The sequence below is a fragment of the Pholcus phalangioides genome, unplaced genomic scaffold (assembly GCF_987345545.1).
Source record: "Pholcus phalangioides strain wild (caught in Gottingen) unplaced genomic scaffold, Ppha-v1.0 ptg000024l_1, whole genome shotgun sequence".
Classification (NCBI taxonomy): Eukaryota; Metazoa; Arthropoda; class Arachnida; order Araneae; family Pholcidae; genus Pholcus; species Pholcus phalangioides.
In genome coordinates, this window is record NW_028301616.1 from 28,769,826 (window position 1) to 28,914,004 (window position 144,179).

A 144,179-nucleotide genomic window follows, 5' to 3' on the forward strand; every position below is an offset into this window, starting at 1 on the left:
AACTTTTTGTTCCATCGCCTCCTTCATCAGCAATTTGTTTCCTTTCATCGCCCCCCCCCCAACTCAAGTGAACCCATAGTATCCTATGTTAATTCCGTAGCTTTTATCGCCCCCCCCCAACTCAAGTGAACCCATAGTATCCTATGTTAATTCCGTAGCTTTTATCGCCCCCCCCCGGACCATTCCATCGCCCACCAGGGGGCGATATTGCCCACTTTGGGGAACACTGCTTTAGGCCATTGATAGGCAAACTTTCTTTTTTAGGAGCGGGCCAAAAAATAAAAAAAAATTGGTGAGCCAGGGGTTGGGGGGACACATCTTCGGACATTGATTCATTTTATGCTTGGAAATGAAGTTGCAGGATGTGTTGTTTACTTTGAAGATTGCCCTTCACAACTGTGAAAAAATGCATTTCCATTTTTTATTGCATATGCAATTTTAAATCGATTTCTGTTTAAATTCTTACAACTATATTTTCCATACGCTAAAAAGGAACATCCCTTAAACGAATTTTCATTTTAAAACACCGAAGTTGAAAATTTTTATACTTTGAAAGATATTTGTATTGTTTTTTGAAATCTGTGGCGGGCTGAATCGAATCTCTAAGCTGGCGGCATCTGGTCTGCAGGCAGTAGTTTGCCCATCACTACCTTAAGAACAGCGGTTCTCAACCGGTGCTCCGCGGAGCCCTTGGGGGCTCCTTGTGGGCTGTCCAGGGGCTCCGCGGAAGCTCGAGGAAAATAAAAACAGTGAAATTTAAAAAAAAATGTATAAATATTTTAAATAGTAAAAATAAATCACTAACTTCGATGAATAATTAAAAAATTGGCCTACGGGGCTCCGCCACAGAATTTTTTTACTTGTAAGGGCTCCGCGAGTCAAAAATGGTTGAGAACCGCTGGTCTAGATCATAGTTTCCCCCAACATTTTTTGTCTCCCAACGCAATCCAACCCATAGGATCCTATGTTATACCCGTAGCTTCTACCGCCCCCATGGAACATTCCATCGCCTCCAGGGGGCGTTAACGCTCACGTTGGGAATCACTGGTCTAGATCATTCTTTTAGTTTCTCACTGACATGGTATCTTGCTTTATGGTCACTCTTTTGATCATTTACACGTTTACACATGCTCTGTCATTTTTTGGTCATTCACATGCTTGTACACGCACCAGATCACTCTACAGGGCCGTCTTAAGAGCATCATAGGCCCCTGGGCCAAGTGATTTTTCTGAGGCCTTACCAGGCAAATTCCCGAAAAATTCAACTACTTCTCATTTTTCTGAGGCCCCTCTTCTCTTGAGGGCCCGCTCGGGGGCCGCGCCCGGACAGACCCCATGCGTTAAGACGGCACTGTTCACTCTATTGAACATACACATGTGTTAATAATCTGTATGTCAATCTTTTGGTTATTCACGTACTTGAAAATTTTCTAGGTCACTCTTTCGCTCACCCACGTGCTTGCAAACTCGCTGGGTCATTCTTTTGGTCACTCACTGACCTAGTTTCACTTTCTCGGCAGAAGCGTATTAATTTAGGATTATACACAAAGTTTGTGGCCCTTCTCCTATTCCACTAATTTTTCTTGGAAAGATGCCATTCAAGTATTACGTAAACAGATTTTCAGCCATTTTTGACCTCCCCCCCCTTGTCAGCAAAACAAACGACCCCCTCCCCCTGTCAGCAGCTTAGAATATTTCATATCTTCAAAAAGGGGTGGTTGATGACGTAAGCAACCTTCAAACCCCCCTCCCCCCTCGTCAGCAAATCCGAAACCCCCTCTCCCCCCCCCCCCGATGCTGACATAATACTTGAATGACCCCATACCTCCTCAAATTTGCCTCTCCCTTCTAAACTTGCCGCCCTGGACTACAGCATGTTAAGCCTTCCTGTAAATACGCCACTGGGTGCCCTAGGATTTCTTGCCCCCAAGTGCTATTTTACCGGCGATTTCACATTTCCGTCTATATTTTATTTGACCTTATATAAGACCTTTATTATAATTAACTTTTGCGTGGGCAATGTTTAAATTTTATAAAAAAACAAGTGACAAATAGTATATTAAGGAAGTGCACAAAGAAAATGGTTGCACGAGCGTCGAAAAACGAGGATATCAATAAAGTTCTTAGAAGAGTTTTATTCATAATTGTTCATATCGAGACATATTTCATTACACATCATCAAGCTGATTCCACAGCTATTAAACAATTAAAAAACATCAATACATATCTAAAATAAAATATTAATATGTATTCACTACACCACGTACCTCCCCACAAAAAAAAGAAGAAAAACATAAAAAATTTGTTCACAACATTCACGAAAAATGTACAATCGACCCTGACTTTTTTTACTTTTTTTTGTGCTGAATTTGCACCACTCTGTATATTTCGAGAGCTGCAATTATTCGAAACGAAGGAAATGTTTTGACTGTGCCTTCTCCTATATTATTTAAAGATGTTGCAACAAGCGCATTGAAGGCTATGGCAGAGCATTGCAGTTGAAAATAGAAATACGTAACGTCAGGTCCGTAGCCAGAAATTTCGTTCGGGGGGGGGGGGGAGGGACCAAAGTGATAGAACAATAAATTTGGCCATCTTTTTTCGGTAATTTTCACAATTTCGGGGGGGGGGGACCAGACCCCCCCCCCCTCTACGGCCTTGCGTAACGTATACATTTTTCATTTACTGGAAGACGCAAATATAATCATTATATCCAAAATTAACAATTAAATATTCTCTTAAATTTCTTTTTAATTAATTGATCACTCAATTTAGGATTTAACAAGTGCATAATAACCATGTTTCGGGTTTCAATATCATACATTATGTATAATTTCACTAATATTAGTTCTCTACACACAGGACGTGAAGTGAAGTCCTCATACACCTTTTAACATCTTTAAATGCTCCCTTCGGGGAACCCCCGTATGGCGAATCACATTCGCCGGGTCGGGGTAAGTAACTCATACACCTTTTAACTATCAAACCGATGATCATAGAACTTCCTGTTAGGAAAAAAAGTGAAGCCCAAATGCCATATATATTTATGACATTTAGCACGTTATATTATATGCATCTCTCAAAAAGTGAGTTGAATTTGATGTTATGTTTTTACTGTATCAACACACATCGTTCAGAACTGTATCTATTCATATTTGGATTCCACACAGGCATTGGCGTAAGCAAGTGGGGCGGGGAGTGGACCCCCCCTCCCCTTGAGCCAAGATTATAGTGTTATTTTGAAGGAAAAAACGTAAACCTCCCAGAAGGAAAAAAAATCTGAAACCCACCTCGGGAAAATTCTGCGTACGAGTATGCACACAGGTGTATGCAGACAGTGTGGACCCTAAAGCTGGGTGCACACTGATTAGACACGACAAGACAGCTTTAGACAAGCTCAGTCATTTTTCTCACATTGATTTCTATGATGCAACGTTTTAATTTGTCTCACTAATCGGGGGGTTCGTTGCACAGTACAAATAAACGTGGACAATTTCCAAGCTTGTATGAAGCTGTCCTGTCTAGTCGTGCCTAAGCCTAAACTATTAATATTGCTTGATCATACATGCACCTCGTATACATTCCTCTGCAGAAATTTTTAACGGATCGGAACAAGCAGGAAAGTGTGTTCACTGTGTGACCCTAACTTATTTATGTAGACAAAGTTGTGCTTGTGTGGTGTTTTTGATGGTGCTGCCATCTGTCTTTCATATATTGAAGTGAAAATGGTAAATGCTTGAATTTTTGTGTTATGTAAGAACCTGTTGAATGTCTGCCCGCTGTCTGTGGGTGAGACTTTTTCAAATAGGAGATCAGCTCGCATTTGCTTCTTGAAATCGGAAAACGGCGGAAAATCAACTTCAGTCGCCCACCACCACTGTGCTGCCCATGGGGACTGAACCCTTACACTTTGTGCCTTAAAGTGTAATTATTTCACAGTTTCAAATATACTCGGATCTCCAATGAGTGGGTTCTTCATGTATTCATCTCGTCACTTACAGTGAGAGTTTTTTCGTTTGAATATATATATATGCAAAAAAAAAAGAGGAGAAAATTATGATTTTTAAATGCAAGTATCTCAGCGAATATTTCCCTTAGAAACATGTAATTTTCCCTGTTTGACAAGTTAAATGCAGAATAAAAAGTTTCTAAATGTAAGTAACCATATAAAATAAGAAAATTTAAGAGTATTTCTGTGTACACATACAGCCTCTTAAAATGTCTAAGGCTGTGCACATAGTGAGGTGACCAAGAGGTGCGGGATTGCTTAATGAAGACTCGCGACGAAAACAATTGTATTTTTCTGTTCTACACCGCAAATACTTGAGAAGCGAAGGGCGAGAAGAAAAGAGAAAGAGGTCATTCAACGAGGCACGGGAATTGAACAAACAGGTTTGTTTTCACCTCGATCTTCTGATTGGTCTGTTTCTCTATTTTTCCTTCTGCGGAGGGATCATCACATCCTTAAATTTCAGAATCCCTCAGGCCATTTTCTCTATCCTCATCCTCTGTACAATTCCTTCTCGGCTGCTCGACCGTTTACATCTTGCGAGAAGTCTCTACACCTGTTTACGGGTCGTCTTATCGAATTCGTATTTTATAAAATGATCTCAATTAATTTGACATATATTATGACTCTCTGAGTACAGCATAGGCTGTAAAAAAATTGTATTACTTTTTTTTTTGACACGCCTCTTATACACCCGTACACTTTCACACACCCACATACAAACATTTTCTTATCTTCTTCATCCAGCTCATACGAAGCAGCATCAAACAGGGAAGCTTATGGGAGTCTTTAAGACTCGGTACGCCCTGAGAAAATGTATCTACCTCAGTCAGTCATCTTCTTTACTATGTGTGGACATCTCTTCCTCCACCCCTATGCATTTTTTCTTCCTAGCCGCAATGCTTGGAACTCGTACCTCTTCCCTCCACTATGAACGCATACAAGCTATTTGAATGTTATTTCAATTCAAAGTATGTTTCTGTAATCAACATTAAAAATCTATAGGGTGTATGATCGTATAAGGACTTCACTTTGCACCCAGGAAAATCCATAGTAATGTTGTTTGAAACTAAAAACATTCGAGTAGAAGTTTGACTTTCACAGTCACGGTTAGAAGAGTCAGGGCAAAAGAGCAGCTCAACCTGTACAATCTCTGTTCAGCTCCGAATCTTCTAACATAAAAAAAAATTTCAGCGATATTATTCTATAAAAATGATTCCAAGATACCTCCCCCCCCCCCCCCCGACCAATCAATCTATATCATGAAATGAGTGAGGCTGAGGCTATAAGTTCTGTATTATTGACTGAGTTCGCCCACAATTATATTAAAATTAAACTCTAAATTTTTTCTATGGTTACAAATTAGACTCGAACATGATTAAGATGTATTTAAATTCCGAGATGGCATCAACAGTAATATACTCTCGTCGATGGATGGATGTGGTTTATCTTCCACCCATAGGAGATATATATATACATAATTCACCGAAATAGTAAATATATTCAACGAGATCTGTAAATGCGAGAAACAACTGTTTGGCACGACTGTACATAGAAATAAATGATTATATATGACTTTGTTGGCCACCAAACCCCAGAACATGGCTCCCACTCTGTCCCCAAAGAGGACTGTTGTCTCGGGATGAGAAAAAAAAGAAGAAATTTTGGGATGAAATTAGAGCAGCATATTGAAAAGTCTCGCCACAGAGAGCAACAGTCCTACAAACGGTACAAATATTCAATCATTACACTTCACTTCTGAACATATAGATGGCAGCACTGACAAAAAAGACACAACACTAGATACGCACTCAAACTGTTGGGTACACACCCTTACACCTCCGGCGCAACTCACTAGGTAGTAAATTGCCCATGGTGATAGACCTGAGTTTGAAAGAAAGAAAGTACCTACAGTATATTAGACAAAAATTTCAGAAATAGGTACTAATCAACAATTTCATATATATTTATAGAATCAAGAAATTAAATATTTCCATTGTCCGAACATCAATAATTTCTATCAAAAACATTTCATCACATCCACAATATACTGCACATAATATTTCTCCCCCCCCCCGCCCCCCATAAAATACACTTACATATCAGACCCGTAGCAGAAACTTCATTCGGGGGGAGGGAACCATAGTACAATATATTTAGCCATCTTTTCCCTTTTTTCAGTAATTTTCTCACATTTCGGGGGAAAGGGGGAGGGACCAGACCCCCAAGTCCCCCTCCCCTCGCTACGGTCTTGGTACATATATTTGAATATCTTTAATATTTTATCTCCAACGTTATATCTCTAACATCTTATCTGCAATTTATAATCAAAATAATTTAGAAATTCAAAAAAACAAATTTGTTTAAGTGAAGACTGGTTTGTGCAATATTTCGAATTGCGCCTGTTCATAATTTTGCGCATGCGTAATGTCTTGCGGTATGTAATCGTACACAAACAAATTTTGAATCACGCCATCAGTTAATGCTAAGGATGGGAATATGTACTAACATCTATGGAAGCCGGGTTGTTAACTTGCCCTACGGCCTGCCAGCGGCGTCAGAGCCGGGGTAGCAGTGGTTGCTCAAGCACCCACAGTATTCTGTACCACCGGAGCATCTCCAGAATCCATTCAAAATCAAAATCTGCCATATGAAGCTAAAGCAGAGCACCCACAGGTGCATAACACTTCCGACGACTCTGCGGCCCTTTGTCTGATAAAGCTCTAGCTCATGAGCATTGGTGTAATCTTATTTTACCTACACTATAAAGTTACTCAGAGATGTCCCGTGAATATAGGTTTGGGGCAATACTCCTGAAGAAGAGAAAATCTCTTCCCCCCCCCTCAAGACTGGGATTTTTGGCGAAAGATCCCAGTGAAAAAATAAGAATCCTCACAGGCTGGAGTCCTCATGCCAGCCTCCACCCTTGTGGGAACCTCGAGCAGAGCCACAACTACATACTTTGTCACCCAGGGCAAGCCGGCATTTTGGCGACCCTTGCCACGAAGAAGAAAAAGTTGAAGGGTGAATTCGATGTCCCTTCTGGTCGTCCAGCGCCCGTGACCCCAGACCCACCTGCTCCCCCCCGCTCCCCCAGTTGCGGCCCTGACCACGAGACAAAACCGGAACCGCAACATTTCCATCACACGCTGTCGACGTGATTCAAAATGACGTCTGATCATGTCCAATCGATGCCAGAAGACACACTGAACAAGACATTACGGACGTGAGAGGCTTGAAATATTGCCAAACGGTTTCATACTTATGAAATGTTCCCCGTTGGTTACACAGCACGCGCATTATACAAAAGCCTGTTTTGGCATTTACCGATGCGGCATCTTTTTACATGCGCAACATGCATGCCTGGAGAGATAGCAGCAGAGTATAACGAGATACCACGTAGAAAATTAAAAAAAAAAGGATGCACAATGATATATAATATATAACCACGTTTCGCGATTGTTCTCTAGATATTCCAAGTTTTACCGGCCAATGAGAATGCTCCTCTTGTTGTCAGAGCAAATATACAAGATATATATATACGAGTATACATACGCACATATTTTACACCATCACGTAAACGCTCAAAGTCGAGCGTTTAGTATTACAACATGTACATGCATGGCCAGATAATAGAGAGACGAGACTGACAGACAGAGAAGATACAATGAAACAACATGCTCAAATTATACATAGATTTCGATGCTCATTGCTTTTGCATCCCCCTGAAAAGTTCCATCGGCAGAGGGAACACGATGGTCGAATTCTTTTCGGCCGCTATCGAGTTCAGTGTCTGCAGATATCGGAGCTGCAGGGCCGAGGGTGAATCCGCTATTACTTCAGCAGCTTCTTTTAGGGCCCTTGAGGCCCTTTGCTCACCTTCAGCAGCGATCACCTGCAAAAAAAGACATAGATTTCAGTTTAGTGGATGAATCCCCAATTGTACTTGTAATCTGGGCACGATAGGGCCACATGGGCAAGTGAGGACCCTCCCAAAATTTAAGCAACATTGATTCATATTTTCACTGATTAACCAAACATCTTTGGCCCTATCTGCAAGGGCCCCATTAGTTCCTGCTTTGCCCAGGACTCTCTCATGTCAAAGTCAGGACCTGCTTATAATATAAAGGGGGGCCGTTCAAGTATTACGTCATCATCGATGGGAGGGGTTTCCGATTTGCTGACTTTTGATGACAAGGGGGGGGGATTTGGATAATGCTTACGTCATCAACCACCCTTTATGAAAATATGAGTTAGGATTCAGAGGGGCCGAGCTAATGACGAAATTTTGCTCACAAGGAGGGGTGGGGGTCAAAAATGGCTAAAAATTTGCTTACGTAATACTTGAACGGCCCTTAGCTTAAAAAGTCTAGCTTCTCAATAACAAATCTCGAATGTACAATTAACATTCGAAAAACTCATATTTCACGTAGGCCTAATCCTCGCCCTAGCCAGAGGTTCCCCCCTTTCCGGAATCTTAGAAAATGATACGCACATGAATACGGTTTGCGAAAAAGTTATTCTCACGAAGGGGGGGGGGGCTGGTACAGGGGAACAATAGTCAATTTTTTCCGATAGAGGGCGCTGCGCATGCCCCCCCCACCCGGGCACGGCCCGGGGGCTGCAAGAGAAGAGGGGGCCTCACGAAAATGAGATCCGGTTGAAATTTTCCAAGATTTACTAGGTAGGGCATCCGAAAAACAACTTGGCCCGGGGGCCCATGATACTATTAGCCGGCCCTGAACTGAGGTAAAAAAAAACTTCACAGCAGTGCTTCATCCACCGATGTCAACATCGGAGTGAAAATCTTATGTAAGGCACCAGAAACACGAAAATTCAGAAATGAGCTGTTAATCATGCACCCTGCATTTTCTAGGACTCTGATTTGCATATCTAATAGCAATTTCTAATAAATACAGGGATTTAATAATCCAGTGATTTGCGCCCTCTATCGAAAAAAATTGGAACTAAATTTTTATTCTTAAAACGCACTCAAAACAACACAACTTTTTCAAATATACCCATTTCATCAATTTTTATGAATTTTTAAACTATTTACGGATTAATTAGACACCCTGCACAAAAATTTAATTAACCTAGATACGAGTATTTACTGATAAACCAAATGTCATTTAATTTACACATGAGTAATCTGGGAATGTGCCGTGGGCCACGGTCCGATTGAATGAAATCTGGAAAATGTGTCATGGGTTACTCAAGTGATCTGAAAAAGTATGCGGCCCGTGAAGTGATTTTGTGCGGCCCGCGACTTAGTAAAAGTGAACAAATTAAATTTGTGATCATTATTTTTGAACTATTGGTTCCAACAGCAGATTTCTTGATTAACGATCTGCTCACAAACTTTTTATTTCCAGTGATGAAATTAATTTAATAACCAACTAATGTTAATTCAATTAGTAATGAAGCGGCGTATTCATCGAAGTTGCACCACAGATGCGGCCAGCGACGCTATAGCTGACTACTATGTTGGCCTGCGAACAGAAAGAGCTTGGCCACCCCTGATATAAATGATGTGACATACACCTTGAATCAAGTTGCCACTGTTCAAGCTCGATAGCGCGCCCCCTCCCCTCTCCTCCATTCTAAAATATCTCTTTACCCGAGAGCTCATGGCCCTGTTAAGATAATGACCCTCACATGGGAGTGTCCGACAGAGCTCTAGCCTGTGTGGGGGGGGGGGGAGCACCCAGATATATACATTTTTTCCTCTCTTTTAAACTATTAACTTCCTTGAAAATTGATAATAAATATATAAGGTGAACCAGCAAAAAATCTAAATCTGGGGAGGTTCTGTCAAAAATGAAGGCCCATTCAGAGGTGGGGGTAGGCCATATATATATGTGTGTGTCTGTTAATAACACATTTTTCGTATTTCCTATTTATAGATCGATCTAATTTTGAGCTATGGCTCTGTTAAGCAGTCCTAATCGAAATGTACGCTTAACAGTTGTCTGAGCTGGGGGTGCTGCGGGTGCTCAAGCGCGCACACAGAAATTTGTAGAACGGTCCGAGAGCAACTCCCAGAATGATTAAGAAACCATAATTTCCAACATGAAGCTCAAGACGACGAGAGCACTAGCAGGTTCGAAATACTTCCAACGCACAGGGCGAGCGGATCCAGGACGATGTGTCAAGAGGGGTGTGTGAGTTCGTTGAACCATCCCGTATTTTACGGGACAAGAGAAATTTTCCCATATATTATTCAGGTTTTTCCTATCATCCCTTCCCCCCCCCCTCTCCCACCGACCGCGGATCTGCACCTGAACGAAGACAAACATCTTCAACTGCGAATGGAGCAGAGGCAGGAATTTTCAGATTCGAATGGTTCGGAGGCAAATATCTTTAGCTTCGGATGGAGCGGAGGTTATTTTTAGTGTCGAGGACCAAAGACAGACATCTTCAGCTGCAAATGGGGGAGTGGAGGCAAATATCTTTAGCTTCGAATGGACCGAAGGCAGACATCTTCAGCTGCAAATGGAGCGGAGGCAGGGCGATGTGTTGGAGAAGCGACTGTTGTAGGGGCATTGGACCATTCCCCCTTTTTTAGGACACAGACAAATTTACCCCATTTTATTCAGCTCCTGGAAGGGGCGATCGCTCCCATCTGAATCTCCGCTTGCCTACGCCCCTGACTCTTAAAATTACAATCCCCTTTCAAATATTTTAATGAATTAGTTGAGAAAATTTGTTCATCGGTGGTCAAAAAATCGAATAGAATGCTTGGTCTCATTTTCAAAAAGGCCTCTTCGCGTTCACCTAAAGTAATTCTTCCGCTTTTTCGAGGCTTAGTTCGTCCTGTACTGGAGTATGCTGTAAGGTTTTGGAGACCATACCTACGGAGGGACATAGACTTGGTTGAAGGGGTGCAGAGAAGAGCTACGCGTGTCCTTATTCGCACACGGGGCTTGAGTTATGAAGAGAGATTTCATTTTTTGAATATGTTTACATTGGATGAACACAGTAATTGGTAAATCGATTAACATTGGTAAATCGAGAAGCTTTCCATACTTAGAATAAGACAACCATAAATACATTATGGGCATTGTATAGAATTTTATCATGTATATATATTGTTTATAATTTTAGTTTTTAATTGGGTTTCTGTATTTTTGAAATCTATGACATCCATATTTGTTATGGGCATCTTTTTCTCAGCCACCTCGTTGGGCATTTTGCCTGTTGTGGCGTTGTATTTGTATTAGTTGTTTGTATACGTAGACCCTTTCCTCACCTTGGCTCTGGCTTCCCTTGCAGCCTCAGCTTCTGCAGCCATAGCCCTCTGCAGCTGCACAGGCAGCCTCACATCCTTACTGGAATCAGAAACAAATAATATGCATGAAAATCGGGCAAAACAACAACAGCAACAATATATATACAGTATGACGGCATGCGCTCGACTTCATTTATTTGTGCGACCCTAATTATGGATACTCACATTTCAACTCTTTCGACTTTGACACCCCAAGGGTCTGTGGCTTCATCTAGACTTGACTAAAACGACAAATTAATAGTTCCTTTACAATAAATGAATAAATGCATTTTTTCCATCATAACTGCTTCAATGAAAATATCGGCATCGATAACTTATGCATGCATTAACCTAGTCCATTTTAAACTAGAGCCATCTTATCGCATGGGCACACCCTGGTGTGGCCTGGAAGAAGTCTTATATACGTAGGAGGGCCTCATGTGAATATGACATCTGATACTTCGATTTTCGAGAGTAAGTATGTAAACTGGGAGGGCTGGCAATGCAATTCTAGGAGGGTAGGCCCCTTTTACCCGAAGATCTCTAGCCCGGGGCTCATGATGCTTTTGAGACGGCCCTAAGAATATTTAGGCATTTACCGTCTTCGTGATAATCTTACATGGCAAAGACCTATGATGTCGTATATAATATAATATGACTGTGATCTTGAATGGATTCGTTAAAAAAGTCTTTAGGGCAAAGGTGCTCAACCTTTAAGAGAGTACGGGCCCCTTCATTGGTTTGCAAACGTGTCACGGGCTACTTCAGTGATCTATAAATGTGCCGCGGATTAATTAACTGATGCGGAAATGAGTCGCAGACCACTTCAGTGCTCTATAAAAGTGCCGCGGGTCACTTAAGTTGTGTGGAAATGTGTCGTGGTCCAATTGAGTGATCTGCAAATAGGCCGCGAAAGGACTGAACAGCACTTCAGGTCACTCAATGATCTGTAAATGTGGCGTAGGTCACTTAAGTGATCTGTTAATGTGCATACACCACGGGTCACTTGAGTGCTCTGGAACTGTGTTTTGGATCACTCAAGTGATCTGCATAAATGCGCGGCTTAGTTCATTTTTTACAAAATTAGATTTCAGGTCATGGGCCACATCAGTTGACTCCGAGGGCCACAGGTTGATCATGTGTGTTCTTCAGGGTGTCGATCAGGGTCAAAACTAGGTATTTGGGGCAATTGGCTGGAGCAATCACTCATTTCGACAACCCAGCAATATTAAACGAGCGGTCGAAGTATGTACAGTAAAACTTCTCTTTTGTGGTCACCGGCGGGACAAAAAAATTCGTCCGTCAAAGAGGGGTGACCGTCAATTAGAGGTTTGAAATGCATACTTTTATTATACAAGGGCAAATTACTATTTGGCCGTAAAAGAGGGGGGTGACCGAATCTAAAGGGTGTCCGTTAAGAGGGGTTGCACTGAAATTCGGTGGCCCCGCAAGTTAGAAGCCCAAGGAACGAGACCCGCTGGCTTCCACTCAACCAGTAACCCCCTTGAACAGAGAATCCCTAATGGTGATCCCTAATCATTGTGACATTGGTTATCGAAAACATAGTCTCGAGAAAATAGTGTGATATGTGTCTCATTCTCAAGGGTGACAGGTGCATAAAAATTTGGAAATTTCATAGACTCGTGATTCCCGAAGGGTGTTCCTACCGCTGCCAGGGCCTGTTTTTCATAACTTCGGGCCCTGGCTGAATTTTTGGGGTCCCTTATATGTAGTCTTCTTTGAGGCAGAGGCGTATGCAGGGGAAAGAGATGCGATCTGTGCCCAAAATACAAAAGACAGCTAATTTTGGGGGCGCTGGGCAAGAAACAGGCCCCCTGGGTACCATCTTGGCAATAAAGTTGTATTTAGAGTAGTAATATGACTGTTTTTTTTGTGTTTCCTAAAACTGTGTCATGGCACTTAGGGTGCCACTAAGTGTCTCGGGATCAGAGTTGCCACTGAATGTTTTAAAATTTACAAGGGTGCCACAAGACAAAAAATTTACAAGGGTTTTTTTTTGTGACTCACCAGTATGAATTTCTTACAAAATCATAAAAAAAACAATCGAGTGACTTTTCGTCCACCCTGTACTTATCCCGGAGGTGGGGGGAAGCCCATATTGCTACCAGACGGTAATTTCATGATCACCTGCATTACATGGCTGATAGTTTCTCTCTCGGACAATATCTCGGACAGGTTCTTCGTGCCAAGGACGTTGCGCAGGGTGGTGGCTGCCAACAGGCGAGTAGAGTGGCCATAGTCCTCGACGTTCGACACGGCGATGGTGGCGTTGCTGATGCGGTAGTACACCACCGCGTCCACTGCAACGGTCACCGAATCCTTGGACAGTATCTACGAAAAACAAATCAGAAATATACAGTACTGTTACCGTAACGGCGAAATACAAGTTGCAAAAAAACTCAAACTCAATTAAAGGAGAAGAATGGAGCGAAGCGTTGCTTTACCTCCTGAGGTGGTACATCAAATGAAACGGTACGCAGATCTACTTTACAGTATGTATCGATGCAAGGTATGATGAAAAATATACCTGAAATAAATTAACAACAGACAATATTCTCATTGGTGCACGAAAAATCTGTGTTTATAACATGATATTTAACCACTTTACGATCAAGGACGTAATATTGCGTCCAAACGCCAGCGGAATGAATTCAAAAAAGTTGTTCTCTCGGTTTTCTTTCCACTCTCTTAATCACCGCGAAGCTTTGTTGCAACCCTACGTAAAAAAAGGTATTTCTCTTTTACCGCCGTTATGTATCGTTCCACTATATACATCTAAGAACGAAAGAAAACTGGTAGGTGAGGGTGAAAAGAGAAATCTACTTTTCGTGCTTACTTTCTTATCTGTAAGAATTGCAGATAAGTGAGAAAGAGCATAGTGTGTAAGAGATAAGTATGTCTTATACTATCTATTATACTGTATACTTATCTATTATACTGTATACTTATCTATTATACTGTTTTCCTTTCATTTGATTTTTTTTCTTACTTTTCTAGTTTTTCCTTCTTTCCTTTTTCTAACATGTGGTGAGGTTAGGACAAGGTTACCATATTTATCATCGATTTGTCAAACAGAGATCATCCGAATGTCTTTCCAATCACTTGTAAGCGACGGAGGGGTTAATACTTACATATCATCACGGCAGTAACTACTTTATAGCACACAAACTCTGGTCATATCGCCTTACGGCAATTCACTGGCGATCGAGTCGGGTTGGAAATGATGGCGCCATCTATCGGTGGTCCCCTCGGGTCCGTTTAGGGAAATAACTTGTTATTTATGTTCTATCTCCAAGTTCGAATCCGCGAACCTGCCAGCAACCTTCATGGTGGTATCGGCGCTCACCACGGCCGTAACTAGGGATCATTTTGTGTCCGTGGTGGTGGGGTGGGGGGGGGGAGATGCGTAATTTTACCACCACGGGGCAACTGACTACCACCCTCTTTGTTTCCCGGCCCTGATCACTACATTTCCATTGAATTCCACTGATCTTTCTGGTGGGATCACTTCTGATCCCACCAATATTCGCTAGGAGGTAGGGGAGAGTGCTGACGGGGGGGATCAAAGTCTCTGCTGATTTTCACCGACGGGAGGGGGGGGGGTGTCAAAAATGACTAAAAATTTTCTGACGTAATACTTGAATGGCCCCTATGCCTCAAAAGCATAAAAATAAGCATTATATTTTTGACCTTTTCATTCCCGTAAAAGTTGTTTTTTGAAGCCTAAAAAAATTGTTCTGGTGCCTAGTTTTTTTTTTTTGCGATTTGTCTAGTCCTGCTGGTACATAATATAATAGAATGACCAACAGCTGAAGCAACACTATGGGGTGTATGGAATCCTACAGATAACATAATACAGGGTGGGCAAAAAAGTTCGTAGAAACTTTAAAAATGAATGCGAACCGGAAAAATATAACCGAAATAAAAAACGGTTTGCAGGGTTAGCATCACTAGGTCACGGGAATTTTTTTTAAGACAAGGGGGTGGGAACCCCTCAAAAAGGCCGATAGGTGGCGTTGGTACGAGCAACTTTGGTGGAAATATGCGAATGAGACGGTTATAAGAACTTACACTCCTAATCCACAACACAAGTTCACCATTGTAAACCGTGTATGTGGACCTGCTGCACTCTGCCGGTGCTGGATTTGTGACTCGCCTGCAATGTGTTGTTCCCTGTGGTGGTGATCATGTGGAACAAGTACTGCTTTAATAAACGATTTGGAGGTGTGTGTTCGTTATTTGGGTATCTTTTCTTTGACTTGTGTACGTCAGCGCCACCTATCGGTTGTTTTTTTATTCTTGTCTTGAAAAAGTTCCCGTGACCTAGTGATGCTGACCCTGCAAACCGCTTTTTATTTCGGTTATTTTTCCGGTTTTTATGAATTTTTAAAGTTTCTACGAACTTTTTGCCCACCCTGTAGAAAGTTCTACATTTCACTAATTAAATGTGCGTTTTTTTCATCTAAAATGGAAGGTGTGTTTTTAAAGTCAACGGTGTGTTGCAGAGCCATCCGCTGGGCAAACAATTTGGGACAACGTATAGATCCATATGTGCTATAACTTAAAAAGCAACTGACCGTTTGAATGCAAATTGAAAGAGGAGGGTTGGTCCATCAAAATACTTCGCGAGTAAGGAATCGGCCACTATTGCGGGCATTCTCGGGTGCCCCAAGAGCAAACCACTGCCGTCTTAACGCATGGGCCCACCCGGGCACCTCAAGAGAAAAGGGGTGGGGGGGGGCCTCAGAAAAACGGAAAGCAGTTGAACTTTCCGAAAATTGGTCTGGTAGGGAATCAGAAAAATCACTTGCCCGGGGACTCATGATGATTTCAATCTTAAGACGGTCCTGCGAGCAACTGGTTGAAGAGACTCACCCCGTTGACGATGTAAGTGCTCGCTATTGTCATGCATACTCCAAATAAAAGAGGCAAAACAACCTTGACGTTTGAGAGGGCAGTTGAACGCACTGTAAATTGACTAAGACTCAAAAATTCACGAGGACCACCCGCAAATGTTATATTTTTATGCTCGCAAAAACACACACTTTCAACAACCATAAGAGAAGAATAGGTTAATAAATTCATCGGGTTGTATACACGAGAAGAGGGACTTATGGCAGAGAAAACCTAAAAATATTCATGCATGAATCACCTACACCAGTCTTCCAAACTCATTTGTCTCATCCCCCCCCCCTCAGAAAATTAGTTTTTTATTTCCATGGTCCCTTAGTTCAGCCAATTCATAGGATCGATCCCATATATAGCATTTAGGTACCTTCTACTCTTAGACTAATAATATGTCCTTAGTGTAAGGCAAGGGTTCCCTTCCCAAACTTGGATCAAAAGAGCTTCCGAGATGGGGCGTTCAAATCGAACTAAATCCAGGGATTCTTGAGCAATGGGGGGGGGGGGTGGGGGTGTCACGACCTAAACTTGATTCACGGGTACTTCCTAGATGAGTCGTACAAATCCATTACCAGTCCTGTTATAAATGCATTCATTGCATCCAGTGGCATCGGAGCCGGAGTTGCTGTGGGCGCTAAGTACCCACGGTAATTCTTAAAATATGTCCGAGCACCGCAGAATCGACTCAAAAATCAAAATTTCGTAAATAATACTCAAGACGAGTACCTACGCGTCCGAAACACAACCGACACCCCTGATTGCGTCACGGATTTCACTGATCTCGAAAAACAGTCCCACTGGCCGAGAAAAGTACAATAAACTTATCAATGAACTTTTAAAGTCATTTCCATTTGATTTCATTCAATTTTTAGGGGGGGGGGGACACTAACCCGTGGTCCCCTTAGATATGGCTCCCTTAGATATATATCCCAGAACTGCAGGGGTAATCCGGGCATGGATCCAGGCTAATGTTTCAGGAAGGCGACTTATTGTGAAAGTTCGTTCTATCGTCTCGTATTTTACGAGATAGTATAATTTTTCTCATATTTTTTGGCCTTTTGGAAGGAGCCGGCACCCTCCTCCCCCGGATTAGCTCCTGATGTGGCCCTTTATGGAGAAACTTTGATATAATATAGGGTGACCCAAAATTGACGAGATTTGAAGAAATGAACAGGAAAACAAGGAAGAGGGGGAGCGATATAGAAATGTACCGTTTGTGGCATTCATTGTGCTTGAGAAAACAGTAAATTGTCCGTCCGACAAAATTTCGAAATTAGTTGAAACTTTTTGCAACAAATGGCTCTGAAATCTAAAAAAAAAAAACCACTAAAATATTTACGATATTTTCAAAAATATCCACCATTTGCGGCAACAACGTGGTGAAGACACGCAACAAATTCATAGAAACCCATGCGAAAGTCTCAGCAAGGGTTTTGAAAATACCATATTTTAGTTTTTCAGGCTACGTAATAGTACTTCTCGACCGCGCATGCACACCGAATGTGTAACAAATCCGCGCATGCCGGGATATGTATTTTGAATGTATGTGTGGCTTTTTTTCCAAAAGTGTGCGTCGCGGCTACTAGGGGCGTTGCCAACCTTTATTGGGGCGGCGAGATGGAGGTATTGATTTCTGTGCCTGTTTATGCTTTGAAGTGGTTGTTTTATATATCCATTAAACCAGGGGCTATTAACCTACGGATTGCGACCAAACTTGGGTCACCGGGCTTCCGAGATGGATCGTTTAAGCCAAGGGGCTCTTGAGCTATGAGTCCTGACCAAAACTTGATTCACAGGGGGCTCTCGAGAAGGGCTGTACAAATACAGTTACAGCCAGGGTTTATCGAGCTGTGGGTCACAACCCAAACTTGATTCGCAGGGGGGGGGGGCGGGATGCGACACCTAGACAGGGCCGTCTTAAGAGCATCATGGGCCCCCGGGCCAAGTGGTTTTTTTGAGGCGAGTGAGTGAGCGAGTGAGATCTAATGCGCCAGTGAATGAGCAAATAAGTCAGTGAGCGAGCAAATGAGTAAAAGAGTCAGTGAGCGAGCGAATAAGTCAGTGGGAAAATGAGTCACTGAGTGAAAAAATTAGTCAGTGAGTGAAAAAATTGAGTCAGTGAGCTGTGAATTGTTAGTCGGTGAATTTGCAATCGATTAATTTTTGGTCGGTGAATTTCACTAGCGGTGAACTGGTGGCAATGAATTTTTATTGTAAACCCACAATATTAGATGGAAATTGGCCCATTTTGGTCGAAACAAACGCAGTATGTTACGTGCTATGTTTTGGGGTTCATACAGAATAAAATAACATTAATCTGTTACTTAGAAAACGAAAGATTGATTTCGGTTAATTGTCAAGAACAACACGTGGCCCCCCGTTAATTTATTCCCACGTTTTTCGAGGCACGTTCACGAACTAAAATTGAGTTTTTTACCTATAAAAAATCGGTAAATGAAGCAAATAAACAAACTGTACCAAAACATACCGGGTCCTTTGGCTCCTCCTTTCATGAGTCGGCCGAGCCTGAAAATAACGGCTCTTTCATATTCTTGAACAACCTGCAACGGACATTCCTCATAATTAATATCATTGAGGGGAAAAAAAAATTATGCAAATTTTACACGAAATCGATTATTTCCAGCTAAAAATATTCAAAAAGTCCCCGCCCCCCCCTTCCGTAATATCATATAGTTTAATATTTTTTTTCCCCGCAAAAATTTCGTGTTTTAAATTTCGCGGAGTTTTGTTTTTCCTCCGTTTTGTAATCGATGAAATTTTATTCAATGATTTTAGTGAAATTTATTTTTAGCTGTGCACGCGTGCGTGTGTAGTTTTCCGTTGAGATGATTTTTCTCAGTCCACCTTTTTGGGGACTATTCGTAAACGGGACTAAGTGAAAGGGACGAATACTTTGAGGACCTAAAAAAAAACTAAATAAACAGGGGTGGAATGTTTTGAGGGACCAGAAAGAACTAAATAAAATGCTCAAACACAGACCAGCAAAAAATAAAGTAATTTGCGGACCGGCAAAAAATAAATGAATGGGAGAAAAGATTTGCGGACCGGCAAAAAATAAATAAATGGGAGAAACGATTTGCGCACCGGCAAAAAAATAAATAAATGGGAGAAACGATTTGCGGACCGGCAAAAAATAAATAAATGGGAGAAACGATTTGCGGACCGGCAAAAATAAATAAATGGGAGAAACGATTTGCGGACCGGCAAAAATAAATAGATGGGAGAAACGAGCTGCGGACCGGCAAAAAAATAAATAAATGGGAGAAACGATTTGCAAACCGGCAAAAAATAAATACATGGGAGAAACGATTTGCGGACCGGCAAAAAATAAATAAATGGGAGAAACGATTTGCGCACCGGCAAAAAAATAAATAAATGGGAGAAACGATTTGCGGACCGGCAAAAAATAAATAAATGGGAGAAACGATTTGCGGACCGGCAAAAATAAATAAATGGGAGAAACGATTTGCGGACCGGCAAAAATAAATAGATGGGAGAAACGAGCTGCGGACCGGCAAAAAAATAAATAAATGGGAGAAACGATTTGCAAACCGGCAAAAAATAAATACATGGGAGAAACGATTTGCGGACCGGCAAAAAATAAATAAATGGGAGAAACGATTTGCGGACCGGCAAAAATAAATAGATGGGAGAAACGAGCTGCGGACCGGCAAAAAAATAAATAAATGGGAGAAACGATTTGCGGGCCGGCAAAAAATAAATAAATGGGAGAAACGATTTGCGGACCGGCAAAAAATAAATAGATGGGAGAAACGAGCTGCGGACCGGCAAAAAAAATAAATAAATGGGAGAAACGATTTGCGGACCGGCAAAAAAATAAATAAATGGGAGAAACGATTTGCGGACCGGCAAAAAAATAAATAAATGGGAGAAACGATTTGCGGGCCGGCAAAAAATAAATAAATGGGAGAAACGATTTGCGGACCGGCAAAAAATAAATAAATGGGAGAAACGATTTGCGGATCGGCAAAAAAATAAATAGATGGGAGAAACGATTTGCGGATCGGCAAAAAAATAAATAAATGGGAGAAACGATTTGCGGACCGGCAAAAAAATAAATAAATGGGAGAAACGATTTGCGGACCGGCAAAAATAAATAGATGGGAGAAACGAGCTGCGGACCGGCAAAAAAATAAATAAATGGGAGAAACGATTTGCAAACCGGCAAAAAATAAATACACGGGAGAAACGATTTGCGGACCGGCAAAAAATAAATAAATGGGAGAAACGATTTGCGGACCAGCAAAAAAATAAATAAATGGGAGAAACGATTTGCGCACCGGCAAAAAAAATAAATGGGAGAAACAATTTGCGGACCGGCAAAAAATAAATAAATGGGGGAAACGATTTGCGGACTGGCAAAAAATAAATAGATGGGAGAAACGATTTGCGGGCTGGCAAAAAATAAATAAATGGGGGAAATGATTTGCGCACCTGAAATTCCTTTATAACGAAATTTTGTTATAACGAAGTGATTTCTCCGGTCTTTTGGAGTTCGTTAAAACGTTAAACGTTCGACTGTAGTAACTGAACCACAAACGCGTTTTACTTTTTATTTACATGACGAATTGAAGTAGAGACTTTGCCCAGGTTCCCTTAACCACAGGAAATGGGGCTCCTCCCCCCCCCCCCAGGTGGCGAAATATATATATAGAGAGAGATAATTTTTTTTTTCTTGGTGGTTTTCTGTGGTTGTCCAAGTTTCAAGGTGTGTATTCGAGCCGTCCCCCCTCCCCCGTTTAAGAAAGTCGTTCCAGAGAGAGAAATCAGAACTAGTGCATTCGAAATTCACTTTTAATACGCACAGAAGACATTTTCTTATTGTTAAATGAATAGAAAAGCGTGCATAAGATAGAAGGGGTTACCTTGATGCAAAAGAACAGAGAAACGGGAAAAGTGACGACGATGAGCAAATACGAGAAGGCCGTGAGAAACATGGCGCACATACCGGGCCCTTCATTGCTGCTCGCTGTAATTCAAAAAAAAAAAGAAAAGATAAATATGAACAACGATTCCTCAAAAATAGGTATTAATAACAATTGTGTGTTACAATAACCCCGAGAGAATAAATCGAAAATGTACGGGATGATTCCATAATTCCCCTTGGCCGCAAATCATTGGCGAACCGTTGATCCTAGAGGCATACTTGCAATTACAGAAAGCATCCAAATAACGTGCAGTACGCAGATATGCCATTCATGTTGCAAGGGGTTGTGTAGTTATTAAAATGAAAAAAATAATAACTTTTTCATACGGACACCCTGTTGTAAAAAAACCCAATAAGAAAGGTGTTACCCTGTCTCTCCCGATGCCAACCCAAAATATTCTATGTTTTTCAACTTCAATATTCACTGAAGTATTCGAATTTAAAAAAAATCTCCAATTTGAATCTTCAATTTCAATCCATTTTTCAGATTCAAATATGTCAGAGAATATTGTAGTTAAAAACGTGGAAGCTTTTTTTCTTGGTTGGCCTCAGGAGAGACAGGGAAACAACTTTCTCTAATTGGGTTTTTTTTTAGAACAGGGCTGTCCGTATAAAAAAGCGTTAATTTTTCTTATTTTGATAACTATAACCCTTTTGATAACCCTTGCAACATGAATGACGTATCTGAGTTCTACACGTTATTTGGATGCTTTTTCCATCTGGAAGTGTGCTCCCAGGATCAACGGTTAGCCAGTAAAATGCGGCCAAGGGTAATTGCGGTATATCATCCTGTACGTATCCACCAGTAGATTCAACGCCCCCGCCCCTTCCCCCAGCGTGATCAAAGATGCTTGGTGAATCAGTGAATCTAACGTGCATTGTTGTCCAAAACTAAGAAAAAAATTCAATTATATGCATTTTGATGAAATTTATTGAGTTCCTGCCCACGTGGGCTTTCACTGTCAAAGCAGTCCCTTCTTCTTCGGGTGTTGAAGGGAAGGTATATGGTCTCTCATGTTTTGTCCAAATGGAGGTACGTCGAGAATCAGTGTCCAAAGGCTGGCTGAATCGCGACTCGTCTGTGAAAGGAACGTTAAAGGCCCGTCCCACGAGAATTTGCTTGGGGAACGCTGGGTAAGATAATTAAAGTTAATAAAAGTCTTTGTTGGCCATAAACCGCAAAAAAAACCACAGCCGGCGTGAAGTAATCCGTACTTGTTCGGTCATTCACAAAGGAAGACACTCGTTCCGCTGCCTTTGTATTGAAAGCCATAAAAATTATTGCTTCCCCGCGGCCCGAGACGACCGCGGACCCTGACAAAGACTTTTATTATCTTTAACTTTAATTATCTTACCCAGCGTCCCCTCGCAAACGCTCGTGGGACGGACCTTTTACCTCCACTGAAGTCTAATCCAACCCTGACGTGTTTTCATCTGCTCGTGTGCTGGACCAGAGAAAGGCCACGCAAATTCCACCTCTTTTACTATTCTTTCAACAACACAAATGATAACTTGCCCCGGGGTGACCATGTATCCAGTTGCGGCCCTGGGACCGACTGCCTAAGAGACTCTTCAACTACGTCATTTCCAGTATGACGTTCACGCCATGAGAGCTTTATGACCACTACTACTAAACCGCACATGCACCTAATCCGTATTCCTCTGCGGAACTTCTAATGAATTGGTACAAGTTGAAATCTGTGTGTCTCTGTGTTGTGAACCGTGAAGTCTGTTTTGGTGTAATGCTTGATATAGTGCTTCCAGCTTCCGTCTGTGAGTTTTTCGAACTATGAGAGAAGTGTAATGATTGAAGATTTGTACACTTTTACGCCTCTTGCTCTCTGTGGCGAGAGCTTTATGACTGTGAGAGGGTACTATAGCAGTGTTTCTCAACCGCTGGGCCGCGGCCCGGTAACAGACCCTGACATTAGTCGTACCGGGCCGTGAGCGATTTACTGTTTCATTTTTCCATTGGTCGTGTGTATGACCGGGCCTTCCACTCACAAAAAAGGAATCAATCGGGTCGTGGGCTTCCCAGGGTTGAGAACTACACACACACACTGTACTATAGTACCGTCTTCCTCTCTCCTCACAGAGTAACATACACAAACATTTTTCCTGAATGAATATGCCATTTAGTTCATTCACATTTTCTTATCGAACCTGTACAAGAAAATTATAGTTAATTCATCCCAAAACATGGATTCGTCATGACTTCGGACTCAAACCCCAGGACTACACGATGTTTAAATAACTATTATTGAGATACTAAAGATAAAAATACTGTAATTTTCACATTTCTGATAATTTGATGGAAATTGTAGGAAACTGAATAAGACATGGAAAAAGGAGCTACTAATTCCAATGAAAGGTTTGAAAAATGGAAACGCAATTTTCCCCCATGATGTGCGTGTCAAATGAGTCATTAAACCCCAGAGGGTGGGTGGGCATGTGTTTCACATTTTTTTTTTTTTTGCGCTGGTCTCGATACGGAAGTATATTAACATCATAGCCGATAGCGGTCACGTATGCAATGGATAATTAAATTGGCGCAGTCTCGGTTCTACATGAATGAATTTTTTTTTGAACGTCGACACGTGAGCAGATATCAACACATAACGTGCGGTGAATTTATTTCTATTAATATGTACAACACACCACTCCCCGATTTACGAACAGTTTACGTTCCGAGTGCCGTTCGCAAGTTGAAATCACGTCAATTCGGCGAGAATTTACCGATTTTTCACGAGATACTCACCGATAGTACGGATACAGCAAACATCTCTTGGGCAGGGATTACACTATAAAAGTTTGATAAAATCACTTTTATAAAAAACTTGAAAAATCCAACTAGGGCAGAAACTTCAAAATACGGAATTCACATACTGAAGGCGGATTTCTGGTAACCCTATCCCTTTTCAGCTTCTTTGTTTAATCTAAAAAAAACCGGTATCTTAAGAGACTAGTGTTTCCACTTCCGCAGAGGAAATATAGATGGCGAGAGATCGCACATCAATTGCTGCTGCTCTGTCTTTTTCTTCCGATTTTCGGAAGATGGATTACCTGATCACAAAATTTTCTCACAAATTGTGTTTCTAGAGCGGTTCCAGGAACATACGGAACGTACACTAACAAAATAAAAATGAAAACGTGTATTTTCTATAATTTTTGACGATGTAACGCACGTCTTTTCGTGGTTAAAATGGTAGTAAATTACCATAACGATAATAAGAGAAGGGAAGATGAGTTTAGTCTAAAACTCGCCCTGTAACTGGGCCTGCTGTGTGGTGTCATGGGCACGATATTGTAAACTGTTGAAATTTAACGAGGAAAAAAAAAAAAAAAAAAACCAGTTCCCGAGCATGAGGTCGAAACAAACCACAAATAAGTGTTTCACGGAGAGTTTCTGCTCGTCAAAAATGCAAAATAGATTTGCACCGGAACATAAATAATGAAAACAACAGCTGCCATCGATAAAAAAAAAAAGGCGGGGAATAGAGGATTCTTTGTTGCTCTTCTTGTGATGGATCCTTCAAGACGCACGATGAAAGAAAAAAAAAGAACTGCATTGTACCAATAACAGCCTTTCTCCACCATCACAGCGGTACGTAAGTATCTATCTTTGGTGCTGGAGCGTAAACTCTCGATAAAAGAGATGTGTTAGGCCTTCAACAAACTTTTTATCCAGTTTCCCAGAATATATATCATTCCCAAGAATCTTTTCATCTTTTGCCATTACGCCATAATTTTGACTGTATATTTAGTTTTCTTAAGACAGTGGTTCTCACAAACTTTTGTCGCTCGAGGCTCCCTTGTCTATTCATGGTTCACCCGCGGCTCCGCAGACTAGTTCAGTGGTTATTGTGTAAGGCATAAATATTCACACACACGCAGATGAATATTTCCAGCTTGTCGTGACTCCCCTGAAAAAAGTTGGCGACGCACACTTTTTTTTGTGAAATGCTGTCTTGAGACAGGCGCCTATGAAGTAGAACGGACTCGTCGTTCATCTTTTAGGAAAGAATAGGTTTGCTGGTTCAAGTGATGTAGTAAGCTAGAAAACGACGATAATATCTTTCAAGCTGAATTGCTAGCGTTATATATGGCAACCATAAAAGCTCAAGGATTCCAACAAGCAACTATAATCTATAGCGATGGCCTTTCAAGTATATATGCAATACAGAACCCGATGACCATCCATGCTATGGCTAGGGATATTCGGCAGGTCCTCCACAAGAACCCACAAATTCGCATATCTTGGACCAAAGCGCACGCTGGTGAGTGGGGGAACGAAGAAGCAGACGCAATAGCCAAAGCAGCGACAATCAATGGCACACAGTCAATGAAAATATTATTACCATCATCCACAGTTGAACAAAAGGCAAGGAAAGAAATACTCAATCTATAGAAAACCAGATGGAATGATGCCAAAACTGGATGAAGTGCCCGCAAAATAGTACCAAAAGTTTCATACAACGCAAAAAATTGGAGCAGAGAACTTGTATTTTTTACAACCAATCACGAACCGTTTCCAAATTACCTTCACCGCTTCAAAAAACGAGGAACAGATCATTGCCTTTGTGGTGAAATCGGCACTCCCGTCCATTACTTGACAACATGGCTGTGCACATGGCATACTAAAAATGCCACACTCTGGATGATCAGAGAGATTTTTAAAAACAAAAGTATTTCCGATTGTATACGTAGATTGTGATCTCGTAAATGATTTTATACTTAGATTATGATTTTATAGTTGTTACGATTGTAATGTATATTTTGTAATGTATGCTTTTTTATGAATAAATTGCCAGAGGTATCCAGTCCGTGAGGGCAATGAGCCGATATTGCCATATGGTGATGTGGCCTGGGTACCTTTCGGTTTGACGGTGTCTCGGAAATCGTTGCAAGAAAAAGCAGGATAGGGAGCAGTGATTTTGGTTTTATGGGTAATACTGAGGTCGTAATAAACACCCCCTCCCCCCCCCCCCCGTCCTTGAATGGAGATGCCAGCATAGCATATGCAGGGTGATTCCCATATTTCCCCTTGCCGCATTTTACAGGAGAACCGTTGATCCCAGAGATATACTGCCAATCAGAAAAAGTATCCAAATAACATGTAGACCTAGATACGTCATTTTTCAATGCTGCAGGGGGTTGTATAGTTATAAAAATTAATTTTTTTTTATCTGGACACGTTGTACTCAAAAACCCTATTACAAAGTTATTGCCACGTCTCTCCTGAGGTCAACAAAAAAAAATCCACACCTCTAATCGCAACATTCGCTGAGATATTTGAATTCAAAATTGGATAAAATTGGGGTGATCGGTTCAAATACCTGCTCTTGATCATTCGATCGTTATAGTCACCCTCATATTCTACGCGCAAGAGCCAATTAGACTGGGAGCTACTATTTATTTCCGATTTCGAACGACATTCCGCCTTTTTATACTCACCGAACGGTTTGTGCGTTAACCCCTAGGTGCGGGACTCCCTTCGGTAGTAGTCTTTTTCTGCGGTCATGTTGTCGTTGTTTCTGATTCTTCGCAGGAAAAAAAACTACAGCTGCAGTAGAACATTTTGAATAAGGGGACTTATTCTGTGCACACCCTGTATATATCCTTCATACACGTGTATGGAATTCAACGTCTTTCTAAAAAAGTATTTTCCTTTTTTTCCCGATGAAGGAAGTAAAGAAAAGATAAGAGGAGCTCGTAAAATATATGAAGGAAGGGCCCAAAATTATCTCAGAAGACGAAGTGCGTATGAGTGGTTCGAATCTGTCGACGGAACACTAAAAAGTGAAAGTCACTACAAAACACCCCGTTTTAGCAAAACAAAATCCAAGCACCCTTTGACGGCACCACCACCAGAAACATGTAAAGGGGACGTTTGTGTAGTCAGTTTGCGAAAGAAACCAAGCTTCAATAAAAGCTTCAGAAAAAAAAAACGGGGGAGGGGGGATGTATATATATTAAACTAAAAAAAAGAAAGCTTCATGTGCAGAAGAAAAATTAGCGGTAGACCAATTTACACTACAATCAGTGGAATCAGGCACATAGAGAGGCACCAAGCCATCAGAAAGCTATGGTTCCTGCAGCCTGCAGGAGCACGCCTATGCCTGATTTAACACTGGTCCGTCTACAGCGGTGTTTCCTAGAGTGGGTAATATCGCTTCTTGGTGGGCGATGAATGGTTTCAGGGGGGCGATAAAAGCTACAGGTTTAGCATAGGATCCCATGGGTTCGTTTGAGTAGGGGGGCGATGAGAGAGAAAAAAATTCTAAAGAAGGGGGAAGGGGCGATGGAACAAAAAGTTTGGAAAACTATGGTCTCTCTACAGCATAGTTTCTCAATTTTTTTTTGTCCCATCTCGCTCCTTCTTCAGAAATTTTTTTCTCCCATCGTCCCCCAAGGCCTTCTAACCCATAGGATTCTATGTTATACCCGTATTTTGTACCGCCCCCCCCCGGAACATTCCATCGCCCACGTTGGGAATCACTGGTCTACAGTGAAAGTGTGGAAAAATAAAAAAAGCAATAAAAAATTTCCTTTATTCATAAATTCTGAAATACTTTTGATTCATAAATTCTGATGTTTCCTTGATTCATAAATTCTGAAATTTCTTTGATTCATAAATTCTGAAATGTCCTTGATTCATAAATTCTGAAATTTCTTTGATTCATAAATTCTGAAATTTCTTTGATTCATAAATTCTGAAATTTCTTTGATTCATAAATTCTGAAATTTCTTTGATTAATAAATTTTGAAATTTCTTTGATTCATAAATTCTGAAATTTCTTTGATTCATAAATTCTGAAATTTCTTTGATTCATAAATTCTGAAATTTACTTAATAAATTCTGAAATTTCCTTGATTCATAAATTCTGAAATTTCCTTGATTCATAAATTCTGAAATTTCCTTGATTCATAAATTCTGAAATTTCCTTAATTCATAAATTCTGAAATTTCCTTGATTCATAAATTCCGAAATTTCCTTAATTAATAAATTCTGAAATTTCTTTGATTCATAAATTCTAAAATTTCCTTGATTAAGAAATCCTTCTTTTCATTAACTCTGAATTTTCATTGATTCAAAAATAATTTCTTTCATTTATTCTGAATTTTCATGTTGATTCAGAAATTATTTCTTCCATTAATTCTGAGAAAACTTCCATTGCTTCAGAAATTATCTCCTCTCATACAGTAATTCTGAATTTTCCTTGATTCAGAAATCAATTCCTTTCATTAATCCTGAATTTTCATTGATTCCAAAATTATTTCTTTCATTAATTCTGAATTTTTATTGATTCGGAAACTATTATTATTTTTGTTATTAATTCTAGCTCTTTTTCTTGATTCAGAAACCATTTCTTTAATTCTGCATTTTTGTTTAGCGTTTGTTCAACACACATTATGAAAGCGTTTTTTATTAAATGCCTTTTTGGGTGCCAACTTCTCTATCCGAAAAATACGTAATATCATGGCTAAAGGGTTCCCCCAGAAAAATTTCTATACTTGGGGGAGCCTCGGCATTCGTCGAAACAGCCAGAACCATAATCGCACGCACACCAACATGCAAATTTTACCAGTTATATACGTAAATAACAATCCATATATTCTCATATACAGCAATTACGTAAATGGCATTTAACTATGCCCATACCAGCAAGAGACGCGTCCGATTCTTCCTTCCCACGGTGTTCATGTAAAACGACCATCATGTCCAACAAATTCCAATCACGCCCTAAATTGATTTCCACCCAAGTTACCATGATTATATATTTTAAATATTATTTTTCTTGTAGTCAACACGCAAATATATTCAGGTATCCATGCTGTGAAGTCATTAGTGTTAATTAAGGTCGATATCCGTGGTCTCATGTTGTTATGTTCGAATCGCGGACATGTCACGGACTTGTACCGATACACAGATTATACGCGAACCCCGTCTCTTTCCTGTTTTTTTCCCACCCATAGCCAATCATTATCATTATTCTCTTTGTCCTGGAAAAAAACTTTCCAAACATGCAGAACAACAGGAGTTTGTTCAATCCCGATTTTTTTCAATAGGGTAAGGCTTGCGATATCACCTCACATTCATGGTACTATCGATTTGTTTCGATCAATTGTTTTTTTAATGTGATTTTTTGAGAGCTCGGGAGATTTTCATGTTGTGGAAATTTACATGAATTTTGTATTAAAGGTGGGGAGGAATATATAAAAAAATTTTTTTTTTAGACTGGAAAATCGTATATTGGGACTGTACAATTACTATTACGCTATTGAAGATCGGTGAAGTTGTTATAATTCCTGGGAGATTTGTTTCATTAACAGTATTATTGTAAGCGTCACACTTGTGAAAATAATTGCTTAATAATTAGGGCTGGGAATCGATAAAAATTTAATCGATTAATCGAACATTTTCAAATGCTATTCATTCATAGCAAACGCAGTGTTAAATAATTATGTAATATTAATTTGATGCTATAAAAACATATATTCCATTCATTTCACGCATCTATCCACTGAATGGATGTAAAATAAATATAGAAATATATTAACAAATAAAGGCCAGAACACTCTTTGCCAGAAACATGAATGTGGAAATTTTTAGAACTTGGAGAACGACTTTTGAATACTTAACTTCCCATGTTGCTCTATAGAAGTTGTTCTCCTAAAACGTTTTGCAAAAAAACGTGTTTCAATAGGGATACTCATTTGCACATTTCTGGGAAAACTTCGCAAAATAAGTGGTCCAGCCAGCGGATAAACTCAACAGTGAGAATTCGCAATTTCATGTCTCTCTGGCATAAGGTGGACGATATGCTGAACATGCTTGTCATATCCTGGAATTTCTTAACTTGGATATTGGTTTTTTTTTTTTTTTTTTTCAAATCGGTATTTTTAGAAAGAAAGCGCCATAAAATAAAACATCTAAATTTTTATACGATCTCCCTATTCTCTCACTTTTAAAGTTGTTGAAGGGGAAAAACTATGGAATGATTCGATATTCTTCAACTCACGATGAAATTCTCAACCTCCAAAATTTCTTCAACTGCGTATATATGTGTATTGATATTTGTACATTTGTTGTACTCTTTTCATAACATATAGGTGTTTAAAAGTTCTTTTATGCCAAAAATGTAACATTGATTTTTGTTATTATTAAATTATATAGATAATCACTAATACTTGAAACAAACAATACCTTTATTGTGCGTAACACGAGAATGTATCTAGCAATCAAAATACTAAATTGTTAGACCATATGATGTTTAAGAAACTCCTATAACTTATTCTAAGCACAATAGTAAGAATGACCAAGTTTGACTATTATATGGCATATTTACTATCATTTATAATGCAATGGTTTTCCAATTGATATGCAACTAAACGTGCAAAACAATGCTTTGTATGTCAAGTGAAGCTAGCTCTGTTTTGGTTGAAAATACTCTTTAAAACTCTGTATTTATACAACCTAAGCCAATAAAAATTTTAGATGGTAATAAATGAGTTTAATTAGTGCAGCATTAATAGGTACTGCCCGAGGACTTCCAATATGGAATAAAATTTTGAGCAGATCAGAAAATTTAAAATATCAAAATACATATTTTATTATTCAGTAACTATACAGTAACTAAAAATACAAAACACTTTAATCTGCATAAAATAAGCAGATGTAGCATAAAAAAAGTAAGCTACTTTTTTTGTTATTTAACATATCTATCAGGTTGTAAAAAAGAATCATTTGACAACATTGACAATATATAAATATTTGACTGTTTTAATACGTAAGTAAATAAGTTTTTGTTGGTTTCTGAAGCCAAAAACCCTAATGCTGATGCCCTATCACACATATTTTGAATAAACAGCTTTATTTCACTTAGTAAATTGAACACAGGTATTCAGTAGTTCAGATGAAATGGACCACAGAATTACATATAATCTGTTCTAGACTCGTTTGTATGTCAAAAAATTCAAAAACCAAAATTTCAAATTCTAATCAATATTTTGTTTTAATTATTGCAATAAATTAGTGTTTAAAAATAAAATTTAATATACGAAAAAGTAAGTTTCTTATGTTATCAACCTATTGTGTTCAAAATATAATCCAAAAACCTTTATTTAGGTTTTTGACAGTTTAAACCAGTTTTTGACGCTTGTCAAAAACCCAACCCATCTTTACAATGGTTTGCCTCTTCTTTAATGCTGCCAGTATTATGTATAACAGTTTATTCCTTTACAACGGTTTGTCACTTTTTCAATCCTCCCAGTAATTGAAGAAAACCCGGTCATGCCGATAAACGCCACATTTCTAAAAGCGTTGCATGAATCAAAACAGAACTTTTAAATGTGTGAACGCCGCAGCACTTCTTTATAGAAATTCCGGTATTTTTGTTTGTTTGTTGCATGGTATTCATAGACACTATTTTTACATATGATAAGATGACATATTCTTTGACACATTCACTTCAGCAGCTGGTATACCATATATCAGTATCGTACAGTTGTTACCGACTTTATTGTGTCGAGAGTTGTCGTAGGGTGTGTTCGACGTGAAATCAGCATCGTTAATCTGGGGTCTCTAACCTTTTTCTAGACACCAGCACCCGTTTTATGCCAATCATCAGGTAAAAATAGCAAAAAAAATATGATAACGTTGACGTAATTTCAAACTTAAATCAAAAGACAGCGTTAATCCTCCAACACAACTTGAATAAAGTTCGATCACTAACTCGTGAGTACGAAATAGCTCACACCTATCGAATCTACTTCGGTGCTATGGCGGTGAGCGTAGCCGCAATCTAGGATCGCAGCTGCAGATTGAATTCGGAGTTCTCAGGGACATTTAGGGTTACGCGAAAAATGATTAGCAATACCATAAAAATGAGTAAAGTAAAACATTGATGAGAAAAATATTGGTTATGGCACAATCATATAAGATGATATGATACACAAGCTTGGTACACATTTCTAGGAATATGCCGCACATGCATATTCAGACACGTACGCCTCCTATGCATATCTGAGGGTAAACAAGTCTTTCACGCACTTCTGGGAGTACGCATACCGTCTCTTATGCATTTCCGAAAATACACTAGCCTCGTACACTTATGCATGGATAATCAGGGCTCCTACACATCTTCTATGAAAAAAAAGCAACTTTCCTACACGTCTCTCCTATAAGCAAGTTCCCTACACATTTCAAGGGATATACAGTAGAGTCTCCATTCCGGTGAACGGGACCGAGACGACCTCTAATTGATGAAAACTCGGATTATCCGAAAAAGTAATGGAAAATGACTTTTTTTAAGTGTGGGGGAATGACGGGGGTAGTTCACTCTTACCTGTTTTTTCCTTAATTCATTACACAACTGCCAAGACCCATGGCCTCTTTATAAGTGAGACTAATAGGGGCTCGAGGGTCTGAAGGCCTAATATGAATCTGTTTTGTTTTCTTTTTGTGTAAACTGTAAATCTACTATAGAAAGGACAATTAAAAATTCTGACGTGAAATTCCTCCGAAAAACCCAGTCTAGGAATCAAGACCCATTCAAAAGAAATTTTGAATAATCCGAGCACCTTGGATTATCCAGAACCTCAAAGTTTCGAGACTCGAAAATTATCGAGATTCTTCTACTTTACTTATCTAATAATCACGGCTTCTACGCATCTCTAGGGGTTAGCAGGCCTCCTAAGTGTTTCCAGGTACAAAAAACAAGCCTCTGTATATTTATACCGAAACCCATACCTCTATGCATTTTTAGAGGGGACTTGAAGAGTAGGGAAGGTTGGAAACTACTGACTTAGGTGGACGTCATTCGCGCGCTTTCTACGATTAAAATGCTAAAAAAAATATTTTCTAGGCCATCTACTTTCCAACAAGACGACATGATTTCAATACTTTTAAGCTTGATAATATTAAGCGATAAGTAGTTGGACCAGTGGCACCCGCATGAAGAAAACATTGGGGAGGGAGGGGGGGGGGAGCTGAAAGTTGCTGGTCATCCCGTTTATACGGGACTCAAACGCGTACGCAGGAGAAGGAGGGCGCATTGCATTGTTTTTTCTGAAATTATGGGGGGGGGGGTTATATGGCCTCAGATTCAAGGTTCCGGAGCCTATGGTTTGGACACCACTCAAATCTTATATTACAGTATTAGTTTCTCACCCCATCGATTCCTAAAAATATTTCATAACTCTATTATCATATTCGACAAAAAAAAGTTCCAACATTGGTTTTTTTGAATTAAAATTACTGTTATTCGCTGAGTGTTTAAGATAATGAAAGAAATTATCTTTTTTTTTAAAAGAAATGGATAGAAAATTAAAAAAGAAAAAAGTACGGCGTCAACGGCCTTGACTCATGCATCATACTAATAACAACAATGACCATACAAGAGAAAATAAAAAACATGAATTTTTCATGCCATGCGACGTCGCCATCTCTTTTATATGATCCTTTTTTCTTCGCTTTCCTTCATTCATACAAAAAAAATAAAATATAAATAATAAAAATCTCTAGGGTTTGAAAAAAAAAGTGAAAAATGATATGTTAGCGCTTTTCGATATGAAAGAAACGACATTTTTTCTACACCAAAGTGACTAATGACTCCAAAAAAATAAGCCAAAAAAACCAACCGTTATAGCAAATAAATGCGGTCAATGCATTTGGAAGCATAAAATGAAATCTATTCAGCGTTATAGAGAGTGTTCCGTTCTCTTTTTTTTAATAAGTATTTTATACCACTATTTACAGAGTCGTAAAAATATAGTTATATTAAATGCGTCTAGACAGTTTCAATAAAGTTTGAATACATTATTTTTTATTGGGAAATAAAACAATTATCGTTATTTTCTTAACGTTACGAAGCTATGGATTGCAAAGCTATAAAAGTTAATTTTCAGGTTTTGTGGCTGATTGAAGGCCACGGACTATTCAGTAATTTGTTTCCTGATATGTTGACTTCTAGGGATTCTAATGATTTTTTTTATAAACAACTTTTATTGGAATTTCTTTCCTAATTAATTTTTAAAAACAATCTTTATAAGCATTTCTTTTGTAATAAAATTTTTTTACCATTTCTTTATTTATTTATTCTTACAAACATTTCTTCCCCAATAGTTTTTATAGTTTTTATGTCTTCATTTTTTTTTGTCTTTTCTAAGCGTTTATAAGCGGCTTTTATAAGCGTTTCTTTTTCACTGAATTTTTATAAGCGTTTCTTTTTCAATAAATTTCTATACGTACTTATTTTTTTAATAAATATTTATAAGCATTTGTTTTCTAATAAATTTCTATACTCATTTGTTCTAATGAATTTTTGTAAGCATTTTTCTTTTTTACGAATTTTTATGAGTATAAGCAGCATAATAATAAATAGTTGTTTCTAATAATACAAATACAAATACAAATACCACGCCACAACAGGCAAATTGCCCAACGAGGTGGCTGACCTCGTGGATCCCCGAGCCATTGTTTGGAGGCCCTACCTACTACTGCTACATCATACATGCACCCCGCCCACACCCCCCAACGAATCGGTACATGCGGGAATGTGCGTGTACGTGTAGTGAAACCTGACGTGAAGTTTTTTTGTTTCTCTGTAATGCTTGTTATGTGTAGTGCTGCCATCTGCACATAACAAGCATTCTCTATAAACATTTCTATTCCAATAAATTTTCAAAAACATTTCTATTCTAATAAATTTTCATAAACACATTTCTTATCTAATAAGTTTCTTTAGGCATTTTTTTTCTTAATAAATATTTATAAGCATTTCTTTCCTAATGTATTACTATGAACATTTCTTTTCCAATAGTTTTTTATAAGCATTTATTTTTTAATAAATTTTCATAAGCATTTCTCTTTTCTAATAGATTTCTATAAACATTTCTTTTATATTAGATGTTTATAAACATTTCTTTTATATTAAATGTTTATAAACATTTCTTTTATAGTAAATGTTTATAAACATTTCATTGCTAATAAGTTTTGATAAGCATTTCTTCTATTACATTAAAAAATTCTCTTCCAATGAATTCTTATGAGCATTTCTTTTCCAAAATGTTTTTATAAGCATTTCTTTTGTAATTAATTTTAATAAAAAAATTTCATAAGCATTTCTTTTGTAACTAATTTCTGTAAACAATTTTATTAAACATTTTTTAGTAAATTTTTACAAACAATTTATATAATCATAAATTTCTATAAGTACTTATTTAATGAATTTTTATGAGCATTTCTTTCCTAATAAATTTCTGTAAGCACTTCTTTTTTAATGAATTTTTATGTCTACTTCTTTCCAAGTAAATTTCTACAAGCATTTCTTTTCTGATAATTTTTATAAGCTTCTTTTTTAATGAATTTCTATAAACATTTCTTGTCTAATAGAGTTTTTGTAAGAATTTCTTTTCCAATAAACTTTTATAAACATTTTTTCTTAACAAATATTGATATACATTCCTTTTCTCATAAGTTTTGTTAAACATTTCTTTTCTAATAAATTTTTATATATATGCATTGCTCTTTTAATGAATTTCATTAACGAAGACCCAAAAACGAATTCAAAGACACCAAATTTCTATTACCAATTACAATTACATTTTGAAAGTTCAAATTTAAAAATAGATATTCAAAATGAAGAAGAAGAAGCCATTAAAATGTAAATTTAATTCACGTAGTGCCTTTAGGGGTTTCCATAAATTTATTGTTCACCATTCGGGGGCAAATAACGGCTTACGTTCTTGGCACGAAGCCAATTTGGTGAGAGAAGAATTCTTTCTTTGTTCAAAATTTCACGTTTTCTTTGGCACAAAAACGTGTCTTCTCTAAATTGTACTGGAGTTTTTTTTTCTCTCAAATACTTCTTTTATATATTTCAAAATACACGTCTCAATTTTTTGTTTTATTTTTATATTATGTGTTTGGAACTTTATCCTTGCATTCAAAAAAAGAATTTCCCAAGACTCGAACGTGGGATGAGAATCGTATCATTGTATGAAGTAAAATGTTTTGAAAAAAAAATGTATAACAACATGGAGTGTGAGGACACGTTTGTTTGTAAATTTTTTTTGAAAACTTTGAACTCCCAGAATGCAATATTTTTTACACACATGCCACATCCGTACAGAAACGTGTGTCTTCAGTTCATATCGCCGTTAATTTCTTCTTGTTTTATTCGAGTAGTTGTGTTTGGTTCATGGCCACTATTTCCTTGAGTTCTACCGCTAAGAACTTTTTCGGGGAGGGAGGGGGCAATTATTCACTTTATATTGAAATTGTAGTTTGAAAAATTCGATAACTATCAGTTAGATCAATGGGCCTGTTAGGCTGGAGAAGCGTTTCTCAACATTTCTAATCTCAAGGACCAGTGAAATGTCTGAAACAATTTCATGGATCACTTTTGTCCCGTATTATAGGCCATCCCAGTATTTTCAGTAGTTCCGAATTGTTTAATACATTTGTTGTTTTTTTTTTTCAAAGACGCTTATTTACATTTGTGATGTTTACTAAATTCTTGAATAAACAGCGTTTTTTTTTGTAATTATTATGATAATTACGGCTATAGAAATACAAATATTCATCTTACGTATTTTTTAGGTTCAACGTTTTTTTCCTCAGTTTTTCAGCGATTTTAACATTTTAACTACAATTAAGGATTTTGCCAACTTGTGGCGACGTCCCGTATTTTACTGTATTTAAGGTCTTAGTTTCTTTTGTTTTTTTTTCTGAAATATGGTCATCTATACTCATCCGAATGTTTTTTTCGCCAAATACATTTTCGTGTACGGCGATTTTTTTTTTTTAGCAGGCCTTTATTTCGCCACCCTTCATCCATTTTCACAATTAGGAAATTTCTCAAAAAATTACATCTTTTGGCTACAATCAGTGATATTCCGTACTTAGGATCGCAATTTCCCGCATTTCCCTTGATGAAAGATGGTGAAAACGCGTGTATATGAAGGTACAATTCTTATTTGAGCCCGTATGGATATTGGTAATATAAACTAAAGCAATTTATGTTACACAATAATTTTATTAAAGCAATTTCAATTAGAATTGAAATATCAAGTCTGCCTGCGGATCACCTTCATCGCGGACTATAGGTTAAGAAACGCTGGGGTTGAGCTTTGTCGACTCTTTTTCTTTTTTTGTCGGGGCGGTGGACATGCTGTAGGTCAGTACTAGTTCTTACCACCACCGAACTTTTCTGGGGCAAGGAGCACTTTTCGATCGGAAATTTCATGGCGGAGCACTAAATCAATCAATGAAAAATGCCAATGAAAATCCCCGAAGAGAAGAACAAATTTTATCAAGAATTATTCCCCATTATGTGATTTATATAATTGTCATTCATTTACATCAATCACCATTTTTCGATCATAAATTTTATACTTGTTTAGGGTTCATTCAAGTATTACGTCAGCATCGAGGGGGGGGGGGGGAAGGGGGTTTCGGATTTGCTGACTTTTGATGACAAGGGGGGGGGGGGTTGAAGGTTGTTTACGTCATCAACCACCCCTTTTTAAAGATAAAAAGTATTCTTCTTAGTTGCTGACGAAATTTTGCTGATGGGGGGGGGGGGGGTTAGTGTTTTGTTGACTTTTACTGACAAGGGGGGAGGTCAAAAATGGCTGAAAATCTGCTTACGTAATACTTGAATGGCCCCCCTTACTGGCGATGTGAATATAATGGCATCTGCCCACGTATATATAACTTGTTCAAGCTCAATAAATGGATAGGTTCCCCCGGAGGCACCCGAGTCCCCAGGAATAATGTGCTTATATTAACGAGTATGACAGAGCCTGTGTGTCTCTCAGTTCCTATCACTATCACTAATTTTCACCCAGCACACACAAGGCGTATAGCATTTTACTGGCGAACCATGGATCCTAGAGGCATACTTTTAATTAGAAAAAGTTTCCGAATAACGTGTAGTACTCAGATATATCATTCGTGTTTGCAAGGGATTGTATAGTTATTAAAATAAAATAAAAATTACTTTTTATATGGACATCCTTCCGTCAAAAACCCAATCAGAAAGTTGTTGCCTTGTCTCTCTTGATGCCAACAAAAACATTTCACGTTTCCAAGTGCAATAATCACTGAGATATTCTAATTCGAGGTAAGTTGGGGGGGGGGGGGAAACAGCGTCAAATACGGATAAACAGTTTTACCCGAACTTAATGCTGTTTTTCCCCAATTTTCCTCTATTTTTCAAATTCGAATATCTCAGTGAATATTGCAATTGAAAACATAGAATATTTTTTTTCTCTTAGCATTAGGAGAGACAGGACAACAATTTTCTGATTGGGTTTTTGAGGGGAAAGTATAAACAGTTATTTTTTTTATTTTAGTAACTATACAATCCCTTGCAACACGAATGACATATCTGGATACTACACGTTATTTGGAAACTCTTTCTAATTGGAAGTATACCTCCAGGATCGACGGCTCGTCAGTAAAATGACATACACCCCTCTTTCCTGTTTGCCACCCTGCATACGATTTCCGTGCACCAGTGGTTCTCAAACTTTCGTCACCCACGGTTCCCTTGCCAACTTATATCTCCATGTATTAGATTAAAATCAAGATTGTTGTCTCGAGATAGAACCACTCCACACCCCCGTGACGCGTTCCCAAACAAGGTGACAACTCATGTTTGATGAAGCTACTGAAAATGACTAAACATTAATACCAATCACGACCCAAATTGCGATGCAAATTTCAAATGGCTACCCTATACTTCCGATTGGACGATTTTATTTCGCAAGCGCTGAACGGACGCCCATGACTGAATTTATCAATTCATGGTCATGATATCTTTTGATTATTTCATGTTTTCGCCTTTTGATGATGTTACAGCATTTTTTTTTTTTGCCGTTGTTGCCCGTTTTAGGGGGAATTTTTGAAATAATTCAAGTTTCAAAATAAAGGAACCCAGAGATTCGTCAATACTTAGGGGAAATGCTTCGATATCTTGCAAAAGATGTGAGGTAGAGTGAATCCTGGTCATGTCATGTCACGTTAACATCTACCCATTGCTTCCCAAGATAATTCTACAAAGAACCGCTTCAAAGCACCAAACAGGCACACATCAATATCGGCAGCTCACCTTTGACGCATACTTTGAGAGCCACTTCTGCTTAACCGTACATGCACCTCGTAAACCTCGACTGTGGTGTGCACTTTTTTTGCATTTTGTAAGCAAAACCCACTTCTATTGACAGAACACGTACCTCCTAAACGGGGGTTCCCCCCCCCCTCGACTTTTTATCAATTGTGTAGCAATTTGGCTAATCAGGTGGGAAAAAGTTTTAGCCAAATGAGTGAGAGAGCCTTAGCCAAATATCGACGCGTCGTGAAATGCGAATTCCAGAACGACTGCCAGATTGGACCATTAAGAGGCCTAATGGACACTCGAATCCGATCTTTTATTTATTCGTCAAATGAAATATTTTGTCATGATTTGGCGCAATTGTGATCGTCAGCGCGAACCCTGCTCATAAACATTGCTCGGGTTAGATTTCTAACGAATTGGTACAACTGGAATGCGTGTTTCGAGTGAGTGATTAGGGCCCTACCGTATTTAAGTTGCCACAGTTGTGCGTGTTCCATGTTCCAGCGGAGCTGCCACCTGCCTTCCATATTTTGAAGAGAGAGGGACAGATGATTTAATAAAAAAAATATTTTATGTATATGTATTTTATTTCTGTTATGTAACTGCGCTTCTATGGAATCTCTAACGAATCGGCACATACCGGAATGTGTGTTCTGAGTGTATACTTGGCCCTAACGTACTTATGTTGTCGAGTTGCGCTTGCTTCGTGTTCACGCTGCCATCTGTTGGCTTCCACTTTCTGATGTAAAGATGGAAATGCTTGAATATTCATGGTTTGTGAGTGCCGTCTATGTTAAAGGACTGCCTCCTCTTTGGGTGGGGGGGGGGGAGACATTTACAAATTTAGGACCGGCTCGGATTTGCATCTCGAAAGTTGGAAAACCGCTTAAAACCAAAAATAAGCCGATTACCACTGTTCCGCCAACGGGTTCGAACCTAGATCCTCGCGATGCCCACACGACAGCACAGCAGCAGCACTTGTTAAGACTACTACTACCTAACCGTACATTCACCTCGTACCATTCCTATGCGGAATTGACCACTTGATAAGACTTGAACTTGAAATACCAGACAGATATACCCACGTTAATATTCTTTACGCAACCTCTAACGCGCGTAAAGGGTATCTGTTGGAAAAATAGGAACACCCTAATTGACTAGATAGAACATGGTGACTAGATCGATGACCAGATCAGCATCAAATTCAGTGACTGCGCTGAAATTGTTGAAAATGCGTCCATATTTTATTAATTTTTTCTCTCGGACTGTGCTTATCACAGAGGTTTAATTTTTGAATTATTTCGTGTTTATCATAGCGATGTAACTGGGTGCTGTGGTGATCGAGTGGTCATAGTGACGGACACACATCGCGAGGTCCCGGGTTAGAACCCCACTGACGTCTCAGTGGTGGTCGGATGAATTTGGTTTGTTTCCTGTGGTTCCCAACTTCGAGGCGCGAATGCGAGCTGATCGATCTCCCTGTTAAAAGAGTCTCGTCAGTGAGCAACAGGCCTACAAACGGTTCGAGTATTCAATCGTTGCACTTCACTTCTGAAATATACTGTAGAAGGCAGCGCACTGAAAAATCAGACACAATACTATATACGGACTCTCAGACGGCTAGGTACACACATTTACACTTATGTGCGCAACTCACTCGGTAGTAAATTGCCCATGGCGATAGACCTGAGTTGTGGTCGGGTTTAAAGAAAATTATATATGACTGATGTTTCCCTCCTATTTTATATTTCATACATATGTACTTGGAGTGTGACGTAGGGTTACCAGCCAGATTCGAAAACTGAGGAAGGACGACGCCTGCGTGCACCCTTGATGATGCCAATTTTCACAATAGATGGCGACACTATTCTGAACAATAAAACCGGCCAAAACAATAATTATTCCCAACTCTAAAATAGAACCACTAAAAAAAAGCAGAAAACAGAAAAAATTCTGGAAATACCGACGGCTGCTAGTGAATGCGTGTATGAGGGGAAAAAAAAGCCCACAAGAACACTCATATCAATGAAGAGATATATATTTCTCAAAGGGAGAAAAAATAATTTTTTCCCCAGAAAAATAGAAAAATAATTCGGGAAACTTGAAAAGGAGGACAAAAAGGCGAAGTTTCCGGAACGTAAGAGGACGACGCTTGAAATGATATCAAAAAGGAGGACACGTCTTCCTAAAGGAGGATGGTTGGTAACGTTACTGTAACGGGCAATGCGCTTCCCACAGATGCTTAATCTTTATATTTCTTGTGTTTAGGGGCCATTCAAGTATTACGTCAGCATCGGAGGGGTGGGGAGGGGGGTTTCGGATTTTCTGGCTTTTGATGACAAGGGGGAGGGAGGGGATGGTTTAAAGGTTGCTTACGTCATCAACCACCCTTTTTGAAGTATTCTAAGCTGCTGACGAAATTTTGCTGACAAGGGGGGGGGGGAAGAAGGGTTAGTGTTTTGCTGACTTTTGCTGACAAGGGGGGGGGGGGTCAAAAATGGCTAAAAATCTGCTTACGTAATACTTGAATGGCTCCTTATCACATTTGCATTTTTATGTTGTGTTTTTTCTCAATATTTCTTCTTTCTCGGACTGCGACGTGTGTTGTGCTTACCACAGATGTTTAATTTTTACTCGTTAAAAGACTGCATTGCCTTGCAGTAAGTCAAAGTTATGAGGTTGAGATCAAGGCTTCTATTGCACCCAGAATACACTCGGTCCTTGGCTGTATAGATGCGCATCAGTTTCTGAAGACCGATAAATCAAAATTTTTTAAACTATAAAACATTTCATACCAGACAGAGTCAAAGTAGTTACATGAGAAAACCTCAACATTTAGATGTTTCGTCTACATATACAATAACACGGCCATTGAAAGGCTCTTTACAAGACACGCTTCAGCCGTGTAGCCCCCCCCCCCCCCATAATTTACAGTTAGAAAGACACACACACACACACACACACACAAGAGGGTGGAGGATGAGCAGCTAACGAGTTACTCGAATTAGAACAGCATCCCTACTGCCAGAACAGTCTTCTTTCGAATTGAGAACGACATTGAAGCACAGCAAGAAATAAAGAACTTTGAGACATGGCGGTTTTTTGTCCTCCCTTTTTTTTGTTATTATTATTATTTCTTCTCATATCCAAACATCAAGTTTATGAAGGGATTTTTATTTTATGTATTTTCAGAAACCGATAAGCAATTTTTCTTTTAGGTCTCGGTGAATATCAACAAAATCAAAGGTCTACAGAACTCCCCTCAAGAGGTCAGCAAGGCGCTGAGATACTGCAAGAAAAATAAGGACAAAGATTAATGTCCTATTTAGTGGCAACGTTATGTTTATAAAGGGATTTTCGAAGGAAAAAGAAAGTGGGGGGGGGGGAGGAAACAAGATGGCATACAACCAGAATTTTAGTTTTTTTCTTCTTTTAAATTGCCATCGCCAAGTTCTGTACTATTCTCTTCGTGACGTCATTTCAACCGCCATTGCTGGAGGTAACATTATTTGGCACTTTGATTCTTTTCCACGAATTTCCACTAGCGCGCATGTGTGCGCGTGCTGCGTGTCTGTACCGCAAATTACTAGCAGTCATTCACTGCTATTTGTAGAGCGCGAAACGTGTGCCACATTAGAGAAAAATAGAAAAAAATACATAAAATAGAAAGCGCGTCGTTGTCCAAAAAACGTGCGCCAGAAGGGTAGCTCGACCGACCTTGTTGATAAATTTTCGCTAATATGATCCCGCGCGGCACATACATACATTCTTCTCCACGGATTAATCATTTCCTCCCGCGAGTCTCTTCCCAGCTCTTTATATATTGCATTGTTTCCTCTCACTCGTACAGCTACTAGTCTTCCTTTCGGCAGTTCTAACCAGGGACCGGATTTGGGCAGGTGCGAAGGGTGCAATCGCACCGGGCCGTAAAACTGGATCGCGCATATAGTATTGCATTGATTTCGTATAGTATTTTACAACTCTGATTTTCAAAAGCCAGAACTTGAAATTCTATTGGTCTATTGATGAAGAATTTGTAGATTTATTTACAGCGGTAATGAATTCGCGGCTTCTCCCCCCCCCCCACACACACACATCCTTGAATGGGGCCTTGATTTTTGACAGTATCCCAGACTAAGATTTTTGGCTGGCTTCTTATATTGATTCTCACAGGAAAATTTAAAATTGTGGAAAATGGAATATTGAAAAATATTGGAAAATACCTAAAAAAGGTCCCCAGCGCCCTTTTAGCTTTTCCCATTGGGGGGGGGGGGGGGTTGTCTTAACAGTGACATGAATTCTTGGGAAAAGAGACTCTCTGGGCCCGTCACCTTTCAGACTGACAGAAGTGTCAGTCACCCCGATTCAAAATCTCATTTTAATGAATTAGAAAATTGGATCTTTTCGGCAAAAAAAGGGTTAATTTTTGCAAAAAAATTTTCCCAATAGATCTCGTTCGGCTAACACATCTATGATGATAAATCTGCCAATATGGCGGGGCGAAGGTAAGACGTAATAACAAGGTTGCCATAACTCTGCATAAAGAGGAAAAAGCGCCAATCGTGAAAGAAAATAACTGAACTCAGATTCTAACGGGATTGAACATTTCAGGCCATTTTCAATTAGCGGCAATCCGCTGCGTGGGGAAGTTTTTTTTTTTCGTTGGGGTGTTTGGCGCGTAACTGACCGTTAGAAAACTGACACGCCTCAAAACTTGAAATTTGTAACTCCCTTAATATATTCGTCCGATCCTAAATAGAAAAAAGCCTTCACACGAAGTTCGTGACGTCACTGAAGAAGGTTATCTCACCTAGAACTCCTTAATACGTATATGAAGTCTTTTAATCTCACCTAAGGCGACTGGATAAGGACACCCTTTCTTCTAGTGGCTATAATCTCACCTATAGCCATTAGATATACAAGAAAGGGAAAAGATGGCACATGCGTCGGCCTGCTATATCCAATGGCTATAGGTGAGATGGCCTTCTTCAGGGACGTCACGAGCTTCGTGCGGAGGCTTTCTTCTATAAGTAGAATGGTCCTAAAACGGAAAACACTTTTCGATATTAGTTTTTCACAGGGAATCACGTGTGTAATTATTGGGCAGTCGATAGTATCCACCCTGTATATGACTTTTAAGATGCGATTTTTTCCATTATGATAAAACCTAACAACAGAGCCCTGAGCCCACAAAGTCGTCTCATTAAAACGGTTCAGCCATGAATACACAACGTTAAATTTGAAAGTCCCTACTGAATTCAATTCGTAAATAGATAAGTTCAGATAATGAATTCAAGGCTATATATCGAATTGTCTTTGGAAATTAGAGTGAAATGCTAAATTTTCCACCGCTTGTATGAATCATCCGGAACTGCCTACCGTCATTTCCGAATTCATGAACCTTCGAGAGAGTGCCGTCATATGTACATATATTAGAATTTATCTCTCAGCGTCGGGTTCTTATCGTTGGCTATATCTCAAAGTGTCAACCGGATTAAAGTAGTCATCGACTTCAAGTGGTATAAGTAAGCTTCACTTCCGAGGGGTTTTGAAAGTTACGAGAGAGACGAAGAAAGTTCTGAAGAGAGTTTTGAGTGAAAGAGCGATGAATCTCATCAAGTCTGTTCTCCAGATGTGATTCCGCCATTTTCTGTTTTTGCCCCGCACCCCCCATCATCGCAAGGTTATGGTAATAAATAGCTCTCAAGCTTATTCCTAAACGGAGGCAGTAAAATCCCACCCACCTCCCTCCTCGGTAGACACACGCACACACAATTTTTGGCGAATTTTCATTTCTCTTAATGGAAGTTAAGGACCGCCCAAATCATTGTAATTCTTTTTAATTACTGTATTTTCATTCAGATGCAGTCACATAATGACATTTGATTCTGTAAGGGTAAGTTTGAGCAAAAGTCCGGCAACATAAGATAAACCTGATCACTTATTAACCATCTAATTATGTACCAATTAAAATTTGAAATTTATATCTTTTTCATATGCATATTTTCAAACACTATTTTCCATGAATACTCGGATAATAAATTAAAAATAAAATGTTTAATAAAGCATTTTTCGTCAATATTTCATATAGTTTTTCAATATTATTTTTTCTATGAATGTTCCATTACTTTTCACGCCTATTCAATTATTCTCCATGAACTTCAGAATATTATTCTCCATAAACATTCAATTATTTAACATAAATTTCTAAACATTATTTAACATAAATTTCTAAACATTATTTAACATAAATTTCTAAACATTATTTAACATAAATTTCTAAACATTATTTAACATAAATTTCTAAACATTATTTAACATAAATTTCTAAACATTATTTAACATAAACATTATTTAACATAAATATTCAACAATTTCCCATAAATTTCTAAACATTATTTAACATAAATTTCTAAACATTATTTAACATAAATTTCTAAACATTATTTAACATAAATTTCTAAACATTATTTAACATAAATTTCTAAACATTATTTAACATAAATTTCTAAACATTATTTAACATAAATATTCAACAATTTCCCATAACTTTCTGAATATAATTTTTCCTAAATATTACATTATTTTTCATAAGTTTCTGAATGTTATTTTACATATAAATTTCTGAATATTATTTCCCATGAACATATATATATCTGAATTTATTTTCATGAATTTCGGAATATTATTTTCCATGAATATCTAGTTAATAAATAAATTAAAAATAAAGTTAATGTAATACACAAATACAACTCCACAACAGGCAAAATGCCAAACGAGGTGACTGAGAAAAAGATGCCCATAAAAATATGGATGTCATATATTTCAAAAATACAGCAACCCAATTAAAAATGCAATTAACAAAAATTATAATCAATATATACACATGATAAGATATTATACAATTCCCATAAAGAATACTTATGGTTGTCTTATTCTAAGTATGGATAGCTTCTCGATTTACCCCAACATGTTTATCGTATTTAAATCATCTAATAAAATAAATGCATTTCATAAATTTTTGATTATTTTAGATATTATTCAGAAATTTATGATATTTTCTTCCTTTATTATAAATTTTATTCTTAATTCATTAACTGAATATCTAAGCAATCAATTAAAAATAAAGTTGATAAGAGAAAAATAAATTTCTGAAAATAGTTTTCCAACAATACTCACTAAAAGAAGTAAATTTCATAGATTTCTGAATATTATTATTAGTTTTTTCTCTCCCATGCATTTTTTCAGTAATATTTTCCATAAATTTAAAATGTTATAAACATAAAAATACAATGCTATTTCACATAAACATTCCGTTATTTTCTATAAATATTCATTATTTTTAATTTTCTGAATATTGCTTTCTATAAATTTCTAAATGCATATTGTTTTACATAAATTCTTAAATACATATTGCTTCACATAAATTTCTAAATATTCATTCCCATAAATTTCTGAATTATTTCCCCATAAACTTTCAATTAAATTAAAAAATTTAAAATGAAGTTTATAAAAAATAAATGAATTTCACAAATGTTTTTTAAATGGTATTTTCCATAAATATTCACTTATTTTCTATGAATATTTATTGAATAAATTTGAAAAAAATTACAATAATATAAATTAATTTTTTTTTAATTTCTGAAAATTGTTTCCCATAAAAATTATTTCATAAATTTTTAAATATTATTTCATAAATTTCTAAATATTGTTTCATAAATTTCTAAATATTGTTTCATAAATTTCTAAATATTGTTTCATAAATTTCTAAATATTGTTTCATAAATTTCTAAATATTGTTTCATAAATTTCTAAATATTATTTTCAATAAATTTTCCATTATTTTCCATAATATTTCGTAAATATTCAATTATTTTTCATAGTTTCCGAATATTGTTTTGCATAAATCTATTAACATTATTTTACATAAATTTATGAATATTATTTTCCATGAATTGATAAATAATGATGAAAAAGGTAAATACTAATATAAATGAAAAGATGAAATTGATAAAGTTTGTAATGAAATAAATGAATTTCATATGAAATTTTACTATTATTTTTAAATATTCATTTATTTGACAAATTTTCATAATTTTCTAAACATTATTTTTCTTAAATTTTTTAATATTATTTCCCATAAATATTCAATTACTTTTCGTGAATTTTGAACATTATTTTTCGTAAATTTTGGAATATTATTTCCCATAAACTTCTGAGCATTATTTTTTCATAAACTTATCAACATTATTTTTCATAAACTTGTATTTATTTTCATAAAACTCTGAACATTATTTTTCATAAATTTTGGAATATTATTTCCCTTAAATATTCAATTACTTTTCATAAATTTCCGAGCATGACTTTTCATAAATTTGGAATACAGTCGAATCCCGTTTTAACGAATACCGTTATAGCGAAAATCTCGTTTCAACGAACACTTTTTCAATCCCCCCCAAATAAGTTTAGATGGGAACAAGGCTAGGTAACTTGTGAAATTCCTTTATAACGAAATTTCGTTTTAACGAAGTGATTCGTCCGGTCTCTTGGCTTTCGTTATAACGAGTTTCGACTGTATTATTTCCCATAAATTTCTGAGTATTATTTTTCATAAACTTCTGAACATTATTTTTCATAAACTTCTGAACATTATTTTTCATAAATGTAATTTCTGAGTATTATTTTTCATAAATTTCTGAACATTATTTTTTCATAAATTTCTGAGTATTATTTTCCATAAACTTCTGAGCATTATTTTTCTTAAATGTTTGAATATTTCCCATACATATTTGCCACAAAACAAATTTCCTGAACGTCTGAATAGTATTTTCCGTAATAAATTTAAAATTATAAATAATAAATTTAAAAACGAATAAGTGAAAAAAAAAACAAAACAAAAGGTATAATGAAATACATATAAAATAAATTTAATAATAATGCTTGTTTCCCATAAAAATTTGAGAACATTATTTTTTTCACGTTATATTCGACTCACGCATAACGTATCCGGTCCTAGAAGACTTTTGCCTCTGCTCTTGGTCATTGGTATCCATTTCCATGTCGCGTCCGGTTTTCTGTGTTGGTTGTACGAACAACGGTTGAGAAGTCGAACTGGATGCAATCGGTAACGACGTCTTACCGTTTTCGGACATCAAAATCTATAGATTCCTCCTCCCCAAGACTTTTTTATAGACGGATGCGAGTGAAAATATTTTGAGGAAAACGTTCTTTCTGAAGCAGTTTTTTCTATTGGGAAATTTTTCCGAGTTGGGGGAAGCATAAAACTGAAAACCCTCTTCGCCTCTCGAAAATGGGGTGTTTTTTTTCTTATATTTTCTTTGAAAATCTTATCTCGAGCACATTTTTTGGCGGGTAGCTCCCGTTCCTTCGAAACATGTGTGGTTCATTTTTTTTTTCATTTTTCAAGCCAGCAGAGAAGCAGAGATGTTTCTAATATTCGCTGGCGTGAGTCTCGGTCCATGAGATCGCCAAGTATCTGAGAGTTCTTTTCCCACCCACAATCCTATATTTTCCATTTCGTGGAAATTTCGAGAAATTTTGTTTGAAAAAAAATTATAAATTGTATCGATGTTCAAAAAATATGTTTTTAAATTATGATATATATAGTCCCCCTCCCCTCTTTGGGATAATCCAAGATAATTCCATTCACAAAGCAATAGAGTTTTATTATTTTTCCGATTCAAGTCTTAATAGAGTTTTACAGTCGAATCCCGTTTTATACGAATACCGTTATAGCGAAAAAATTTCGTTTTTGAATCCTCCAGATAGGTTTACATAGGAACAATGCAAAAACCTAGAATTCCTTTATAACGAAGGGATTTATTTCTCCGGTCTCTTGGAGTTTATTATAAAGGGATTCGACTGTATATGTGCAGGGAGTTCGCATAAACTTGTGAATAGTTTAAAAATTCGTAAAAAAATTGAAGGAATCCGTTTACTTGAATGTGGTTTGCGGAAAAGTTTATTCTCAAGAAATGTGGATTTGTTTTCGGTACAGAAAGAAATTTAGTTAAATTTTTCTTTTTCGATAGAGAACGCTGCACGAAAGTCCGGCAGTTGTTATTCGACCCTGACATAACATGAAAAAATTCATGCATTTATCATCTTTACTTCTAAACATAGAAGACAGGTGGCTGCACCAACAAGAACACGAAACAAACTCAATTCTGACAACATAAATTGCTAGGGTCATACATAGGGTTACATAGCCGAAAACTGGGAAAGGAGGACGTCTTCGCACGCACCGTTAGGGGCCATTCAAGTATTACGTAAGCAGATTTTCAGCCATTTTTGACCCCCTTCTCCCCTTGTCAGCAAAAGTCAGCAAAACACTGACCCCCCCCCCCCCCCCCCCTGTCAGCAGAATTTCGTCAGCAGCTTAGAATATTTCATATCTTCAAAACGGGGCGGTTGATGACGTAAGAAACTTTCAAACTCCACTCCCCCAGCAAATCCGAAACCCCTCCCCCTCGATGCTGACGTAATACTTGAATGGCCCCTTAGTGACGTCACTTATCACAATTTTCCGTGTAAATGGCGCCACTCTATTCCGACAGATAAAATCGACCATAACAATAATTTTTCCCAATGCTGACAAAAGCAGAAACAGAAGAAATTCTGGGAATTTCGACGGCTATTGGTGAATGCGTGTGGGAAAAAAAAACCAGACACACTCGTATTAATGAAGAAATATATGTTTCAAAGTAGAGAAAAAAAATTTTCCCACAAAAATAATTCCAGAAACTTTAAAGAACAAAAAGGCGTTTTCCGAAACGTAAGAGAACGCTTAGAATGACATCAAAAAAGGAGCACAGTTGGTAACCCTAGTCATCCATACACTCAGAATACACACATTCCGGTACACATACCAATTCATTATAAATTCCGTAGATGAATGTGTACGAGATGCATATACGGTTTAGTAGTAGTAGTTATTGAACCTGAACCTGCCTCCAATCTCTTATGTGTCCGAAATGCTCGTGAAGATTCATTCGGCGATTCATGGCTGAGGTAAAACAGCTTCACCAATAGTGCTTTATCCGCCAATGTCAACATCACAACGAAAACCTTATTAAGTACCAGTGACAGAAAAAAAATGAAGAAAATCGTACATTTTATAGGATTGGATGTTGCAAGTGATTTGCTTCCGTGCAGCGCCGTCTATCGACAAAAATTTGAACTGAACGTGTTCTATACCAAAAAAACACCCCCTTTCGTGAAACTAATTTTTTCGCAACCTTTATTCAAATCTACCAATTCCTTCAATTTCCAATAAAATTTTAAACTATATAGGAATTTACGGGATACCATGTGTTTAAAAATATCGGTATTAGATCCTTTAGATGTCTTTTAAAATAAATAATTTTTATTTAAATACTAAAAACACAGAGTTGTATTTATGTGATACTATATGTGTGTATTTACTGAACGACAGCGAGAGGATTTCGCTAACGAGATGCTTGCTCAACATGATTGATGGTTCTGGTTTCGGTGTCGCCCTAATATGGTTTACATTGGCGCATTTTCATCTTGATGGTGTCGCTAACATACACAATTGGCGATTTTGGGGTACAGAAAATCCACATTTGTCTCACGCACGACCACTCCATTGCCCAAAACTTACCGTTTGGGCTGCAATCTCTCGCAAAGGCATCATTGGGCCCTTTTTTTCTTGCGAGAAACGGTGACGACTGACCGGTATATTGCGCTTTTGAAACAATTTGTTGCCACTCAGCAAGCGTTATTGGACGATCGACCATGCACAGTGTGGTACATGCAAAATGGGGCTCGCCCACACCGTACACAAGCCGTTTTTGACTTTCTGGACGAATACTTCGATGATGGAGTTATTGCGTTGAACTATTCGACAGTGAAGGGGGAAAAAGGCATGGGCTGGCCTCCGTATTCACCCGACCTCACCCCCTGTGACTACTTTCTGTGGGGCACACTGAAGGACATTGTTTACCGCAACAATCCTTTAACACTCGACGAGCTGGCGGAGGCTATTTGTCAAGCTTGTGGGTCGATTTCCGGTGACACACTACAGAGAGTCACTGACAATTTCATTCTTCGTTTGCGACATGTGTGTTGTGTGAAAGGTGCACATTTTGAATCGCTTTTGATGTGAATGCAACAAGGTCTGCTTGCATTACCCACTACGTACAGCCTACTTATGGTAATGTCGTATGTAGCGCCATCTATCGGCGTAATTGGTGAATAAATTTTTGAGGTTTCTGTATCAGATTCTAACAGTTTTGTTAATAAAAATACCACTGGTTTCATGCTTCTATCTACAGTATATCACCGTTTCCGAGTTATTTATTTTCAAAGTTAGGGGTCCTTCGTGAAACACCCTGTAAATAGATGTAATATTGTGTGAATAGTTTTCTCTCCCTTGTGGATATATTAAGAGATAATAACTCCATTGATTAATAATATCTATTTTAGAGTGTTCACTAGTATGATCGGAAGGAGCATTGAACTATTCGGCGTAATTTTATGGTTACTTTTAATGTTCGCGGCTTTCTTGAAAATAAGATAATACGTAATTTTAAATATCCGGCGGCACCTTTCCTCGATCTCGAGGTGCTTTAGTGGCATCTTCTAAAAAGCACCGCACCAGTTAGAATGACTGTTGAAATTATTACTTTCATTATAGTACTGCCTCCAAAATATTTCGACAATCTGTTCGATGATAAATAATCGGTGTTCGATAGAACAGTGAGATAAATTTCCAAAATATAATGTAAAATAAATAAAATATCTAAATAATTCACATGTACTGAAAATATAAATTTAAGTATTTAAAATTCAACAGTTAAAAGTTAATGAGGTTAAAGTTACATCATTTGATCTAGACAAAACAAATTCCGTATGCAATTCAAAATAATCAGAACAAAAATGAATTAAAAAAAAATAATTTCAAAAATAATTAATAATTTTAATAATAAATAAATAATTTTAAAATTATCTCAACACTTCGATCATCAATAACAAAATCTTTGCCTTATTCCGGAAAATATTCAAGTATAAAGCAAAACTTTTATAACGGCAAGTAAATAATAATACATGTATTTTCTCTCGAGAATCGATGCGTTTTAAAACGAAATGGGTACGAAAATAGAAAAAATTTCAAAGGCCTGCCTTCAAATAACGAATTTTGTCAAAAATTTTCAAAACTTTTTTTTAATTTATATTTGTTCATTTGAAAGTGTAGTTTTATTCTAGAATCCAAAACTGTTTAATTTTTGTCTCTATGATAACTAGAAGCGAAGTTATTACCAATTAAGTAAAATGAATTCGATGTGATTTTAGTTTGAAAATGAAATATTTTTGAATGCGTTCTCCGAAAAGATTTGCGGTTTTTGCTTTTTTTTTTACTTCACCGAAAACTTGATTTCTCAAGCATTTTTCAAAATATCTCTATAAATTTTTTTTCACTGTATTTTAAACACATTCTGGTTGTACAATGGACTAAAAATTAAGCAATATTTTTGAAACTTTTTTTCTTACATAATTTTGAATCAAGAATATCAAATATTTTCAACGAAAAATGTTTATTTTTTTCATGTATACAATCATATCTCAAAACGTTTTCACAGTATTCTAAATCTGTTAGTTCATTGAACTGTTCTGTTCAAGGCAAGAATCTGTGAGAAGAACATGTTGATGCAAGCAGAAGTATTTAGTGCACAATGTCTAGCAGAAGTACTGAAAATACGCTAATTTTATATATAAAATTTGTGATATGAATTTTATTGTCCAAAGTAATCATGAAATAACATTTATTTTCTTAATTTTTACACCACTTCCAAACCAAAACCCACATGCGTTTTATCCAAAACGACTTTTTTAAAAAATATAATGAAGTACCCCGAAGGCAAGCAGTCACCTTAAAATAAAAAACCACATGAAAAGAAGAAAACTTTGATCTCTCTAGTCGACTTTCGAGAAACCATCACTTTTTTCAGTGCAAACTTCATCCAATTAGATCAGGCCACGATCTTTCATCGAATTGAAAAGATTAAAAAGTCCATTTCGGAGCGATTCACGTGATAAACAATCATTAAAACGTACCGTGGAAACTAGTCTAGAAGATTCTTTATCTCACGATGGGATTGATTTTTGTTGTAATCAGAGAAGGTTCTCTCGACATATTGTTTCTATTCGTGTATTTTGAAAAGATCGAGACAGAGAGAAAGAGAAATTATTATTTTTTGTTTTAGTGAGAGATGTGCTAAAAACTAATTTTTTTTTTATTACTACTGATTTTATACGTTTGAGTGCAAAATATTGTAATTATTTAGTTATATTTGATATGAATACACTATTATTTTTTATCGTTATCATTTATTATATACAGATAATAGAATTTTTCGCTATTGAAAAGTCAGTTGCTTGAATTTGATTACTATTGGTTTACATTTTCCGACATTGTATTCAGGCACATCTTTCTGTATAATATATCAAGATATCGTCCTACAAATCATCGAGATTTTTTTTATATACAGTAGTGGATTCAAGCATCTTCTCACATTATTTTATTTTCAGATGTCTTTCTTTTTATTCCTACGTTTTTTTTTTTCTTTTTTTGTTTCTAAATTATTTTATTTAGACATCTTTCTACATTTTTACATTCTTGGATTCAGATATTCTAATATATTTTCACATTGGAGGATTAAGGAATCTTTCTCAAAACTATCAGATTTTGCCGTTTTTCTTTTTCTTCTCCCCTAAATTAACAGATTCAGACATCTTTTTAAATTTCTAAATTCTATATTACTGGATTTATGAACCATCTTCACATTTCTATATTATTGGATTTTAGAACCATTTCTACATTTCTATATTATTGGATTCAAGCGCCTTTCTATATTTCACATTATTGAATTTAGACACATTTCCATATTTCACATTATTGAATTTAGACACCTTTCCATATTTCACATTATTGAATTTAGACACCTTTCCATATTTCACATTATTGAATTTAGACACCTTTCCATATTTTACATTATTGAATTTAGACACCTTTCTACATTTCTGTAATATTGGATTTTTCGTAAAAATCTTTACATCTCTATATTACTGGGTTCAAACACTTTTCTATATTTAAAATTATTGGATTCAGTCACCTTTCTATGTTTCAGCAGTGTTGGATTTCAAAAACATCTCCCCATTTCTATACTACTGGATTCAGACACCGTTCTACATTATGGGATTCAGTCATTCAGATCTTTCCAGACATCAATGCTGGTTTCAAGCAGATTCAAAAAGTGTGTGATCCTACACTTGAACCTACTCCTTGAGACATAGTGGTACAGTGAGTCTTAAGAAGTACACCAGTTGGACAGAAAAAACGTATTATAGCATTTGTTTTTCTATGAAAGGCCTCGGATGTCGCTGACCTAAAAAATCCTGAAAAATAGCCATAAAAAATTTCCTAAAAACTCGAAAAAATGCCTTAAAAACTAAAAGAAAAAATTCCCCAAGAATAACAAAAAATGCTCTTAAAATAACGAAACAAATTTCTTCAGAAACTGAACACGTCATTATAAGAACTGTAGGTCAAAGGGAAAAAAAATTCTCATAGTTATCTATTGAAAATCACATTCATATTCCCAACATTAGATTTCATCAAATTTCTGAAAAGACAGGATAAACTTCTCTCAACGTCAACAGATGTTATTGGGGATATTTGGAGAGGGAGATCTCTGACCCACTCACAGTGTTAATTTCTCTTCAATTTCAGAAGCTCCCCTGTAAAGACATCAAGACATCAAAAAATTTTCTATAGTCCGATGTTTTTCCCATTCTTTTTTCAAATTTCATGGTAGCAAATTGGCCTACATCACTTTTAGCACACTGACCGCTGATCTTATGTAAGTCATCGGTTATTCAATATTCCCAAGGCAAAACAAAGCTTAAGAAATCTTTTGCATGCAGCATTCTTACTGATCAAAATCATTCAACACGAATTTGCAGAATTCAAAATCCCCCCCCCTCCCCCTTCGTAGTAGATGCAAGTACTAGCTATACCATGATCTTCCCTTTTATGTAATGAAAATTCATCTCTCTCTCGACATCACATATAGGATCAGAATTTCTTGAATTCACTTTCATTTATTGTTTGGGTTAAGTGTTTCGAGCTCTTAGAATTTTCAATGAATACTAAATTTATATACCTGGAATTGACTGTACATAAACTGTGTTCGTCATCTACAGTATAAAGGAAGATACAAGCTAAATGGAAGTAATGCACATTTTTTTTCGTTTAAAAAAATTTTAGCCTATTTTTTCATTTTGAAATTTTTTTTTTCAAAAGTGAAAAATATCCTAAAAATGCCCCAAAACCTGAAAAAATGCCTTAAAAGTGAAAAAGTATTGAAAAATGCAAATGCCATCAACAAAATATTCGGGGCCCGATCATCAGATATCAAGGTGTTTTCATTCATTTCTCTTTTTTTCCCGTCATTCCATAGAAACACGAAGATGAAAGCGCATACGTTCATTGTGCTGAAAAAATGCATATGCTTATATTGTTTCGTCTATTCATTATAAGTAAGGAAACGTTTATTTTTTTTCATTTTTCCATGCGATTGGGATTCCCCTTCACCACAGCAGTCTTATCTTTGATAGCTTCCGAGTCATGAATCATTCAATGTAATCTATTGAAGTGCCACTCCAAACAGAGAGAGAGGAAAGAAAATGTAATATCAATACACGTACATTAAACGTGCAAACAGCATAGCTGGAGTACGGAGAGTGGAATTTCATATATAGACGTTCTTTTGTGATCTCCGTCAGGAAAAAAAAAACAATTGTTACTAGAAGAGCTTACTTGAGTGCTTTCTTATTAACCCATGTTGAAGAATTCGTACTTTCCTACACATATTTTCATTTAATTTCAAGGCAAAATATTGTATCATCTTTTGTGTAAAATAATGATTTTAAAAAATATATATATTTTTGATATTTTTATGCTAAAATTATTGGTACCGGTATTAAAATTCTTTATATAATTGTTGGAATAATTACTGGTGACGTTATTATCACGCCTTCGGTTTCAAAAAGATTATTGTATCTCATAAAACAAAGATTAACAATGTAACTTTGAAGAGAAATCTATATTTAACCCAATTATTAATTTTTTGGAATTTTCAAAATGTTTTTTCATTTTTGATACTTTTGACATTTTTCTCAGAAAAAAAAAAGCATTAAAAACATAAATATCAGCAAATATTTATTTTTTCAAATTTTAATTCTTTTTTTCTGTGAAGAAATAATTCACTTCGTTCAAAAATTTTTTAGCCAAGATGTGTGTGTGTGTGTGTGATGCAGGGTATATTCTTCTTCACATACAATTTTTTTCCAGAATTTTATTGTTAAATTTTATGCAATAAATTACACTTTTTCCCGGATGCACTTTCTTCCTAGAAGCAATCTTATAAAAATCCCTTCAAAATTCAATATCAAGTGCTACCCTTTGATGAAAGTCTCCTCAGAGTTTCCATTCACCATATTTCTAACTCAAAACTCACGCAATCCTTCAAGTCAGGGTTTTAACTCCCGGAGGTCGAAAGAAAAAAATTCTACAGGGAGATAAAGCAGCCCCACACATTAAATTGCGGCACCAATTAAAAATTGATATTCTGTGTGTATGCGCGCGCGCGTGTTTTCTATACGACTCTAAAATTTTAGATCAATCTTCGCTAAATGTGGTGGCCTTTGTATTTGTATAAAGTATCAAACAATTGAAATAAAGTATCAATCTTATTACAGTAGACTCGATAATCCCGCTGTTCGCAAATCCGGCCAACGCAAATCCAGTAATCCGGCGTTTCTTCTTCAAGCCATGGATGAAAATATATCACTGCATGTCTGCGCGAAACAGAAGTTATACAGCGCACGCCACTTAATGTAATCACATCGGGACTCGGGGTCTATGATAGCGATAACCGATTGATAACTATATCTGGCAGAAACCCAAAAGCAAATACACGCATGATTACCCTGCGGCGCAGTTCAAGAGCATTTAAGTGGCCCGTGGCGCATAAACAGATCACTTAAGTGACACCGCAACACATTTACAGATCACCTAACTGACCTGCGACACAGTTTTAGAACGCTTAATTGATCCGTGGTACGGTGTTATACATCTCTCAAGTGACTCACGGCCCATTTTAAGGTCAATTAAGTGAATCATACATTAAGTGAATCATTTAAAGTATCGAGAAATGGCAGTAAGTTATCACACACGCAATCATATAATTTTAGATAGAATTATTCAAATTGGCTGTCAGTTATCAATCGCATATATTTTAAAAAGAACTAGTTGAACCGAAATTATTTAAAGTATCAAAGGAGGACAATAAGTTATCAATCACATAACAAAAGATGGAATTAAAGTATCGAGTACGGGGTACTAAGCTATCTCAACCACATAACTGTGGGTAAAATTATTCGAAGTATCGAGTGATTTTAATAAGTTATCTCAAGCACATAACTTTAAACAGTGTTTCCCCCAAAGCGCGGGCAATATCGACCCCTGGTGGACGATAGAAGCTGCGGGTACGACATAGGATCCTATGGGTTCACTTGAGTTGGGTGCGATGAGGGGGGAGAAAAAATTTCTGAAGTAGAAGGGCGATGGAACAAGAAGTTTGGGGAACTATGGTTTAAAGTTTCAATCACATAAATTTAAACGAATATTATTTGAAGTATCAAGCGACCGCAATAAGTTATCAATCATAATACGCGAAAAAACGTTTTTAAATAGAATTACTCAAAGTATCAAGCACTTGCCAATAAGTTATCGATATCAATCGCATAACTATGAAGAAAATTATTTAAACAGGCAATAGGTTATCAATAATAATTTAGAATAGAATTAATTAAAGCATTGAGCAATGGCAATAAGTTATCACAATCACATAACTTTGGATAAAACTATGCGTAGTATCGAGGGATTTCAATATATTAATTATCTTCTCTCTCTCTCTCTCTCTCAATCACATAAATGTTAACAAATATTATTTAAAGTATCTATTGATGGAAATGATTTTATAATCATTTCATATTAAATAAAATTGTTCAAAGTGTAGAGGGCAGCAATAGGTTATCCACAATCGCATAACTCTAGATAGAATTATTCAAATTGGGAGTAAGCTATCCACAATCATATAACTTTAGATAAAATTATTCGCAGTATCCAATTTTTCAATAAGTTATTTTAATCACATAACTTTAAACAAAATATTATTTAAAGTATCAAGTGACGGCAATAAGTTATCACAATCATATAAATTTGAAATATCAAGTGATTCCAATCATATATATAGGCGGAGATAGATTTGGAAGTCTGGGGGGGGCATAGTCATTATTGCTGGGGGGGGGGGGTACGATGATGATGGCCCCCCTCCCCGTATCTTCGCCCATGATTCCAATAGGTTATCGACAATCGCATAACTTTAGATAGAATTATTTCAATTTTCAATAAGTTATCAATTATTATTATATTAAATAATAACTTCAAATAGAATTAAAGTTCGTGCTACAAATTAGAGAACATAAATAGAACTATTCTATGTTGGCTTATCCTAGCTGTTTCCAGGGAACAATATACGAAACTTTAAATAATTCCTTGAATATAATTATTAAAGAGATTATTGTGAATAATTCTTTTAGTAGTAATTATTCGAAGTATCGAGCAATGGGGCAATAAGCTACCAATCACATAACTTGAAATGTAATTACTGTAAGTATCAAGCTATGGGTGACTCAATATCAATCACAAATCGAAACAAAATTATTTTCAGAGTATCAAACAATGACAGAAAATAATCAATCACAGTTTCAAACAGCAATCATATACCAAGTTACGGTAATACACGTAGTACATAATTTGAAAGCAAATAAGACTATTCATCTTTCCACACCTACACACAAAAAACTATAATTAATATTAAAACTCTTAAACACATAAAAATTAAATTCCATTCCGTATCAAAAGTTATTGTAATTATATTTTCTTACCTGAAATATTATAACCCGTACTGTTCTTCATCCTTGCTGTTTCGGGAACGAAAGGTGATACATCCATTTTGTAATAATACTGTCTTCTTTTTAGTAGGAATTTATCGAAAAATTTTAAAAATTTGATTCAGTTCGGGAATCAGGAGCTTTGATGCGAACACCACGATGTCAGTGTTGACAATGGCGAATCGCATGTGTGTGCTTTTTAGTCGAGACTCACTCGGCAAGTGGCAGTTTGTTGTGTGTGTGCGCGATTACGACCGACGGTGATGATTCTTTTCTTTTTTTTGACTCTGGCGGCGAATGCACCAAACACAGCCCCACGACCTTCAACACAAGAGCGACAGTTTTCTTTTATTTTGTCATTATTACTATTTTTTTAATTTTATTTTACATCTATCTATACGATGATGATGATATTCTCTTGGCAGAAAAATAGAACAGAGAAAGAAAAACGGCCATTATCCGTTCAGCCACGTTTTTTTCTTTTGCCGCCACAAACGATATGGCGGCTTACGTCGTGCACACACTCATGCACCTTGCAGTTATGTGTCACACCCACATGATGGCATTATTACAATCAAATCCCTCTAGAAATGCTTTCTCTCTCTTTGACCTAATTGCGATATTTTTTTTTCTTTGTATATATATATTTTGAATCTAATATTAAAATAATAATTCAATGGATCCCCCTTTATACGTCTCTCATATATACGGTGTTTGGCTTCGGTCGCAATTAATTCCTATCCATTCTAATGTTAAAATATTTCATCCATACACCGAGTGGCTACATTGTTATTATAACCACCTGACAGTTTTCCATCAAATGAGCTATAGTGTGACACTGTTCTGTAATTTCGAACATGTATAAACAAAATACAGTAGAATCTCGACTATCCGGCCTAGTCTCTTGGCGCTATGACATCGCCAAATCATAGGAGCTGTAGCCAAAGTTTGTTGCCAGTTTGGCGATATTTACAGAGGAATGAATTAATTTTCATTTTTACATAAGATAATGATTATTTACAGGCGAAAAATGGCATAATTAATGATAAATAAGAACCATTTACATAATTTTCGTAACAATATTTATATTCTTGGACTTCCCTCTTTTCTGTAATAAATTTTTAAAACGTGCAGTGCAATACGTAACAAACATTTGCATTATGTATACATTTATGCATAAAGTACATTACATTTATGCATAAAGTACATTACATTTATGCATAAAGTACATTACATTTATGCATAAAGTACATTACATTTATGCATAAAGTACATTACATTTATGCATAAAGTACATTACATTTATGCATAAAGTACATTACATTAATGTATAAACCACTGACCTGCACCAAGAGGTCACAAAATACGAATAGGAGCAGTTTTTGCTATTAAAATGGTGTTTTCGATAGTATGGGGAGGGGGTATATGAAATGATCATTTATAAAACTCCGGCCTATCGTGCTTCTCTATTATCCGGCCCGCCGTTCCGCCTCATTAGGCCGAATAGTCCGGATTCTACTGTAATTGAACTCAAAAATTCCATGTACATTCGGTACTGAATGTTTTTAGGAGACCGACAAAAAAAAAATGTTTTTGATCACAAATCTGTGTCATAAAAAGCTGCAAATGGTTTGTAACTTTCACTGAATATTTTACTTGCTTATTTGCAATGCTTGCATGCATGATTCAGAAGGGGCGATCGTTCCCATAACCCCCTCCCAGGAGCCAAATAAAATGGGAAAATATGCCTGTCCCGTAAAATACGGGACGATCAAGCAAAGTTACGCAATTCGTCTCTCCCGTCACATTCTCATAGATCCGCTCCCGGTTTCAGTTATGCGTTTCCCCCCATTTATACGACGCTTCGATGTGGTTTCTTGAAAGTCGTGTAAGCGGGATTCCATATTATAAAAGAAACAAATGATTGTGAAATATTCTCTTGTGTATTTAATCTAATTAGTTATGGCAACGTGATCTAATTTCGGGGGGTTTCCCTCGGATGAAAAATTTATTTATTTAGACAAGAACCTTTGACTAATGACGTCGTGGAGATTAAATGCAGTTATTATCCTATTATTCGCCGTAAGGATTATTTATTATCTTATTATGCGTGTGATGTTTGTTCGCGATGAATAAAGTAAAATATAAGAGATTGATCCGTGAAATTCCATTATGTTTCAAACTTGGCAAAAATGTATTCATGGATGGTTTCGAGATTAAAAGAGAAATGGATCGTTTCATGGTTTCTTTTGACCATTAAGAAATAATTTGATTTAGATTTCGTTTGTTTTTCCATTTTTGTTGGGGATTTAATGTTACAGAATTTGCTTTCGTGCTATTGATATTATTAATATGATCAGTGGCGTCTTAATGGATGGGACAATGGGCCTCAGATTAATGAATCAATATTACGTATTTCGTCATTTTTGAGATTATTTCTTTTATCAATTTTGAATTTCCAGTTATTGTGAAATTATTTCTCGCACTGAGTTCGATTTTCATTGTATTATCTCTGTGAATTTTTATCTTTTTTTTCTGAAATTATATTTCTCAACAATTTTGAGATTATTTCTCTTATTTTATTCTGAATCTTATTTTTAATTATTTCTTTGAATAACTCTAAGATTATTTCCCCTTAATTTCCATATCCTGAAGTTTCATTTTTTTTCTATTTATTTTTTTCAATTTTTCACCAATTCTGAAATTAGTTTTCTCATTAACTCTGAAATTAGTTTTCTCATTAACTCTGAAATTAATTTCCATATTAATTCTGACATTAGTTGTCTCATCAATTCTGAAAATAGTTGCCTCATCAATTCTGAAAATAGTTGCCTCATTAGTTCTGACATTATTTTTCTCATTAGTTCCGACATTATTTTTCTCATTAGTTCTGACATTATTTTTCTCATTAGTTCTGACATTATTTTTCTCATTAGTTCTGACGTTATTTTCCTCATTATTATTATCTCTGTGAATTTTTATCTTCTTTTTCTGAAATTATATCTCTCAACAATTTTGAGATTATTTCTCTTATTTTATTCTGAATCTTATTTTTAATTATTTCTTAGAATAACTCTAAGATTATTTCCCCTTAATTTCCATATCCTGAAGTTTCATTTTTTTTCTATTTATTTTTTTCAATTTTTCACCAATTCTGAAATTAGTTTTCTCATTAACTCTGAAATTAGTTTTCTCATTAACTCTGAAATTAATTTCCATATTAATTCTGACATTAGTTGTCTCATCAATTCTGAAAATAGTTGCCTCATCAATTCTGAAAATAGTTGCCTCATTAGTTCTGACATTATTTTTCTCATTAGTTCCGACATTATTTTTCTCATTAGTTCTGACATTATTTTTCTCATTAGTTCTGACATTATTTTTCTCATTAGTTCTGACGTTATTTTCCTCATTATTATTATCTCTGTGAATTTTTATCTTCTTTTTCTGAAATTATATCTCTCAACAATTTTGAGATTATTTCTCTTATTTTATTCTGAATCTTATTTTTAATTATTTCTTAGAATAACTCTAAGATTATTTCTCCTTAATTTCCATATCCTGAAGTTTCATTCTCATTAGTTCTGACATTATTTTTCTCATTAGTTCTGACATTATTTTTCTCATTAGTTCTGACATTATTTTTCTCATTAGTTCTGACATTATTTTTCTCATTAGTTCTGAAATTATTTTTCTAGTTAGTTCTGAAATTAATTTTCATTATTTCAAATTTTCATGAATTCTGAATTTTCATTGTTTCTAACCTTTTGTGAATTCTGAATTTCCATCATTTAAAACTTTCGTGCATTCTGAATTTTCATTATTTAAGAATTTTCGTAAATTATTTCTCTTATAAATTCTAAATAATTTTTCTTAATTATTATGAATTTTTTTCTTAATTATTCTGAATTATTTTTCTTAATTATTCTGAATTTTTTTCTTAATTATTCTGAATTTTTTTCTTAATTATTCTGAATTTTTTTCTTAATTATTCTGAATTTTTTTTCTTAATTACTCTGAATTATTTATCTTAATTTTCTGAATCCTTTTTATTAATTTTTCTGAATTTTTTTTATATAAATTATTCTTAATCATTTTTCCCCATTAGTTCTAAAACTATTTTTCTGATTGTTTTTGATGATTTGTGAATTATGTATGACCATATGAATTTTGAGTTTCCTTTATTTTCGTGAATTCTGAGTATTCGTGACTGAATAAATAAAGGACGAAATAAAACTCATTTTGCATTTATTTTATTGGCTCTTAAGTTTCTCTATTGATATTCTATCATTATTTCTTCCATTAGACCTGAAACTTCTCTTTCATTCTTATGTTATTTCTCTTCCAATGGTTCTAAATTTTTTCGAATTCTCAAAATATGTCATAAATTTGTAATTTTCGAATTCTGAATTTCCATTGATTTCGAAATTATGTATTTCATTCATATATTCTGAAATTATTTTTTTTCGATTATTCTGAAATTACTTGCACTTTTTTCATTGAAAGTTTTCCATTGAATATTTCTTGATTCGATTCTATGTGCGCTATTGTCAAGCGCCATCTATCGACAAACAATATAAGCTAAAACTTTGTCTTCTCGTAAGATGAAAATCGCGCCTTTCCAATAAAACCCAGAGATTTTAGTAACAGAGGGAAAAAAATCTTAAAAAAACTACTAATTACAATTTTTTTGAAGAAAACCATAGCAAGTTTGAGAGTGTGTCGATCACCGTATTTTACTCAATAAGTTACATACTTACGAATTAGAGATAATTGCAATGAAATCACAGTTGCCAAAATAAATAAGGAATCTTAAACGGCCCGCGTTTAAGGCGGGCCGGAGCAGTCAATTATTTCGGTGCTTCTTAGCGCCGATTTTATATATTTTGAGCTAGAGGAGAATCGAAAATTCGGCATAAATGAAAGAAATAATTTAAATAATTCAGAGTTCCAGAAAATGATGAAAATTCAGAATTCCAATATTGATGGAAATTCAGAATTCCAATATTGATGGAAATTCAGAATTCCAATTTTGATGGAAATTCAGAATTCCAGAACAAATGAAGGATATAATTTCAGAATGAACGAAAGAAAGGATTTAAATAATTCTGAAATTCATTTTTAAAAAACTGTTCCAGAATTGTTGGAAATTCACAATTTATGAAAAAGTAATTGTTGCCATTAGAGCGAAGTCCCCTGCCCCCCAAATCGCGAGGCCCGGTGCGACTACACCTGTCGCACACCCCTCTAAGTGCGGCTCTGATCTCAAATAGTCAAAGTTGAAACAATCTTAGTAACTCATTGGAAACAATCAAAGGGGTACCTTGGGTCTCGGTTCTGGGACCATTGTTATTTGACATACTCATAAATGACCTATATAACATGGAATTAACGGGTGAAATCACATTAGCACTTGACACAGTACTACTCTATTCTACTGATAACAATCATTCCCCAGCGAGTTTGGTATAAACACTGATTTATTGATAATTATTCGTAATTGGTTTATCAGTAACGGCTTGCAAATAAATGTAACAAAAACTAAGTTTATGCACTTCTCTTCTATAACTAATAATTTATTGAAATTTTGACCATAAGCTGATATCCCATACTAATAATAGCCAAAATATTTCCACTTGTAACTACCCGAATCTCGAACAGGTCTCCACGATTAGGTATTCTTATCGACCATATCCTACAGATGGAAATTTCATGTAAAATATTTGCAAAATAAACTTCGTTTTGCAATTTACAAACGATATTGCCTTTCAAATCATGTATAGGTAGGTCATTCGTTTATGTTAACACCATAGATTTCTATGAGAATTCTGAACTAACACTGTCTATTTCGGAAACAAAACATTTTTATCACATTACAGTGCCATCTGCTGCGAAAATTTGTAACTAATTTTGAAAATCTGTCTAACTGAAAAAGGACTGTCACCCGAAGCCTAATGCAGCAAACGGTGCACTTTCATCATCTTCCTTTCCAATTGTTATTCATTTTTTAAATAAGTCCGTAAATTTCTGAACACCGTAAATTTCTAAACACTCTGTATGCTTCTGCTGCTCTCTTGATGCAACTTCTCTCGCTCTCAATCGAAGTATTTCCTTCAGTTTCTTCATTTTTACATCATACACGTGTGTTATGCTCAAGCATTTTTCTTATACAGCATCAGAAACATTCGCATGAAGATGCTCATTCGCTGCTGCTTCAAATTCTTTGAAATAATCGAAATGTCATTTTGCGCAAAATTCCCTTATCTCATACATGTACTCTCACCCAGCAATTTAAATTACAGCTCACGATATCACGTATACAGTATACCTTTCTGTTTCTCATGATATTCAACTGCAATTTTCACTAAAGTTGCCCTATATACTTATTAACCAAATTATAAAAAAGTTAAATCGATATCTGTCGCGCATGCGTACCTAAAAATTATTTCTTTTAAATAGTCATATATCTCACGAAATATCTAATAATTTCATTCTAAATTTCGGTATATTGTGTAATTTTTATGTTGTCAAATTTTCTGTAAGTTTCGTGGAATTTGGTTGAAAACTTTGCATGTTATAAATAAAAATCGTGCAATAAAAATATTGCACTACAATGTTTCCTTCAGAAGAAACATTCATATCTTCTTGGAAATACGTACAATTATCTCGAAAATGCAAACAAACATTGAATATAACAGATAAAATAATTTTCGGAAGTTACAGATTATTTGCAGCTTTTTCTGTCACAAGGGATTAATGACAGAAAAGTTATTAAAGTTAAAAACACAAAGAGAAATGCACTGGTAACAAAGTTCTCTCTGGAAATTGTGAGTATAAACAAAGGAAGCTCTAGTGATTGTATTATCGACAAACATTATTGTATATAAGTTTTATAATTCATTTCGCAACAAAGTTGCAAAGTGTAACAATGTTTATCAGGTAATGATAATACGCTGCATATAATTTTCAGGTAAACAATTTTTTTTTGTAAATACATTTACTCACTCGATTGATTTTTAAATGGCAGTAATGATATTAGCGAAGTATAATTATTGGAGATTTGTAGCGTTGTAGGCCTGTCGCTCTATGTGGCGAGACTTTAAAACGGGGAGATCGGCTCACATTCGCAACTTCAAGGCTTGAATGCGAACCGATCTCCCCGTTTTAAAGTCTCGTCACAGAGAGCAACAGGCCTACAACGCTACAAAGCTCCAATAATTACACTTTACTCATAGTCGGAAAAATAGATGGCAGCACTATAACAAGCATTACAAAGAAACAAACTTCAAGTTACGTTCAACACGGACACGCACATTCACACATGTACCAATTCGTCGGAAATTCCGCAGAGGAATATGGACGAAGTGCACGCAGGGTTTAGTAATATTAGTAATGATACCACGCTAATAGTTTTCAGTTTGACAATTTCTTGTAAATACATTTACTCATTCGACTGATTCTGTGATGTAAAAATTGCAGTATAATTCATATGTTAATGAAATCAAGAGAAATCCCTTGTTTGTTTTGTTTTCAATTAGAACATTATAATACTACGTAGATTTTTAAGGATAAACAAATACATAAAATGTGCATGTAGGAACAGTGTGCAATGTGAACACAACTGGAGGTTATTAACCAAGTTTGAGTTTATTGGGAAAAGAGAAAACTGTGTGGTGAGATACGTTGAAGAAATGGCGTCATAATGACTCACAAAAAAAGCAATAGGTGTGAAACCCACGAGTGAACATTTTTCTCTTTACTGGTGGGCCAAAAAAAACCCAGCAGTTAACGTGTTAAAAAAAGGCTCGTTGCACCAACTATCAACGCAACTGTTAAGCCGGTGAGGTTCTAACCCAGGTTCTTGCGATGCAAAGATGGGTGCTGGCAGAGCACAAGCCCTGGAGCCCGGGACTATTCTCATCATTTTTTTGTTTTAGAGAGAGAGACCCGTGGAAAGTCTTAGCAGGGGCTCGTCGAAGGTCCAAGTATAGGAGCCCTACTCCAGGATGTGATGCCATGATCGAGGGTAATGTGTCGGAGAAGTGACTTGATCCGCGCATATAGTGGGGGCGACCAATCGAGAGTATATAATAAAGACCAGTGACGCAAATAATTGTATTACACTACACCGCACATACTCGAAAAGCGAGGTGAAGGAGAGAAAGAGACCACTCAACGCGAGGTGCGCGACGGATCATTCGGTATTTCACGGGATAGACAAATTCACCCCCCCCCCATATTATTCGGGCTCTTGTGGAGGGGGCGATCACCCCGATCGCTCCCCCTCTTGATCCGCGTTTGAAGTTAGGTGAATGCGATAATCAATTATACCTACACTGTTCCCTTCCCAATTTACAATGATAATATTGCATGACACATAAAGTGCGCGACTATTCTTAACACTCCGAAGCGAATGCTTTTCTTATAAATGTAAGAATACTCATGAATGTAGAAAAAACACGTAACTTTTTTCTCTCAACTATTTATATCCTTACCAAGAACTAGAATAAAGAAGAGGCATGTTTTGTTCACAAAGGACCAGAGAAGAATGTTTTCTTCCTTTTCTTTTTTGTATTTTTTTCTTCTGGTGGTAAAACAACGCGTTGCTTCTCTTTTGTTATTCACCGGAGGAACTGCACCAATGTTACGCAAAAAATAAAGAGATTTTCTAAAGGTTAACTCATCGTGAGTCAGTCTCGACATGAAACTGATTTAGACCTGGAGTGGGGGTTAACAACCTTTCACCTTCCTGAAAAGAAAAGGTGCTGCATCATTTAAACAAGTCTAATCACGGGATTTATCCTCACACGACGTCGGACATCTTGAATCTGAGCTATCTCGAGTGATTTTTACTGCGCTCGCTGATGACAAAGACATGAGTCAAGAAATACCGATATATTTTCATTGGGAAATCCTGACAAATACGTGTGTTATCAGAACCAGGGCCACCGTTAGGGGTGTGTGCGATAGATGCGGTCGCACCGGGCCCCATATTTTGTAGGAGGTCCCGCAGCCCGCACTCACGGTAAATTATTGGAGACTGTCACCAATTCATAAATTATTTCTTGCATTAATTTTTGAATTTTTTTACCATTCATTTTCTATATAAATATCATTAAAATTCCATATTTAGATAAATTCTATTATCTTTTTTAATGTTAGAAATTCTGGAATTTTCTCTACCGTTGAATCCGCATTTTCATCAGTTGTGGAATTTTCTCTACCGTTGAATCCGCATTTTCATCAGTTGTGGAATTTTCTCTACCGTTAATTCCATATTTATATCAATTCTAGAATTTTTTTTCACCGTTAATTCTATATTTTCATCAAGTCTGGAATGTTTTCTACCCTTAAATCGGAATTTTAATCCATTCTGGCATTTTTTTTACCGTTAATTCCTAATTTTCATCAATTCTGGGATTTTTCTACCGTTACTTCAGAACTATCACATTCATAAATTTTGTAATTATTTCTTTCATAAATTCAGAATTTTCATCAACTCATATTAATTTCGTTGATTCTTAATGTTCATCAATTCTGGAATTATTCCTTTCATCAACTTCGGAATTATTTCTCTCATTATTTCTGAATTTTAATTAATTATTTCATTTATTAGTTTCAGCCTCGGGAATGATGTCTCGAATTAGTTTCAAATTATCTTCACCGCTAAATTTTCATTATTTTCCTTGCTAATATACATTTAATTGCTATATAATATATTTGCGTAAGTTACATTTAATATTAAATTTGAAATATTTTGTTTGCATGTGTGTGTGCTTCATCATATTTATATTCTACTATTCTTCACTATACATGCGAGAAACCAAGATGAACTGGGACACGTGCCGCCATCTATCGAATAAAAGCAAAACTATCTGTTGTATAATTTTCTGGAAAGTAAAATCGGTTGTTAGTTCAAAACCGGTATGCAGCATCAAAATGAACAATATATATATATATAGCACGAGGGCGTACATATTTTTTACTTTTATGCTGAATGCCGGTGTACGTTTTATTCGCCATAATACTGTACTAGTTGATATATTTTTTATGTTTGCCGCAGAACTCCAATTATCATTTTATTGTTGTATAGTCTGTTATACTGTACAGTACATCATTAAATTTAAAAAAAAAAATTCTACTTTACATTGTGTGGAATATAAATATAATTTGAACAAATGAGCCATAGGATATTTTGCGAAACATAATTTTCTGTTATAGATGGCAGTAGTGGTTCCAACGTAATAATAATATGATCTCTCTATAAGAAAGAAACACTAAAGAAAAATATCGGACACCTAGTGCCACCTATGAAATAAAAACAAAGCTATGTTTTATAATTCTTGAATAAAATTGGCTGTTGTTTTTTAACCGGTGTTCAACATGGTATGATAGCAGATATTATTCATTTCAAACTTGTACACCGGCGTACTTTTTTACCGGTTATTATGTATTTATATTTGCCGTAGAATTTCAGATTTTTTTTTCGAATGACGAAGCATATGTATATGTCACGGTAAAATCCCGAAGACCGGTAAAACCTAGGATTTACCAAGGCGAGTTGGTAAACGTTTTCATTTCGGACTTTTACGAAGTCAAATCAAAGCCTGTTTTCAATGAATCAGTTAATCACCAATGAATTTCTTCGTTCCTGACGCTTATTAATTTGTTGATAATTGTAATTATTCAATAATAACAGTTAATTAATAATTATCTAATAAATTAATGAACCTGCCAGTTTCCGACGCTCGCTATGTTAAGAATTAATTGATTTCATACTTTTCGAAGTAAATTAATTTACTGCGAACAATAAAAGCCCGTTTTAATGAAGTTATATATTAAATAATTATAATTTTTTTCAATTGATTAATAAGCGTCATTGATTCATTAAAAAGGGGCTTTTACTGTTAAAGTAAAGTAATAAGTAAGTAAATCAAGTGGCAAGAGGGGCTAATGATGGTTAATTGATTCATCTAAAACGGACTTGGATTGGTAAACGTCCAAACTTAAAACGTTTACAAGCGTATTTCGGGCTTTTACCAACTCGCCTTGGTAAAACCTAGGTCTTACCGGTAAATCCTAGGTTTTACCATCTCATCTTCGAGCTTTTACCGTAAGATATATATATATATATATATATATACCATAGCTTATACACTGAAGAGCCAAAAAAACTGGTACACCTACCTAATATCGAGTAGGGCCCCCGCGAGCCCGCAGAAGTGCCGCAACACGACGTGGCATGGACTCGACTAATGTCTGAAGTAGTGCTGGAGGTAATTGACACTATGAATCCTGCAGGGCTGTCCACAAATCCGTAGGAGTAATAGGGGGTGGAGATCTCTTCTGAACAGCACGTTGCAAGGCATCAAAGATATGTTCAATAATGCTCATGTCTGGGGATTTAGGTGGCCAGCGGAAGTGTCTTAAAGTCAGAAGAGTGTTCCTGGAGCCACTTTGTAGCAATTCTGGACGTGTGGGGTGTCGCATTGTCCTGCTGAAATTGTCCAAGTCCGTAGGAATGCACAATGGATATGAATGGGTGCAGGTGATCAGACAGGATGCTTACGTACCTGTCACCTATCAGAGTCGTATCTAGACGTATCAGGGGTCCCATATCACGCCAACTGCACACGCCCCATACCATCACAGAGCCTCCACCAGCTTGAACAGTTCCCTGTTGACATGTAGGGTCCATGGATTCATGAGGTTGTCTCCATACCCATACACGTCCATCAGCTCGAAGCAATTGGGACCGAGACTCGTCAGACCAGGCAACGTGTTTCCGGTCCTCAACAGTCCAATGTCGGTGTTGTCGGGCCCAAGCGAGGCGTTAAGCTTTGTGTCGTGCAGTCATCAAGGGTACACGAGTGGGTCTTCGTCTCCGAAAGCCCATATCGATGATGTTTCGTTGAATGGTTCGCACGCTGACACTTGTTGATGACCCAGCATTGAAATCTGCAGCAATTTGCGGAAGGGTTGCACGTCTGTCACGTTTAATGATTCTCGTCAGTCTCGTTCTTGCATGATCTTTTTCCGCCCGCAGCGATGTCGTAGATTTAATTTTTTACCGGATTCCCGATATTCACGGTACACTCGTAAAATGGTCGTACGTGAAAATCCAAATTTGATCGCTACCTCGGAGATGCTATGTCCCATCTCTCGTGCGCCGACTATAACACCACGTTCAAACTCACTTAAATCTCGATAACCTGTCATTGCAGCAGCAGTAACCGATCTAACAACTATGCCAGACACTTGTTGTGTTATATAGGCGTTGCCGACCGCAGCGTCGTACTCTGATTGGTTCCATATCTCTTTATTTGCATACGCATGCCTGTACCAGTTTTACAATCACCAATCAAATAAAAACAAAACTATTTGTCAAAAAAATGTAAATGTAATCTTCAAATGTGTGTTTGTTTTAAACCGGTGTGCCGCATGAAAATGAATATATATTTATTATCTTCCTGGAAAAAGTGCTTGTTTCGATGCTGCACATCGGAGTAAATTTTATTCGCCATAATATCAGTCACTATATGTCTTTGTACTTTTTTTTCAGAATTTCAGAAATTACTTGTAATGTGCCGAATTACAATTTTTTAGTAGTTGCGAATTCGCTGCTTATTCGCGGAAAAAAAGAAACACATGTACGCGTTGCTTTACCATTGTTTTTGTGATATAAAGCACTTGAATAACTTCCATTCGGTTCCTCTGTTTGGTTTTTATTATTGACATGGCTGAACCTTTTTTCCACGTGAATAGAAATTAAACATCCTTCTCACCCCCCCCCCCTTTACCAATAATGCAGCTCTCTTGGTTCCTTGTGGCGGCACTGATTACTATTAGCATTGTGCAGCAGATTACTATCGAATTCTACTCTATTTAAATACTATGAGAGTGTCATCATTATAACTCTTTTAAAAAAAACAAAACGTGAAAGTGGAGCTGAGTGTTCATCGTCGGAAGGTTCCGATTCGAATTTAGAAAGGGATTATGAATGTTCAGATTATACCTGACTTCCGAAGCAGATTAATGCAAGAAACTGGAGACCAACACGCGTCCGCTCTCTTGTACAGGAATAATATAAAAGCCTATAGGTAAATCCCTTAACCGGTATTACAATTCTCACACATCTGCGTTAAAAATGACGCATATTATTTCTAGAAGAAGGATTTTTTTTTTAATTCTGCGCACATGCGAGCGCTTTCAGCTCAGAGAACAATTAAACCCTAGAGATAAATGCTCTATATAGCATTATACAGTATATCTCTACATACAGGGCCTGATTTCCACATGGGCAACATGGGCATTTGCCCAGGGCCCCAAAATATAATCAATCAACTTATATTCTGTGATAGTATAAGATATACAGTAAGTTGTAAGAATTTCACACATGGGGAATTTTACACATTTTCATTTCTCATTTCAAATATAATGCATATCCATTTTTTATATGTGTTTACAAACCACATGTTCTGTATTTGCTGACGTCCAAACCTCTTCGACCACAGTCGAGGAGGTCCCCAATACGTCTTTTGCCCAGGGCTCCCCATCAAGTCAAAATCGGGCCCTGTATATATATATCCTTTAACTACCTTCGAGTAGACAAAGAAAAATAAATAAAATAATAATGGTAGGCTATATGCATTGACACTGCCGCAAGTTTGTGAATACGTTTTTTGTGCCTTGAATCACTTGATAGGTACTGACATAATGAAATTATGTTATATATAAATTATTATCATCGACTTTGTATTTGGACGAGCTAATTCAAACGATACTAATGTCGTTTGTTTTCGTGGTGAACTGCTCGAGATATTGTGGAAAACAATTTGTCACGAATCAGGGCAGCGGGCTTGGTACCCAGACGGGAAGAGATGTTCAAACCGGAGTGATATTATTGAATGCACCTTTGCCATGTGCATGAAAAGTACTTGCATTGGGTACTTCCTAACATACGAGGAGCGTTTAAAGAATTTCGTCACACAATTTTTTGCCTATGTATTTTTGTCAGTATCCTCACACAGGCGATTTAAAAGACGTATTCACGTCAAAAATATTGGTCTCAAACGCCCTATTTCTTCTCTCCCTCCCCCCTCATAATCAAAAGGTAAACGAAAGAAGGTACCGCCTCCAGTTGCTATGAAAAAGGGGGAAGGCCGAAATAAAAGACTTTTAGGGAGGCGAGATATCTCGTCACTACCGATAAAAAGTAAGGAGGAAAAGGGGGGATATACGGTCTATTCCAGCCAATATCACATAAATGATCCTTACTTTAGGTGCACGTTCGAAGAAGCCGGTTTGGACGCTTTATATGTGAAACAGAATAGATCATGGAACCATGTAAATTGAAACGAAATCTCACGTTCTGGATAGACAGAAGACATTGTTTGAGCACAGCCTCTCAAGATGTGTCACGGAATCGGGGGCACTTTCAAGTACAAGTGTAATCACTCACCATATTTTTATTGCGTTGTTTCTGACAGTGTGTTCAACTTTGGGGATATCTTGGTGAAAGTGAGCACCTCATTCTTGCACCCATGATTTTTTTGAATTTGGCAAGACGGGTGTGGAGTAGGCTATATATACGCACTTTGCCTGCAGTTTTGATTATTTTTTCTGCCATTCATAAGAAGCCAGTAACCACGCAAAAAATGCTATCCCTGATCGACATTTTAAGTCTTCGGGAGTTTCCTCCTTTGTATTCATTCCATGATGGGTTTTTTTTTATCTGCAGTTCGGCAAACCCTTGCCTTGAACCACGGGTCTTCAAGGTATACCGGGTGTGTCACCTGTGGCCCTACCAGCTCTTTTTTTGTAACATGTGTACAGCTTAGGGGACTGCGGTCGTTTTAATATTTGCAAATGTGGCCCACGTTGTGTTAACTGTTGTAAGTGCCTACCCTAAACTTCATTACAGAGTACAGACAACCTCAGTAGGTAGTTCTCGAACTTTTGCCAATCGCGGCTCTCTTGCCATAGTCACCGTGGCACTCCCTCATCTTCGTTCAATAACTTCCAGTTTGAAAAATGTATGCCAGAACTTTCTAAACACCGATCTTTAAATACATAAACTAAGTAGGGTCCGTTCCTAATAAGTTCGGGCTTTGGGCAAACATGGATTTTTAGGCCCCTTTTACACAGGGTGCATAGCTAACAGTTGCCACCACACTGGAGAACTGTTGATCTTAGAGGCATATTTCCAATTAGAAAAAGTTTCCAAATAACGTGCAGTACTGAGAAAATACTCATAGACAACTATTCAACTGCTGTATGCATTTCATGGCCAGAAGTTTGGCTCAAACACACATTGGCTTTAACATATCTTAAATATGTACAGAGCATTCCTTAATATATATTTAATTCTATTGGATCCCGCAATTGATTAGTTTGTGTACATGATATGCTTTGTTGTAAAATTCAAAACATGAGTGTATTAAGAATGTGTTTCCAAATATGTGAATTCACGTGTGAAATTCGAATTGAATATTTCAGAAATGATTGTAAGCTACGAGTAATGTATGTACATATTTTTGTATGACAGATTACAGTGAGAAAGCGGGAAGAGGACTGTGATGTAAAGTTTGCTGTGGGCATGATCATGAAGCACATATGAAGTAAGTAACATCAATTCATCAATCATAAACTCAAAGAATAGCCATAGACGATGAAGAAGTTCAATGTGTGGCATGTAGTTTGTATAAAACGAATATTCATAGATTGAAATTTTTAAAAAATGTGTATTATACAGGGTGCAAAATAAACAGGGTGTATGACATTTTATTGGCAAACCGTTGATCCTAGAGGTGTACTTGCAATTAGGAAAAGTTTCCAGACAACGTGTAGTACTCAGATATGTCTTTCGTGTTGCAAGGGGTTAAATAGTCATTAAAATAAAAAATTAACTTTTTATACTGGCACTCTATCCTCAAAAACCCAATCAGAGAGTTGTTGCCTTGTCTCTCCTGAAAGGGGACAAGAAAAAAAATTTCACGTTTCTAAGTATAATATTCGTTGAGATATTTGAATTCAAAAAATGAAGAAAAGTTGGGTGGGGGGGGGGGTAAACAGCATAAATGAGGAGGAAAATGTCTTTTCCCCCTCATCTAATGTGTTTTACCGTGCATGTAATTTATATATGCATAATAAAGCACCCGACAATGTCTAGCCCCTCATCAGGAGCAATGACTAGAATTGACATTTGTCGATAGAGCCTAGCGGTGTACAGTATGAGAAGAAATGCCCCTCCTTTTCTCCGATTTTTGAATCCAAATACTGTACTTCAGTGAATATCGCACATAGAAATATGGTATTTCTTTGGTTGGCCTCGGGAGAGACAGGCAACAACTTTCTAATTAGTTTCTTCAGGATAGGGTGTCCGTATAAAAAGTTAATCTTTATATTTTAATAACTATGCACCCCCCCCCCCCCTTGCAATATGAATGGCGTATTTGTCATAAGTCTACATGTTACGTGAAAACCTTTTCTAATTGGAAGTATACTTCTAGGATCAACGGTTCGCCAGTGAATTGCGGTGCCATCTGCTGACTATGCATCCTGTATACAGGGTGATTCAGAAAATATGGGAAAAACCTTAAAGGCGCGTATACACTAGTGAGCCAATCTTGCAACGCACGACCCCCTGCAAGCGGTTCTAATCCGCTCGTGGGTACACAAACTCCCTTTGTGTTCCTTTCTTTCCTTTGTGTTCGTTGAAAAAACCGATTCCAGGTGGGTCCAGTGAAAACAGCTCAAGAATCGTTCACAACACCGTACAAATTACTGAACAACCAATTGCGAATGCTTTCATGGCATGGTCCGCGCGCTAGTGTATACGCGCCTTAAGAGGTGATAGTAAACACCAATATACAAACAATTGTCATCGAAGAAAGCATAGCCTAACATGAAACGCGAACGCACAAGCGCGTTTCAAAACGACCGCTCCGCAAACGTTAAAGAGGCATTGTTGTTGAAATTTATCGAGAGAAAAAGAACACCGTGCACGCAAATTTAACCTGGGGAAGTAGAAGAAGAAACCGTGTGCAAATCTGCGTCACATTGAACAAAAGGTGCGGACGCCAGCCCTGTCAAGTTACTCCAGCGTGCAACCGTTCTAACAGTTGTTGTAATGGCCACACTTCAGTAATACTGAAAAAGCAGACATGCATTTCAATATGAAAATACTTAGCGTATTTCCCCAGGTTACATTTGCCTGAATGATGTGTCAATTTCAACAGGAATGCCGTTTTAACTTTGTGGAGCGGCCGTTTCGTGTGTTTGCGTTTCATGTTAGACCATGCATTCTTTGAAGACAATTACTTGTGCTGGTGTATACTATCACCTCTTAAAGTTTTTCCGATCTGATCTAAATCACCCTGTATACTGTTCTTTGAGTCTTAGTTACAAGGTATTGTTATTATATTATATAGCAATTACGTATAATTCCTATTAAAGTAAATTCTAAAGTATACTGTATACTTACTACTTCATCAGGGTATTCAGTTTCGAATTCAAAATTCAACAAGATCAGATAGTAAATATATAGAAAACTCTCTTTCTTTTTTTTTAATTTTAGGGGCCCCTTAAAATATGGAGGGGGTAGAAATTTCTTAATTTTGCTGCGGCGTACACACAGTGAAATTGCGGTTTTCAAACGTATGAAAAATTTGTAGACCCCCCCCCCGATCATGACAAACATTTAGCACTATAGTTTGGTTCAAATAAATGCAATATAGTAAAACCTCTATTTTACGGACGCCAACTGGACAAAAAAATTCGTCCGTGAAAGGGGGGGGGGCGGTGACCGTTATTGAGGGATTTGAAGTACGTACCTATTTTTATCATACGAGGGGGAAGTTATTATTTTGCCGTAGAAGAGGGGTTACCGCATTTGAGGGGTTTCACTGCATTTCATTTCATGCTCTTTTCTATTCAATGGCATATAGAGATTGCTTTTAAGGAAACGCGTGTGAAATACTACGTTAATTAATAATATGTATTACAGCAATTGTAATATACGGTTGAAGTACAATATTGTAACAATTTAATAATCGATTGTAGTGTAATTCTAAATATGATTCCTGCTTTTATCTAATGCTGAAATTCAAACGGGACATTTCTGGCACCTTGATATAACATTACATTTTACCATTACCTTGTAGTTAAACTTCACTTTTCAGGCAATAAGCTCTCTCAAATTAAATTAATAGATTCTCAAAATACATCTCGCAATTGCAGATTTATTTGGATTATTTCAGTCGACAGATTGAAACCCGTGATGTATTCCTTTACTGGAACGTGTGATCACAATTTTGAGTTACAGTAAAACCCCTCTTAACGGACACCCCTCAGATGCGGTTACCCTTCTTTTACGGCCAAATAATAATTCCCCCCCCCGTATAATAAAAGTAGACACTTCAAACCCATGATTAACGGTCACCCCCTCTTTTACGGATGAATTTTTTTGTTCCGTTGGTGTCCGTAAAAGAGAGGTTTTACAGTAATCCCATTTTGGATTATAAAGGATTTATCGTGGAGGATCATCATACCATGTTAGAGAGGATTATGCATAAATTTATGCCGAGTAAAACAAGAAAAGAAGAATAAATTTGAACTTACGCATGTCTTGCATGCTGGCCAAATGAGACTGCACCCATGGCCTGTACTGGCTCTGCTGATACATCTGTCCGGGATACATCCCTTGTCCTTCCTGTAACAGAGGGGACGTGGATACACCCACGGAGATTGCTTCCATGGATTTACTTTTTACGTTAACTGGATGCGGGGGTTCGAGTTGCATCACTGACGTGTGAATTCGATCGAAATAGGTCCGAGCGACGATTCGGTGCAGAGGTGATAATAACTCATGCTCGAGAGAAACAGTGCATAATTTTATCTAAAAACTACTTGCAATATGGAACGAAACGGGGGAAGCTATTCGAACATGATGACAGGAAAGTTAGTATCACTGGTGTTCGAGAGAACCTATAACTAGCAGTACAGATTGCAAAAAAATATATTTTTTTTTCTTTTTCGTAAGATCCGCTCCTACCGGTAGCGCGTGCGCAAATGCCAGCTATCTAGCTAGCATTTTTTCCGACGTCTTGTTCCAACAACAAATGGCACAACTGCACGGTTCCGAACCCCACTCTCTTCCACACTTTAACCGGCTGGCATCAGTCCACTTTGGAACAATCGACTGTCTTTTTTTTTTTTTTTTACTCTTGTATGTTATTTTTTCTGCTTCCCTTTTCTCTTTATTTCAAAGACTTCTACAACTTCCGTATTTCCGGGGAAGTTTGGTTTAATGCCCAAGAGATGGCACGTTTCATTAGAATGCCGATGATCATTGGCATACTTTGCATAACTTTTTATTACCCTCTAGTAAAATAGTTTTTGTTTGAATTGATTGGTAGCAGAGATATTATATTCACTAAATAGAAGCTAACTAACCAACTATTGGGGGGGGGGGATGATGAGGAATAGTAGCGCAAAACAAGAATAGGAGGCGTTGAGGATAAAAAAAAAAGCGTTTTTTTTCTTTTTTTATCATTGGCCTAACGACTGTCGTTTTGACGTCTTTTCGGTTGAAAAACATCTCCCGTGTTCGTATATGCAACCTTTCAATGTTCAGTCTATTTTTGGTTACCGCTTTTTATGTGCGTAAAAACCTCTCTTTTTTTTTATGCCTTTGTGAACAGAATTTTAAGATAAAGAACTGTAATGACGACCATTTTCTTTTTTGTCTTTCCGTTTGAAGCAGATGCCAAATAACGAACTGGTAGTCGGTCGTGATTTTCGACAACTGACTATTACTGTATCATTCGGAGGAATAAAAAATAAAAATTTCTTTGAGGGACGAAAACTAACAACCAATTTATAGACACAATTTAGATGCATCGCAATGGAAACAAAAAATGATTTATGAATGCGTCGAATGTTTCGGATGCAGGTGCTGTTGAGCTCTGCTGTAAACAACAGATGTATCGTAAAATTGGGGTGGGGGGGGGGGTGTGGGGGGGGGGAAGGAATATCCTACCCCAATGTGGTAGATTCTTCAAATGTATCATGACCGTATTTCATCTAGGAAAAACTAGAAACTAGGATTTGTGTGTGTGTATGAACACGGGCATCGCCAATTGTCACTAACAAAGTTACCAATCGTAGGAATAAATTTTTCAACATTGATTTAATCACTGTCACTTCGACGTCTTTTCGATTGAGAATCATCCCCCAAAGGTTACATAAATGTGTGTATGCAACCTTCATTGTTCAATCTATTTTTTTTTTTTGGTTACCGGATTTTAAAGACTCTTTTTTATGCCTTTGTGAGTAGACTTTTAAACGCTTCAATTACAAGTGATTGGCAAGAAATTCGGATGATCTCCGTTTCATGAATCAGTGATAAATATGGCAACCTTGTCATAACCTAACGGTATGTTACAAAAAAGAAGGAAAGAAAAAGTAGAAAAGTAAGAAACAAAACAAATGAAAAGGAAAACAGTGTATTATAGAGAGAGAGAGAGATAGAGAGATATGCTATGTAAATATGTATATTCTCATCTCTTCCCCCCTCTGTTATATGTAATACTTACAGACAATAGAGTAGGTACGAAGTAGATTCCTCTTTTCGTTTTCACCTACTTGTTCTCTTTCGCTCTAGATGTATATAGTAGGAAAATACATCACGGTGGTTAAAATAACTATTTTTTCTTCTTAGGGTTGCAACAAAGCTTCGCCGTGATAAGGAGAGAAAAAAGAAAACAGAGAGAACTTTTTGAATTTATTCCACTTGGCATTCGGACGCAATATTACGTGGTCAGATGAAGAACTGCTATGAAGTCCTTTTTTTTTTAGCTTTCCATTTAAAGCACATGTTAAAGAACGAACTGGTAGTCGTGATTTCAGCTAACTGATTATTACTGCATCATTCTAAACGATAACAAAGTAAATTAATTTCAGGGAACGATGTATTGACACAACAATATTAGACAACTAAGAACCGACACGTTTAGATACATCTTAACAAGAAAAAAAAATTATTAATGAACGCCAGGCTCTTTGGATGTTGGTGATGTTGAGCTCTGTTGTAAAGAGGATGTATCGGAACGAGGAGAAAAAAAATGTCTACTCCAATGTGACAGGTACTTCTGATGGGTCGTGACCCTATTACATCGGAAGAAAATAGAAACTAGAAACTGTTTTAATACTCGACATCGCCAATTGTCTCCAACGAAGTTGCCAATGCTGGGAATAAATATTCCAACATTGGCCTAAACTAATGACTGTCGTTTTGATGTCTTTCGATTGAAAACAATTCCAAAGGTTGCTTAAATGTGCGTATACAACACTTCAATCTATTTTTTTGTTACCTCTTTTTACGGAAGTGAAAATATATTTCTTTTGTCTTTGTGAATAGAATTTCAAGGTAAAGAACTGTAATGACGACCTTTTTTTGTGTCTTTCTGTTTATAAAGCAGATGTCAATTAATAAACTGGTAGTCGTGATTCCAGCCAACTGACTATGTAGTCGGCTGAAGTTGGTTTTCTGTGGTTTCCAACTTCCAGGCGCGAATGTGAGCCGATCTCCCCGTTAAAAAGTCTCGCCACAGAGAGCAACATTCCTACAACGTAACAAATATTCAATCATTACACTTCACTCACAATTTGAAGTATAGATGGCAGCACTGAAATATCATACACAACACTAGCTACACACTCAGACTGTTAGGTGCACTCACTTTATTCCAGACTCTGCCACGAAGCTGGGCTGGAAGAGATCTCGGCAACGGGATAAGTCCGGTGGCAGAGCCCCTGGCGTTCATTCAGAAACTGACTATTACGCACTTCGTCCACATTCCTCTGCGGAACTTCTAACGAATTGGTACATATTGGAATGCGCGTGTACGTGTTGCAAACCTAACGTAAAGTTTGTTTCTGACAGAGTAATGCCTGTTATGTGTAGTGCTACCATCTGCCAACAATTTTTCTAACTAGAAGTGAAGTGTAATGATTGAAAATTTTACCGTTATTAGACCTGTTGCTCTCTGTGGTGAGACTTTTTAACGGAGAGATCGATTCGCATTCGTACCTCGAAGTTGGGAACCACATGAAACCAACTTCAGCCGACCACCACTACGCATGGCTACGTTGTGGTTCGAACCCGGGTCCTCGATGCGAGTCCGTCAATATGACCTAACTGACTATTACTGCATCATTCTAAAGGATAACAGAGAAAAATTACCTTGGACGAACGACAACTGAAAGCCAATCTATAGACATGTTTAGGTACATGGTAGCGGAAACAAAAGATGATTTATGAATGCCCACTGCTGTTGAATGTTTTGTATGCTCGTGCTATTGAGCTCTGCTGTAAACAGCATATGTATCACAAGGGGAAAAAAAACTTTTTTTATGCCTACTCCAACATGGCAGATGGTTCAGATGTAGCATGACTAGCCTGACCATATTTCATCCGAAAAAATACCGGACATTGCCAATTGTTACCAGTAAAGTCGCTAAAAACGTGTGAATAACAGCCAATTTGGCTTTTTTTCTTTTCAATTACCAATCGTTGGAAATAGGGGCCTATTACAAAACACAGTGTATTAAAATAAATTTCACACACAAAAAAAAATTATATATGCGAAAATATAGGGTGAAAAAAGAGTATTGCAGTTAAAAATATTTCGAGAAAAGTCAAAACAGAAATAGAAAAAAGAAAGATTTAGTATGTATTCCCCCCTTTCTTTGAAATGATTTAAGTTTGCTGTTATCATGAAAATGCTATGGTGTTTACATCCTCGTTGTAAACAGCAGGTGTATCGCATAGAAACAAAAACAAAAAAAGATGTTTTTTCTTGCCCGAATGGTAGAAGTATATTTTTAGTTGAGTTATATTTTGAGCTGTTATATTGTATATTTTTCATGAGTCCTGATTGGAACAAAAAAAGAAAGATCTTCGTGAGCCTTCTTTTAGATGTGTCATAACAGGAAAAAAACAGGAAAAAGGTTTTTCGGTCCATCCCTTGTTTTTTTTCAAGATTCTGTACATATTGGATGTTTTAAGATTCATCTTATAAGAATAAAAAAAAAAATTCATAAGAGTTTTTAAATGCATCGTATACATATGAGCATGGGAGTCGTGACCTTGAGACCAAGAAACCAGGTCAGGGAGTGACCTACAGGGCAAAGACGAGGCCAGTGAGTGACCAAAAGAGTGACTTAATGACAGAAGCTTATTTACAGAAGTGGAGGCTAAGTGAGCTATAGCCTACTATATTTGGTGGAAAATTCGAGAAATATAAGTTGGCAAGAAAATTATACTAGAATGGGAGAATGGCGGTAAAATCTGTGTAACAAACAGGTGGTGAAAACATAAATCCTATTTTTTCTGGCCGTGATCTTCCTTACCTTAATGTTTGTTGCAACCATCTTCATCAAAATCAAAGTCGGCCTCTTGTTGGCCATTAAGCAAGGATGAACAGCTTCCGCTTAGACCTCAATCAATATACCAGGGAAAAAATGAATGGGAGAATCATTTTCTTGTATTTTACGTAGCCCAGCTTATTTTCTGTTATGTCTGTTAGGAAATTTCGTCTACTATTTAGAGGTTGTAAATTTAACACCTTTTTAATTAACACCAGCGGAATAAACTCAAATCTTTTATTTGTGTTTTCTTTCCTCTCTCCTCATCATCGCGAAACTTTATTGTAACCCTATGAACCGAAGTTATTGTTTTCCTCCGTTTTTTATATAATCCTGTTAATGACTTATCCTTCACATATGACGTATCATTCTACTATATACATGTAAAAGCGAAATAGAACACGTAGAGGTGAGAGTGAAAGAGAAATCCACTGTAATATCTCTCTCTCGCTCTCTACTATATACTGTTTTTCCTCTTTCTCAATTTATGTTTTATTCTTTCTTTCATTTTTTATTTTTCTCTTCTTTCTTTTTCTAAAACGTTCGAACAAGGTTACCATTTTTATCGCCGATACTCCAAATATAGATCATCCTAATTTGTTGCCCAAACCGTCTACGTGAAGGGCTTAAATAGCCGTAATCGCTGACTAACCAAGCATCTTTGACTTTCGTCGAATGAGGCCTCACCGGCCACTTTTCCCAGAGCCCGATGACGTCACGTTTTTTTTTAGCCTAAAATGTAAACAATTAAAAAACTACGCCAATAGCTAATTTATAGAAAATGAAAGATGATGTCAAGTGCTGATAATAGTGAATCATATTACTGACGCAAAATGATTGGACCCGGTTAGATAATAATAATAATAATACCCATTTCCTAATAATTCTTTTAAGAGTAAAAACATGTAACGGAAATTTATCGATGCGTCTGTCTTACGTCACCAGAAGTGCTCTCAATAAATGTCGCCTCCAATAAATGTCATCGTTGGTTTTTTTTTACGAAGAGGACGAAACACTGAAGACTTACCGAAACCTTGACCTATGATGTCATTGAATGTCTGATGATGGTGATGATGATGAGTCTTTTCCATAGATTTGGGACTCAGTAAGCTCTCGTCCGCCCCTGAATGATTTCCTGGTTTCGAACCTATCATGATAATAAAATGTTTTGTTTTTGCTTCGAGTCAATAGTTTCATAAATAAATAACAATAACCGTGAATTTGGAAATGTATTATTTGAAATTCATTAAAAAAAAACTGAAACACATTCGGAAAAATTCTAAAAGAAAGAAACTAAAAAAAATGAAAATAAGTTCTGAAACAGTTTTAATTAAAAAGAATTTCAGAAAAAATACTAACAAAAAGAAAAAAATTAAAAATTCTGAAAGAAGAAAGGATAAAAAAAAATTTCAAAAAAAAAAAATCAGAAAATAAGTTTTTAAACAGTTTCCATAAAATTTCTAAAAATTTTATGGAAAACAATTTCACAAAAATTCCAATAAAGGGTAAAAAAATTCTAAAAAAAAGTTATTCTAAACATAATATTAAATACATAAATTCTGAGAAAAAAAAGAAAACTAATTTTAAAACAGTTTTCAGAAAAATTCTAAAACAATTTCAGAGAAATTTTAGAAGATAATAAAAAAAAAGCTCTGAACAGTTTCAGAAAAATTCTGAAAGAAAATCAAAAAAATTTCTGAGAGCACAGTTACACAATAATTTTTTCATAAAAATCCAAAAAAAAAAATTTGAGAAAAGTTTTGAAATTTTTTTCAAATTTCTAAAACAGAGTTGAAGAAAAATTCTGAAAAACGAAAAAAAAATACTTGAAAATGGAAAATTCTAAGAAAGGGAAAAATTCTTATAAAGGGAAAATTTAAAAGGCATAAAAAAATACTAAAAAAAAGAATTTTAAACATCGCATATTAAATAAATAATACAAATTCTGAGGCAAAAAAAAAATTAATAGAGTTTCCGAAAAAATTCTAAAACAATTTGAGAAAAAAATCCGAAACAATTTTAGAAAAAATCCGAAACAATTTTAGAAAAAATCCGAAACAATTTTAGAAAAAATCCGAAACAATTTTAGAAAAAATCCGAAACAATTTTAGAAAAAATCCGAAACAATTTGAGAAAAAATTCAAAACAATTTCAGAGAAAATTTAAAACAGAGTTTCAGAAAAATTCTAAAACAATTTCAGAAAAAGTCCAAAAAAAAATTTCATGCATGCGCGTGTAAAAATTTAATGCACACCAAATCAGAACCACTCACGGAATAAATAAATCATTTGACCATTTTGGTCGCTCCACGGTCGGAATAAATAAATACTAATGATACTTGGTTCGAGCTCAAGAAGACATGTCTTTCATGAAAACATCATTAAGAAGAGTCATAATTCATTCATGCTCCGTGGATAATGCTCAAATTTTCAGTATCGACAGAAACATTTTTCACTTTCACTCGAATGGCAACGACGCGACGGTGCACTTTATTTAAGAAAACCAACCGGAAAATAGCTATCTCTATTCGCATAGCGCTCCCGATAACGTTTTGACTTGAGTAATATTTTATGAGAATACGGTACAAAATATGGAAACGGGGTATATAATTTTTCATCATCATCGCGTTTATACATGCCATTTTCTATTCGAAATATAAAAAATCCGCCATTAGTTTCATTCGTGCATCTTCAAACTTTACCACACATGTATACGCGTTTGGTTGAAGAACGACTGTAAATCGATGTACCAGATTCCGTGTACCTATATGGTTAAAATGAGTGGGTGCACAAACTTTTCATCCCGCGGGCTAAAATATGTGGTATTTCTGACGTACGTGGGCCAGAAACTTGTATATGAAAGGGTGGTCATATATGACCTGTATTTTGTGGGATAGTCCTGTAATTTTTGCTGTCTAATATTTTCAAATAAAAAGTCCCGTTTTTCCCCCTATTTTCAACAAGACAAGAATTTTTGGAATCAAGAATTAAAATTACTTTCATGACTTATTGATTTCATTCATGATTACTTTATTCATGATTTCATTAAACTATATTGTGATAGTCATGAATCGGAAATTATCAAAATTATTTATAGTCATCTCACATATATGTCAAACATATAGGTTTTCTTGGGGAATAACATTTTGACTTGCGGTACCCATAATTTTCCGCAATCGACAGTTTTGCATCTGTATTAGCCATAGTTGATAACTTTATTTGAGTTTGGCTGCAATGTTTTGGCTGCAAATGAAATTTATAACTTTATTTGGCTTGTTAACTTTTTTTGGCGATATTCCGTACTTCAATGAAAGAAATATGGTCAGCCTAGGTATTTATCGTGCTGTGTGTATTGATACTTTTCTACCGGTAAATTTTTCGCGAGCCGCATTTGGCCGGCGGGATGAGGGTTGTGCACCCCTGGTTTAAATTGCCTAAAACTTGTCATTTTATTGGGAAGTTACGAAACTTATAAGAATTTTTTAATATTTAATTTTCTTTTGGTTATTTTGGAATTACTTCATGTTATTCTCAAATAATTTCTTTCTCGGTAATCCTGGAATAATTTTTCCATTTATTCTGAAATTGTATCTTTTTTTCACCGTTTAGTAAACCATTTCATTCATTTTCATTCTTTTTTTCAATAATTATGAATTCACAGTACTGTAAAATTGTGAAATTATTTCTTTTAGTAATTTTAATTTCGAAATCATTTCTTTTACCAATTCTGAAACAGTTTTTGATGAATTAATTCTTTTGTATATTTTAGAATTCCTTTAAATCAGTGGTTCCCAAACTGTGGGCCGTGCTAAGGAACTAGGAATGGGGGCGTGCGAAAGATTTTCCAAAATTGAAACGGCTTTAAATAAATTCATTCAAATAATAATTCTTTCGCAACGTTAAATAACAGAGTGATTCAAAACTCAACGTACAAACATATAGGAGAGGTAGGAAACACAAAAACAAAACAGAATCACATAGGAATGTATGACAAGAAAAAATTGTACATAATTGTGAATGGTAAGAACTTTGAGCACTTGTTGTGAAACTTAACTTGTAGACGTACTATTCTCGTGCAAAGTATCGCTAAATAAAGAGTTTTTCCACCCATCATTGGCTTGTCATTTCTGCATTTTCGTTTATCCTCCAGATGATCTGGTTGGGGTTTCCAGTCATACATTCCTATATGATTCTGTTTCGGTTTTTTGCCTCCCCTAAAAGTTTGTGCATTGAGTTTTGAATCACCCTTACGTCGTATCCGCTACTTACTTATATTATCCATGTACTCACTCACTAGTCAAACGTAAAGCATACAACTAATAAATTAGAAGCTACAATGTGTCTCGAAAATGAAAATCCCTCATACAAATTGAGTTTTGAAAACAATAAATGAAAAATCATTCTTTTTTCATTCCTGTGCAGACAGGACAGCCCTGTGTACACAACGGTACAAATATTCAATCATTACAATTCATTCATAGTTGGAAGAATAGATGACAGATGGCAGCACTGTAATAAGCAATACATATAAACAAACTTCACGTCAGGTTCGCAGCACGCACACACACATTACAACAGCTGCCAATTCGTTAGAAGTTCCGCGGAGGGATATGGGCGAGTTGCATGTCTGGATTAGTAGTAGTAATAGACAGCCCTGATTAAAATGTTTGACGAAATCATGCAGTTGTAGATTTTGATGATAAGAAGCCCTGCAATCATTCAATTTTCTTCGGTTGTCAAACACAGGTTGATATATCCGCTGCACAGGAAACACACATACACAAACACGAGCACTGACGTATCTCGATCATAATGTCGGTTTTTCAAAAAAGCTCGCGAAATGCAGAGTTGATTATCCACATATGAATGGTATCACAGAGCTGCGCCATCTCTCGATTAAATTTTAAATGAAGTTTGGAAAAACGGGGGATCTCCAATAAAATTCTTGTCGAGCTTCAAAAAATTGTGGAAGCCACTGTTTAAAATCATTCTCAGATTATTTCTGTCGGTAATGCTGGAATAATTTCAAATTGTTTCTTTCTTTAATCTTGGAAAGTATTTATTAATTAATTAATTATCTCATTAGTTTCCATCAATTCATGATAATTATGATTCATTTTTTAAAAAAATTCTGAAATAGTTTTCAATTCTCTAAAAATTGTTTTTTTTTAAATTCTGAAACTATTTTTTTCATTAAATATGAAATAATATTTATAATTATATTAATTTCCATCGATTCATAATAGTTACGAAATGATAAATTTTTTTTCAAAAATTCTGAATTTATTTTCTTAAATAACTGAAACTATTTTCTTAAAGAACTCTGAAAACTATTCTTTTTAAAAATTCTGAAATCTTTTTTCATCACGGCGTTTTTTTAGAATTTCTGTAGATTCTGTAAATGTATGCACCTTTTTTTTGGATGTCGATTCTCCTCTTTTGAATTATATGAAGTCAGGGGATCTTAAAATAGTATTTAGCTCCTATACTTATTGTAATATTGCATAATTTACTAAACGCTCAACGTTAGGGGCCATTCAAGTATTACGTAAACGGATTTTCAGCCATTTTTGACCCCCCCCCCCACCTCCTTGTCATCAAAAGTCGGCAAATCCGAAACCCCTCCTCGATGCTGACGTAATATTTGAATGACCCCCTTACTGATAAATCTGAGAAAGCATCTCACATTCGGTTTAGTTATTCAAACTAATCCCAAAAAACAGCAAAAGTTGAAGTTCCGAAACACATAATAGAGCAAATTGAAATGCATAAACATATATAAAAAATTATTTAATAGTAAGAACCATAAGAAATGCAAAAACATTCTCCATTAATAACTTATTCTAGAATTACCCCCATTGAAAATAAAATTACCCCCCCCCCTCTAAAAATGAAATTGTCCTCCCGTCAAAAATGAAATCCCCCCCCCCCTCTTTTTTATGACGCGTGGGACCCTCGTTGGGAACCAGGGTTCTAGAGTCAATAAAGACGCAAAAATACCCACGCAATTTGCTTCAAGGACATCTAATTATTTTAAGTAATTTTTTCCCCCGAAAGTTCATTGAAATCAGTTTAAAAATTCGTCCAACTAAAATGTTCAAGGGTAGAGAAGAAGAAAAACCAAACTGGTGTTAACGAGGTGATAACACGTGGTTGAAGATACTCTCGAAACTCGAACCAACAAACTCGACGTTTTTCGAGATGGCGTTACATCTTGGCTTCATCCATTTGGCAACGAATTAAATACAGATAATATGTGTTTCTTTCTTTTTTTCGCTCCTTATTTCTTTTTCTGATAAACACGACGTAATTCTATCTGAAGTTTCCGGTGTAAAAGTATTCCAAGCATCCAAAGTCGGAACTCGAGGTTTGATTTTCTACTAAGCGGAGGTTCATAATTAAAGCAGTGATTCGAGTTGCGATTCATGTCTGGTCTACACTCTAGATTATGAATAATGAGTGCTTTGATTTGGCAAGCAATTTTTCTACTGGAAAGAACGTAATGTTGTAAAACGTCATTCGTTGGACTGTCAGAGGTGTCGCGAGTTCGATATCCGATTCGTCCTTGGCAGAATCTTTCCTGACTAGAGGCGCAACAAAAAAACGATGACAAAATAACCATAGAACTAATTGCTAGCGCGGGATGTCTACCACCGAGGGGTTAGAGCTCCAACCCTTTCGGCGAGACGTACGGTTTGAAAAAAAAAAAAATTTTGAACGCTGCTGTTCGGTTTCAAAATAAACTGTAGGTCCCGGTCTAATTAGCCCTCGTGGGCATAAAATGACTGGGATGCGGCAAAAATTATCAATGAAATAATAAACATGATTTCGAAAATTCATGGGACTTTTTCTCTCAATCGTCAAGCATCCCCGAATCGCATGGGCGGAGGTACACCTGGGCCATGTGTAGCAATGACTTGCCACTCCCAGCATTAATGATGGGGGGCCGACTTGTCTAAATATAAGCTTAAATTATGAACTGATATCATTATCATCATTGTCCCCCCCCCCCCCTGAAATCCTTTAAGTCAGTCTCCGCTTGTGCTGAGTAGCCACTTGTCATAAGGTCTCATTCGTAACTTACAACGGCTTTATGGCAGCAATATACAGTCAAACTCGGTTATAACGACATCGAACATTACACGAAAATTTGTTGTTACATCCGAGGTTGACGTTTCCAAGACCTATTAGGTATCAAAAATATAATCAGATGCAATAAAACTACTGTACATGAAATTTTTATTTCATTACGATTAGGATGGCCATATATATATTTTAGGAAGAGGAGTACAAGAAATTGGGATCATATAAATAAGAGATATTGCCAATTTTGGCTTCAAAAAATATTTCCAATTGCCTTCAAAATTGCAAATTACTGAGTATAAATTACCTTAGATGGAAAGTGCTACAGCAAGTGTGCAGTGCAATAAAATGTATTTCACGAAAAAAGGGTGAATACACACACACGACAAATATGAGAAATGACTGTTTTATGATATTAATAAATTATGGAAATTATTCTATCCACGATTTTAGTAAAGATTGTGAATAAATCGTCGTTTTCAATGAAGTAAGCTTCAGTTGACAAAATTGGGGACGGGGGGGGGGAATACAGGAATGTCCCGTACGCAGGTCATACGAATGACCAAATCAAACTTCAAACATAAAATTAATCTTTCTTTCTTTTTTTTCATTATCGTTAATTATCAATAGAACATCAGATAAACATTCTATCAATCGGTTGAGCTTTCATTTCTTTGAAAAACGCCATAAAAACTGAAATCGGGAAAGGTGTCTAGATATCCAAGATCGACTTCATCCATTTCACCGACTTTATAAAAGCAAAACCATTATTCTCTATGAGAATCAGTCGGGATCGCTAATTTTTGACTTTATAGCCGATACGTCATTTACAACCGAGTTCGACTGTACAGTATTTTCGAAATGACTTCGGAAAATTCGGATCTTTTTCTGATGTTATCAAAATTTCCCATCTTCTCAAACGAAATCATCAAAATTGAATCCGTAAATGAGAAACTAATTGTTTTTGAGTTAATAATCTTCTGTTAGAGAATTTGAGTAATGCTTTCAAAACTTTCGTAAGTACTAGCAGCTATGTTTAAAAAATGAATGTTTTACTTATATTGTTCCTAAGAGATTAAAATCTTATTCTCAGCCTAACGTGAGGAAACAGATTTCCCAAACTCAACCCGACACGTGTGTATGAAAGCCTAAAGGTATGGCTTGAAATAACAACTGCATCTCAATCAGAAGAAGTTGAAGAATTAAAAGCAAAAACCCCCACACACAATATAGAAATGTTGCCAAAATGTATTTCTAGGTTAGAGAATTCACGATAACCGGAACACGTGCAGCTCAGGAAGTTTTCCAAAATGTTTTTGATAGCCTGACTATGAGCAGCGGGGTCGGATGTATTTCGAACCTGTGAGTGCTCGTTTTAAGCTTTTTGTAGAATTTTTTTTATTATTTCTGAACCACTTTTAGGGGGTGCCACAAATTCCTGTTGGTGATCGAGCACCCCACAGCACCCCCAGTCCCTCCGGTTCCGACGCCACTGACTATGAATGTGGATATAAATGTGTTACGGCTAAAATATCTGTAGTTGTACAGCATCCCACTGCTAATAGTTTTGACTAGAGTAGTGATTCTCAAACGATGTGTCACGGCAATTTAGAGGTACCGTGCCGTAAAGTATATTAAAGCCTCAGACTACACTGTCACTATTACTTAACCGCACATGCACCTCGTACACATATCTCTGCGAAATTTCTAACGAATCGGTATATGCCGGAATGTGCGTTCTGAATGCATGTCCCCAATGTGTGTCCCCTCCCCTCAAAGTATTTATGCTGTTAAAGTTGTGTTTGTTTCGTATTTTTGCTAGTGCAGTCTTTTACATTTTGACTTGAAGACGGCGAATGCTCGAATTTCTATATACAGTCGAATCCCGCAATAACGAACTCCGAGAGACCGGAGAAATCACTTCGTTATAATGAAATTTAATTATAAAGGAATTCCATGTTTTTTTGCATTGTTCCTATGTAAACTTATCTGCGGGGGTTAGAAAAGTGTTCGTTAAAACGAGATTTTTTTCGCTATAACGTTATTCGTTAAAACGGGATTCGACTGTGACCGATATATAGTGGTAGCGAATCACAGCATAAAGACCATTTCCGATATGACTTTATCAGTAAAATATCTCGTGTCACTCTGCATTGATCACAATAGGGTATCCCCGCGCCTCTGCTATGTGATCGTGCGGGTATCGCATGGGCGGAGATACGAGGGAGCGTGCCTCCCCACCAGACTTCCAAGTCTATCTCCACCTGTGGGGTATCATCACGGATTCTAGGGATGGCACAGTGGTGGTCGGCTGTGAGGTTGGTTTCCCAACTTCGAGGCAAGAATACAAGCCGATCTTACTCCTTAAAACGTCTTGTCACAAAGAGCAGCAAACCTATAACGGTACAAACATTCAATCATCGTGCTTCACTCACAATTTGTAGCATAGGTGGCAGCACTAACAAAATTCACACAAGACACTAGATACCCACTCAGCCTGTTCAGTATACGTGCACACTTCCGGCACAATCCACTCGGTTTTTCAAGTAAATTGCCCATGATGACAGACCGGAGTTTACTCGATGTGAAAAAAAAAAGGAAGTAGGGTACCCCAGAGCACACAAATTACCGCTACTACTACTACAGTCTAATCCTGTTATAACGAACTCCAAGAGACCGGAGAAATCACTTCGTTACAAAGGAATTTCAGGTTGTTTGCATTGTTCCTATGTAAACTTATTTGAGGTATTGAAAAGTGTTCGTCAAAATGAGATTTTCGCTATAACGGTATTCGTTAAAACGGGATAATAACGTTAAGTTTTGACGGCTTCAGTTAGAACCCCCATTTTTACGGCCTCTCCCCCCCCCCCTCTTTTGTGGACGAAATTTTTTGTCCTGTCGGAATCCACAGAATAGGCATCGTACATGCGAGGCCCCAACGTATCTATAAGGTCAGAGTTTGTTTTGTGTTCAAGAGAAGTGCTGCCATCTTTTTCCGTAAAGGAAGTGAGAGAGGCAATGCCTGAATTCTCGTGTGTTTTTGTGAGTATAGTGTTCAGAAGGTGTGCCTGAATCCATATCGGTGTTCACGGATGCGCTTTTTTCGGTGAAATTTTCCCGGCTGAAAAACACGCGCGACCAATGACCGTTAAATTCGGAGACTTTGGCTTCTCTCTGCTGTTTATGTAGAGACTTCTTCCGAATGAGGAAACGGCTTGCATTCGCACCTAGAACTTTGATCATAGGGGTCATTCAAGTATTACGTCAGCATCGGGGGGGGGGATTTCGGAATTGCTGTCTTTTGATGACAAGGGGGAGGGGGGTTCGAAGGTTGCTTACGTCATCAACCACCACTTTTTGAAGATATGAAATATTCTAAGCTGCTGACGAAATTTTGCTGATGGGGGGGGGGGGTCAAAAATAGCTGAAAATCTGCTTACGTAATACTTGAATGGCCCCCATACCTGGATAACAGATTTCTCGAAGTGTAGAGCTTTGACAGCTTTCACGCCATGGCTCCAAACCCGTAATTCTTGCCAAACAATCAATCTCACGTCTCTCTGATGTTTCATTAATCTCCATATTTCTCCGTAAACGTCTTCATCAGCAGCATATATCACGTAATAACATTACTTATGTACAATTGGTCCATGTCTCTAATCCATTTCCGTCTTTACAAATGCGCTTTTTCTGACGAAATTATTTCGAGTAAAAAGAAATCAATGGAAAACACATGCGTGCTCAGAGACCATTACATTGACAAAAAACGAACCAAAACAATACTACGCGTGTTTCTGTGACTCGTGCAATAGACTGGGCATCGTGTCTCGCATACAAATGCACCCAACAAGAATGCTTTCAGTACACCAACGGCATGAAGATTCCATTGAACTCCAGTTAGTGGATGAATTTACAATTGAGATTATAAAGACGACATGAAAGATCTCTAACTCTATAGCTCTAATTTATATTAACGATGACAGAAATTGTTGTACGTACCTTCTTGTACACTGTCCAGGTCCATTTTTGTTTCAATTATCTCTTCTCTTCTCTTATGTATGTGTAACTGATAACACAATAAAGCAAAATTCTATATCGCTTGGATCTTCTATTAATCTGAATAGATTTCGCTGACACTCGATCTACATTCCTTTCATCTTTATATATCGACTTGTCTCTCTCTCGCTGTCTCTTTCTTTCAGCTTATAGCTGCGGACTTTCTCGGATATCAGGTTTCGGACCCCTCTTTATTCACGCTGGTGTGATGACTGACTGTGCTGTCCAATGTGTCCGAATGGAGGGAAGAGGTGCCTCCGCACTTTTGCCATTCCTTGGCGCTTGCTGTCTGTCTGTCGAGTAAGCAAGCAAGCAAGCATCCGACCCGCGCATTCGATCGATATATTCGGGAGGAATATCTGTCCTTGTGCTCTCCTTCTCTCTTTCTATCTCTCCGTGTTTCTCTTTTGTACTCTACTGTGTACTGAAAATGTGTGTATTCCTTTCTCTTTATCTATTTTATTTCTTCATTTTTCCTGGGGCTCAAGTTTCCTCTCCCTGATCAAGTTTCTTTTGTTTTGTTTCTTTGGGTCTTTGACGTGCAACGGCATTGTTTGTTCCACGCCACCGTTATCTGGATTTGTGTTAATGTTATAATCTTTTATTCGGATGCGTAAATGTGAAAAAAGAATTAGTGCTATTGTAAGAGAAATATGAAACACAATGTGAGAACTTTCTTTCTTTCTTTTTTTTTTTCCTTTTTTCAATTTAGAACGAAAATGTCTAATTAAGCTCGTGTCAACCATCCCAGCCGTTTTCCCATTCGAAAAAAGTCCTCTCCGCAGAAAGCTGGCAGACCTTCAACACGATACATACATAATACAAAAATTCAAGCATCTGCCATTTTACTTCGAAACATGGAAGGCAGATAGCGGCACCTGCAGAACACGAAACACTCATGACGCTGACACTGCGGTGGCTCACCAAAGACTGTGGCCAACAGTCGTCAAGTGTGGGGACTCGCGAGAGGATGTTTTGTGACTCGACAGTCCGGAGCATAATGCTGATTCATTAAGCTGTGTTGTCTATGATACAATAAAAGGTGATTGTTACAACACCATAAGTACGTCAGGGCCACGCATATACATGCTGATTTTTGGTTTTCCCTCTAGTGGACTACACAAATCTTGCCGCCCTTCTCTTCCATTCTAGTCTATAATTATCTTGACCACTCCTTCATCGAATTTTCCGCCATAGGCTATAGTCCACTTGCCCCCCCCCCCCCACCTTTCAAAAACTTGCTTCTGTCTCTTGAATCATTCCTTTGATCGCATGCTTGCGCAATTTTTCTTTTTTTTTTTTTGGTCGCTCACTGATCTGTGTGTCCCTCCTTCTCTAGATCACTCTGCACACTGTACACTTTTTTTTATCACTCACATGCTTGAACACGTTCTAAATCTCTCTTTTGACTGCTCACTGACCTGGTCCCTTGTTCTCTGGGTAACTTTTTTGGTCAATCTTATACTCACGAAACCTCTATCTCACTGTTTTTGTCGCTTACAGACCTGGTCCCTTACTCTGTAGGTCACCCTTTTGATTATTCTCATACTTTTATACGCTTTCAGTCACTCTTTTGGTCATTCACTGGCCTGGTCCCTTGCTTTTTAGGTTACTGTTTTGGTCACTCACATGCTTTTACACTTTTTTGATAACTCACTGATCTCGTCTCTTGCTCTTTAGGGCACTCTTTTGATCACTCTCATACTTGCAAACTCTCCAGGTCACTCAGTGACCCTGTCCCTCACCTGACCTAGGCAGAGGTGGATCTATGGTTTTACTACCAATGGGCTACAAAAATTTCGCCGCCCTTCTCCTATTCCATTAATTTTCTTAACTAATCATTCCTGAAATTTGCCACCCCTCCGAATTTTCCACCCTGAGCTACAGCCTACTAAGCCCCGTATGAATGCCTCTCTGCGCATGTATCCACTCACACACACACACACACACACACACACATTCCGACGTGTACCAATTCGTTGGAAATTCCGCAGAGGAATAAAGTGTGCATATGAAAAGGTGCAGGAACCTGGGGTCTGAGACTGTCCCCTTCCCACCGAAGACCGGACAATGTGCGAAAAATGGCTCTGTCATATAAAATACGGGATGTCAGTGTATTCCCCCCCCCCTTTTTACGCAATAAGTCCCTCCTCCCATGCAAACGCATCACCCTGAATATATTACATTACAATTATATCGTTGAAAAGAGTGAAGTGTTCATTTATGTGTGAGTGTCGTAAAATCCCATGAGATTTTTTTTTTAATGAAAAGGTGTCAATCCTATTTTATAACCTCTTTACGATCACCGACGTAATATTACGTCCAGGCACCTGTGGAATAAATTCAAACATGTTCTCTGTGTTTTCTTTCCTCTTTCTTCACCATCGTGAAGCTTTATAGTAAAGTAACCCTGTTATATACGGAATTTGGTGGGTTTTTTTCTTTCCCTTCTTTCTTTCTATATTCTTGTTAATGATTTTTGCTATACACACACATATATTACATATACTGTATCTTTCTACTATGTACACGTAAGAGCGAAAGAAAACAGGTAGGGTGAGAATGAAAAGAGGACTAAAATAAACTCTTTATCTATACCTTATCTATTATACTTTTTCCTTTAATACATTTTTTCCTTTCCCCTCCCCCCTTTTTTTTCTACCTTTTGGTCAGGTTAGGACAAGGTTACCTCCCCTCCTTCTCCTAAGGGGCCGTTCAAGTATTACGTAAGCAAATTTTTAGCCATTTTTGACCCCCCCCCCCCCCGTTAGCAAAATTTCGTCATCAGCTCTGCCCCTCTGAATCCTAACTCATATTTTCATAAAGGGTGGTTGATGACGTAAGAATTATCCAACCCCCCCCCCCTCCCCCCTTGTCATCAAAAGTCAGCAAATCGGGAAACCCCCCCCCCCAATCGATGATGACGTAATAATACTTGAACGGCCCCTAACCAGATCATAGCCCACCGCTTTGTCCCAATGAATAATTTTAGCAGGTGGTCGAAGAAGACTTGGGCAAGCTGGAAGCTGTGCATGTACTATGTGTTGTGAACCCGACGTGAAGTCTGTTTCCGTGTAATGGTTGTTATGTGTAGCGCTGCCATCCACCGTCAATTTTTCCTTCTATGCGTGAAGTGTAATTACTGAATAATTGTATCGTTGTAGGCTTGCTGCTCTCTGTGGCGACACATTTCAACGGGGAGATCAGATCGTACATTCACGCCTCGAAGTTGGGAAGACTACAGAAAACCAACTTCAGCCGACCCCCACCGTTGCTTCCATATTTATCGCCGATTGGAGTGGTTAAATTATTGCTCTTAAATTTTCTGAGAAGACGCACACCTGTTAAAATGTTAAAAACGTTACAAAATCCATTTCAGCATAGCCACTGTAAGAGAAGGGGTGCAGGTGAAAAAGAATCGTGGATCGTTTCGGTGAACTGAATTGTAGGGCAAATTATGGGTTCCAATTTCCCAAATCTATTCATTTATTTTATTAAGATTTACGTGAAAGTATGAAAAAGGTGAAGTGCAGCCACTTGGTGCAAGAGTATAGTATATATTATAAATTTATTTACTACTAATAATTTTATACATTTTTTTCCCCCATTGAATTTCCGCAAGAGCGTCATTTCATGTCCCGAAACGTTGGGTCTGGTCAACGCACCTCCTATAACTACAGCTATAGATGGCATTGCTCTGGTGCGGTCGCACTTGTCACTTATTTCCAAAGGGCAGCTTAGCGTTTTCATAAGTATTATCAATAAATACATTTATAACCCCCTTAATGATCGAGGACGAGATATCTCGTTCAAACGCAAATGGAACAAATTCATCCCAGCGTTATTTTTACCTCTTTTCTCCTCACCGCGAAACATGGCTCCCACATCCTGGAGCAGGACCCCTGAGCTAGGACCTTTAACGAGGCCCCATGCCAGCCTTTTCACGGGGCCCACTCTATAGTTAATTTATAGAGGCGGAAAAAAGTAATGACAACCATCCGGGACCAGGGCTGGAGCCCTGCCAACCCCACCCTTGTGGGGGCCATGCCGCGAAACTTCATTGTAAACCAATGAATAGAAATTGCTTTTTCCGCTCAACGTTCTCTCTGTACTCCTGTTTTGTGCTCCCCCTCCCCACACATGGGTGCATATATAGGTGACAGTACGCACGGCATTTTACTAACGACCCGTTGATCCTAGAGGTATGCTTCTAATTATAAAAAGTACCCAAATTACGTGTAGAACTCGAGTACATCATTCATGTTGCAAGGCCATTGTATAGTTATTTAAAAAAATTATACAGACACCCTGTGCCCAAAAGCCCAATTAGAAAGTTGTTGGCCTGTCTCTCCTGACACCAAAAAAAAAAAAATGCAATATTCACTGAGGTATTCGAATTCGGAAAACAGGAAAAGTTGAGAAAAAACAGCATTAAATAATAACCGCGAAAAATAAGTTAGCAAAGCACACTCCGTTGTACAATAATTTCTCGCGGATTCTTTCTTTTGTTTCGTAGCATACCGTATCACCCAAGCATTATAGCTGGCATGCCGTAAAACTCGAGGGACACCAGGTTTTTTGGATGTTTGGGTCTGGTCCGTTTTGGGCATGCCGTGAAAAGCGAGGTTTTACAAGGATCACAGTAAGTATTTAGCCAATTCATGGGGATCTTCAGAATGAAGATATTTAATAATTTTCCAGAATTCAGACTCGAATTATCCGTCATTCTGGTCTCCTCACTGTTTCTTGGCATGCCGGCTAATGTGAGGTGATACGGTAAGTTTTCTAAGTTTTTAATTCGAATGAAGTTTAGTTTTTCTTTAAATTCTGGTTTGCATTTTTTTATAATGATTGACCATGGCCCCACCCACATCCTGTAGCAGGAATCATAGCCTGGGAGTTCTGGCGGACCAATGGACGGAGATACGGGGGGGGGGCAATGAAGGCATTGCCACCCCCCCCCCCCCACCGTCAATGACGGAGCCGATTGATCTAATGTATATGCATATATATGAATTGCCATCATCATCATCATGCCCCCCCCTAGCCTTTCATGTCTATCTCCACCTATGGGTGGACCCCCACGCGAGACATTTCACGGGCCTCTTTATAGTAAATTTATATCATGAAAAAACAGTAATAAAAAAAAATTATAATCGTTCCGGGGATCCGAGCTGGAGCCCTGTCAGCCCCACCCCTTGGGGGGGGGGGGCACACGGATGGCATATTTTGGTATAGTTTTAGCAATGTCCCATTACATCACCTCATATTAGGGTGACCATATTTCCTCGAGAGAAATACGGGAAATTGGGATTCCAAATACGGGAAAATACGGGACATCGATAATTATCGCCAAAAATGACGCCATATCCGAGCAAAGTTGCCAAATATTGTTGAAATTACGGAAAAATCATAATGGCGGGAAATGAAGCATTACTGCAAATTACAGTGGATTAAAATTAATTCCACGAAAAACAACACGTTCTTCAAGACAAATGTGGGGATTAATATTCTCATTTATAGTTGTAATCATCACAATATAATTTATGAGTTGAAAAATAATTTCAATCTTTCACTTCAATAAAGAATAAAAATTCAAGTAGACTTCGTGCGAAATACGGGAAAAACCGGGACACTTTTGCCAAAAAGTCGGGACGGTCAAAAATACAACAAATACCGGGACTGTCCCGGGAAATACGGGACATATGGTCACCCTACCTCATATTCATTTCCTAAAAAAATATGGTCACAAATTTCTCCCCTTCAATGGCGTACTAGGTACTATCGTTCACTGCAAGATTATTTCGGGAAAAAAAACATTATCATTCCAAATCATACGAAATAATAAGAGAAAATAATATTTTTCAATCTGATAATTTTATGTTTCAATATAAATTTGTGATGTTTTTAATTTAATTTTTTTTTTTGCCGTTGCCAACTCACGAAAAAGCAAAAGTACTCAAAACAGACTTTTTTCGCGCCATGTGATATTCGCTCAACGTTTGTTGTCGTCTGATCGTTGGTGATATATTTTCATACTCTTCACGGTCATAGTTTTTTTATTAATTTAAAGTATAAGATTTTTTTTTATTACTGTCAATTTTAGCAGACGACACACAACTTTTTGTTCGGTACAGTTTACTCCGTCATAATTAGTTTCATCTGATACGCTTGACTACGAATGTGGCTGATTGGTACGCAGAACTTCGTGTGTGGGGTACGTATCGCTTGTTAGTTAATGTTTCATGTTTTACATAAACATTCTTTTCTGTCTTCATGTTAACCATGTGCAGTCATGTTGAGCATAACCATTTATGTATGCTTATATTAATGTGCAATAATGTATGCTTTCGTTATCGTTTTTCATGACGTAAATCAATAAACCTGTGAAATTCGTTGCTACCACAATAATGTTGAAAATCATATTATACTTGGTAGGCATGATAGAAATGCATACAGTCGAATCCCGTTTTAACGAATACCGTTAGTGCGAAAATCTCGTTTTAACGAGCACTTTTTCATCCTCAAATAAGTTTACATAGGAACAATGCTAGGTAACCTGGAATTCCTTTATAACGAAATTCCGTTTTAACGAAGTGATTTCTCCGGTCTCTTGGCTTTCGTTATAACGGGATTCGACTGTATTTACTTCTAACATCGTTTTAGAAAATGCCCCTCTAAAATGTGTTTTTACACAGTCCTCCAGGGTACCCTGACGCCATTAACGTTGGCAATCAAGTTGCAGTAGACTTTCTGTAATCTGTTGTGTGTGCTAGTCCCAGGGTCAAAACCAGATGTTTGGTCAGCTGAGGTAAGCATGCATTCTGGTGGCCCCTCGTGATATTGAAGGTGAGGAGAGGTACTATTTAACTGTGCGTGCACCTCATACAGATTGCTCTACAGAATTTCTAGCGAATTGGTACATGCCGGAATCTCCGTGTTATGAACCTAATGTAAAGCTTGTTTCTGTGTAATGCTACCATAAATTTTTTCTAGCTATGAGTGAAGTGTAATGATTGAATAATTGCATGTAGTAGGTCTGGGAACAGCTGTTCAATTTACACAATTTTGTAAATAAATTTACCTGCGAATCAGACTTTCATTCTTCACATTTCCATCGAGGTGTGTCCATTAACTGTGGCTCACATTATCCTAGCTGACTAAAGTCCCACTAGCACCAGTCAATCAATTTTCAGTTAATTCGCAATAGTCGAATCCTGTTATAACAAACTCTAACACACCGGAAAAATCACTTCACTATAACAAAATTTCGATGTAAAGGAATCCCAGGTATTTGCATTACTCCTATGTAAACTTATCTGGGAGATTAGAAAAGTGTTAGTTAAAATGGGATTCAACTGTAGGTCTATATGGTTTACCTTCTTGTCACCAAGTTTCTGACTATTACAAAATTATGATACATCACCAAACCACCATCATCCCCCCCCCCAGTGCATTTTTAAATGATACTTTTACATCTCATTAAACTATGATTTTTTTGTGGTTCCTAACTTCGAGGCGCAAATTCACGCCGGCCTCTTATTAAAAAGTCTCGCCACAGACCTACGGAACAGGTGCTGTATAATCCAAGGATTGGCACTATTTGGAGACTTTTTTCAGCGCCATGCACGTCCGACAGCCCGAATGAAAGTCGCCAAGGTGAAATAGATGCTATGGTTGATGAGAAAAAAAATCGACAGCATTTAAAACATAAACAAAAGCAGAAACCAACAATATAATAAATAATAGTATAAATATTCTTGGTTTATAAAAGTAAAACTTGGACTCTCTTTCAAAAAATAAGTTGATCAGGGCATAAGTTTCTGGGTAACCGGACTGTTTAAAATAATAATCTAAAATAATGATATTTCTTTACAACACTAAAGGCGGAAGGGCAATACCAAACAAAAATTTATCAACAAAAAAGAAGAAATGTGTGGGGGGAAATACAACCTGGTAATCTGGAATAATCCTATTGAGACAACAATGCTGTATAAACGAAATGGCGCTACTGAACAAAGGGGAAAAATTTTATCCATTTGAATCAGCCGTGCTTCGAGTGCCATCTATGGATGGTTCTAGAACATCTGTAATGGAAGCTTCTAGAAGCAAAAGGGAAGAAACTGCAACCCACCTCCATTACAACGGTGTTGGCAACTTGTAGCACCCTTGGCGATCTGGATTATACTGCACCTGTCCTGGTGTAGGCTTACATGATTAGTTGACCTTGGTCTATCCACGAGCCTTATCGAGATGTTTAATAAAGGTTCTATTCTGCAGATTGTACATTTGCTTTTCTTGTTCCGAAGTCAAATGAGAGATTTAATTTTATTCCCCTGCTGTTCTTTCTTTCTATCTTTCAAAACAGCCTCTATCCCATACTGGCTGTCCTCAGACAAGCTGAATCTTAACTAATACTGCTGTTGCTAACCTTGATTCAGCAATATACTTTCTTACTCTATATATTGATAACTCCTGCAAACACTCGTTTTGACTGCCAGCTATGAACCACAATGCAGAAAGTTTTGCATTGCTCTGCAGAAAGCTCCCGGCTGACTGACTAGGAAATGTTCAGAGGTAAAAATTGTCATAGATGTTTTCTACATTTTTCTTTAAATGCTTGCAGATTATTCTGCAACGTATGTCTCAGATTTCGCATATTCTGTTTTGGGGGCTATGAATACAATAAAATGTACTGTATTCTCTAATGTGTATAAGGAATCCCCCGTCTTGATTTTTTGGGCTTAAAATTTAAGAAAAAAATTGAAAAGATATGTATTTAATACTATCCATGTATAAGAAACCCCCTCCTATTATTAGGACCCAATTTTTGGCCAAAAGGAGCTCCTTATACATGTTAAAATACGGTAGGTACAAATGTGCAACATTAACATAATTAAAACAATTTTCTGTCTCATAATAAATATGTATGACCTGTTTTCAAGCAAGGAACATAAGACAAAATTATGATTATGACTGCCATTGTATCGCCTAATCACGAATGATATTGATTATCTGTGAGTGTTTCAGTTTTGATGTTCTATTTTTTGTCCCCTAGTAGATATTGCAAAATATATATAATCAATTCTCAGCGAGATGATTCAGTACAGACAATTTAGTACCCCAATGATTCATCACAGACAATGTAGTACCCCAATGATTCATCACAGACAATGTAGTACCCCAATGATTCATAACGGACAATTTAGTGTTATCACATGTCCAGTTATTCAAAAATAATAACATGTAAATGAAAAAATAATTGTGCTTATGGCGTTAAGTGTAGACAAGTGGATTGCAAGTTCGACAGATAGTGATTTTGCATTGAATATTTGGAAAATTAGCTGCATTACCATTCGTACCAGCCAGAGACATAATTGCAAATTTTGTAGATTTGCTAGATAGCGAGTACTACAGAGATAATGAAGAAGATTTAGATGATATAGTAAATTTCGAAGGCACCTGGATTGGAAGGCCAACATGAAGAAATTTTAGTAGAACAGATCCAAAATTTGCTATAGAACTATGGAAACGGTTTGACACCACTGTTGACGGCTTAGCAAAAAACCAATAGGCCTAATAATATTGAGGGCTGGCATAATTGTTCAGTAGCACCATAAAAATCATCCCAATTATTAGAAATTCATAACAGCTCTGCAAAAAGAGGAGAAGCTAACATGAAATAAATTGGAGCAGTGTATCTTTGGTCAAGAAAAATCTCAGCATCGTAAAAGAGCTGGGGAGACAGAAAAAAAGAGTTTTCGAAACAGTTCAAAATTGCGAAAATCAAACATCAGATGAATTTCTATGAGGAATAGTGCATCATTTTCAGCTACAAGCATCCCAAAGCAGAATGTTTTGCATTGTTCTGCAGTGAGTAGGGGCCTACTCAACTGAACAAAAATGCTCTGCAGTAAAGATTCCCGTAAGAGCATTTACTATACAGAGGAGTTTTTTCAAACTTTGAGAAAGTTTTTTAATTTAATCTTTTTTAAAATAATTTTAGAGCATTTTGAAAGTATTCCAGTTCCAAAGTCTGGAAAAAGTACAAAGGGATTTATTATTTATTTATTTACAAAACACAATTATTGCCCTGAATTGCCTCACGCTGAATCGTCGATGCTGAACTGTCGCATGAGCATATAAACTTGCCAAACAACATTCTTAAGCAATGTTATTGTATTGATTGATTTCCTTATGTATCAATGGTTTTCTTTATTTTAGATTGTTCATTGAAATAATGAGTAATCAGCAGCTGTATGATTCAGATAATGCAGAAGAAATCCATGCTACAGATAGAGGGAACCTAAGTAAATCCTCTTCAAGCAATAAGAATCGGGCCTTGTCTCATCAAGAAGCTCTGACTCTTATAGAGAACGAAATTCAAGACGTTGTAAAGACTGATCCGCTGCTGCATTATGTGCCACAAAATGTTACTCTGGATGAGCTGAATTCTCTCTTGGCATTAGAGCATGGTCGTGCAATGACAGTTGTCGTTCATAGAGCTGATGGAAATTCCTATTCCGTAGTCGTGGAGCAAAAAGCAACTGTCTTGGATTTGAAGAAAGCTATTCAGCGACATGTAACCTTGAAAATGGTAAGCTTTCTACTTAAGTTTATTATTCCATCTGTCAACAATGTGTAAGTAAGTAAGACTTTATCAACACAAAAGTTATCTTTTTGAAAATTTTCTGGCATCTATCAAAACCATGGGTTCCAATCAGGGTTGGTCTGATTTTGATCAAGCAAACAAAAAAAAAAGAACCAAAAACTACACCTAAAACTGCACTCAATTGCAAATTGTGCTTTCTAATAATGTTATTGAATTGTCATGCTCTATCTAAAGAGAAGTAAATTAATAAATCTATGTATTCAATGCTATTTAGATTATAAGGGTTAGAGAAAAACCTGCCAAAAATTACACCTTGAAACTGTGCTTGCTTGCAAACATTATGCTTTCTAATGGTGTTATTGCATTATCATGCTCTATCTAAAGAGAAATACATTAGTAAATTCATGTATTTAATGTAATTTTGATTGTAAGGTTCAGAGAGGAAAAGCCCATTGTATGAACCCACTAGCTATAATACCCAGCGCTGCCTGGGTTTTCTTCAATGAGGCTTTTTTGATCACATGATATCTCCCTCTTTCTTTGAGTGACATACAAACTGTGTCTAAGTTGACCAATGCGGTGCCTTCCTGTGCTACTCAGGAAAGAAAGAAAAATCTAGATTCAAAGAAACTTAAAAATGGATATACAGGGTGTTTCAAAAAGAATCGTCCAATTTTAAAAAATCATAACTATTTAGCTTTTAATCCATTTTGATCAAATAATATAGTGGTAAAAAAAGGGAAATCTTGAGTTTCACACAGTTGCCAACGGGTAGCGCTAACGCTCTTCCTGTCAAGATTGGCTTTTCCCACAGTTAGACACCAATTTGGATGCAGAGTCTAAGCTAGATAAAAAATTCCTTTCGCAAAAAAGCAAAAATGTATAGAAAAGCTTTAGCAAAATGCTGCAATGCTAATGTTATGATCGATGGTTGGATGTCTACTCGTTCCGTACCTCCTGTATGCATTTTTGCGAAAGTGGCTACCACTTTCGCACCACTTTCGCATTCTAAGATTTTCTTTCGCATTTTGCACAAAATGTGATTGTAGCTTAAACTGTTTGGATGACTTCATTTTCCAGCAGGATGGGGCACCACTGCACTGGAGCTTGGACATTCCAGAATGTTTGAACAATCGTATTCCTAAATGATGGATTGGCCGTACTGGATCTGACGATTCAGTTAAACATTACTGAAATCCAAGATCGACGGACCTCACAGTGTGTGATTTCTTCTTGGGGGTTTATAAAAGACTGTTTATGTGCCTCTCCCTCCAGCTACATTAGCTGAACTGAAGATATGCATAACAGAAGCAGTGGATGCAAACATTCTCACAAAAGTTTGGAACAAATTTGACTACTGTATATATAAACATATGGCGTGCATCCCAAGTTGGACATATTGAGCACCTTTAATTTGGTTTGTAAAATACTTTATGATTAGCCATGTAATATAAAATTAATTTTAAGTGTCCATGTTCAAAATATTTTTCATAATATACGCATTTCAAATCGGGTGATTTTGAAACACCCTGTATTTTTGTTCTTTTTTTTAAGGACGCTAGGTATTTAGATTTCCTTCTCCCCCCCCCCCCCTGAACTTCAAGTTATCCATCTGTTTCTGCTTCCAAAAATGCTTAATTAAAGCTGTGGAATTTCTATGTACTTCGCGGTCCCATAATTAATTTTAAAACATCCTAAACTATATGAATTTATGCAGTTGAATATTAAAAGACAATATGGAGACAAATTAATTTAATTAATTAAGACGGATTAATTTTCATGCTTGAGACGATATAAATAAAAAGTTGCAATCAATGTTATTGCATGGATATCCAACTCAAAAATAGGTCTGGCTAATTCATATTCAATTTTCTGGGCTTCGTATATATCTGTAAGCGAACTCTCAATATTTCAAAAATCGAGAATTCAATACAATTTTTTAAATTATTGATGTGACAGAAAACCCACTAAATTTCCTCATTTCTACAGTAAAATCGGCAATTTTTACACTGATTTCCAATGAAGATCATCCTTTGCCTGACCCTCAAAGTGATGCTGATGATGTTCTGACATCTGTTCAAAAAGCATCATTACTGGGAGGATTGAAAATGTGGCAAACCATTATAAAGGCATAAACTATTATACACATGGGGCCTACTAGCAGCATTGAAGAAGTGACAAACCATTCTAAAGGCATATACAGATCTGAAACGCATTGCTAGGGAACCACGGTAACTAAAATAAACATTCCAAAGGTGATTTTTCAGGCCCAGAAACCATTGTTGTCCGACAGTTTTTTGCCCATTTCAGGCATTTGCCCTGCTTTGACGAACTTTCAAAGTAGACTATCATTCAAGTCTGGTCCCATTTGGTATATATGTAAGATTTGTGGTGATGATTGATCTAAAATTGTAGATTTGTGTAGAAAACACATACACACACAAAATCAATTATGTATATAGATTTATCATAAGTTGCAAAACAATTTTGTCCGTCCGTTCCCAGAATTTTCTGTAATGAGCTACCACTGACTGATGTAATAATTACAAAAATGTCATATTACTAAGTCTATTGTACTTGTGTAAGCTACAGCATATGTAACTTGCTTTCCTCATGCTCCAGTATCATAAATCCAAAAAAAAAAACCCCGGGTTTTTGCCAACCCTGCTCTCAATATAACGATAATCCCTCTACAACAGACATCTTTAACCCATTGTGCTCCAGTGAGCACCATTGGAGCACAATGGGTTAAAGATGTCTGTTGTAGAGGGATTATAATAAGAGGGATTGTGCTCACTGGAGTACCCGATGAATTGCTAAATGCTCATGTCAGATTTCATGCCTGCGAGCACTTGATCAACGTTCCAATTAAACACTTTGTACAAATTGCATTCAGAGATTAAAATCATCCTAATTGTATGAGTACTGTTGTTTTGATGATAGGTATAGCAGCGTTAGAATTGAAAAATAAAAGTCACTTGTCCCATGGACAACAAGAGCATCTACTAGTCCACATACACCATGAGTGGTCTGCTAAACGAAAAATCTCTTCTGAATAATTCATTTTCCTAAATATATTTTCTATTAGAAGAGTGATATATCGCCAAGGGATGCAAAAAGCCATAAAAAACAATTAGAACAGTAGTCAAACCTTATGAAGTCGCCACTGTTGATTCTGTAGCTTTACCGATAAACAAGTGTGGAGGTTTAAAGAGACAATCCTTTTTAAATTACATTTTCAGAAAACATTTTGCCAAGGTTCAAACAGCAACATTGATTACAAATTAATTAAGGGGGTCATTCAAGTATTACGTCAGCATTGGGGAGGTTTCAGATTTGCTGACTTTTGATGACAAGGGGGGTGGGGTTGAAGGTTGCTTACGTCATCAACCACCCTTTTTGAAGATATGAAATATTCTAAGCTGCTGACGAAATTTTGCTGATGGGGGGGGGGGGGGGTAAAAAATGGCTGAAAATCTGCTTACGTAGTACTTGAATGGCCCCTAAAACAATATCTTCACATAAATGCACATGGTTTTTTTTAGCATATTCAGCAAAAAATAAGCCATTTCGCAGTCGTCTGATTGTTTGTTCACTGGTCTCGTACCAGTGGCCCACCAACGATTTTGAACGCTGGGTATAGGCAGTGCTTGCAACTCTAAAAAGATTGAAGATGAAGATTGCTGTACAACAGTACTTTTTTTTAGTCTGCGAAAAACAGTTACCTTAAGTTAATATTATATTAAGTTTGAGTTCGAAAGTACTTAATTAATCAGGCGATTGATTGATTAACCAGTTAGAAATTGTAATGGATTTCCAGCCCTGACAAAGCAGTGAAAAAACTCCAATATATCAGCATCTGTCAACCTTTTTACCCTTGCAGAACCCTTAAAATAAGCCCCCCTAGTATTGAGCCCCCCCCCCCCTGATGCCTCCGGCGTCCAAACCCCCCCCCCCCATTCCTCCAATGGAGCTAACTACTCGTCACATCTTCTTTAATTATAAAGCAAAATACTCCTCAGGCACTGCAAATGGCTGCGAAATAGTTCAATACGTGATGCATCGCAATAGGCAAAGCAGGGTTGGTAAAAAAACCGGTTTTTTTGAAAAAAACCAAAAAACCGGGTTTTTTTGGTTTAAACCAGGTTTTTTTGGTTTAAACCGGTTTTTTTGTTTTAAATAGTATTAACATTAAAAACATTGAAATTTCTGAAAAATCATTCAAAGTTCCAATAATTAACTAAAATAAAATGTTTATTAATGTAATTAACACTATTCCCAAGCTAATTAATCAATAAATATTTATTACATTTTAACAAAAACAAACTTTTGCAATTTAATTATTTTTTGCTTAACTCAATGGATTACTGTGTGTTTGAAAATTCTTTTAATATTATTAATCATATAATATATAAAGGTTTTTCTCCAGTTACTTTCAGTATACTTAATTACGAAGCTATTTTGCAAAAAGTAATAAAAATTAGGTGAATATAATGTATTCAATGAAGCATAAATAATGCAGATTAATTAGCAATGATTTATGATATACAGGGTGATTATAACTAAGGTTCTGATTTCAAAACACTGTAAAAAAAAAGATTGTCAGAATGACTTGAAAATTGACATGAATATTCCTCAAAAAATTCAGTTTTATTTGATAAAGGGGAAAAAATACTTAAAAATGTAAAATTAATGACATCATCCAACATGTGGGAAATTTGCTCGCAGAATGGAAACGATAGCCAGTCATGGCAAAATTATAACTTAATTATAGCATTGCACGAGTCCATAATTCATGGAAACATCACAAAAAACGAAGTAATTGAACAAATAACTACAACTTACTTAAGAAATGTTAAATATGTTGTCCACCGCGTGTTCTGGCTATGAGGTTGAAAGCACAAAAATTCTTGTTCCACAACAGAATTGGAGTATGCCATGGTCATAATGTGGATGTGCTTGCAATTCAGCTTTATTAAACCAAATGTTCCCCCCCCCCCCCACCCCGTTAATATTCCTGAGGAACTTCTAACACATAGGGAATGTGCTGGAGATTGCAATTCACCAAAGTTTATAACATTTTGAGGTACCCCCACAGCCAGAAGTTGCAAGGGTTAAGGTGCATCCTGTCAAAATGGGTCTTCAGCAGTTGCTTTGCTGGTATTGCAATGTGCATCTTGATAGAAGTTCTATCCACACACTGATGCTGTGGAAGTGCCGAAATGATGTGGTTGCACAAAATAGATTATACTGCTGGCCAAGTACAGCATCATCTACTTGCACATTTTGCACTTTTTTCTTTTGCGAAAGAAACTTCCATTGCTTCAGGAGTATCCATGCAAATTTTCAAGTCATTCTGATCAGTACTCATTGTATAGTTTTGGAATCAAAACTTGAATTATAATCCCCCTGTATATAGCTGATTATTTTTCATAAATCTGTTACTACTATACAGTAGAACCTTGATTAACTGGGCTTAACAGTGTGTGTGTGAAAGTATAAAAAAAACAACTATATTGAATATTAAGACTGTGAGATATACAGTAGGAGATGTGCTACTTCTTATGGGAAAGAAAATGAAAATGTATGTGAGGTAATGTAACTACTAGTACACTGGTCTTTGTCCTTTATTGGATTATAGGACCACCTGCCCCTAGCATAATGGTGTCACTACTGTAGCTGCTTCTTAGTGAACGGAAAAAGAAACCCTGTGAGATAATACACCACTACATTTAGATGTGTGATGCAATCCTTATTCATGAATTTGTTAAAGATAGAGCATCAGAATGTAGCCAAAGGTTAGAAAATGTAAGAATGAGAAATTTTGGCTTTTATATGTATATAACTTTAAATGACTAAGATACTTCATATGAAAAATATATATATTCTGGAAACTTTTATGAGACTTTTTGAAAAAAACCACTTATAAAATCTTATGTCATTTAAAGATATACCATCAGAATGTATCCCAAGGATATAAAAAGTGGTAAAAATTAAACATTTTGGCTAATAATGAACCAATATGATATTTTTCAAGAAAAAAAATGATATTTAGACAACTTTTATTTGATTTTTTTAAAAAAACCACTTGGTTTAAACCATGAGGCAAAGTACCATAATATGTACCACAATGCACCGTAAGCACTGCATTACAATAAGCAATACAGTGCAATATGCAATGCACCACAGTACGCAATGTATCGCATTGAACAAAACACAATAATACGCAATACAACCTAATATGCAATAAGCACTCATTAAAATAAGCAATACAGCACGCGATGCACTACAATACGCAATGCTGTAATGCACCACCACCATTTGCAGTGCACCACAATAAGCACTCATTAAAATAAGCAATACAGCATGCAATGCACTACAATACATGATGCATAACAACACGCAATGCACCATATTGCAGTGCAATACAATAAGACCTACAGCACAATAAGCAGTAGACACAGCATTATAATAAGCAATACGAAACACAATGTACTACATAATGCATACATTATGCAATGCACCACAATACGTAGTGTACCATACAATGCGCATACTGCATTGATGCACAACAATACACAATGCACCACATTCACCATATTGCAGTGCACCACAATAAGCAGTAGGCACAACATTATAATAAGCAATACTGTACGCGATGCACTACAACACGTAATGCATAACAATATGCAATACACACCATAACAAACAATACATCTCAATATGCAATAAAGCACTATACATCACAATAAGCGCCACAATACGACATAACCACTGAAACATAATAAGCAAGCGATGCACAACTATTTGCAGTACACCACAATAAGCAATACAGCCCAATGTGCCACAATAAGCAACACAGCCCAATACGCATTGCGCCGCAATAAACAATACAGCCCAATACTCAATGCGCCGCAATAAGCACTGCATTGCAATGAGAAATACAGTACACGATACACTATAATGCATAACAATTAGCAATGCACCACCATCGGCAATACAGCACAATAATGAGTGCACCAACATATTCAAAGTACCGCAATAAGCAATGCACCACTATATCTAGTGCACCACATACGCAATACACCACAATAAGCAAAACAACTCAATGCGTTATTTACCCACATTGGCAACACATCACAATAACAAGTGCACCACAATACGCAATACACCATAAGCACTGCATTAGAATCGGCAATATGGCACATGATTCACTAGAATACGTAATGCATAACAATGCGCAATTGGCCAATATTTACAGTGCACCACAATACCGCATAAAATGTGATGCATCGCACTAAACAAAGCACCATAATACGCAATGAGCCACAATAATCATCAATTCATAAGCACTACATTACAATGAGCAATACAGCACTCAGTGCACTACAACACGTAAAGCATCACAATCACTAATGTAGTAATGTGTGTAATCAGTAATATTGTACACCACAAATAAGCAATGCAGCATAATATGCTACGCAATGCACCACAATACACATTAAACGCTGCATTACAATGAGCAATACAGCACGCGATGCACTACAATATGCAATGCACCATTATTTTTGCAATGCAGCACAATGCGCAATGAGAAGCAAGTATTTATCCTCGACTCAAAATAAAACCTGTCAATTTCCCCATAAAGAGATCTGTCCAATGCCCCGCCCTGGGTACCCGGACCCTGTGTGTTGGGAGCACTGGCGATGTATACATACCTCTGGGTACATGCACAAAACTTGATCCCTACATATCAAGTGGTTCCCGATGTCCTCAGGAGTTAAATGAAAACTCGACCCAAAATCGTAACTGACTTCTGTAACACAAAAACGTAACCGATTTCCGTCAGTCAAAAACGTAACATAAAATCGTCACTAATTTCGGTTGCTTAGAAACAGGCCCTTTTCGAGTTTGTGATTTTATATTATAGAATAGATATGCAATATGATAATATATATATAATGACAGAGATATACAAGGTGTCATAAAACTCCACGTACAAACTTGAAGGGAGGTAGAGAACATCATTAGGAATCATAACCAAATAGGAAAGCATGGTTGCACTGTATGCGACGTCTCAAGGTCAGCACGTGAGGTTTCGTCATTGTAGACACCAACAGAGTGCGATCGACATGAATCGTGTCACAATCGCGAGTTGGCAATATTCACTTCGTGTATGGCTTAGCTAACGTAAATGGATGTGCTGCTGTACATTTGTATAGGAAAGATTTCCAATGAGGCGCCTATCATATCACCAAATGTTTGCTCGTGTGCATCAGAACCTTCACAGTACTGATGCAGGATATCGGGCGACAACGACCATATCTTTTGGTAATAAAGCACTTTACACTGCTTTCTGTATTGCGTCTTTTGTCTTTTTATCACTTGAGGGTGGCATTTCTGACTGTGTTTTCTTATGTGATTATGATTCCTAACGATGTTCTCTTCCTGCCCTCCAAGTTTGTACGCAGAATTCCAGGATACCTTGTGTAACTGATAATATACTATATGCGAATAAAACCCAGGTGCAAATAAGATGAACCATATGCCTTTTTTCAACTGGGGATAAAAATTATTTACTCAGTTTTTTTTTTTTTTTTTTTTTTTTCATACAAAACTTGCTGCAAAATGCTTTATTAGGCCACTATATTTCACTGGCTCACTTTTGTAACTTATCACAGTTTATTGTTATAAAATATATAAATTTTTTCTTTTAAGAAATATATAAATATGATGAAATATATATATATATATTATGTAAATATTTTTGAAACGTCAAATCATCATTGTGATAGAATCTCCATGCAAGAAAATAAAATATGATTGCTTTGTTAATATCATTTCAATGAAAAATTCAATTTTAGAAATTTCAGTTTTTCCCCCCCCCCTTATTGTGAAGAGTTTTAAGAAAATGTCAACTTTTTTTATGTTTAATAAAAAAAAATTGTTGATTTTTCTTTTTCTATGTTCAAGCTGTAAAGCAACATCGCTTGAGTATCAAACTTATATTTGTAGCATTTTATAATTAAAATTAAGAATTACATGCTTAAAAGCACTTATCTTATTGAAATTGCTCATTTCAGGTCTTTTATTAGATGACATGATACATATTGAAGATTGATGATTTGACGTTTTGAAAAAAAAAAAGAAAATTGGTTCTTTCACAACTGAGCTATCCTGTAGTTTATATCACATATGTTAGAAGGCAAAACCATGGAGAATTCAGCGGACTCAAATATTAATAAATGCCACAAGAAAAAAATAAAACATTCAAAGAAGAAAAAACAAGAGATGTTAGAATTCGATGAAGAAGTAAATGTTCCTATGGTGATGGACCTGATATCTCGTACTGGTTCTGAATCTGAGACCTTCAAGCCAAAAAAAAAGAAACATAAAAAACATAAACATGAAATCGAATCGGAAGTTCCAGAGGAGAATAATCCAACTGACGAAAATATTTTTAATGAGGATTGTGAGTCCCCAAGGAAAAGGAAAAAGAAGCGAAAACACAAAAGTCATGATCAATGTGACTCTGAAGAAGTCTATCTTATGCAAACTCCAGAAGAGGATGGTACTCAAAATTATGAGTTTGCATCACCTGCATTGGATGGTTTGCATGAAGATGCAAATGAAGAAAATGATGAAATTCCCCAACGTTCAAAGGAGTCTAAACGAAAGAAGAAGAAAAAGAAATATGAGGATGAATGTGCTGAAAATCTTTCACAAGATGGCGATCATTATTCCAATGAACCTGTGATCAAGAAAAAGAAGAAACAAAAGAAAAGGAAAGAAAGTTTATGTGAGGATGATGGTTTTGACACTGTGAGTATTGATTACAACCAGAAAAACAGCTTCAGTGCAAATAATATACAAAAAACTGACAGTTTTGTTGAAAATGTATCTCATAAGCAAGATGATTCAGAGAAGAGTGGGTGCAATGATTTGAACCATCATCAAGCTGTTCCTCACAAAAAGAAACATAAACGTAAAAAAAACTCTGAGCATTCAAAATGTGAATCACCCTTAGCTCATTGGAACATTTCGGATACTGTGAGCAATTCTGATAATAATCTAGAAACAAAACAAACTGAAATACCTAATTTTTCAGAAGAAATTACAAAAGCTAAGAAAAATAATGGAAGTCAGAAAAAAAGGCTCGACGAGACCAATCTTCCTAAACCTATGCAAATTAGCCCTCATGAAAATTATGTAGTAGAGGAGAGAGTTTCGCCAACTGAAGAAAGAAGTCAGAAGAAAAAAAAGAAGGAAAAACATAAAAATAAGAGTAAAGATGAGGTTACTGCTCATGTAAATGGATCAGAGACAGTTGAGCATGTCCAGGATGGGGACAATCTTCTTAAACCTATGCAAATCAGTCTTCATGAAAATTATGTAGTAGAGGAGGGAGTTTTGCCAACTGAAGAAAGAAGTTGGAAGAAAAAAAAGAAGAAAAAACATAAAAACAAGAGTAAAGGTGAGGTTACTGCTCGTGCAAATGGATCAGAGACAGTTGAACATGTCGAGGATGGGGACAATCTTCTTAAACCTATGCAAATCAGCCTTCATGAAAATTATGTAGTAGAGGAGAGAGTTTCGCCAACTGAAGAAAGAAGTTGGAAGAAAAAAAAGAAGAAAAACCATAAAAACAAGAGTAAAGATGAGGTTACTGCTCGTGCAAATGGATCAGAGACAGTTGAACATATGGGAAATATATGTGAACCTGCAATGGTCTCAGATGAAATATTTGTAGACAGTGATCAGCTTTTTGGTCCAAAACCACTTCTTTCTAAAAATTCTGTGGACAAAAAATCCTCAAAGCACAAAAAGAAAAAGAAGAAAGATATGGGAAAAAACAAATCTAGTAATCATGATAAGGAGCGTCACAAAAAAAAGAAAAAGAAGCACAAAAAATCAAAATCGGCCGAGTCCAGTTTCAATCACGAAGAAAAAAACGGTCTAAAGACTGATCAAGGAGCTCAGAATGAAGGGATAGAGAATTTGGCTTACCCATGTGCAACCCAACCGGCATCCGATAGAATATTTAGTTGTGATTTGACCACTGGCGATAATCCAGATTATTGGGATATGGTAGAGGAAGTAGTTGATTTTGAAATACCAAGACTTCATTCATTCAACAGTGTGAAGCCACTGAATGCGTATCAAAAAGAACAGCTAAAAGCTGAAGGAGTGAAAATACATACAGGGTCATGGACCAAGGCTGAAAAATTACAGCTTGCTAGGAATTGGCTAAACTTTGCTAAACAGTTCAAAGTAAGCGATGTGTGCTTGCTTTTGGGTATCAATTCCAGAAACAAAAGCTTAGCAAAGGTCAAGCAGTTCATAGCTGCGAAGCAGTTCTATGTACGTCTGGCAGAAGGAATTGACAGACCTTTATACTGTGTTTATAGAAAAGCCAGAGAATTGTTGCATCCCCACAAGTCAAAAGGTAAGCTGACTGCTGAAGAGGTAGACGAGCTTAAGGAGTTGCATTCTGTATGTGGCAATAATTGGACTGAAATATCATCTGAAATGGGCAGAACTTCTGAGCAATGCAACTCTGCATACCGTAACCACAAAGAAGGGCGGAATCAAGGCCCTTGGTCAAAAGAAGAAGAGGAGTTTCTTAGAAAAGCTGTCAAGGAGTTTATTCCATATGCAGATTCTCCTTCAAGGTGCGAGAATGTGCCGTGGGAAAAAGTAGCCGAAACTGTCGCTACACGCAACGGGTTCCAGTGTAGAGAACACTACTTCAATTCGAAAGCTTTCCATAAGGAAAACAAGGACTACATTTTTTGGGGGGATGAAGACTATGCATGTCTTATTTACCTCTTATACACTGATATGGTCAGCGACGAGAGTTTGATTAACTGGAAGTCTTTATATCCTGTTTTTCGACACTGCTTACCTTCATATAAACCTCTCGCCAAGAAATGGTATAACCTGAAAAGAAAGGTTGGGTTATACAAGCTCAAATCTCACGAACAGATTATGTCCCACCTGTATAATGATTATCTTCCAAAAATTCTTGGATTTTTAGGTAATTCATTGGACGATGTTAAAAAGTGGGTAGCAGAGCGGTGTTTTCATGTTGGTGACTCATAGGATATTTTCTGGTTATTGTTACAAATTTTTATTCAAGACTGTCAAATATTTTCCCCTCTTTATTTCTCTCGAGGAAAAAATTGTGCAATTTGTAGATACATATATTTTAATAGAGACATGTTATAAATCAGTGTTTTATTTAGAATGTCAAGGAAGGTATGCAACAGTACAGTGATGGTAACTTGTGAGAGGAAAATTGGCCAAAATCGTTTCACATGGAAAATTTTGACAGTTCATCAAACAAAAGAATAATTTGAAAATTTTTAGTGTTACTTTTAACAATAGATGGCAGCACATTCGTTTTGAATGTTTGTGAGGGGGGGGGGAAATTCATTTTCAAAAGGGGAAATTTTGCTGGACAAGGTTACCATTACTGCAGAAGTGTATAATAGTACTATTCCAGTGTTTGTTTTGTAATGTGTCAAATTTCTATAAATCGAAATTTCAGAAACATCAGTTTCCGGGAGCATTTCAAGTTATTGAAGTTGAACAGTGTACAGATTATTGTTTGATTTTTTTTTTAATTCTAAGAAATGTTTTTCAAACTGGTTTATGCAGTAGTTGCAAAAATTTGAAGTTTTGGCTAATTTTAGGTACAACTATTTTTAATTCCCTTCTTGAGACCCTCTGTTTTTTGTCACTACAGGAGAAAGTTTTTTTGGCGAATGTGATTTCTCACTGGTCCAAGTAACATGGTCTCTAGCATTAATAAATCTTTAAAATATGGTTACCGTAAATTCTAAAAGTTTTATACGTCACAATTATTTTTGCACAAATCCTGCATCTGGTTAGCCCAATTCCCTACTAGTACACTTAACAAGGTGCAGAAGGTGAATGTAACACAACCTGTCCCTATTTTTTAAAACTAAACATCTTGCACATTCTCTATTGTTTTAAGATATTCCAAGGAGATATCGGTCCACTCACCTTAAATTATTGAGTCTACTGTATTAGGTCATAATCTCTGATATATTATAGTCAGTATATTTAAACATCTGGAAAACTCAGGGTATAGTAAATATAGTTTTTTTCATAGTTTTTACATGGGAAGTTTTATAGAATGTTAACCCTTTAAGCTGCATTGATGAGATATTTCACCTTATAAGCTTCTCTATCTGGCATTGACTAGCTCAGATATTTTGTAAAGTTGATTTTCCAATGGAACATTTTTCCTTTACACCCTTCAGTTTGCACCTCCTGAAATTAGTGAATTCTGCTGTGCCGCTTAAAGGGTTAATCAAATTGAAGGTGCTTCAAAAAAACTACTAATACATTTTATTGTAAGCCATTTAAACGGGTGTCAAATTGGTAAATAATAAATGCTTTGATAGAGGTGAGAAATTTTTTTAATGCAGGATTGTGATTATCTAACTTATTTTAAATTGAAAAATTAAAGGAGAGTAAATTATAACATTTAACGTAAAACAGAAGATAGAATTAATTGACAAATCCCAGATTGTCATGGCAACTAAAAAATTGGTATCGGCACTTATAATCAATTTTGATGGTGATTGCTAAATTGGAGTCTCGAGGACACAGCACAAAATTTTTGGAAATTATGTCAATGTGTGTGTACAAAAATAGAAAAGGATCACTAAATCTTGAGAAAGTTAAGAAATATTTATTTCGCTTATACAAAGATAGGCTGGCACAGAGAATTTTTTTGATTTTTATAGTCTTGCATTTTTTTAACACATTTAGATTTCAACAAATGCAACATTTATGGAGTCTAATAATGAGTTAATAAAAGTTTAGAAGTTACACACACTATTGAACTTAGAAATATCAAGCCCAAACCATTGTCCTAACAAACTGGGCCAACTTGTCACCAAATGCCAACACTGTCAATCGATAGCTACTTTTTTCTCTTCTCTGGTTTAATTTGTTTGATTTTAAAATACTTTTTGTATCAGATACTTGAAAATGTTGCTGTTGATAATCAAAGACTTTGCAGCATGTCATGTGAAAAATATATGTGTATATATTTCCTGTAAATAGTAACAATGTGGATAAGTTTTCAGTGTACTTTTTTTTAAAATTTATGCATATTTTTTCCCCTCTTATTTTCATACGAATGTTGCAATAAAAAAATAACTTTGCAATGGATGATTGATGAATAATGTAGAATGTTCTGTACACAGTACATTGATTACCTTGATTAAAATCATTTGATTTTTTTTTTAAAATCATTGATTTAAATCATGAAATTTAAATTTGATTTTTCTTTTATTTAACTTCAATGATATTGAAATAAACTGAACATGGTATACATTTATTGCAATGTGGCGAAACCGAGCAAACTCTGGGCATTTCACTTTTCGTGAATGCTCGTTTTTTTTAGCAAAACCCATTAAATCTGTGAAAGAATAAAAAAGTATAAACTATTAAGCTACATCATTCAAGTCGGAAATGTATCCTAATAAATGCATCCATCAATTACACAAGAAACAATCTTGTCAATAGAATATTGTCACCTTATAATGAAAACCTCATATATCTGAATTTTTTTTTCTTCAAAAATTACTTTTTGGCAGTTTTAGATTGAGAACATATTCCACAAATTACAACTGTTAAATAATAATCGGTACCAATCTGCTCTAAGTAGTAAAAAAATGGTACCACATATGTGTATTCTTCAACGCCATGTCCCGTCCCTTGTTTACTCTTCCTATATGCCGCTGTGGTGGTCGAGTGGTTACAGTGACGGACTCGCGATGCGAGGATCCGGGTTCGAACCCCACAGTGGTGGTCGGCTGAAGTTGGTTTTCTGTGGTTCCCAACTTCAAGGCGCAAATGCGAGCCGATCTCCCCGTTAAAAAGTCTCGCCACAGAGAGCAACAGTCCTACAACGATAAATCATTCAATCATAACACTTCACTCATAGTTAGAAAAACTGGTGGCAGATGGCAGCACTACACATAACAAGCATTACAGACAAAAAAAAACTTCACGTCAGGATTCACTACACGTACACGCACATTCCCGCATGTACCGATTCGTTGGGGGTTCCGGGGGGTGGGCGGGGTGCATGTGTGGTGTAGCAGTAGTAGGTAGGGCCTCCAAAAAATGGCTCTGGGATCCATGATGTTCTTAAGTCAGCCACCTCGTTAGGCAATTTGCCTGTTGTGGCGTGGTATTTCTATTTGTATAAAGTTGGGGATTTTTGATGTATGAGGTTTTTATTACAAGGTGAGAATATGTTTTTTTCATTTAGTTGATGCTGAATGACCCTTTGGTTGTTATACTGAGTAGATCAAGAAACCTGCACCACATGTGATACTGAGTCACCACCATGCATTAACTTTAAAGTGGGATTGGAGAAAGAAAGCCTTTATTGATAAATAAAAGCACTATCTCTCTACAAGAAAAATGTTGGTCCATGAAGTCAATTCGTCTCAATGACCTTTCATGTTACATAAAAACATTTTTTGGTGTTCATGTTTCTTGCTTGTAGTTCGTTAGTTTATTCATTAATGCTGAATTAAATTTGAGGGATTAGGTTAAAAAAAATAAGTGATATGAAAATATGTATTCTTGATGATTAACAAAATTCATTTTAATTGATCAGCAGTCAGTTTTAATTAAAAATTTAAATGAAAAAATCCAATTTAAAAAAAAAAAATTTCATACCCTGGTTTTGTAGAATCTTTTTCATATCAAAATCGTCTTTGTTTACTATAATTATTAGAAGTTTTTTTGCCCTTAAATGCATGTAGAATGATTTATTTCTGTTCAAAGTTTGAAAAATAACTCATTGGATTTAAAGTTGCATTTACTTGAGATCTTAGGACCACCACTACTATTTAACTGTATATGTACCTTGCACACCTTCCTCTGTGAAATTTCTAAGAAATTGGTACATGCCGAAATGGTGTGTATGTGCAGTCCCTAATCATAGGCATACATATGGTTTCGCTGCCTATAGGTTACAAAAAAAAAAAAAATTCTGCCGTTCTAGTCTGATTTTCTGCACCACTCATTCTTCAAATTTTGCCACCTTGGACTGATAACTCATTTAGCCTCCTGCCCTCTGCCTAAACTTCAATTTTTTGTCACTATTCTTGGTCGTTCACTGATCAGAAAAGCCTTGACCTGGTCCCTTGCTCTCTAGGTCACTCTTTTGGTCACTAACATGCTTGCACATCATATAGACATCAGATTAAATTATGTCTATCTGCACATGCTCTATATTTGCTCTTATGGTCACCCACTGGCCCGGTCCCTTCTCTAGGTTATTTGTTTGGTTGCTCTCTAACTTTTCCCCTTGCTCTGTCTTTTTTTTATCACTCACTGGCTTGCAAACTCTAGGTCACTCACTGACCTATTCCCTTGCTCTAGATCAGTGATTCCCAACGTGGGCGTTAACGCCCCGTGGAGGGGGGCGGTGGAAGCTACAAGTATAACATAGGATCCTATGGATTAGATTACATTGGGGGGCGATGGGACAAAAAAGGTTGGGAAACTATGCTCTAGATGGAGTGGATTTATGCTGTGTATGGGCTGTACAATTTTGCTTGCCTGCCTTCATTCTATTAATTTGCTTCATCACACACACAGGCACTCATTTCTCAAATTCACCCCCTTCCCCCATAAATATATATGCTTCTGCTTTAGAACGTATTCATACTATCAATTATGTTTGTTTCGTGTTGTTGGTGCTACCACCTGCCTTTCATATTTTGAAGTGAGGATGCTGAATACTTGAATTTTCATGTGTTATATGGATCTTAGGACAGAAACTATTTCATCTATACATGTAAAGTGAATCTAATTATGGAGATTTTAATTGGTTTTGTTATTCACTCAGAATCATGTGTGAGATTAAGTTTGCGCCAGATATAATTTGTTTAATGAATTCAAGCATAATATTCTTAAGGGGCGGGGTAGCCCAGGTCGATAAAATACTCGCCTGAAGTACCAAAGGATGTTTAGAGTTGTCGTGAGTTCGATACCTGATTCGTCCTTGTCAGAAAATTTTCCTGGGTACAATAGAAACAGCGACATAACCGCAGAAAAAATTGCTATAATAAAATTGCGAAAAAAATGGGGGAGTCCCCCATCGAGGGGTTAGAGCTCCAACCTCTCGACGAGTATAAAAAAACAAGCCTGCCGTTCGGATTCGGCAATAAATTGTAGGTCCCAGTCTAATTAGCCCTCGTGTGCAGGAAATGACAGTGGTGTGACAAAAATGATTAATTAATATTCTTGAATAAGGTATAAAAGAATATTGTTCTCTTATATCTACTTGATTGAAAATTTACATGGTGTATTCATTGTATCAGGGCTTGACAAATCCCAGGTACTAGGTTGCCATGGTGATGAGAAAAATTGTATTGGCACCTAAAATTGGAGGCTAAAGACAATGCAAAATTCTTTTAATTTATGTCCGTCGAGATGGAAGGCAGGTCCCCATGTTTTGGGAAAATCAAGAGATAGTATTTTGCACTTGTTTTTCTAGAAAAAAATTTTGAGCTCCAGAAAAATATTTCTGGCACCTAGATACAGGGACATATGCAGAATTGACCTTTGATAGGGTACAAAAATTTTCTTCTCAAGAAATTTGTAGTTATCACACTTCAAAAAGCATTTAAATTAATAGAAATTAGTTAAAATAGTGCAAAAGATATTTTCTTTAGGTATTCTAATTTTTTCATAGAAATGTTAAAATTATAATTTTTGGTTGGCTTTGGGGGAGCCCCTTCCTTCTGCCTAGATTTGTATGTCATGGTAAAAGCCAGAGGATGTGTAAAACTTAAGTTTTACCAGGTGAGTTGGTAAAAGCTCGAAAGCAATTACATACAGAAAACTTTGGGTGCCAATACCAATTTTTAGTCGTCATGTTGACCTGGCCAAACACATGTTCAGATTTATCTGCTCTGTCAGATAAACCTGAATGCTTGAAGTGGCCTTTAGCCACATTAGAAGGCCGATCTCTGTTAAAAAAAATCTCACCACAGAGCAACAGGCCTACACAACGATAAAAACCTTCAATCATAGTTGGAAAAATTGATAGCAGATCTACACATAACAAGCATTGCACAGAAAAAAAACTTTGTTAGGTTCACAACACATACATTCCCAACTCTTGCAATTCGTTAGAACTTCTGCAGAGGAATATGGGTGAGATGCATGTGTGATTTAGTAGTAGCCACAATGGAGGAAGAAAACCGTTTTGCATCTGAAATGGTTTATATCGCCTCTTCATGGACGATGAAACATTTATACCAGCGGTTCCCAAATGGGGGCGCCTGGACCCCAAGGAGTCCACGGCCCAATTGTAGAATTATGAAAATAAAATAAATGCTGATTAAAAAATATATTAATGAATTCCTTAAAAAAGAGTGTTTTAGTTAAATTAACAAAAGCACCACAGCAATGTTTGTAGACTGCAGTAAATAGTGATATGATTTGGCAAAAAATTGTTCTTGTGACATCTCTCGGTATGAAACATTGTTTTAAGAACTCTTGGTCTTTTGCAGTCCAGTAGGCGGCATTACTATTGCGTCATATTTATTAGTGCTGGATAGATGGGAGTCCTTGCATACACCGAGATTTCCAGGGAGTCTGCGACTAAAAGTATTTGGGAACTGCTGCTTTAAATCAATTTCTGTATTATATCAGAATTTATTACTGTAGAGACGATTGCGAATATATAATTATATAATACCACTACACTTAATCGCACATGCACCTTGTAAACATCTGCACATGGATTTAAATCAAACAACCATTCAATCTTAAGGAATTAACATATTTTTGTTTTTATTCACTAGATAGGAGTTCCAATTAAACGCGGTGTTTCGTATTCATAATAGAAAAGTATAAATATGGAAATATGATTTCTAATTATTTCGGGTTGGTTGCATGCAGGAACGTGTTATGTGTATGTGCGTGCCGCTAACCATGGCCCCCACCACAGCGGAACAGAACGTTTTGGCGCAATCTCGTGGCCGCATTCAATCAGCCCTGATCATTAACCTTAACGTCTTTATTTAATATTTTTTATTTTTTCGTTTAATTTATTATTTTTTGCATAAAATGCGTAAAATATATTACGTTATAGTATAAAATTGGGAGCACAGTAAGCACTCGATCACTGAACTTCTCATGATATTGAGAATTGCTGCATCGAAACGGCGGCGTCTGCGCGAAGCTTTGACGTCGGATATAGCAGTCCTGGCCTACGTCTCCTGAGACGAACCAGCTTATATCCCCAAGGGAGACAGAGCTGGGGTCACGGTCAACACCTATAGGATAGCTGGTGTTGTGTGTCACGGTTGGTGTGGACCTGGAGGATATAGCAGTCCGACGCATGCGAAATCTTTACCCTTTTTTTTGCAGTATATCCAATGGCTATGGACGACTTCAGTGACGTCTCGAGCTTCGCGTGGAGGCTTTCTGGTATAGGTGTTACCCTAACCCAGTGGTTCTCATCCTTAAGAAGATTGGGACCCGGTTGGTGTTTTTTTTTTTTTTTTTTGTGAATGAAAGGTGCCTGTTCAGAAAAAAAAACTGCGCAATTATACCTGATCATTTCAGCCTGCTAAGTCCTTTTGTAAGCAGCTGTAATCGCCTTGAGGGCAGGACTCGGCGCAAAACTCCTTGCATTCCGCAATTATACCTGATGGCTCCTACATACGCTCAATTATATCTGCACAGGCATATTTGTCAGGTATAACTGAGTGTATGTAGGGGCCTTAATTGTCAGTCGCTATCAATGTTTATCTTCAGCTTATCTCAATTGCACTTTCGTTATATTTTAATACAAATGTTAATTATTTGTAACTTACGCTTATTATTTGTGTCGCGGAATAATCATTAATGTCCACAGCTAAATACCCATTGAGCCAGACTTTTTGTTCTAGAGGTAAAGGAGTTCCCATTCAAAGAGACACATCAGGACATACGTTCCTTAAATAGAGATGTCCCGTAAACGTGAGTTTGACTGTACTTATCCCTACAAAGGTTTTTTTTTTAACAGTTGGCTGATGCGAAGATATATTTTGGAAAGAGAAAATTCAACTGCGGCCGTGCCCGAGCCGTGGACTTCCCAAGGTTGAGAACCACTGGTCTATAGGGCGTTCACCCGGAAAGTGAAAGGACGTGGGTTCGATTCCCCGCAGGGGCAGTTGAATTTTCTCTTTTTCCAAAATATATCTTCACATCAGCCAGCTGTTAAAAAAAAACCTTTTTATGGATAGCAGAGAGTGACATCATCCTCGGATGTACTTACCCCACCGTCATGGTAGTACATGTGAGTATAGCGTTTGACCTTGTTGTTATGAAACAGATTTTCAAGTTCAATGTTCAGGAGAAATAATAAAGGGGGGGGGGACGTGACTCTGACAAAGATTTCAAAATGAACCAATCATCGTCGACAATGAAGCCAATCATCTGAAGTAAACACCTTTTGTTGAGAAAATAATAATCATTGAAATCTTAAGTCATCAGAAAATGAGGTTTTTATAGGAGGAGGAGGATATGTTATTGAGGTTGCTTTTCTTTGTTTGCCCTTCAAAGAAGCCGATCATTGTGTCATTTATCATGGCATTGAAATGGAATGTCTGGGTGGGGAAGTATCGAAATTCTTCTGGAAATAGAATTTCATCAATGACTGCATTCGTCTTTTTCTCATTGTATACCTGGATGACAAAAGAAAGTACCTAACTTCGATGGGAATTCAACGTCGTCAACGGTCATTGTGAAAATGGACAAAAACTCTTCACTATACTGCAGTCAATGCTGGGTTTACGAACATGCAAACTGGAAAAAATTAGACAAAATCCAAAGAAACAGTAGAGAAATGGAAATTTATTTTTAAAATTCTTTCCTCCACACAACTACGACACCTCGCAAGTCTCATTACAGAGATGTTTTTCAATCTCTGACACAGAATTAACACACTGTTATCTGGAAATATTTAACCGCATATACGAGATATCTCGCCTCCTTAGTTCTGAATTTTTCATTCTAGATGAAATTGGCATTTTCATCTAGAAAGAAATAGTTGACATTTTCATCTAGAAAGAAATTCGGCATTTTCATCTGGAAAGAAATAATTTGGCATTTTCATTCTGGAATTATTTCTTTCATAAATTCTGAATTTTCATCGATTTGGGAAATCGGTACTTTCATCTAGAAAGAAATGTAAAATTTCTATATGAAAATTCATACTTTAAAAGAAATAATTCGGCATTGTCATCTAGAAAGAGATAATACTGGAATTATTTTTTCCATAGATTCTGAATTTCCAACAATTCCGAAATTGTTTCTTTAATAAATTCAGAATTTTCATCAATTCTTGAATAATTTCTTTAATTTTCATTGGAATTATCGCGGTCAATTATTTTTTCTTTTGATCGGCTCTGGATTTTCATTAGGTCTCAATTTTAATTGATTTTGGAGTTATTTTTTCATTAATTTAAAATTAACTTCAGTTCAAAATTTTATTTTTTTGTTAATTTACATTTAAATTGTGTCTATATTTTAATTTTGTATGGATATTCTTTGCGTCCCTGTATAGTTTGTAATAATGTACGAATTTTCGGGTGCCGATTGTTCTCTTCCTTAGAATGAGAATGTATGAAATCGGTGCTAAGGGGTCCCCTCGTCTGATACGGGCGGCCCTATATTTATATTGACTCCAGTGGGAAAACTATTTCATTTTAAGAACAAACTTTGGGAGTGAATTAAGTTCGCGAAGTGGGGGTCGACTGTATACAGGGCGATTAATTAATTCCCCTTGCCGCATTTTACTGGTGAACCGTTCATCCTAGAAGCATACTTCCAGTTTGAAAAATTATCCGAATAACGTGTAGTGTTAAAAAAATTGTGCGTTTTTAAGGGTCATGTCACTAATTTAATTTTTCAAATGGATCTGATACCTATTTAATGGCATTGAATATCAAATGGCAATATAAAAGGAAATTTTCGAACCTGCTAATTTAAAAAAGAAGTGTTCTGTAAAATACGGGTTGTGTGTATGGCCACCCATAATAAATTTCAGTGCGTGAGGTATGTTTTAGATTTGGGGAAAAATTATTGTCGTGGGCGGTTTTATTGGTCGGATTAGTGGCGCCATCTATTGTGAAAATTGGGATAAGTGACGTCACCAAGGGTGCGCGTGCAGGCGTCCTCCTTTCTTAGTTTCCGAATCTGGTAACCCTAGTTACACAGGTTATATAGGTAGGGTTATCAGATCGAAAACTGAGTTATCGTTGGGGTCGCGTCAATGAACTAGCAGGTCGTGAGAGATTCTCCAAAATAAAAATTTCCAAAGAAATTCATTTTTATTTAAAAATACGTCAAAATTGAAGAATGCCTTTATTCAGCTGAGCTAATCATCATGTATCAGACAATGTAATTTTAACAAATTCTATTTGTGCGATAGTCACTATATCGGCTCCGTCATGCCAGAATCATGAATGTGCAATGTCCTTGCAAAAAAGAAAAAGAACGTGGGAAATGATTTTTGAATGTTTACTCTACCCATGTTACTGTATGCAAGTTATTTTCATAAAAGGTTTTGTAACGTGTGTTTCAATACGGCATTATTGAAACATGTGTGTTAAGGCAGCATTTCCTAGAGATAGAAGGCCTCCGCTTGTGACGTCAGTAAGTAGTCCATTTTCTCTCAGAAGATTAGGGGAAAAAAAATTCCCTGCTCGTGCCAGTATCATCGTTGTGAGGAAAAGAAATGATCGGGCTCAGAATTGGCGATTTTTATTCACCACATCAAATCACCATGCGGTATTTGTGAGCCAATCAGGAAGATTCTACGCCAAAATAAGAAGAAACGAAATAGGATGCTGTGTTTGAAAATGTGGCAAACTTGCTAGGTAGTCTGAATGACGTTTATGGCAAACAGTGCAGAGGCCTTCCATCTCTAGGAGGTGCTGGTTACATTCGCGTTTCATGCACAATTTAGATAGCATAAAAGGAAATTTGTGCATTCGTGCCTCTGGCATGCGGCGGACGATATCAAGTTAATACTTTTACAGGGTGACTTGGAGAGAATCACCCGATATTTCATAATTGTATATTTATTAAAAATTGAAAGCATGTGAATATACGGGGGGGAATATGTATACGTTTTATGTGAGCAATTTACAGAAAACAAAAATACTTCCGAAAAGTGGAATAAAAGGTTGAATTTTCGGAAAGGGGTCATTGAAGTATTACCTCAGCATCGAGGGGGTTTCGGATTTGCTGACTTTTGGTGACAAGGGAGGGGGGGTAGTTTGAAGGTTGCTTACGTCATCAACCGCCCCTTTTTGAAGATATGAAGTATTCTAAGCTGCTGACGGGGGGGGGGGGGGGTAAAGATGGCTGAAAATCTGCTTACGTAATACTTGAATGGCCCAAACGTATGAAAACATCTGGTAACTCTGATCATTGGTGTACTTGATCTAGCCGGTTGGGAAAAAAAGCGCCCTCGGATATTGATGCCGCCATCTGTCATAAATTATAAAATTGCAAAATAAGAATAAAACCTTTCATAATTCGTAACAAATTATTGCCGATGGCAACTGCTGCACCTAAACGATGATTTTCAACGTTGGAAAATACCAGTAAGGTTCACTGCACAAATTATTTACGTGAATGTTGCATTGATAGACAGTGTTATTGCTTTCGTACGGCTATAGATGTACAGATAATGTAAAATTTAATTTGACGTGGTAACAAAATTTGTAGATTACCCGTATCATTAGAATGCAAAACGATTTTGAAACTAAGCAACCCCTTGCAATATGAATGACGTATCTGAGGTCTACACGTTATTTAGATATTTTTCTCTATGGAAAATTTGTTTCTAGGATCAACTGTTTGCGAGTTATTCCAGGATTACCCTGCAGGCCATCTTTATAAGAAATATGTAAACTGGGGAGCGGGTAAGAAGATTACCTAAAAGAAAGGGCATACAAAAATGCGGCAGGAGTCATAATCATTTACAGAAAAACAGCTGCTGCGGTGGTCATAGTGACGGACTCGCATCGCAGGGACCCGGGTTCGAACCCCACTGGCGCCACAATGGTGGTCAGTTGGAGTTGGTTTTCTGTGGTTCTCAACCTCGAATGCGAGCCGATCTACCCGTTAAAAAGTCTCACCCACACAGAGCAACAACACAACCCTACCACGGTACAAATATTCAATCATTACATTTCACTCGGAATTTTAAATATAGATGACAGCAGGGAAAAATCACACACAACACAAATATACGCACTCAGACTTTTGAGGTACACAGATGTTCGAGACTGCCACGAAGCTGGGCTGGAATAGATCTCGATATCGGGATAAGTCCGGCAGCAGCGTTCTGGCGTCGATCACGACAGGAAAACGATAGGTCTCAGCCCACGAGTGAACATTTTTTCCGTCTTTACTGGTGGGCCAAAAAACCCCACCAGTTAACGTGTTAAAAAAAATCTTGCTTTCACCTTGCACTCTTTTCCTTTGCACCTTTTATGTTTTCTATGGTATGTAATTCGTCAGATTTTTAGTTGGTTATGACTGATGTACGCAAACTTCTGATTCGTTCATTATTTTCAGAAACGCGAAAGCAATGAAAGGACTGTAAGTTGGAAGTACGTGTGGAAAACGTATTGGCTGTATTTCGAGAACCAGAAACTAACGGATGATCGCAAAGCTCTGAAGGATTACGGCATTCGGAACGATTCCGAACTGAATTTCATCAAAAGACTCCGAAACACATAATAACCTCCAGATTGTGAATCACCTCGTTCCAATACAATAAAAGTATTTATTCGGACAACGTTTTGAAGTGAGTCGATATTTTTCAATGGTTTTGAAACCAATTTTTGCTGTGAAATATATATATATATATACAGTCGAATCCCGTTATAACGAACTCCAAGAGACCGGAGAAATCCCTTCGTTATAAAGGAATTCTAGGTTTTTGCATTGTTCCTATGTAAACCTGTCTGGAGGATTCAGAAAAGTGTTCGTTAAAACGAGATTTTCGCTATAATGGTATTCGTTAAAACGGGATTCGACTGTGTATGTAATAATATAGGGAAAAGAGGTACATTTCCCTAGTTTTGTTCGTCGCTGATTGGACGAAGGGAGAGATAGGTTTTTGGCAGGAAAAAGAGAAAGAAAGTGTGTGTACACCACACAAGGGGAAAAGAGGTATATTTTGCTATATTATTGCACATATATGTTACGGCCAGCCAGTTCGCGAAGTTGCTGCAGATCCATGTCCAAATGAAAGGGTGATTCGGGGTCACCGCCAAGTTGGCGTATTTTGTTGTGATAATTACTGTAGCCGCTGTGGTGGTCATTATGATGGACTCGCGTCGCGAGGTCTCGGGTTCGAACCCCACCGTCGCCACAGTGGTGGTCAACTGAAGTTGGTTTTCTGTGGTTCCCAACTTCAAGGCGCGAATGCGAGCCGATCTCCCCTTTAAAAAGTCTCGCCACAGAGAGCAACAGACCTACAAGCAGTACAAATGTAATTCAATCATAACACATCACTCACTTCACTTCTGAAATTTAGATGGCGGCACTCAAAAATCAAACACAACACTACATACACACTCAGATTGTTAGGTACACACACAGCTACACTTTCGGCACAACTCACTAGGGGGTCATTCAAGTATTACGTCAGCATCGAGGGAGTTTCGGATTTGCTGACTTTTGATGACAAGGGGGGTTTGAAGATTGCTTACGTCATCAACCACCCCTTTTTGAAGATATCAAATATTCTAAGCTGCTGACGAAATTTTGCTGGGAGGGGAGGGGGTCAAAAATGGCTGAAAATCTGCTTACGTAATACTTGAATGGCCCCTAGGTAGTAAATCGCCCATAGATGGTGATAGAACTGAGTTTTGCTCGGTTTGAAAGACAGAAAGATAATTACTGTATGGCCCATTTATAATTATGCTTAACTGTGTCAGCCCTAACGATCAAAGAAATCGGTATATTTTTATAGATTTCTTTGGGGATCTCTAGTCACTTTTGGCGAATGTTGGCCAAGTCAATTTCGGGCTCAATGATGAGAAAAAAGGGAGAGCTTTAATGAATTCGTACCAATTGTGTTCTTGATCTTTAAGGGGGTTAAGTCACATCAGGGACATTATGCGTGATTTCTTCCAGCTTGAATGCTTCAAGGCATGCTGATTAGGCACTGCTTCATTTCGAAATTGAAATATATTTTTTTTTTATTGAAACAGCCTCCATGCTTCCATTACAAGTGTCAAAATAATTGTCAAATGTGTCAATATGTAACAATACTGCCAAAATAATTACTCGAGCGCCATCTAGTAGTACATATACGAACAAGCTGAAACGTACAGTTTAGAATTTCGCCAGGAGATGTCATGAAAAATACGTCATGATTGCTCTCTTGTCCTAGGTATAGCCACTTTAAATAGCTTAATTATCCTTATCAAGGCGCCTTAGTCCTAGGTATAGCCTCTAGAATAGTCGCCTTAGTCCTAAGGGCCATTCAAGTATTACGTCAGCACCGATGGGGGCAGGGGGTTTCGGATTTGATGACCGGGGGGGGGGGAGTTTAAATGATATTTACGTCATCAACTACCCTTCATAAAAATATAAAACATTTTTAATGGCATCTTACTCAGAGTGTCAAAAATACCTTTCGCTAGTTTGTGAGCACCTGAACATTCACCCTATTGATAAGTCGCCTACAGAGCCATTTTAGTGATCTCAAAATGTTCCGCGGATTCTTCAAATAATCTGTAAATTTGTCCGGGCCGCTCAAGTGCCCTAGAAATGTGTCGCAGGCCACTTAAATGCTCCGCAACTGTGCTCCGCTTCACTCAAGAGATCCGGAATTATGCCACGGGTCACTTTTGTAATCTAGGAACGTGCCGCGGGTAACGAGTGATGTAGAACTGCACTGGAAACCGCTTAAGTGCTCTAAAACTGTGCCACACGTCACTCAAGGGATCTCTAAATGTGCCACGGACCTTTAACTGTTCTGGAACTATGTCGTGGGTCACTTCAGTGATCTGTGAACGAGCCACAGGCCCACTTGAGTGATCTGAAATCGTGTCACAGGCCGCTTAAATGCTCTGGAATTGTGTCACGGGTCACTTAAGCGATCTGTAAATGTGCCGCTTAGTACATTTTTATAATGTTAGGTTTGAGGTGGTCGATACGTCAGATAACCCCGAGGGCGATGGGTTAAGCATATATGTGGTTTAGAGGTGGATCGTAAGGAATAGAGAAAGAGAAGAGAAATTTTAAGTTCTCTCTCTCTCTCTCTCTTAGCCTTGAGTACAAATAGCATTGAAATTAACAGAATTAATTCCAAAAACACATATATAGGTATTTCCTTCCAAAATTTTAATTTCTTTAAAATATTTTTTGCATCGAATTTTTGATCCTGAGGGAGGGCAGCAACACCCCCCCCCCCCCGGGTGTACGTCTTTGATCCCAATGTGCGTTAGGAGGTAAGGGGCAGAGCTGAGCTGACAAAATTTTGATTCTGGTGACGGAGGGGTCAAAAATGACTAAAAATCTGGCTGACGTAATACTTGCACGGTCTACCCTATAAGTAAGGTTACCAGATTCGAAAACTGAGAAAGGAGGACACTTAGTGAAGTCACTCGTCCCAAATTTTCACAATAGATGGCGCCAATATTACGATCAATAAAACCGACCACAACGATAATTTATCCCAACTCTGAAACAGGAACTGCTAAAAAAAAAGCAGAAACATAAAAAATTCTGGCAATATGGGCGGCTATTGTGATAAATATGCGCGTTGGGGGAAAAACACAGAAACACTTACCGTATATACTCGTGTATAAGCCGAGTTTTTTCGTGGAAAAATTTGTTCCCCAAGTTGGGGGGTCGGCTTATACTCGGGTCAGTTTTGGATGAGAAAATATCGACCCCCGCAATCAGTAGTCATTTTTGTAGCAGTGTTCGAGAAACTGGCATTATTGGTATGGAATATGTTCAAACCCCACAGAACTGATGATGTCAAAGCCGAGGCAAAGAAATCGAAAACATCATTGTGGCTGGTGGTGTCTAACGTTGATTGTACAGCCTTTAGATGTGAGCATCAACAAGCCTCTCAAAGACTATTTGAGGAATTTGTATATCGAATGGATAAGTTCCGATGATAAACTACAAAAAGTGGTGACTTGAAAAAACCTGACATTGGCCTAGTATGCCAATGGGTACATGAGGCGTGGGATTCTGTTTCCTCCGAAATTATCATCCGATCCTTCAAAAAGTGTTGCATCAGCAATGCTATGGACGGAACTGAAGATGATATCCTCTTTGAAAGTGACAATGGCAATTAGACAGCCCAGATGAAGATTAAAACGAATATGCCGCACCCCCTATAATGATCTGATGGATTATCATGAGCTTGGTGACTTAAAAGAAACGGACTAAAAAGTTTGAATTATTTTCTATTGTAAATTTCCGCGAGGTATTCATTTTTTAAATGAAAATATAGTAATTTTTTCTCTAAAATGCACGGATTTTTTTGGGGTCGGCTTATACACGGGTTTTCAATTTATTGCTGTTTTGGTGGTCCTGAAGTGTGGGGGTCGGCTTATATACGAGTCGGCTTATACACGAGTATATACGGTATATCAATGAAGAAATATATGTTTCAAAGTGGGAAAAAAGTTTCCCCAGAAAAAAAGAAAAATAAATCCGGAAACACGAAAAGGAGGACAAAAGGGTGAATTTCCCGAAACGTAAAGAGGACGCTTGAAATGGCATCAAAAAGGAGGGCGGTTGGAGCCCTTTCTATAAGCTCGAGATACACGTGCTACTTTGGAGCAAATACAACCAGTGAGCGTATTGGTTGAATTCGAGTGAATGCTATAAACAAGCTTATTGATTGCATTTGCTGGAAAGTAGTGTGCTTTCGTGCTGCTGAGTAGCATGTGTATCTTGGGGTCTTAGGTATTACGGGGTCTCCCATCGATTTTGTATGATGTGGCCTGCTCAATCATCCTCTTAGGATTAAAATTGTTTTTCTTTCGAATTCTTGTAATGACATATAGGTAGTGCACAAATGTATGTTCTAATTTGATTATTTATAATTTCCCTTTTCTCTGACGGCTTTAGTGGTGTGAACTTATCTCCCCCCCCCCCCCCCACCTTTATCCGATTCTATTGAATCTATGCAACGTCTGAGTTTGATTGCCATCTATCTTTCACAAAGGAAAACTGAAAAAAAGGGGAAATTTTTGTAGTGTGCTCAGAGAAAGAAGCTTTTCTCAGACTATTTACGCAATTAAAGGGTTAAACAACGCAAAAATCTCTATTTTTATCAATTTCGTTCAATTAACTTTCTTTAAATTAATGCAGCGAAACCTGTACTAAAGCGGACTACCTGCTTTAAGTCGACCAGAATTTTTTTTTTCTTGCACAGTCGACTTACGTGGGCTTTACTGTAAAATGTGAATATTTCCCAATATGTTATTTGAACAGCACCCCCCTCCCGTTTCTTTTTATAGCGAATTATAGCATTAAACAACTAAAAATGATGGTAGTTGTCCTAGGCCTGGAGTCCTGTGAGATCCCTTGTGGAAGATACATATAAAAGTTTTAAAAAGATCAAGTTCTCTCAACAATAATCAAATCAGTTCAAAAATTCTTCAAAGTTTTATTTTTTCTTTCCCATATTGTCGCACATCAATTGCGATCGAAGTCGAATCATCTTTTCGGTTATCGTGTCAACATGCTCTCGGATAATTTATTTATTTGTTTTCGTCTTCTTCAACGATCAATCAACGGAATGTCCAAACACCGATTCGATGGGAGATCACTCAATCAATCAGTTCATTATAAATATATTCTTCTTCCGAAAAAGACCCATTTATAAATTTCACATGATTGAACTACTCGGAATCGGTTTCGGTGATGCTCGACATCTATACACGTACGCAGATATCGAGATATCGTCCGTGCTGCGCATGCACCGCGTCTCTGGCGGACATTGGCATCTGTAAACAAACAACAACACAATATCTATTAAATATCGGAAATTGCATCTTAAGATCGAGTATCGGTATCTGATTAGCAAATATAGAAGAAGAAAAAAAATACGTACATGAAAAATTTTGTTTTTTTCCTTTCCAGTGAAAGAGATTTTTCTTGATCAATTCGGGATAATTTTAGAGAAATATACGAATAGGGTTTGTGTGGGAAATAATGTTTTGAATTAATTAATTGAATTAGATTTAGTTAATATGACCATATAATTAATTTCATAGGACTTTGATGACGTGTTGAATACATGGTAAATTCTCATCGATCGAACTGAAATTATAATCATAATATAAATCGGAATTTATTTTAATGTTGAGGAAAATCCGATAAATAAAGTGCAAGTTACAATGAAATAATATTCAAATGTGGGAAACTGATCGATTGAAAAAGAATGCAGTTGAATTTATGAAACTAATGGAAAAATATAATTTCAAATAAAAGAGAAATTTAGTTTTCAATTGATGTTTCTTTGAGAAATCAATTTCGATTTTTTTTCAATTATTAGTTTAACTTATTAATTTGATAAGTCGCTAAGATTAGCCTGCTGCCATCTTCCGACACAAACGCGAACTTCAAATCGAAACTAAAAATATCATCTTCCGTCAACAGATGGCGATGATTCCACATTACATCATTCAAATGCAATTAACGCGCGAATGTTAATTTTTTCAAAAATATATTCAAGTTCTCTTTACTTTTCTCGTTGAAATTAAATTTTTGATGAAAACGTATCCTTCTCATTTTTTTAAATTCAAATTTTAGTTTCTTTTATATATAATTGAAAAAAAATCACCGATGGTTGTTTTTAAGCAACCATATTGCCATTGCCTGATCAATATCTCTACCTAAGTAGAGAAATCAAGACGGAGAAGACGACAGCTCAGTGCTCGTGGTACTTCGCACCAACTTGCAACGGCAAAAAAGTTGCTATTCGTGAGAATAACTTTTTCCTCAAATCACATTCAAATATACCCATTCCTTCAATTTTTATGAATTGTTTAATTATTTACGAATTTATGGGCCACCATGTATATATTTTACGGTGAGCTTCACAAATTTCAAAAAAATAATTTACTTCGCAATTATAGAAATCATGTGGAAAAAATTCAAAATCAAAAATTGTATTGATAATACATAGCAGAAAAAATAAAAACTCGTCAATCGTTTTATCTTACCGTTCAAGTATAACAAACGAAAATAAAAATTATGTTTAACATGTAAAAAAATACGAAATTAAAACCTTTATCACGAAAAATATACAAAATTGTGCAAGTTAAATTTTCTGCATAAGTGGAAGATTACAAATTACAGTCGATTCCCGTTTTAACGAACACCGTTATAGCGAAAAAAAAAATCTCGTTTTAACAAACACTTTTCTAATCCCCCAAATAAGTTTACATAGGAACAATGCAAAAACCTGGAATTCCTTTTTAACGAAATTTCGTTATAACGGGATTTGACTGTATTTCAACCACGTAAAAAAAAATGTGAAATTTGAAATTACCGCAATTTCTAGGGAATAAGCCGCACTGAGAAAAATTACCAAAAAGGTAAAAAGGTTTCGTATAAACGCCACCGCTCCATATGATCCGCATGTAATTCTCATTCAAGAATTTTAAAAAAAAACACACATCGAAATAAAATAAATTTTTGCGTTTGACTTACCGTTCAAGTTTTCTCAGAGAATTTTATTATTTTACGTTACATGAGATTATTCTTAGTTAAAAAATGAATTTCTTAACTGTGTTAGAAAGTAATTCATTAAAAAAATTCATCAAAGTTAATTAAAATTCCAGCTTTTGATTTAGTTATCGCTAGAGCTGAAAATTAAATTTTGAAGCTTAAAGGCGTGGATTTATAATGAAAAATAAAATAAATTGTAAACTTTGGTAAACGGGTAAAAACTGAAGTAAAAAATAAATACTTACGGACTCTCTATGTAAAACTGAAAGTCTCTAACATACGGTTTGTAAACTTCCCAACCGCAAGGTGTGGCTCTTGAGCAATACGTAACTGCGCTCCTCTGTAATAAAAACAAAATAAGATATTTAAATTTTTCGAAAATATACCCAATGAATATTTTATCTTATATTTAAATTTTAAATAATTTAAATTTTATTAAATTTTATTCTTGAATTTTTGAAAATCAGAACATTTACATGTTATTTGGCCATATTTTGCCACTTGAGCGAAGATAGTTACTTTTCTAAATCTTTTTGAGAAAACAAGTTATGTTGCATCTTATCTACAGTTCTCTTTTCTTTTCTGGAATATTTTCGGAATAAATTTATAAAAAATAATATTTTGGAGATCTATAGATGGCGCATAAATAGAAAAAAATATAATAAAAAATATCTAAATTTTTTTTTTCTAAATAAACGTGGCAAGCATCAGCGCCTTCTATTTTTTATGATTTCATTATTGAGGAATGAAATTTTCATATTCGGATTATACGCCACTGTGGACTGTACTAGTGGTGGACAAATTACAGCCCACCGCAGATTTTTAAATAATAGTATAGAAAATTTAATGTTTTAAAAACTTCATTTTTTAGGGGGGGAGGTTGTTCCATCTTTTTTTTAAATGAAAAATATAGTTTGAGAATTTAAATAGATATTGTAGACTTCTGCATATGCAAAAAAGGGAACACGCTCTGATAAATATTCATAAAGTTATTAAAATATACTAATTTATTTTTCACAGTTGTAAAGGATAAACCGTTGTGTCTCATTTGCAACGAAATCGTGGCAGTCTTCCACGTATATAAAACATCCCACCACTTCACCTCTAAGCATAAAAATTCCAACTATGAATCAATGTCAGAATACAGTCGAACCCCGTTTTAACGAATACCGTTATAGCGAAAATCTCGTTTTAACGAACACTTTTCTAATCCCGCAAATAAGTTTACATAGGAACAACTAGGTACCCTGGAATTCATTTATAACGAAATTTCGTTTTAACGAAGTGATTCCTCCGGTCTCTTGGCGTTCGTTATAACGGGATTCGACTGTATTTCCGGCCCGCCGAATTTTTATCTTTTTGTTTCTTCGCCCGCACCTAAAAAAGTTTGCCCGTCATTGGACTACGTGACGATATTTTTCTTCAGAATACCTACCGCATTTTTCCTGCGTATAATCTACGAATTATTAAGTTAAAAAATCCTTCGTATTTTTTCAGCGCGGATTTTCAGCACTGCACAGCAACGCTATTCGGGACAAAATTCTCACCCGTGCTAGAGAGACATCGTCTCGGCACCCCTCCGACATAAAACCCTACCGGACACGAAAACTCACAGCTGAAGCGAATATTAGGCTGCTGTTCGATATTCGGCCCTATAGCCGAATATTCGGGTCAACCGAATGTTGCTTAAGTATTGGGCCGAATACCTGTTCAAATCTAAGCACATCAAACTAATTTTAGAAAATTGCATTATGTGGAATTCTTCACATAAATTAAAAATTTACTGATTACATTTAATTGTGCGTTGCAGGCTATAACCCTTGCGTGAAAGAGGTTAGGTCGGGGGGATTTTTTCTAGAATGAGGAAAACGTGTGAAACAAAGAATAAAGTCCCACTGCAATATATAAGCTGGAAGTAAGAATGAATTATATACGCAAGTCAAAGTCACTACTGAGGGCATGTATCTAGCTAGACCAGGGCTGGTTAAATCGAAAAGAGTAAAATTAGGTGCCAGGGAAATTTCTTAGGAGCCAAACATTTTTTTCTCTCAAAAAAAAAGTCATAAATATTGTATTTTTGACTTTTCCGAGAGTGAATGATCCCTTTTTCCACGTGTTAGAAGACACATTGTTTATAAGATCTGAAAAATCTATCATTCTTAGACTGGATTAGGTTACACTTAGATTAGATTTAGTAATCACGTACAGAAAATTTTAGGCGTCAACGCCGATTTTTTAGTCGTCTGGGAATTGTCCAGCCCTGTGATCTAGATATGTATTAAGCTAACTGAAAGATTCAAAAGGGGACAAAGAACATCTAAAAAGGAACAATAAGAAAATAAATCGTAAAAGACTCGTCATTTGGGCACCCCCTTCCGTGAAAAAATTGCAATGACGGGCCCGAATCGTAAATTTTATGATGCATTGCTACACAGCTGAGAGTAAATAATGGTTGACATTGCCTTAATTAGATATAAAATTGTAAGTGTTGAGAAAAAAATTGACTTTAAAATCCACTATACAGGGCCGCACCTAGATGCTTTGTCACCCTGGGCAAGCACGCATTTTGGCGTACCCGTGTAATGTAGAAGAAGCAGTTAACCCCCCCACCCTCATTATATGTCAAAACTCTTATTATTTAACTTTTTGAAGGAAAAAAAATAGATAAAATTGTGACATAATTTTATATATTAATAATATATTACATAAATAAAATATGAAAAGAAAAACATTTTATTAAATTAAAAAAATTATCAATTATTAATTAAATAATCATTATTTTATTAAAAATTTCAGAATATTTTTACTGAGTTTGTAATGTTTATAGCAGTCAGATCAAAATTTAGTTACAACAATCAAAACTAAAAAAATCTACTCCGTAATGGTAATAAGTTAAAGGATGAATCTGGTGCCCCCTCTAGTCCAACGCCCGAGGCACCAGACCCGTCTGCCCTTCCCCCCCCCCCCCCATTTGTGGCCCTGACAATATATCATAGTTAAATTTGATTGTCAGTGTTATGGCAATAAAAAATTATTCACAAGTACCAGTTTTTAATATTTATTCCTATAATAAAAACTTGTATAGTTCAGATTCAATATCAATCATTTAAAATTCTCAATAATTTAATTTCCAATTAAAGACACCAATTTTATTGATAACTGTGATGAATTTGAAAAAAAATTTATGTTCGGTCTCCGCCAAATCACGATTCGGCCCATCCCCAGTTCCCAGCTAGATGAAGTGCATCAGAAATTAGTTTTCTTTGCGAATTATTCCATCCAACACATTCATAGTTTGATTTTGAAAATAAAAAAAAATTTCTCTTAATATTTCTGCAATCATTTTATATTTTCACCCCTATTTCGCGGCACCCTCTGCGGTCGCATGGGTCGCACACCCCTCTACCGTTGCGTTTTATCCACGTTTTTCTTGTTCCTAAGAGGTTAGAATTGGCGTAAATGTTTAATTAATTATTTTTGATTTCAACTTTTAGGAATTAATTTGTTCAAAATAGTTTTTGAATACAGTAAACCCCTCTTTTGGGAACACCGGTGGGACAAAAAAATTCATCCTTGAAAGAGGGGTTTTACTGTATTTTAGATGATGAAGTATTATTTATTTCTTCTTTCGCGATATATCTTTTCATAATTAGGTTACTGTATTTTGATTATATTTGACTTTGGCCTTTGTATTTGTAGATTCTAAAAGAAAAATCAACATTTTTTTCTGCAGCACTTTCTATTTTCTCAACCCCTTTTTATTCTTTATACTTTCATTATTGACGAATAAATTTTTTTACATGTGGATTAACGCTACACACACTACAACACTATACAACGATATTTTTCCTCAAGTTAGCTAAATTATCATTTGTGGATTATACGCAGCGAATGATGGAACTATTAAATTTTCATGTAAAATGTGCTAAACATTATTGATGAAAATCTGAAATTTTCTCTTTTTAGAAAGAAATCTTAGTTTTATGCAATGGAATGACTTACTTTGATGTAACGAGCCTGCGTGCAGCTTGGCACGTTGCAAACAATCAATGAAGTGGCGATAATTAGAGCCAGGGCCAAACTCTTCATCCTGCCGCACAACAGGCAACTGGTGTCGATGTTGTTGTTTCGCGTTATTAAGACCATCTTCTCTCTCTATCTCGCAACAAACAAACCCGTGACGTGACGGTAAAAACTTCTGTGAGATGTCGTCTGGTTTTTCGCGCCCTTTTTATAAACGTCACGTGACGGTAGCGTCTTGCTCACCCGATTGGCTGATCGGGAGGATGATGGAAAAGACGTCGTTGCCATGGAGACGGAGACGCCCTCTTCTGTTGTTTTTTTGTCCCTCTCAATTAGTGAAAGAACGAAAGTGATTTTTCTGTGTAATTCGCCCTCTTTGATAAAAAAGAAAATGAGTGTAGAAGTAAAAAAAAAAAGCTCACATGTGAAATGAGAGGTTAAGTTATATTTATAACAACACGTGCTCCCCCTCACGAAAACAGTTTCTGTGGAAAAACAACTCGTGAGGTTTCGGTTAATTGTCAGAAGCTCTTTCACATTTTCTTCTTTTTTTTTTACTTAAGGACTTTCTATTAGTTTGTTTTTTCTGTATTTTTTTTTTTTTCGTTTTTGATTGAAGAGTGAAGACTAATTGGAGTAGAGGTTAATATATCTTATCAAAAAGCTAATTACGGTGGTGATTGTTGTCGTATTTCATTGAGAAATTACGTGAATTATGAATGAATCGCCATTCGGTTTTATTTTTCTCGAACTTTCTTGATTCTTTGGATAAATAGCAATAACAAAATATACGTTTTGGCACATATTATTTCATACGTCTTATCGTAGAAAATATTTCGAATATTTCTAGTTATGTTCGAAAAAAATCTTAGATCACGATTCGATCGTAAATTCAATTATCTCTCGCGCAAATACTCCAGAAGCGTTTGAAATTTGTCTTGATGGATAATTTAGTTACTCAGGGAGAAAAATATAAATCAAGACTGAAAAAAATAAAAATCAAGTTAAAAGGTCACTTTCAGACATAAAAGGTTCAAGTATTTATTTTGTTTTTATACCCTAGTTTACTCTTTCTATCGTAAATTATTATGTATTACGTCTTTTATTTTGAATGAAGGATTGGAATAAGATAAAATTATAAACATTATCCGAAGATCAGCTGTGAAAAGATTTTTTTTCCTTCTCCAGTCTATGTATGTTTTAGAAAGAGATTTTGAACCACCGCCGTCTAGACATAATCTGTCATTGTACCTTGTATTAGCTTGAGTTATTCTATGGGAAAAACCCTAACTGTTGATCTCATGTCTTTTCAAGAATACAATTTTTTTTTTATGTAACTTATTCTTATTCGGACATTGGTTTTCTGAGAAGAACGGCTCGTAACTTGATTTTTCTTTGCATATTGTACTTTTCTTTTCTTTTTTTATTTTGGAATGGAGGTCAAACATAAGTTTGAATGTCTGGAATAAAATTTAAGGAAAGTAATAATAATGTTGTGAAACTTGATGGAATTCAACTTATCTCGACTTCAATTTATTCAACTTATATTTTCTACGATAAGACGTATGAAATAGTATGTGCCAAAACGTATATTTTGTTATTGCTATTTATCCAAAGAATCAAGAAAGTTCGAGAAAAATAAAACCAAATGGCGATTCATTCATAATTCACGTAATTTCTCAATGAAATACGACAACAATCATTAAATTCGAGATTCCATTGATTGAATATTAATATTAAAGTCAATATGAAAGTTTCTCATGAATCAATAGTTTGATTATCATTAACGATGTAAATCAATTATGATTTGAATTTACATTTCGTTAGATGTTTCTTACTTTGTTTAAATTGATTCACGCAAGTGACTTTTAATTCTCCCTTTAATGAATAAGAAATTCAAACAAGGGAGAATTTTTTAAATGTTCTTTTTAAATGTTCTTTTTAAATGTTCTTCTTTTTTTTTTCATCACAGAAAAAAAAAATCTTCTTAAATAAGATATAATTTGAAAATTATGTCATATTTAAGGTATAATTTAGAAGATATACATAGTTAAGATTAATTTGAGTGAATATATAACTTGAGAATTGATATTCCTTTCAAATTTTAAAGAATTTCAATATGTAAACGTAAGTATAAATTATGTTCTATGTAAATAAATTATAATAGTTTAATATAAAAGAAGTAATACATATAAATCATGTATAATGATAAAATTTGATAATAATTTAAAGGATGTGATGAGGAAATGCGTTAATTTCATTTAAATTACAAGCTAACACAAATGATGTTATAATGAAATTTAAACTATATATATGTAAAAATAAAACAATGACTTTTTGAAATATATAATGAAATGTGATAATTCAATGTAAATTGTTGAATAATGTAGTTTAAATGACGTAATAATTTAATTTAAGTGAGGTAATAATTCGATTTAAATGACGAAATAATTAAATATCATAATTTGACTTGAATGCCGTCACCATGTAATGAAAATTTTTTTCTGAAAGTATCCTTTGTTTCTTGTATGTCGATTGTGCTATATTTGTGACTTTTTGCGGTTTCTTGTACTTCTTAAAGGTTTCATGGAATTCGCTATTCGTAAGTAACATTTGCGGTTGGCCTTAATTGATGTCAGTACCAACGGTATTTGGATCAAGTATTCGATGGGGGCGAATTCGCCTCAATTAATTAATTGTTATTAAGAATTCCCCGGAAAGAGAAATTCCGCTCTTAATGATGGCTAACAGTATTAGTCTTGGCCCGTTTCATCAAAAGTCCTAAAAAAATGTCATAATCAATTAGTATAATGATTTCATTCCATGCTTCCTCCGAAACGGAACCCAATCCATTAATAATTTAGCTCTTGTGTAAAAGTTTTCTCGCATTCTATATATTTTTCATAGATAATTTATGAATGAAATAGAAACAATGTCAAATTAATTACCCTTAATAGCGTACAATGATAAACAAATATCACTAAAATGTATCCACTTAATTCAGTTCTTTGATCAATCACAATATTTAATCGTAAGCATTTAAGTTTATCAAATTTAGTCATTTGGTATCGATATGCATTTCTTTTTGTTTGGGATTTCAAAATTGTTTATATTGTATTTATTTAAGATAATATTTTTGTGCAAAAACATAGTAAAATCCATAATACTATCCTAGATTAACGAAAATATACATTATTAGATAATAAAAAGACATTCTTGAGACTTCCAAGACCGGCTTACGAGCCATGTGCGGCCCATGAAAGATGTCAGCAAAATCTTGTTGCGACCCTGTTCCTGCTCTACTCATCTTCGTCGCGAAGGTATTGTTTTCGCGGAATATGTACAGGTGAACTTGTGTGGCTAATTCAAATTTTTTGATAATTCCAATTTTAGGAATTTCCATTGAGTTCCTTAATCAGTTTAATGTTAATATTACTCGTTCAATCCGATCTTCTTCCCTCGTGTTTTGGATAATTCGCGAAGTTTGATTCAGATATTTATTTTCCAAAATGTCAATTTTCTCCAAATTTCTGGTTAAATTTTGTTAATCCTTTTCTTTATTCCGCGGTTTACCGATCTTTTCCAGAATATAACATGTAAACATAGAAACATAGAAAGAATTAAATTCAGCAACAAAAACCTGTTTTTCTTGTGGCTACATTGTTGCTTACAAGCAACATGTAAGAAGTAATTTTTTCATTACCAATTTCCACATACTAGCTTTTCTCTTTCCGTGGGCAGTTGGAGTTTACCGGATCTTGGACGACTTCATTAACACTTGTCAAAAACAGATGCAAATGCCACTAGTCAGGAAATCGAAAG

At 36.5% G+C, this 144,179-nt stretch overlaps 3 protein-coding genes across 6 annotated transcripts; 1 reads left to right on the plus strand and 2 right to left on the minus strand.

The window, feature by feature from the left end:
* Nucleotides 1–5,951: 5,951 nt before the first annotated feature.
* On the minus strand, nucleotides 5,952–94,230 carry LOC149069161 (band 7 protein AGAP004871-like). 4 transcript variants are annotated; one of them, XM_089251022.1, is made up of 9 exons: nucleotides 93,872–94,230; nucleotides 83,818–83,937; nucleotides 21,113–21,216; nucleotides 18,694–18,766; nucleotides 13,745–13,827; nucleotides 13,428–13,631; nucleotides 11,466–11,521; nucleotides 11,262–11,340; nucleotides 5,952–7,904 (listed from the first exon to the last, which is right to left on the minus strand). In XM_089251022.1, the coding sequence occupies exons 1-9, from the start codon at nucleotides 93,894–93,896 to the stop codon at nucleotides 7,716–7,718; spliced, it is 933 nt and encodes a 310-aa protein (XP_089107148.1). In that variant the 5' UTR covers nucleotides 93,897–94,230; the 3' UTR covers nucleotides 5,952–7,715. The 4 variants fall into 4 exon arrangements, with proteins under 4 accessions (XP_089107148.1, XP_089107149.1, XP_089107150.1 ...); XM_089251023.1 differs by lacking the exons at nucleotides 83,818–83,937; nucleotides 93,872–94,230 and adding an exon at nucleotides 77,982–78,329; XM_089251024.1 differs by lacking the exons at nucleotides 83,818–83,937; nucleotides 93,872–94,230 and adding an exon at nucleotides 59,355–59,586.
* A 5,654-nt stretch (nucleotides 94,231–99,884) lies between these two features.
* Nucleotides 99,885–118,792, plus strand: LOC149069162 (uncharacterized). Its single transcript, XM_089250627.1, has 3 exons — nucleotides 99,885–100,145; nucleotides 104,153–104,525; nucleotides 113,624–118,792. Exon 3 carries the CDS (start codon nucleotides 113,736–113,738, stop codon nucleotides 116,640–116,642), a length of 2,907 nt encoding a protein of 968 aa, XP_089106753.1. The 5' UTR covers nucleotides 99,885–100,145; nucleotides 104,153–104,525; nucleotides 113,624–113,735; the 3' UTR covers nucleotides 116,643–118,792.
* A 15,453-nt stretch (nucleotides 118,793–134,245) lies between these two features.
* Nucleotides 134,246–140,550, minus strand: LOC149069163 (uncharacterized). The gene is made up of 3 exons (XM_089250700.1): nucleotides 140,337–140,550; nucleotides 136,580–136,674; nucleotides 134,246–134,605 (listed from the first exon to the last, which is right to left on the minus strand). Exons 1-3 carry the CDS (start codon nucleotides 140,478–140,480, stop codon nucleotides 134,488–134,490), a joined length of 357 nt encoding a protein of 118 aa, XP_089106826.1. The 5' UTR covers nucleotides 140,481–140,550; the 3' UTR covers nucleotides 134,246–134,487.
* Between the last annotated feature and the right edge of the window lie 3,629 nt (nucleotides 140,551–144,179).

Excerpts from the sequence above, each read along its gene's own strand:
- LOC149069163 (XM_089250700.1), bottom strand. The coding sequence starts at position 140,480 with ATGGTCTTAATAACGCGAAACAACAACATCGACACCAGTTGCCTGTTG. Across the intron at positions 136,675-140,336 it reads CGCAGGCTCGTTACATCAAA|AGGAGCGCAGTTACGTATTG; the intron begins GTAAGTCATTCC and ends TTTTTATTACAG. Across the intron at positions 134,606-136,579 it reads CAGTTTTACATAGAGAGTCC|ATGCCAATGTCCGCCAGAGA; the intron begins GTAAGTATTTAT and ends GTTTGTTTACAG.
- LOC149069161 (XM_089251023.1), bottom strand. The coding sequence starts at position 78,162 with ATGCAACTCGAACCCCCGCATCCAGTTAACGTAAAAAGTAAATCCATG. Across the intron at positions 11,341-11,465 it reads AAAGTCGAAAGAGTTGAAAT|TAAGGATGTGAGGCTGCCTG; the intron begins GTGAGTATCCAT and ends TTCTGATTCCAG. Across the intron at positions 7,905-11,261 it reads CAAGGGAAGCCAGAGCCAAG|GTGATCGCTGCTGAAGGTGA; the intron begins GTGAGGAAAGGG and ends CTTTTTTTGCAG.
- LOC149069162 (XM_089250627.1), top strand. The coding sequence starts at position 113,736 with ATGTTAGAAGGCAAAACCATGGAGAATTCAGCGGACTCAAATATTAAT.